At 40.6% G+C, this 144,179-nt stretch overlaps 2 protein-coding genes, 1 long non-coding RNA gene and 1 pseudogene across 4 annotated transcripts in view; 1 reads left to right on the top strand and 3 right to left on the bottom strand.

The window, feature by feature from the left end:
* Fermt1 (FERM domain containing kindlin 1) overlaps nucleotides 1-42,395 on the bottom strand; it is a 42,598-nt gene extending 203 nt beyond the window's left edge. The window contains exons 1-15 of one of the 2 annotated variants that reach the window (XM_070006774.1): nucleotides 41,973-42,395; nucleotides 39,018-39,225; nucleotides 34,057-34,290; nucleotides 27,672-27,818; nucleotides 25,369-25,582; nucleotides 23,274-23,376; nucleotides 20,843-20,950; nucleotides 19,995-20,126; nucleotides 17,010-17,059; nucleotides 12,324-12,448; nucleotides 10,835-10,941; nucleotides 8,899-9,120; nucleotides 7,954-8,078; nucleotides 3,156-3,297; nucleotides 1-1,237 (exon numbers count right to left, since the gene is read on the bottom strand). The exon at nucleotides 1-1,237 is cut by the window's left edge and continues 203 nt beyond it. In XM_070006774.1, coding sequence (XP_069862875.1) covers nucleotides 1,064-1,237; nucleotides 3,156-3,297; nucleotides 7,954-8,078; nucleotides 8,899-9,120; nucleotides 10,835-10,941; nucleotides 12,324-12,448; nucleotides 17,010-17,059; nucleotides 19,995-20,126; nucleotides 20,843-20,950; nucleotides 23,274-23,376; nucleotides 25,369-25,582; nucleotides 27,672-27,818; nucleotides 34,057-34,290; nucleotides 39,018-39,168 — 2,034 coding nt within the window. In that variant the 5' untranslated portion in view covers nucleotides 39,169-39,225; nucleotides 41,973-42,395 and the 3' untranslated portion in view covers nucleotides 1-1,063. Of the gene's footprint in view, nucleotides 1,238-3,155; nucleotides 3,298-7,953; nucleotides 8,079-8,898; nucleotides 9,121-10,834; nucleotides 10,942-12,323; nucleotides 12,449-17,009; nucleotides 17,060-19,994; nucleotides 20,127-20,842; nucleotides 20,951-23,273; nucleotides 23,377-25,368; nucleotides 25,583-27,671; nucleotides 27,819-34,056; nucleotides 34,291-39,017; nucleotides 39,226-39,650; nucleotides 39,983-41,972 lie in introns of those variants that run through there. The other variant, XM_070006773.1, reaches the window with a different exon arrangement.
* Nucleotides 28,059-28,805, bottom strand: LOC138816736 (large ribosomal subunit protein eL42-like). The gene has a single exon (XM_070006775.1). The coding sequence runs from the start codon at nucleotides 28,771-28,773 to the stop codon at nucleotides 28,474-28,476; it is 300 nt and encodes a 99-aa protein (XP_069862876.1). The 5' UTR covers nucleotides 28,774-28,805; the 3' UTR covers nucleotides 28,059-28,473.
* A 9,161-nt stretch (nucleotides 42,396-51,556) lies between the features above and the next one.
* Nucleotides 51,557-52,724, bottom strand: LOC138817119 (histone deacetylase complex subunit SAP18 pseudogene; annotated as a pseudogene).
* Nucleotides 52,725-57,756: 5,032 nt separating this feature from the next.
* On the top strand, nucleotides 57,757-97,378 carry LOC138817270 (uncharacterized). Its single transcript, XR_011368794.1, has 3 exons — nucleotides 57,757-57,824; nucleotides 58,712-58,764; nucleotides 97,076-97,378. It is a non-coding gene; the product is annotated as an uncharacterized lncRNA (long non-coding RNA).
* The last annotated feature ends 46,801 nt before the right edge of the window (nucleotides 97,379-144,179 follow it).

Below are 144,179 nucleotides of genomic sequence, written 5' to 3'. Positions count from 1 at the left end.
TTCTTCCTAGCCAGTGGGGTGAAGTCCTGCCTGGAATCCTTGCTGCTGGGATTTGTTTTATGTGTGAACAAAGAACTGGGTCTGTCTTCCGGAGCCCCAAGTCCAGAGCACAAACCATAGAGATGTGGACCTGGGCTGACAAAGTGATCTCCCTGTGTCCCTGAGTGACCCATGTCTTCAAGAAGAAGCCAGATGTGGTGGTGCACACCTATGCATACAATTCTAGCATTCAGAAGGCTGTGGTAGGAGGATCATGAGTTTCAGGCCAGCCTAGGCTACATAGTGAAACTCTGTTGGCCCCTTTCCACCAGAAAGGACGTTAATGTATATAAAGGGTCCCTCGAAATGGGGATTTTGGTGGCAGCAGTAACATGAGAGAGCCAATGATTAGCCCCAATGGATCAAGAGTCACCTTGACAGTTGTCTCTGTAGACAGACAGCACTGATGATTACTGTTTTGGCTCCTGGGACCAGTTAACCCTATATTTTTCCTTACATCTCCTTGACCTCCAGGGGGAAAGTGTGTGTATGTGTGTGTGTGTGTGTGTGTGTGTGTGTGTGTGTGTGTCTGTGTCTGTGTGTCTCTGTGTGTGTATGTGTGTGTGTGTGCTCCCTCTGCCATTTTGACAAGATGAGAGCTAAGATCAGATTCATTGAGGAAAGACCCATTTCTCTTTATACCCAAGTTTTGCTGTGTGTGGTTTTTTTACCCTTCTGTCTTTGTTCCTGACTTACAAAGAGGCCAAAACCCACACGGTTAACTTCTAGGCAACGTTTAGCAGGTGCTGTAAGTCACCAAGATATAGCTATGTGCTGGGCCACAGAGCAATCTTGGTATCATCTTCTCCTTCGATAGAAAAGGCCACAAAGACCCCTGACACTTCAGGTAGCACAAGGAAAAGTAAGGCCAGGGCTGGGCCAGCAGTGTGCCCAAGTGAGGTGAGGATCCTGGTATCCATGGGTGAATATATTCTATGAGTCTGGAATCTACCCACTGGGGAAGCCATGGTGCCCAGGGAGAACTCTCCATGTCCAGTAGGCCAAGCAGGCAGCCAGCTTCCACTCAGTCCTGGCCACCTGTCAATTTATGAAAGAGGTCCTCATCAAGTGTTTCATTCTGGTCCTTGGAACGGGTAGACAAGAAAATGTAGCCACCGATGTACTCGTGCACAATCTTGCAATCTGCACTCAGGCAGGTGAAGGCGATGGAGACATTTTGATCAAACTCGATGGCTACCTGGAAGAGGAAGGCATGGATAGGCTTAAACTCTGACAAGGAAGGATGAGAAAGAAGCCGTTTTGCTGGAGATGGCTCTGGAGAGCTGAGACTGCAGAGGTGGCCAACAGGTGCCCCCCTCTCCCCCCCTCCTTCAATCTGACACTTTGGGAAAACATGACTTCTTTGCGCCCTCTTGTGGTGCACATTTTATGCACACCTGACAAAATACTGTCTCCCAACACATATCCAATCCATCAATCTGTTCCATCTACAAATTTAGATATAGAAATTTCCTAAGCCCTCCTGTGGTGAGGAACAGAATGTTTGAAAAATAGAGAATTATAAATCTGTCTGAATGTTCCAATAGCCATTGACTCTCCTTTCCCAGGGGAAAGTCATAAACTCTAAGCACCTGAAGACTTAAGAGATTCAGCTGGCTCTTATTCTTGTGCAATGCTCACTGGAACCATCTGTGGATGGTTAAGACTGATGCCTGATTCCTGCTCCTAGATTTAATTGGTCTTGGGTGTGGACTGGACTGTAGTATGTTAAAGTTTCCTAAAAGGGTTTTTTTTTTGTTTTGTTTTGGTTCTGGGGTTTGAACCCAGGTCCTTGTGCTTGCTCTGAAGGTGCCCTATCACTTGAGCCATATTCCTTTTTTGAATATGGTCTTGCTTCTTCTTAGGCTGGCCAGGACCATGATCATCCTATTTATGCCTCCTGTGCTTCTGGGGTGGCAGGTACATGACACAACATCCAGCTTTTGTTGGTTGAAATGGAGTCTTAGGAACATTTTGAGTTCTTAGGAACCCAAGCTGGCCTTAGACTTCAATCCTGATCTCAGCATCCAAAGTAGTGAGGATTAAAGGTATGGTCCACCATGCCTGGCTTGCCAGAAGATCTTAAAATGCTTTAAGATGCTAGAGCAACTGCCTTGGATATCATGTGACCTCTGACTTTCCTTCCGCACATGTGTTCATAGATGGTGGTTAATGCTACTAAGAGGAATCCAGGGTTCTAAAACAAAGTGGGGGGTGGTGGTCTCTTTTTATTCCTCTATATTATAGGTTTGTACTGGAAAAATGAGAATGGCAAAGGAACAAAGGATTCCAAATTAGCAACATCAGGTTGTTCGGCATTAGCAGTCCCTTGCTAGGATGTAGTTTTCATCCAGAATCTTCTACCATGTAGGCTAAACCTTTTTTTTTTTTTTTTTTTTAAAAAAAACATTCCTGGGGTTTTTTTCTTTGCCATTCCTCAGGGCCTGGATGCAATAAGGCTAGTGCTCTACCACTCGAGCCACAGAGTTACTTCTGGCTTTTTCTGAGTAGTTTTATTAGAGCTAAGGGTCTTGCGACTTTTCCTGCCAGGGCAGGCTTCGAACCGTGATTCTTGTATCTCAGCCTCTTGAGTAGCAAGGATTACAGGTATGAGCTAAGCCTTTCCCAGTTACTCTGTGCATCCACTTGCTCCTTCAGGCAGGTAGCTGAGACTTTGGGGCTACAACCAGTTAGATCTCTCTCTCTCTCTCTCTCTCTGTCTCTGTCTCTGTCTCTGTCTCTGTCTCTCTCTCTTTCAGATGAGGCCTTGTTTGGATTTATTTTGCATAGTAGTTCTAGTGAGTGTGCTTTCTGCTAAGTAATGATCAGCCTGAATCTCATATACTCCTCTGAAAACTAAACGGCTCAGCAATTTTAGCCTAGCTGTATGGCAAGTCTTCACAGAAACTCAGCCAACTTGTGATGTTAATTCAAGACCATCTGGCCTATACTTGCTAGGAAACTGCCCGAATTGCATATGACTGGTTTAAGTAGACAATTACTTACATGCCTGTGGTTTCTTAATTCTAAATTTCAAAAATCAGAATAATCTGAAATTCTAAGGCAACACACTTTTGTATGCGTTCAGCCCAGACTACCAGAAACTTCTATTTTACCTGTCGGATTTCCCAGTTTACGTTCCATTGTTTCATATTGGTGAATCTCCATGTTGTAATTGGAATCCCAGTGATGGCATCAATTCGAATCAACCGATTGTATGAAATCCCCAGAATGTCATCTTTCTTGCTTCCTCTAAATCTGAAGAGAAAAAATATAACACTAATTAGGAGAAACAATTGTAATTCACAGGCAATTTTTTTTAACATATTTGTGCTGGTAGCTTTATCTGGTTTTTTTTTTTTTTTTGTTGTTGTTGTTGTTTTTGGGTCCGGTCATGGGGCCTGAACTCTGGGCCTGGGTGCTGTCCCTCAGTTCCTCAGCTCAAGGCTAGCGCTCTACCACTTGAGCCACAGCGCCACTTCTGGCTTTTTTCTTTTTGCTTATGTGGTGCTGAGGAATCGAACCCAGGGCCTCATGCATGCAAGGCAAGCACTCTACCACTGAGTCACCTTCCCAGCCCCACAGGCAATTTCTTAAAGAATGGATAAGAACATTTCTAAAATATCTTGGAAGGAGAATAAGGGATTAGCCTTCAAAAGGATGGTATTTTTACTATAAAAACAGAATATAAACAATAGAGGAAGCTGGGCACTGATGCTCACACCTATAATCCTAGCTGAGATCTGAGGATTGTGGGTTGACACCAGCCAGGGAAAGAAAGTCTGTGAAACTCTTTTCTCCAATTAACTAGTAAAAAAGCTGGAAGTAGAGCTGTGGCTCAAGTGGTAGTGTCAGCCTTGAGTAAAAAAGCTCAGGGACAGCTCCCAGGCCCTTAGTCTAAGCCCCAAGATCTCCAGACTAACACAAATAGACACATAGATAGAAACATACACAAAGAACAGAGAGAATTAGGCTATCTTGAAGACATTATTATTATTATTTTACTGGTGGTCCTGGGGTTTAAACTCAGATGAGCTCTTGCTCAGCTTTCTTGCTCATGGATGGTACTCTAACACTTGAGCCACATCTCCAGTCCTGCTTTTTGTTGGAAATGGAGTTGGGGACCCAGGGAGACTAGGTAGGATCACACTGGACCTGACTCAGGTAGTGTCAGTGGGATGATGTTGCGCATGCTCTGATAGCAGAGCCTGTAGGATTTGCCAGGAGACAGGATATCAGTACAGAGAAACAGCTGAGTGAAGAATGATTCCGGGGACTTTGGCCTAACATCTAGGAGAGAAGTTACCTTTAGTGAGATGTAGAATAATTCAAGGAGACAGGACAGATTTAAGGGGGAAAGATCAGGGTTTCTGGACATGATGAGATGAGATACCATTCATTAGCTAGACAAGGGAAATTGGATGTAAGACTATTCAGTACAAGAGAGAGCTCTGTGTTCAAGACAAAACACTTCACAGCCATCAGCATTTAATAGAGAGAAGCTGAATAAAATGGCTGAGTCCTATAAAGGTGAGTGTAGATAGAGTGTTTTAAGACCCGAGGTCTGTGCATTGCAGTCTTCTCTGAGAAGATGAGAAAGAACCAGCAAGGAATGTCAGAGAAATGGCCAGGGAGGGAGTAAGAGAGTCAGCTGTGTTAGGAACAAGTGGGTCAGGAGGCTTTGCTTAAGTCAGGTGCCACAAGGACTGAGAGCTGATGGATTTGCCTATGTGAAGGTCATGGATGACCAATGCTGACCTTGATGAGACAAATTAGGGCCAGTGAAGTAGGAGGAGATCTGTCTGGGTGAGCAGGAAAAATAAGAGAAAGGAATAGGAGATGGTGGATGGGTACAATATGCTTAATAGGTTCTGCTGTAAAGTGTTCAGAAATGGGGGACAGCAACTCAAGGGGCATGGAAAGACAGGGTGTGATATGAATGTGGGTGTTGCAGAAGAGAAGAATGTAATTTCTAGTTGAAGATTACCTTCTATCTTTTGTCTCTTTCATATCAGTTCCCCTACCCCCAGTACTGTGGCCTGAACTCATGGCCTTGTGTTCTCGCTTAGGCTTTTTGTCCAAGGCTGGCATTCGACTTCCTAAGTCACAGCTCCACTTCCAGCTTTTTGCTGGTTATTTGGAGATAAGATATTTAATTCTGTTTGCCAGACTGGCTTCAAACTTTGATCCTCAGATCTCAGCCTCCAGAGTAGCTAAGATTATAGGCATGAGCCATTGGCCCAGTTCCTGTAACTTAATGTTTTTTTTTTTAAATTGTTATTATAAAGGTGAAGTACAGAAAAGTTAAAGGTACATAAGTCAGGTAAAGGGTACCTAAGTTTCTTTTTGGACAATGTTGCCCCCTTCCCTTGTACTCCCCCAGTTTTTCCCTCCCATCCCACCTACAAGTTGTATAGTTCATTTTCAATGTCTAGTAAGTACCACTGTTGGATTTGTTTACCCTTTGTTCCTCCATTTCCGGTTACTTTTGAAAGATTACTTGTTGGGAATCATTCTCATACCTCTTACAATGCATTGTGTTACCTTCATGCTTAACATTGCAGTTAAGTTAACCTACTTCTTGCCCAGCCTGCTCCTCTCCAGCATATACAAACCCTGTGGGATGTCTCTTTCCTCCAGGGAGTTGTGAAGCAGAGATTCAGGTTTCTTGGAGTGAGCAGAACCTTACACATGGAGTCTATTCCAGACCTGGCTTCTGATCTTAGCAAAGGAAGATTTTTACCGGATCTGTTGCTGTTATTTCAGTCTCACCTCCATAAACACGTGTTGGAGATGGAATTACAGGAGATAGGAGGTAAAGGGACAAACAGTCTACAAAGAGGAAGTAATTGTCCTTGGACTTTTGCAGGGCCAACCTACATGGCATGGTTTATCAGGAATGTGAATTGCCATGGATTCACTAGATTTTCTCCACAGAAGAGGTTCAGAATGCCCACTGAGCATGTGCAGGAGCTAAGGATCTATAAGGTCAGAGAAATGCCCAGGGACACAGGTAAGACTGAAGGCTAGGCTGGGTGTTCAAGTTTTTCCCACTATACAGGTCTTACTTCAGAGTTCCTAGTAAGGGTGTACATATGTGTGTGTCCAACACAAGTTTATTCTTCCTCATGTGGGGTGTGTGTGTGTGTGCTCCTGTTTTGCATTCTAGGCAGGCAGTGTACTTCCTGAACTATATCCTTAGTCCTTTTTTTGTGCTAGGGGTTAGTTACATAGTTTAGGGTGACCTTGAATTCATGATCCTCTTGCCTCTGTTTTTTGAATACTGGGATTTCAGATGTGTACCAACATGCTTGGCTTCTCCAATTCCTTCGCTAGGATGGATAAAGCAGAATGAGCTGCTTATTTGGGACAAACAGTGGGAACAGATATTGTATGACATGCTTCAGTGTACAGAAAAGTCTGAATAAATCCCATGCTAGTTGAGGTAGGAGACAACGGGTTTGGGTGAAGAGCCAAGAAAACAATGAAAAATGTATTTTTGTACAAGCCAATACTTTAAAGTACAAACCACTCTTCTAATTTCCAAGAGTAAAATGAGAAAGTGACAGAGTATCTGCTGTGCTACAGAATTAAACATAAATTTTGCTTCAGTGTCAGTCTTCCTTACTGAGTAAAGAAAAGAAATATAATTTGATGTTTTTGTTTTGTCGGTTGTGGGCCTGAACTCTGAGCCTGGGCACTGTCCCTCAGCTCTTCAGCTCAAAGTTAGCCCTCTACCACTTGAGCCACAGCGTCACTTCTGGCTTTTTCTGCTTATGTGATGCTGAAGAATCGAACCCAGGGCCTCATGCATGCAAGGCAAGCACTCTACCACTGAGCCACCTTCCCAGCCCCAGAAATGTAATTTGATTGATTGCTTGACTGATGTTTGTCAGTCATGGAGCTTGACCTCGGGGTCTGGGCACTGGTCCTGAGCTTTTTCACTCAAGGCTAGCAGTCCTACCACTTTGAGCCACAGTGCTACTTCTAGTTTTCTGGTGGTTAATTGGAGATAAGAGTCTCATGGAAGTACCTGCCCAGGCTGGCTTTGAACTATGATACTCAGATCTCAGCCTCCTGAGTAGCTTGGATTACAAGTGTGAGCCAACAGTGCCTGGCTTGTAATTAAATTTAAAAGGATGTGTATGGTCAATATTTTGGAAATCAATCATGTCACATGCTAGGCTGAGCTATCAGATTACCAACAAGGACACTGGGTTAAATCACAAGGCGTTCCCCTGACTAGCAAGTGACCTTGACAGGTCATTGAAACTCTTTTTTTCTGTCTCAGTATTCTCATCCGTAAAATACAGGAATGTAATAGAGGGCCCCCTACAGAGCTTTAAGAGCTGGAATTCTTCAAAGGCCAAGGGGAATGAATGAATAGGTGACTACCCAAAAAGTCTAGGGGAACATTAAGATGTGGGATTTGTCTGAGCCTCTGTCTGGAAACCTAAATGTTTTATAAAGCCGCATACAGGCAGGGAGGGGAAACCTGTCAGGAAGAATGTCACAGATTGCATAAAACCAGCAGCTGGCATTTTGCCCCTGGTTTTGTAAAGGTAGTTTCGCTAAAGGAAGAAAATCTGCTTTTAAGACATATTTTCTTTCCCATGATTAGCTGAATCCAGGGAGTGTTAGTACTTTAGTTAGAAGGTATGGAAAACTTTCTTTTCTCTTAGCCACAGTCCAAAGTGTTTGAACTACTTTGTGAAAGGACAAAATTCTAAAATACGAAGAGGTTGACATTTTAGGCTAAGAACAAACTAGGCTTTAAGAAAGTCGCCTAAAATTGTCATCTGGGCACTTGGAGGGCTAATGCAGGAAAATCACAGGCCAGCCTGACTACATAGTGACATTCTGTCCCAAATACCCCTACCTCCCTCCTCAAAGGAAAATGAACCCTGTAATCACCTGACGAGGTAATAGGTGAGGCCAAATTCCGGAAGCGATTGCCATGCCTGGATGAACCGCAGCTTTGCTTCAACCAGGGACATCTGGGCCACATTCTGATGAGCTTCCAGGATCCGGGTGGCCAGCTAAGCACAAACAGACTCTCCTCAGTGGTTTTTAATCATCACATTAACCACAGCCCCAAACAAGAACACGCAATAAAAGCTCCATGTCCATTTCCAGGCAGATAATTCACTCTCATTCGTTCTTCCATTCTTTTTCTACACTATGATTCGAGAGGAGGTACAAGTCAGTTAACACATTCATTTCTATGGTTCATAAAAATGGGGAGTTAAGCTGGGTGCCGGTGGTGGTGGTTTATGCTCATAATCCTAGCTACTTAGGAGGCTGAGATCTGAGGATTGTTGTTTGAAGCCAGCCCAGGCAGAACAGTCCCTGTGAGAGTCTTATCTCCAATAAACCATGCAAAAACTGGAAGTGGAGCTATGGCTCAAAGTGGTTGAGCACTAACCTTGAGCAAAAGAGCTCAGGGACAGGGCCAAGGCCCTGAGTTCAAGCCCCATAAAAACCAAGTGAAAAAGGGGGAATTTTGGGTTCCTCTTTTTGGGTTATGTGGAGTGTTCATGAGGGTAATCCTACCTTACTTACAAAGCTCATGTGTGCAGCTTTTATGGAGGCCTATGTTAATGTTTAACTTACAGAAACAAAATAATTTTATTCTTAATTAAAGTCAATCCGGGACTACCATCATGTTCAGACAGCTGCTGAGTCACCTCTCACCAAATGAACAGTAACTTACTAAAAGCATCTCATACCTAGAACATAGTTAAGTTTCCCTAACAAACCAATTTTTAAGATTAGGGTCTTAAGTAGCTGGAATTCCTCCTTGTATTTCTGAACACAGGTCATCTAGGCAAATAAATGGCCAGGCAGGATTAGCAGTACCTGTTTAGACTTGTGTTTTTTGGCACACCGAGGAGACACAAAACACTCCGGGTTCATGTCCATGTTTTCAAGACTGGAAGCCATGTGAACAGAGGAGTTGCGGTTTTTCATCCTCAGAAAGGAAAGGATGTTGAGGACCTCAGGCTGGTAGGAGCTGTCTGCCATGGTTTTGCCCTTTGATGCCAAAATGCAGGCAGCCATCCAGCGGGCATATTGATTCTCCTGCAACAAATGGCAGAGGGCACAGGAACAAGGTCAAGTGCAAAGCCAACTTTCTGTAATTCTAGAGCAGGGCTTGGGTTCTATGACACAACTCCAGGCATCTATAGCTTTTGAGTGTTGTATTGCGTTTCTAGATGCTCAAGGGCTGAGAATAGCAATGGCAGCGTTGACCTATTTTGTTCAGAAAACTTTGCATTTGAAAACAACCCAAGGATTTTAGGTACCAGTGGTTCATGTCTGCAATCCTAGCTACTCAGGAGGCTGAGATCTGAGAACTGTAGTTCAAAGCCAGCCTAGGCAGTAAAGTCTGTGAGACTCTTATCTCTAATTCACTGCAAAAAGATGAAGTAGAGGTACAGCTCAAGTGGTAGAACACCAGCCTTGAGTGGAAAAGCTCAGGGAGGCCCTGAGTTCAAGCCCTTGTATCAGAACAAGAACAACAAAAAGAACCAAGAAACAAGAACTATCAAACACAGACAGGTAAAACCCAAAATTACCAGACAACTTCCTAAATACGCATTTGCATTTCATCTCATCTCTGATCTCTTTGGCAAAAGAAAATAGTGAAAATCATTAGTCAATTTCCTACATTATCTATTTCCTAATCTTAAGGTAGCCGTCCGGGATGTAACAGGATCTGACGCCGTGAGTGACGGTCTTTACTGTTGTACAATGTTTGTGCTTTTTAATTTTTATTTTTATTTGTCTGAGACCCAGACTTGAACTTGATATCTGCTGCTTTTGATCACTGCCTACAGCTCTACCAACCAAGCCAGGTCTCCAACCCCTTTGTGCTCACTTTTGACCTCAAGGAGTAAACAGTCCCAGCAGCTGCAGGATGCAGTGAATACAGACATTGCTCACATCCCAGCAGGGATGGTACGCTGTATTTCTGGTCTCAATTGCTAGCCTCCTGATACTCATACCTTTTCCCATGGAACCCTATAGTCTAACTCCCAGCCTTTCACCTGTTTTCATGAATGGGGCCAATGGCATGTGTGTGCAACTGATGGCAGGCCACATTTGGCAGCAAATGGGTTGTAAGTTGCCCTCTTGCATATCTATCATCACCATGACAAGAGCTCCCGCCTCCCTCCCAGATAACCTGGGGTCCAGAATCAATAAAATCAGCGCAAACTAGACCTGTGGCTTAAAGCAGATTTGACCAGCTAATACCAGCTTGAAAGGACAGATCCCTTGCCCAACTGTAGATCTTTCAGTAACAAGTGTTGATTACTAAATGCCATTGTAATTTTGTCATACTGGGATACTTGTTACAAAGCAGGAGCTGGCTGGCACAATACTGCTCTATTTTGAGAAAGTAGCTCACAGAGATAGTTTGGTCTCTCCTTTACCAGGGATTGAGGTATGAGTTCTTAATTTTAGGAAGTCCAAAAGCATGTCTATACAACCACTCGATTTCTCACTCAATCTATTACCCAATAAATTGCCTAAGATATATAACATTTCATCATATAATAGTTTTTGTGTGACTGTAGACTAATAATAAATGTCTGAAGCACGTTTAAGGTAGGCTAAGCTAGAATGTTCATAGATTAGGGGGAGTAAATGCATTTTGATGTCATGGGACTTTCAAGGTTTATTGGGCTCTAACACCATTGTAAGTAGAGGAACATCTGTATGGTTTGCTTTTTGGATTAACAAATGTGAAGTGAATTGTGAGTCTTTTTTTTTAAATCATCATTTTACTTACATGTTCACATCTCAAATATACTTCATTCATGCCATCAGCCACAGGGATTAGTAACTTGATTCCAAATTTTCTCCCAGCTACATTCACATCGGGCACAACTTCACAGCCTGAGGACACAAGTCAGTACAAACTCGAGTTCTGAGAAGACTATGATAAATAACAGGCATGAATCTAAAAAGACTTTGAATATTAACCCTTCAGACTTACTTCTCTCTCCTGAAAAATGGCAGAACACGTGATAGCATCAGTTAAAGGAAATAAAATAAGGCAGGAACAATTAACGTGGATAAAGAAAAATGACTTTCATCCAAGTACTAACCAGGCCCAATCCTGCTTAGGTTCTAAAATCAGATAAGATTGGGTACATTTAGGGTTGGTCTGGCTGTAGCCTAAAACATTTTTTTCCCTTAGCCGGGTGCTGGTGGCTCACGCCTGTAATCCTAGCTACTCAGGAGGCTGAGATCTGGGGATCACAGTTCAAAGCTAGCCTGGGTAAGAAAGTCCATGAGACTCTTATCTTCAATAAACCACCAGAAAACTGGAAGTAGCGCTGTGGCTCAAGTGGTAGAGCCTTGAGCTGAAGAGCTGAGGGACAGTGCCCAGGCCCAGAGTTCAGGCCCCATGACCAAAAAAAAAAAAAAAAAAAAAAAAAAAAAAAATCCCTTATGATTTCTTTAGATTAAAAAAAAAATCAACTGAATTCATTTTTCAAGCTGTTAGAACCTGGAGGTTCAAACAAACCCTGATTGTCATGACAGAAAATGAGTACACTGATTGCTTAAATATTTCAAATATGGTTATAGTCCCTTCCAGAGATAAGAATAGATACTCATGTGACACTGAATTAATGTCGCTATTCTTGGATTTATTTAATCAATTAATTAAGCAATATAGGGCTCTGTGCATGCTCAGTACACATTCTGTTGCTGAATCCATTTACCAGCCCAGACATAACTGAATTCAGAAAGCTCCTCAGGACTTGCAATGTCTCATGAACTACATTTAACATACACCAATCACGACAGCTTCATAGACTGGACACACTGGAAAAGAAAGGTCAGCAAAGCCAAGTGCCAGTGGCTAAGCCTGTAATCCTAGCTACTCAGGCGGCTGAGAACTGGGGATGGAGACAGAAATAAGAGACTCATCTCCAATTAACCAGCAAAAAGCTAGAAGGAAGGCATAGCTTGAGTGGTAGAGCACAAGGTCCCAAGTTCAAGCCCCAGTATTGGAACTTGTGTGTGTGCATGTGTGTGTGTGTACATGCGTGTGCACATACAAAAGCCCACTGATGCAGCATTGCACAGATAACCACGTTTAGTAGACCACATCTAAGGTTCTCACTGAAGGAGGATAAAGGAGCTGCCATCCGAGAAGCAGTGATGTACAGAGACTCCTCTGGAAGTAAATATCACTTCGTTTTTTAAAGGAATCTTGCTTCAGTCTGCTTGCCAACTCAAAGCCACAGTGAGATACAGAATGCTCTTACCTCTAAGGTTTAGTTTTTCTACTGGTTCTCCATGTTCAAGTTCCTTATTTTTAAAGTATGCTATAGATGTGTCTTTAAAGACAAACCAGTATTGCTTGAAAGCTTTTAATATTAGCTTCTTGGGCCTGCAAATTAAAGTACAATAAGCATTAAGGTACTAAATCCCACCACCCAGAACTGCAGACACATTATAAAATTTGACATTAAGGTGCTATACAGGTCTTGTGGATAATGTCCATTATTTTTTTTAAAAAAACAGAACACTTTTTGATCTCCCTCCCTCCCTCCTTCCTCCCTTCTTCCCTTTGTCTCTCTCTCTCTCTCTCTCTCTCTCTCTCTCTCTCTCTCTCTCTCTCTCTTCCTCTTCCCCCTTTCATTTTTGGCAGTACTGGGATTTGAACTCAAATCAAAACTGGGTCTTGTTTTGGCTAGGCATTTGCTGTTGTGTAGATCAAATCCACTGAGCTGGATTCTCAGACTGATAATCCATTCCTAAGAGAGAAATAGGGGTACTGCTATGGGATACAAAAATTCATGCCTGGGCCCAGGAGTTAGAGCTCTAATCCACACTCTAGCCCTGCCCCTGCCTTACCCTGGACTTGTGGGCAAAAGAATCCACCTTCCTGGGCCGTGGGTACCACCTTTATGTGATGAGGAAGGTCGCAGTCTGAAATGCGCACACCTTTCATGGAGATGCAGTAAAGTCACCTGTGCGAGGGGCCTCCTATCATGTCTGACCCGACCCAAATGCTCAGTATGTTATGCTGTGCCTGGCAGACCCACAGGACCTGGCACCATGGGGCGTCTCAGCATGTGTTCTTTTTCTTTTCTTTTTTTTTGGGGGGGGTTTCCTCCTTTCCATGTTTTTTTTTTTTAATTGTGAAAATACCGTACAGAGGGGTTACAATTACATGGGCAAGGTAATGAGTACATTTCTTATCAAGCATTGTTGCCTCCTCCTTTGTTTCCACTTTCTATCCCTTCCCATCTCCCCCATGCCCCATGTCCCTGCCAAAGTTGTAAAGTTCGTTTTTTGACATCACGACTTGTACATCTCATTGTTGCAATGGATCCATCTGTATCCCTATGTAAACGATTTGTTTTTTCCCTTCCCCTCCACAAAGTATACCAACATCAAATACAGTGAAAACAGGGGTTATACAGTGGGGGAGGGACATACAAAGCAACAAAGAAATCATCTTATAAATATGTTGGAAACAATTGCAAGAAAGAAAAAACATTTGAATACTTATCTTGGGGTTCATTTTGCCTAACATCAACTTATCTGACATTTCTGCTTGTCTCAGACATATACTACTTATTGCAAATAAGGGAAACCATGTTTCTTTGGGCCTGGCTTACTTCACTTAATATAATTTTTTCCAAGTCTTTCCATTTCCTAACAACTCGGGCAATGCCATTCTTTCTGATGGAGGCATAGAATTCCATTGTGTATATATACCACATTTTCTTGATCCATTCATCTACTGAGGGGCATCTGGGTTGGTTCCATATCTTAGCTATGGTAAATAATTAGCATATTTTCTGGATCTGAAGATAGCTGTTGCCTCTGACAGCACAGGCTCCACATTAAATGATGTAAAAACCAGTGAAAAGTGAGCAGTCTTTTCTACATAATTGTGTCTTAATCATTAAGAGAAGCCACCAGAAAATTCCCAGCAGACCATCTCTATAGCTCATCTCTATCAACTCTACTGCTATTAAAAGATATACATATATATATATGCATATCTATATAATTTTTTGGAGAAGATAGATATCCACCAGTGGTCTCTGTTGTAGTCTGTGATTGACAGGGCTGATGCTCTCCAAAATATGAAATGTGAGTGAGAGCTGGGGAGGGAAGAAGCTACAGATAGGCAGAGAAAAGAAAAATCATGAATTGTGGCTGGGAGCTGGTGTTCATGCCTATAATCCTAGCTACTCAGGAGGATGAGATCTGAGGATCATGGTTCGAAGCCAGGCTAGGCAGAAAAATTCCTGTGAGACTCTTATCTCTATCAAACTACTCAAAAAAGCTGGAAGTGGAACTGGAGCTGTGGCTCAGAGTTCAAGCCCCACCACCAGAACAACAACAAAAAATAGCTGGAAGTGGTGAAGTGGCTCAAGTGGTTGAGTGTTAGCCTTGACCACAAAGAGGTTCAAGGGACAGTGCCTAGGCCCTGAGTTCAAGCCCAGGATGGCGCACACACACACGTACATACACACGTACACACACACACACACACACACGTACACACACACACACACACACACACACACACACACACACACACACACACACCACACCACACCACACCACACCACACACCACACCACAAAACATGAATTGTGTACGATTTCATGGAACAAAATCTAACCTAACTCTGGGGCTAGATTACGGTGTCTCATACCAGGGCAGGCTTTTGCATTCAATAGGACAGACAGCTAGCACCAGTGGCTGTTTCCTGTAATCTCAGCTACTTAGGATGCAGAGACCTAGAGGATTGCACTTCAAAGCCAGACCAGGCAGAAAAGTCCATGAGACTTTATCTCCCATTAGCCAGTAAAAAAGCAGGTCTGGAGGCATGCTTCATATAGAAGAGCACCAGCCAGGGGCTGGGAAGGTGGCTCAGTGGTAGAGCGCTTGCCTTGCATGCCTGAGGCCCTGGGTTCAATTCCTCAGCACCACATAAGCAAAAAGAAAAAAGCCGGAAGTGGCGCTGTGGCTCAAGTGGTAGAGTGCTAGCCTTGAGCTAAAGAGCTGAGGGACAGCGCCCAGGCCCAGAGTTCAGGCCCCACGACTGGACCCCAAAAAAAAAAAAAAAAAAGAAGAGCACCATCCATGAGCAAGAAAGCCAACCAAGAGAGCAAGGCCCTGAGTTCAAGCCCCAGTTTGGGGAGAAAAAAGTATACAGAAGAAGAATGCAAGCTTGGTGTTACCACGCTTCTGTAGAACATCAGTACTAGTCTTTCCTTAGCTAAAAATATATTGTTGTCATCATAAAGAGAAGGGAGAAGGCCATCATATTAAAACAAACATGTGCATAGCTTCGCCCTCAAAACTCCAATACAGGGCTGGGAAAGTGGCTCAGTGGTAGAGCTCTTGCCTTGCATGCTTGAGGCCCTGGGTTCGATTCCTCAGCACCACATAAGCAAAAAGAAAAAAGCCAGAAGTGGTGCTGTGGCTCAAGTGGTAGAGCGCTAGCCTTGAGCTGAAGAGCTGAGGGACAGCGCCCAGGCCCAGAGTTCAGGCCCACGATTGGACCCCCCCCCCAAAAAAAACAAAACAAAAAGAAACAACCTCCAATGCATTATAGGAGAATATTACACTAAATTATAAAGTAAATTTGAAGAACATTGGATGGAGTTCATGTTCCCAAGAATCAGAAAGCTTCTGTACTAAAATAGTATCTATCATGTTCAGAATTGTAATTAATATAATTCTTTGGAAAATGTCTGAAATCTTGAAACTATAATCAAAAGATATAGATAACAAGGTCTTGGTTTAGTCCTGGGTATATAAATCTTTCTCTCTAACATCAGGAATGAAATTCTCCTATAAGATGTCTTTAAGAGTATCCCCAAATCTCAGATTCCTTCTGTGTCCTTCCTGGCTGGAAGCCTGTCTTCCAGACTATTTCCAATTCATCCATAAAGCAAATAATTATTATTAACCAATAATGACTGGTCTATTCTGAGCTCCAGAGGTTGGGCAGGTGGCTTGGGGGAAGTAAAGATGTTGTCTGGCTGGGAAATGATTTACTGAACAACCAGACTGTCTTCTATCCTTACGGATCTCACAATTTAAAGAGAGAAGCACACAAAATAAGTAGAATTCAATGGAACATGGCAACGCCTGTAAGAAGGGAGTTCTCTGAAGGGGCAGTATTTTAGCTGAGAATGCAGGATGAGTTATGAATTTCTTGGAAGAACAAGAAATAGTCATTTCAGAAGTGGTGATTGCCCCTGCTGAGTACAGGGTGTGTCAGAGCTGGGCACCTTATTCAGAGGAGTTAAACATTTCTTAAAGACCTTCCTGGGGCTGCGCCCTGTACAGTCATGGAGATGGGGGGGCGGAGTTTGTGCAGCTGCAGTATTTCCATGAGAAGAGTACAAGAGCAACAGGAAAAGCAAAAAAGATAGGGTATAGGGTTAACGTGGGTCTTTGAATGCCTTGCTGAAGAGCTGGACTTTATTTTCTAGAAGGAGAGTTCAGAGTCTCTGGCACTCATCAGAACAGAAAGGGAATTTGTTAAGAGATGGCTGAGACCCAGACATTCAAAGCCAGCAGGTACGTGTTAGGACCTGGACACCAAGCTGGCTCCCCATGGCAGTAACAATTGGCCTAGACCAGGAATTCTCAAATTCTCACACTTGAAATGGACACACTGTGTGTGTGTGTGTTACTAAGGCTTGAACTCAGGGTCTGGGTGTTAACCCTTAGCTTTTTTTCACTCAAGGCTGGCACTTGTGCCAGGTCATCCAGCGTGTGTGTGTGTGTGTGTGTGTGTGTGTGTGTGTGTGTGTGTGTGTGTGTGTTGAAGCTAGGATTCACATTGCCTGTCTTATGCTGAAGCCCATGGTGTTTCCATTGAACTATGAACTTGCCTAATGAATATGCAATCATAGCCAATACTGGTCTCTTCCTCTGAGGAACTACTTTTCTCCTTCAAGATTACTTACCTAAATAATTTCAGATTATCTGCAAGTTTAGGGATATCAGTAATGTCCTCCTAAGGAAAAAAATAGCATTTAGTAAGCAGAAATTTCATAGACAGGACTTATATATTATGCTGGTACCACCCAATAGGGTAGCCACTTACTGGATGTAGTTTTGCAATTGTTTTTTTTCTTTTTTGGGGGTTGGTGGTGGTGGTCATGGTGGTGGTGAGCAGTTTGAACTTGGGGCCTGGACACTGTTCCTTAGCTTTTTCAGTCAAAGCTAGTGTTCTACCATTCAACCCACAGTTCCATTTCCATCTTTTTGGTGGTTAATTGGAGATAGAAGTCTTAGGGAGTTTCCTACCTGGGCTGGCTTTGAACTGTGACCCTTAGATCTCATACTCTTGAGTAGGTAGCATTACAGGTATAAGTCCCCACCTCCCAGATTAGTTTTGCAATTGTAGTAAATTCAAATGAAATAAAATGAGAATATTAGTTCCTTAGTCATAGTGGTCTCATTTCTACTAGTTCCTTTTGTGGGAGGAGAGGGCTGGGATGGAATGGGGAACACAGGAGTTCTTGGGTATAAAGTTCTGTTTCTTAATTTTGGAATGTAACTTAGGTGATAATTTAATACTGATTAGTATATTTACCTGTTTTTCATTTTTCTGTATGTCATACAGGCACATGCCTATAATCCTAGCTACTGGGGAGGGTAAGGTTTGAGGATCAGGGTTCAAAGACAGTGAGTCCATGAGACTCTTGTGTCCAACTAATCACATAACAAGCCAGAAGTGGAGCTGTGGCAAGTGGTACAGCATTGGCTTTGAACAAAAGAAGCTCAGAGGCAGTGCCCAGGCTCTGAGTTAAAGCCCCAGAATGAACACCAAAGAAAAGAACAAAAACAAAAACCAAAAACCCCACCAACATCCTCTGTTCCTACCATTCAAGCAGAAAGTCTGAATTTAAAATGATGACTTTCATGCACAAACAGAATTCTTCTTTAAGAAAAATGTAACCAGCCATATCTAGGTCACTGATTAAACCCTACAGGAGCTTGCCTGTTCAAAGTTCATTTGGGGAAAGGAGAATGGGCTGGTGCTTGTGTTCAAACTGAGAAGTCTATTGTTTAGTGGCACATTAAAAAGTATTGAAGGAAGAAGGCAGGACTTCCCATGTATAATAGGAAGGATCCAATTCTTGTTCTATTTACTTAATGGTCAGAGTAGCTGCAATTTCCTGGGGTCCATGTCTCTGACAACTGAGATAGAGCACTGTGTGCTGTGTCTCCATAGGCTCTTGGCATTTAGCTTGAATCAAATATTTGTTCTTATATGAAACTAATTTCCTATTTTAAGGCATTTAATGAAAAGAGAACCTACAGTGAACACAGAAGAATGTAGTGACTTGTTTTTATCTGTCAGCACTGTTCGGATCCGGTTACAATGGGCCCACCTTAAATGTGACTAGACGAATAATTATGCCTACCATGGATGAAGCATCAGAGTGTCACTCAATGAATGAATCAAACAGGAGGGGAATTCCAATTTCTCATGCTGCTGTACAGCCATATTTTATGGATAAGGAGCAAAGGGTGATGAGTTTTTTTTTTTTTTTTGTGGCATTTGGGCTAGAACCTAGGATCTTGTACATGTTAAGCAAGTACTCTACCACTTGAGTCACCACATTGCCCCCTACTGCCCCCCCCAAGTTTTCTATTAAATTTTTTTAAAATTTTGATATTGGTGGGCTGGTCCTCAAACTTTCCATCCACCTGCTGCTTCCTCCTGAGTAGCACACATTACTACACTTGGCTTGATGAACCAGTTATTTTTCTTTATCTTCTACTGGAAGGTTTTTGTTTATCTATTTCCTGAAGTCAGAAAGGTTCAGGAATGCTGAACCACAAGACCCTAGAAAAAGGTCCCCACTTCCATAACTTTGCCCAGTGGAAATCTATGACCAGGTAAATAGATTTTCTTTGTTCTTACAGCAGCCCCATGCCATAGACAAGAGAGTTCTTTCTAGATGTAAGGAATCAGTTCCAATTTCTATGCTAGTGAAGTGGAGATCATAGCAGTCTTTCTCATAGTACCATTCCAACTTGTCCCCAGGAAGAAATAAAATACAAAAAGTATTGTTAGGGTTAGGGCTAGGACTCAAGAGGGAGAGAGCTATTCTAGCAAGTGTGAGGCCCTGAGTTCAAATATCAATACTGCCCCAAAGAGACAAACAAGCAAGCAAACCTCCTCAAAGTACTGTTATTAGTTGTGATGAAAATATCCTATGGTCCCTTGCTGAGATAATCTGAGAAAAAATTAGTTCTTGCTAAGTTTAAGCTTGTCACTTGAAGATCATGTTTTCTCTTTTCCAAATCAGATGAAATAGCCCCTTCCCTCCTAATTTCTTTCTTTCTCTCTCTCTCCCCCTCTCTCTTTCTTTCTCTCATTCCTTCTTTCCCTCTTTCTCTTTCTTCTTTCTCTCCCTCCCTCCCTCCCTCTCTCCCTCCCTCCCTTCCTTCCTCTCTTCCCTTCCTTCCTTCCTTCCCTTCCTTCCTTCCTTCCTTCCTTCCTTCCTTCCTTCCTTCCTTCCTTCCTTCCTTCCTTCCTTCCTTCCTTCCTTTCTTTCTTTCTTTCTTTCTTTCTTTCTTTCTTTCTTTCTCTTCTCTCTTTCTCTCTTTCTCCCTGACTAGTCCTGGGGTTTGAACTTAAGACCTGGGTGCTGTCCCTGAGCCTCTATGTGTTCAAGGCTAGCGCTCTACCACTTGAGTCACTGTACCACATCTGGCTTTTTTGGAGTAGTTTATTGGAGCTAAGAATCTTACAGACTTTCCTGCCTGGGCTGGCTTTGAATCACAATCCTCAGATCTCAGCCTCCTGAGTAGCTAGGATAGGCGTGAGCCACTGGTGCCTGGCTTATAGCCTCTTTTTTCTAATTTTACAAAGCTCATCTATGTTTGTCCATCAGAACAAAGCCACCATTCTGAGTGAACAGGAGAGTTCATACCAAAGTGGTGTCTGCTTTTCCACCTTCAAGAGTCACTTCCAAATTAGACAGTGCTGCTTCGACTTCATCGACCTCAGACTCGTGTGCACAATCCTGGATGTCAGCAGACAAGGACAGCTTGCTGATATGGTACTACAATTAGAGATGTTTAAGAAACGTTATCACAACAAATAGGTCCATAAGCCATTTGCTTTTCTTTGGAGAGAGTTCTCCTGGCATCCCCAACATCTCCTGAAAAGCGGACCCTTGCCTGTGGCAGGTCAATGACATTTCCACCTGACTACTTGGCCCACAAAGTCTTTACTTAGTCATGTTCATACTTGGTTTGTCCTCATCACTGGGCACTGTTGGCTCAAGCTTGAAATCCTAGCTACTCTGGAGGCTGGGATCTGAGAATTGTGGTTCAAAGTTAGCCTAGAAAAGTCTGACATTCTTATCTCCAATTAACCACCGAAAACAGTGGAGGTGGAATCATAGCTCAAGTGGTACAGTGCTAGTTTTGAGCTAAAAAGCTCAGGGATAGCACATAGTCCATGAGAATGCAAGCCTCAGAGCACACACACACACACACACACACGCACACACGCACACACACACACACACGCACGCACATGCACACACGCACGCACACACACGCACGCACACACGCACGCACACGCACGCACACGCACACACACACACACACAGACTTGCACAACAGATACCTTACCTAGGATTTGCACCTGTGCAGATTAGTATTTTCAATTTAAATGTATTCTCTTTGAGTTCATTAATTTCAGCAAAGATGCAAACAGCATAAAGAATACAAAACTTTCATCAGCACTTGGTTTGTCATAGAGTCCCCATACCTGTAGCGCCGCAAAGATCATCATTTCTTCCTCCGTGCAGTCAATTTCTTCCAGGAGAACTGCCCACCTGGCCTGTTCATAGAGCTGGTTTATACGGACAGCATCGTACTAGAGAAAGAGACAGTGTTGAATATGAGTGTATGCATATGTGTGTGTGTATGTGTGTGTGTGCATGTATGTGGTGGGTACATTTATAGCACAAAGACTCTAGAACTCTCCAGGCCATTTTCTTTTTTTGGGGGGGGTCTGGTTGTGGGCCCTGAACTCTGGGCCTGGGCGCTGTCCCTCAGCTCTTTAGCTCAAGGCTAGCGCTCTACCACTTGAGCCACAGTGCCACTTCCGGCTTTTTTCTTTTTGTTAATGTGGTGCTGAGGAATCGAACCCAGGGCCTCATGCATTCACGGCAAGCACTCTACCACTGAGCCACCTTCCCAGCCCCAGGCCATTTTCTATGAATCAGGTGCACTATATTTTCATTTAGAAAACTGGGTGGACATTTTATCTTTCCATTGCCACAGTGTCCCACTGCATTCAGTATTTTCTGGAGCTTCTTCAAAGGGGCAAGTTGACCCTTCTCAGTGTTGTCAATGCTGTGGGGTAAGAAAGACATGTGCAGAAATGAGTGGGTGGAATTCAGGGGGTGGGAATCGTGACTCTTAAAAAAGTCTTCAGATTTTAAAAATTTTTTGTTTTTGACTTTGCTGGTGCAAAGTCAACACCTTTGGCTGGCTCGGCTTTTTCCAAAATGAAACAAGAACAAACATCAGAACAGGTATAGCATCACTATTCCTGGTGGCCCCAAACTGTTAACAATCCAATGTCCCTCACTGAGCTGGCAGATGAATAATGAAATGTGGCCCTGCTATACAACGGGGTGCTACTTGACAAGAAGAGGGAGGACACCGCTGATACAGACAAGTACGCAGAGCCTCAGATGCATGCCTGATGAAGAATCCAGACACAGAGGATGACAGCCTGTATGGATCATCTGCAGGAAATTTCTAGACAAGGCAAACTTTGAGACAGAAGGCAGATGGCTGGGCCTGGGTAAGCACACTGGTTGGGTGACTGGCCAAAAATATGTTTGAAGGATCTATTTTGGAAATCTTGTTGTTCTAGTGTATAAACATGTATTAAATGACACTTTTTATACTTACAGTAGTATATAAATTATAGGTCAATCAGACTGGACAGCTAAAAACACCTCATGCATGATGTTCATGAAACTATCTTCTTGAGTCTTTGAGACACATAGAGAGAGAAAAAGGAAGAAGAATGAGAAGGAGAAGGAGGGGGATGGAGAGGGAGGGAGGAAAGGAAACAGGAGGAAGAGAGGAGAGGAAGAGAGAGGAGGAAAGAGGAGAGGGAGAGAAAGAGGTAAGAAGAGAGGGAGGGAAAAGCGTTCATATAGATGGATTGTTTTTAATAATAATGTAGTATGGACATGACATAATATAGTTAACCAGGTCTCTTCTGATAGACATTAAGCAGTTTCCCATCTTTTCCTGCAACAAATAATGTAACAATAACTTTCCTTGTATACATATATACTTTTATGGTGCTGAGGACCAAACTCAGGGCTTTGTACTTGCTAGGCAAGTGTTCTTCCACTGTTCTGAATCCCAACTCCTGGAAACATAGTTCTGATAGATATTGCTATGTTGCCTTTCATAGAGGACACTGTAATGTGCATTGACTTAGAATCAAAGTATGAGAACAGCCACCAAATCTTACTTGATTCCATTCTTTAAGGAACACATATTATCCTACCCACTTTGAAAAAGGCTTTTGTTACTAAACTTCAGTGTAACTGTTTCATTCTGCGCTCTTATGTTTTCAGTATGTTAATTTTGAAAACATTAGTGTCTTACAGTTTGAGTCCCAGTACCTGGTTTAATTCTTGGTTTATCAGTCATTATTATAATTAATATAATAATATATACTATTATAATATAATCATATAATACTAATTACAATCAAGTAAGAAATACTGCTGTGGACAAGAAAAGAATCTGGACTAAAGGTTGGCAAGGCAAGATTCACGGACAAGTGGCCTGCAGTAAATGGAGAAGATCAACACACACAGTCAGCACAGGGACAATGCAATGAGGTTGTTCTGCAGTTGTTCAGAGGACCCTTCACTCTGTTTACAACAGGACACATGCCAGGACATGTGTCTGGATGAGCACAAAGACCCAGAGAGATTCCTGATAACTCAGGGACAGCTTAGCTTGGGTGCTTGGAAGAGAAAGGTAGAAGCTCAGAGGCCAATGCACATGGATTAGTCTAATGGGTACAGACCAAAAGATCACTCAAGTTATCATTAATTTTGATAAGCAAATGACTCAGTTTTACATACAGCTCGCGGCATCCACCTTAAGAAAGAGATAAGAGGGGAAATAAAGCAAAACCAGAAGAAAAAGTTTCTTACTTTAGGATTCAAGTCGAAGAAAGTGTAGTATTTAAATCGTAGCAGCAGTCGCTCATCTTCCTGGATGCCTTGTTCCATAAGGGAGCGTGAGGAATCCAGCCAACTAGAGAATGACACAGTGGGGTTTCAAAGCCGGGCAAGCAGTTTTTTTTTTTTTGTTGTTGTTGGTTGGTTGGTTGTGGGGCTTGAACTCTAGGCCTGGGCTGGACGCTATCCCTGAGCTCTTCAGCTCAAGGCAAGCACTCTACCACTTGAGCCACAGTGCCAATTCCTGTTTTCTGGTGGTTAATTAGAGATAAGAGTCTCATGGGCTTTCCTGCCTGAACTGGCTTTGAACTGTGATCCTCAGATCTCAGCCTCCTGAATAGCTAGGATTACAAGCATAAGCCACCGGTGCCTGGCTCATCAGTTCTTATACAAGCCCATTATGTTATGTTATAGATTGCATTATATATGTCTATATGTATCCATGTATCCATCCATCCATCCATCCATCCATCCATCCATCCATCCATCCATCCATCCATCTCTATCTGTTTATCTATCCAGCCATCCTCGATCAAAGGCAGAGTAAATGATATCAAAACTAGTAAGCAGGGCTGGGAAGGTGGCTCAGTGGTAGAGCACTTGCCTTGCATGCCCGAGGCCCTGGGTTCGATTCCTCAGCACCACATAAGCAAAAAGAAAAAAGCCAGAAGTGGCACTGTGGCTCAAGTGGTAGAGTGCTAGCCTTGAGCTGAAAAGCTAAGGGACAGCACTCAGACCCAGAGTTCAGGCCCCATGACCGGACCCAACAACAACAACAACAACAACAACAACAACAAAAAACTAGTAAGCACACAATGATATCTTACATTTTCATCTTGTTTGGTAGTTTTTAAGGTGAAATAGAAGAGGGTATAGAATACGTAGAATATATAATTATATCAGGTTAAGATAAAATAGAATAATAATAAATAGAACGTTCTCAGGTCAGGGATACAGATCAGGGGAGAATGCTCACTTCATACATTCAAGGCTGTGAGTTTGATAATAAGCAAATGAAATCATACATTAAATGGTCATTAGACAACAAGAATATTATGTATTCTTCTTGACACATTAAAATAATCCACCGAAGGACAGAAGGAACCATAGAATGTTATTATTATGTCAAGTATTTTTTTTTGCCTCATTATATAGTTTAGAATGTCTTCAAACTTGAAAGCCTCCTGTTTTGGTCTTCCATGTGCTGGGTTTACAGGTGTGTGCCACAACATCTGGTGTGAGTTCCAAATTTAAGTTTAAATAGTCCCATGTGGCTAGTGGATCTTATACTGAATGCTATAATTTTAGAATTCAGGTAATGGTGAAGGGTAGAAACTAAAAGCCAATAACAAAATGATAAAGAGATGGCTGTGGCATAATACCACAGGACAAAAAGTGGCTTGAAGCTCTGTGTTGGTGGCTCACGCCTGTAATCCTAGCTACTCAGGACACTGAGATCTAAGGACCATGGTTCAAAGCCAGACTGGGCAGGAAAGTCCATGAGACTTTTATGTTCAAATAACGAGCAACAAGTTGGAAGCAGAGGTATGGTTCAGGTGTTAGAGTGCTAACCTTGAGTGAAAAAGCTAAGAGACAGCACCTTGAGTTCAAGCCCCAGTACTTAAAAAGTACTATGTAGAGTAACTATATGAGTCAGGATGATGAGAAGTTAGTTACACAAAGGTAGAGGTCTTGTCTGTGTCTGCAGCTCCCAGTATTGGCGCGCGCATGCGCGCACACACACACACACACACACACACACACACACACACACACACACACACACACACACACACACACACACACACACACACACACACACACACACACACACACACACACACACACACACACACACACACACACACACACACACACACACACACACACACAGCTCCATTCAGGTTCTTTTGGGGAACAAGAATGACCAAGATATAGCATACATCCTGGCTATAAGTCAGCTCTGGTTTTTGCTAACTAAGTCTCCAGGCCTATTAACTTAAAAGAGTCCCCATCTCCATGGCAACTCTCTATGTCAGACAGAAGCAAAATGGAGTCCCATCCTTACCCTGCATTCAGCTTGGCTTTATCGATCAGAGTCCGGGGCTGGTACCTGTCAGCCAGTGCTTCCGGTGACTGAGGAGGCTGGCTGAAGGCCAGGATGTTGCAGTTTTGCTCTGTCAAGGGGCTATCACTGAACCATGTCATGGTGGATGACGCCGGTGTCCCATTGATGGGGTCATAGGTGGGAGTCATGGTCTTACTGTATAAGCCAGGACTTACTGCAAGTAAAGGAACACTCAGATTCGTAGTTATATACTATACATATTAATTAATATTCAGTGTATGGATATGTTAACTAATTTTAGTGCTGGTACTAGGGCTTGAACTAGGGCTTTGTGCTCTTCCTTGGCTTTTTCACTCAAGGCGGACACTCTACCACTTGAGCCATCCTGCCATTTGCATAGAGTAGGACTCTTTATGGGAGGGGGAGTCCATTCCTTGCACCAAAATGAATTTTGACTTTAAAAGTACTATGTAGACTAACCATAGGTGTCAGGCTGATGAGAAGTTAGTTCTACACAGGTAGGATCTTGTCTGTGTCTGCAGCTCTTAGAAGTGCAAAGATCTAGAAGCTTCTAAATCTCAATGCAGATAGACACTGAAGACCATTTCCCTCCTAGCCACGTCAAGTTCTCTGACTTCAGCAGAAGGCTGGACAGCACGGGGGACCTGGCACAAAGCAGCTGTACAAGGCTGCAGGCAGCTCCTTAAGCAAACAGCAGCACCTGCCAATGTTAAGACTTCAGCAGCTAGATTATCTGTCTCTCGTTTGTTTAAAGTACAAAGACCTCTTTTATTCTTCACATTGGAATATACTGTGCAAGAAGAAAGCCACCAGTGTTGCAAGCAAGCTAGAACCTTAATTATTTTGATATAAAAAAGAAAGGGATATGTCTCTCCAGAATTTTTTAGCTGACCCCCTCTTAAAGGCCCAATGAAAAATTGAATTCAGGAAAGAGTCACATCAAGACAGAATTACAGCTGGTAGCTAGTACCTTATGCCTATAATCTTTGCTACTCAGGAGGCTGATATCTGAGGATCGCTATTTGAAGCCAAGCCTGGGCAGGAAAGTCTGTGAGACTCTTACCTCCAATAAAAGTCCAAAAAGCCAGAAGTGGAGCTTTGCTGCTTAAGTGGTAGAGTGCTGGACTTGGGGAAAAAAAGCTCAGGGGGTTGGGGGATTTAGTTCAGTGGAAGAGCACTTGACAAGTGCAAGGCCTTAAGATTGGTCCTCAGCTCTGGAAAAAAAAAAGCTCAGGACCCTGAGTTAAAGCCTTCGGATCAGGAAAAAAAAAAAAAAAAAAAAAAGAATCACAAAGAGAGAAAGGGAGAAGCAAGTATGTTTGAAAGATCCAACTCATCTATTTTCTAAATACCACTGTTTTATCCCCAATTCATGGCCAATTTTGCTAAAATTTTGCATTCAGCAGCAACATAAGATATGCAATTAAAATCATGAGTTGTGGAGCCTATCTGTTGAATATAAGTCTTAAGTAAACTTTTGAGATTTGTAAACCGAACTGGATATTTCTTGCTCAACTCACTAGTCTTAAAAAAAGTGTGTGTGTGTGTGTGTGTGTGTGTGTGTGTGTGTGTGTGTGTGAGAGAGAGAGAGAGAGAGAGAGAGAGAGAGAGAGAGAGAGAGAGAGAGAGAGAGAGAGAGAAAAAGAAAAAGAAAGAGGGAGAGAGGAAGGGAGAGGGAGGGAGGGAGGGAGGGAGAGAGAGAGAGAAATTACCTCAAAGCTTAGGTGCTGAGCTTTTGCTCAAGGCTGGAGCTCTATCACTTGAGCCAGAACTCCACTTCTGGCTTTTTGATGATTATTTGGATAAAAGTTATCACATACTTTCCTGCCTGGGCTGGCTTTGAACTGTGATTCTCAGATCTCACCTCCTAAATAGCTAGGTATGAGCCACCAGTTCTGCAATCTTCCTTCCTTCCTTCCTTCCTTCCTTCCTTCCTTCCTTCCTTCCTTCCTTCCTTCCTTCCTTCCTTCTTTCCCTTCCTCCCTCCCTCCCTCCTTCCTTCCTTCCTTTCTTCTTTTGTCAGTTGTGGGGCTAGAACTCAGGACCTGAGCGCTGTCCCTGAGCTTCTTTGCGGTCAAAGCTAGGACATAAGAGTAGCACAGGGACTTTCCTGCCTGGGCTAGCTTCAAACCATGATCCTCACATCTCAGCCTCCTGAGTAGCTAGGATTACAGGTGTGAGCCACTGATGCCCAGCATTTTGTTATTCTTTTGATGGCCAGAGAGGGTGTAATTTTCCTGCTTGAGTTTTAAGCTACATTCAGAAATCAAAACAACTATTACCTGGTGAACCAGAACTTGTTGAAGAACTCTCCAAGTTTAGAACATCTTCAATAACAGGTTCCTTGTTATTTTTGTCTTTTTTCTTTTTCTTCTTAAAATAGTCCCCAGAAGGCTTTAACAAGGAGAGTTCCTCTGATCGTCTAATATCTAAAAACAAACAAACAAAAATAACAAAAACTAAAGAGAGAAGAAAAATAAAAAGGAGAAGAAAATTCCACAAGATGTTATTTCCCTAGATTAAGTAGATGAATCCATAGAAAAGAAGAAAAAAGAAAATTCCTTCTGAGGCCCAGAGTCCTTTTCCTGAGACATGTTGTCTCAAGAAGTTCCTGAAAGGTAAATGGAAGAAACAATTTGCATCCTGTTTTGAAGAAATAAGGAGAGCAGAGATCCCTGTGGAGGGTGGGGCACACAGGGGATGGAGACATAGGTCAAAGTTCAAGGTCAAAGGCTTGCCAGGGAAGGGATAGTATAAATAATGCTTCTTCATGTACTTGCTCCCACCTAAACCACTTAGCATTTTGTCGTTCTAGCATCATCTGTTTAACACCAATTTTTTCTTTCCTTTCCTTCTCTCTCCTTTCCCTCTTTTCTTTCTCCCTCTCTTGCTACTTAAAAAAACAAAAACAAAAACAAAAACAGCAACAAAAAAACCCCACTAGGCTCACTTCCAAACCCCAAACTTCCATCTAGCCAACCACAAAAGACTGTCTGTTTTGCTTTGTGGATCATAGGTCTTTCAATTCTTTTTTTTTTGAATTTGACCTCACAATTTTATTGTCTTCATAACAAAAGTTGGAGCTTAAAACTGGATCACTTGCCCTTTTCTCTTTTTATCTCCACCCAATTCAAAATGTTTGCATCTCTTAATAGCTAGCATTCTCTTAGATCTACAGTTGGGCTCAACAAATTCAAGTCTCAGCACAATCTTCTTTGTAGTCTTAGCTTTTTTCCGGAAAATTGGCTTAGTCTGACCGCCATAGCCACTCTGCTTCCTGTCATAACGATGCTTTCCCTGGGCATACAGAGAATCCTTGCCTTTGTGAGGTTGGTGCTTGCCACACTTCTTACAAGTACGGCGGGTTTTAGGAACGTTAACCATGATGGCAGGAAGCCTGGTCCTTCAATTCTTTACCTTCCATATCCCTAAGCAATTTTTGTTGTTGCCAATACTGGGATTTTAACTCAGGGTCTTGGCACTGTCCCTAATTTTCTCCACTCAAGGCTAGCTAGTGCTCTACCACTTAAGTCACATTTCCACATTCCAGCGTGTGTGTGTGTGTGTGTGTGTGTGTGTGATTTTTCTGCCAGGCTAGCTAGTGCTCTACCACTTAAGTCATATTTCCACATTCCAGCGTGTGTGTGTGTGTGTGTGTGTGTGTGTGTGTGTGTGTGTGTGTGTGTGTGTGTGTGTGTGTGATTTTTCTGCCAGGGCTGGCTTCAAACTTTGACTTTCAGATCTCAGCCTCCTGACTAGCAAAGATTATAAACATGAGACCCTAGCATCTGGTCCAACAGCTTTTTTACTCTTAGGCCAGACATCTTCATGGCCTAGCTCTCCCTTCTGCACAGACTTATGGCATTGAGGGCCTCCACTATTCATTTCTCTGCCCTTAGAGCGTGCTCTGACTGCCAGCCACTGCCTGAGCTGCTCCCTGGTCAGGGAATTTGGAGGAGCATAAGATCCTCCTCTGTGGATGTAAACACCTTTGTCCAGTAAGATGGGAACCCCAGATGCTGCAGATTCTCCAGTGTGACTTGGCTGGTGAGACTATGCTGTTCCTGATCTCACTTTTCCACCCCTCTTCCTGGCATCAGTCTCCCAAAGAAACCATTTGTACCTGACTCCCTATCTCAGGGCCTGCTTCTGGAGAAACCAAACTATGTTAATCTTCTCTTTAGGCAATGTATGAGTTTCTGATCAGGTCTGCTGATAGCTATTAACAGTACTGAGGGATTCTGATCCCAGGTAAAAGCCAAGGAATGTGGCTGTTTTGTAACTCCTGGGCAGCTTTCCTAGAAGTCCACATACTGACTTCACTCATCCAATCAGGTCACACACTGCTAAGGGCAGAGACAGACTAGCAATGCAGTTTGCCTTTCCCTTTAATCAGCACAGATGTCTGATTGTTAGGTCATAAAACAAATCATTCCAAGGTTGTTGAGGACTAAAGTAATTCCAGTGTAAAAATTAAACATAAAGTTAGGTGTGGTGGAAAAATAAGTAAAATTAAAAAATTCACAAGCAGGGTGCCAGTGGCTCATGCCTGTAATCCTAGCTATTCAGGAGGCTGAGATTTGAGGATTGCAGTTCAAAGCCAGCCTGGGCAGGAAAGTCCATGAGTCTCTTATCTCCAACTAACCACCAGAAAACCGGAAGTGGCGCTGTGGCTCACGTGGTAGAGCTCTAGCCTTGAGCTGAAGAGTGCAGGGTCAGCTCCCAGGCTCAGAGTTCAACCCCACGACTAACCAAAAAAAAAAAAGGCGTGGTGCTCATATCTGTAATCCTAGCTCTCTGGGAGGCTGAGAGGAGGAGGGTCATAGTTTGAAGACAGCCTGGGGAAAAAGTCTGCAAGACTCTCATATCAACTAATAAAAGAAACAAAAACCTAAAAACTGGGCATGGTGGACCCACAGTGCCTATCATCCATGCTTTGTGCAAAAAGAGGGATGGAACAAGTTTACACTCCCACCAACAATGCAGTAGGGTTCCCTTCTGGCCATATCCCCTCCAGCATCTGTTGTTATTAGAGTTCTTGATTATAGCCATTCTAACTGGAGTGAGGTGGTATCTCAATGTTGTTTTGATTTGCATTTCTTTTATGGCTAGGGAGGTTGAGCATTTCTTCATGTATCTATTGACCATTCTTCTTTCCTCTTCAGAGAAGTTTCTCTGTAAGTCTTTAGCCCACTCATTTATTGGGCAGTTGTTTCTTTGAGGATTTGTTGTTGGGGGATTTAATTTTTTGAGTCCCAGGTATATTTTAGTATTGAGACCGTTGTCTGTTGTGTGGTTAGTGAAGATCTTCTCCCAATCCGTGGGCTTTCTATTGATCTTGCTAGCTCTGTCTTTTGCTATGCAGAAGCTCTGCAACTTCATGCAATCCGATTTGTCCAACCTTTCTTTGATTTGTTGTGTTTCTGGGTCTCTATTAAGAAAATTTCGGCCTGTGCCAAGGAGGCGTAGGGTTTCTCCTATTCCATCCTGTAATGTTTTCAAAGTGTCTGCTTTGACTCCGAGGTCTTTAGACTAAATGAACCTCAAGATAAGGACACAAATGTTTTTTTTTCTTTCTTGCTATTGTTTCTAACATATTTATAAGGTGATTTTTTTTTTTTTGTTGTTGCTTTGTATGTCCCTCTCCCACGGTATAACCTCTGTTTTCATTGTATTTGATGTTGGTATAATTTGGGGAGGGGAAGGGAAAAAACAAATTGTTTAAACAGGGATACAGGTGGATCCATTGCGACAATGAGATATACAAGATGCTATGTCGAAATAACGAATTTTACAACTTTGGTGGTGGGGATGGGGGAGGGTGTAGTTGTGGAGATGGGAAGGCAGGGATGGTAGGGGAAAAACAAAGGAGGAGGCAACAAAGCTTGAAAAGAAATGTACTCATTACCTTGCTCATGTAATTGTAACCTCTCTGTACAGTATTTTCACAATAAAAAACTTATTTAAAAAAAAAGAAAAAAAAAGAGGGATGGAAGTCTAGGTTGGCCTGAGTAAAAGTGAGATTCCCCCGCCAAAAACAAACAAACAAACCCAACAACATAGCAAAAAGGACTGGAGGTATGGCTTAAGTGATAGAGTGCCTGCCCAGCAAGTGCAAAGCCCTGAGTTCAAGAATTAAATATAAAATAACAAAACAAGAAGAAAAGAACCCTTGTTATCTCCTGTGGCCCACGATCTGTGCTTGGGAAATTTGTTTTCCCAGGGAAATTCTATTCTGATAAATTTGATTTGGCTTTAGCTTCAATCGCTCCGATATAAAATCCATGAAGAGAAATATCAAGGAGTGGCTGAGCATCATGGTTCACACCTGCAATCTCAGCACTTGGAAGATGGAGGCAGGAGAATTTTGAGTCTAAGGCCAGGTTTGACTACATATAGTGAGTATACCAGCTGTCTGGACTACATAACAAGATCTTGTAACAGACAAGCAGGTAGGCAGGTAGGCAGGCAGACAGACAGATGGACCGAAAGATAGACAGACGGACAGATAGAAATGCTAACAGGAGCCCTTAAAACAACTGTAAGTACCTAAACGGGCAAAGAGCCCTGTGTCTACTGCTGTTCATGTAGTTCTGGTCTACTGTGGATGTGGAACAATTCATTGAATTGCTTGCTTTGTTTCCAAAGCTTCATTAGAATGCCACTGAAAGCAGGTGTCTTTGTGCTTGTCATTGGCCTGCTGTGCATTGGGACACAATTACAACCATGATGTTTGCAGTGGGAGGCTTCATCCATTGGTTCACTCAATAGTTTTTGGGCAGCAGGTGTGAAACCACACATTGTGTCAAAAGTCAGGATTCAGGATGTCAGGAAATGGGTTCTGCTTCTTTTCTATTTCCTGTTCTCAATTCTGGTCGTTCTTTTCACCTTTTCTCTATCTCTTCCCTTCAACATTCTATCTTCTTCTTCTCCTTTGTTTTGGGGGGGGAAGTGGGGGGGTCGGTCATGAACTCTGGGCCTGGGCTCTGTCCCTGAGCCTTTCAGCTCAAGGCTCTACTGCTTGAGCCACGGTGCCAGTTCCTGTTTTCTGGTGGTTTATTGGAGATAAGAGTCTCATGTACTTCCCTGTTTGGGCTGGCTTCAAACCACAATCCTCAGATCTCAGCCTCCTGAGTAGCTAGGACTATAGGTGTGAGCCAGCGGTGCCTGGCTTTTTTTTTTTTTTTTTTTTTTTTTTTTGTGGCACTAGAGTTTGAACACAGGGCCTGGTGCTTGTCAGTCAGGTGCTCTACCTCTTGAACAATGCTCCAGCCCTTTTAGCTGTAGGTTTTTTTTTTTTTTTTTGCATAAGATCTCATTCTTAGGCTTCAGCGTGTTGGATTGCAAGCCTATTTGCACTTCTTGCATAGGTGGACAGGTATGTACCACCACACACAGCGTTAGATTGGTTTAGGTGGTTTTGTAAACTTTTGGTAGGTCTGGCTGCAAACAGTGAATCTACAGGTCTGAAACATGGTGCTCAGCTCTATGCTATATTCCTTTCTTATGCACATTTATCAGTTACTTTAGCTGTGCCTGCTAGCGTGGGAGCTCCACAAAGGCAGGGGCTTCAATGTTTACCGCTAAGCCTCTCCACCATTCCCCACACTGCCTGCCACATACGAGGTGCTCAGTAAATACTTATTGAGTGAGAGAATGAAAGGTTATGAAGAGGTTATGCAGTGATAATGTCCTGAAATGTTGACTTTGGCCTTTGGTACCGGAGAAGATACATATACAGGTCTAAAAATGTTTAAAATCAGATCATGGTCTTGGCACAAGATCTTCTCCTTTTATGATGTCTCACAAACAAATGTGTTGTCTTAATGACTGCTGACTGCCATCTTATGGGATACCAACCCATAAAGAATTAGGCTTCCAGTCTCAATTAAATGCACCAGGGACTCGAGGAAACAGAATTATTTACTAGAATTGGGTGGGAACGAGATAATTAAGATGTGGAAACACGGCCATCTCCAAGACAGTAGAGACTCACCAGTCCTTTGGTGATGGAGTTAAAAACCTCCACCTTTCCTTAAATAAGAATGATAAGAATATATATGAAGAAATGAATTGAGGGAAAAGTACCAATTTTATTTTATTTTTTTTTTAGTCCAGTCATGGGGCCTGAACTCTAGGCCTGGGCGCTATCCCTCAGCTCTTCAGCTCAAGGCTAGCTTTCTACCACTTGAGCCACAGGGCCACTTCTGGCTTTTTTCTTTTTGCTTATATGGTGCTGAGGAATTGAACCCAGGTCCTCATGCATGCAAGGCAAGCACTTTACCACTGAGCCACTTTCCCAGCCCAAGTACCAATTTTAATGGCTGTACTTGCAAATGTCTTTTGAAATAGTCTTCAGCTTGTTAGGAATGAATCTGTCCTGTGCCATTAAGGTTTTATTTGTGCCAGTACTGGGGCTGGGGCTTGAACTCCTGGTCTCACAATCTCCCTTGGCTTTTTTTTTTTTTTTTTTTTCGTTGCTCAAGGCTGGCTCTACCACCTGAGCCACACCTCAGCTTTCAGCCAATCAAGATTCATGTGGTTTTGTTCCACTTCACTGGGCTTGGATGTTGTGCCTCCTATTGAAGCAGGCAAAAAGTACAGGTCACTGTCCTGTCTTCCATTGGGGACAGACTCAGGGGCTCTGGAGCCCTCCGGGGTACTCACTCAGGGCTTTACAGATGTCACCCACAGCCTTGAACACCACGGCAGAGAAGCTGACGCGCAGCCTCACGGTCTTTCCGTTGGGCAGGCGGAGGCGTAGCATCTTATGCTGAGGGGTGAAGAGAAGCTTGGCGTCTGCCTGCACGCCACACTTGTCCAGAGTCCAGTGGGTTTTCAGGAGCCAGCAGTTCTTCTGTTCCCACCAGAGAGCAAAGTCTGACCAGTCTTGGGCTATGTCTGGAAAAAAATGGAAAGCCCACATGTCAGACAGAGAGCTGTGCATGGAGGGTCTAGGCAGCTCAGAGTCTGTGTTCTGGCATATAAAACCTGAACTGAACACAGGTCTTCAGCTACCATCTTCCTGCAGAGGTCAAGGCTCAACTGTCCGCGGCTTCTCTCCAGTGTCTCCAAGACAAAGTGGGAGAAATCAAAGTGTGAACCTTATATTGTTTAATGAAGCAGTGTGGCAGGAGCCTTACATAACTTTGTGTGTGTGCGTGTTTGTGTGTGTGTATGTGTGTTGGTACTAGGGCTTGAACTCAGGCCTGGGCATTATTCCTTAGCTTTTCCACTGAAAGCTTGCATTCTATCACTTGAGCCACATCTCTACTCTAAGCTTTTTGTGGTTTATTGGAGATAGGAGCCCCACAGACTTTTCTGCCCAGGCTAGCTTCAAATCACTGACTTCAGATCTCAGCCTTTTGAGTAGGTAGGATTATAGGTGTGATCCTTTGGCACCTGGCTAGAACATAACTGTTGTTCTAAAAATTTCTGTGCCACTGATTTGTTAGGAAATGGAAAGACTTGGAAAAAATTACAGTAAGGGAAGTAAGCAAGCCAGGCCCAAAGAAGCATAGGTCCCACGGTTTCCCTTATTTGCAATAACTAGTATATGTCTGAGACAAGCGGAAACAGTCAGATAAATTGATGTTAGGCAAAATTAACCCCAAGATAAGGACTCAAATGGTTTTTCTTTCTTGCAATTGTTTCTAAGATATTTATAAGATGATTTCTTTGTTGCTTTGCATGTCCCCTCCCCCATGGTATAACCCCTGTTTTCACTGTATTTGATATTGATGTAATTTGTGGAGGGGAAGGGAAAAAACAAATTGTTTAAATAGGGAGACAGGTGGACCCATTGCAACAATGAGATGGATAAGACGTTATATCAAAAAACAAACTTTACAACTTTGGTGGGGTGGTGGGGGAGATGGGAGGGCAGGGATGATAGAGGAAAAACAAAGGAAGAGGCAACAATGCTTGATAAGAAATGTACTCATTACCTTGCTCATGTAATTGTAACCCCTCTGTACGGTATTTTCACCAAAAAAAAAGTTATTAATTAAAAACATCCCTGACTTCAGTGGTTGTGCTGTGACGATGTTGAGAATGTCCTTGTTCTTAGGATGTATTGGCACTGTGATGGCTTTGACTAAAACTTCATTGGGTAATCCTAGCTACTTGGAAGGGTGAGATCTGAGGATCATGGTTCAATTATCTCCTATTAACTACCAAAAAAATCTAGAAAAGGAGCTGTGATTCATGTGGTAAAGCACTAACCTTGAAGGGAAAAATACCAGACAGATCCTAAGCCTTGAGTTCAATTTAAAAATAATGATTGGAGAAGAAGGCAAAAGATTGTCAAAACCAAGAATAAAATATGTCCTAAGAGCTTGGACATTACCATCTAGGATGCTTAACCAAGAATGCCTCTTTTAGATGACTTTTTCTTGTGATTTTTATTTGTAGGCAAAAAGTATTGACTTAGAGAATAAAAACCTAAGTCAAAGGTCCAAAAGAAGAAAAAGCCTACCTTGTGCATGCCTATAAAGCAGGAGTCAGTTGAGGGGATTGAAGAGAGCATAAAGAAGAACTCAGTGCCCGCAGAGTTTGGGATGTCAGACCAGGAGAGCAAAGAAACAGCCCAGAAACCATTGTTACTCTGTGGCCTCATTTCTGTATGTGCAGAATCAAGCGTCGATTCACTAAATCTTAGGATTTTTTTTTGGGGGGGGGTCCAGTCATGGGGCCTGAACTCTGGGCCTGGGCGCTGTCCCTCAGCTCTTCAGCTCAAGGCTAGCACTCTACCACCTGAGCCACAGCGCCACTTCCGGCTTTTTTCTTTTTGCTTATGTAGTGCTGAGGAATTGAACCCAGGGCCTCATGCATGCAAGGCAAGTGCTCTATCACTGAGCCACCTTCCCAACCCCTAAATCTTAGGATTTTGTCATGACTAGGAAACTAAGTTATATCCTTACTCAAACTTCTCCATCTCACCTGTCTGATTTCCCAACTTCTTAACTTAGCTCGTGTCTTTTGTGCTTTTGGAAATCATATTAATTTTCCTTAAAGCTTTATTTCTCTAAAACAAATACTCTTAGAGTGTTAAAGGAGATCTGGTGAAGCATTTAGCTTTGTTGAATCCATCTCCTTTCTCTTATAGAAATGTATCCTGACACTGTTGAATGGCAAGAAGCATCAGTGTTCACACAGAAATTCTGTAAGACTGACATTTCACTTTTCTGTGATGCTGAATTCTAGTGATATCTCAGTGGAAGCATGCCTATGGCCTTAGAAGCCAGGAGAGTGGTCACCCTTAGTAACAACAGTAACAAAAATACCCAGCAGAAATGTCCACAGAAAGACAATAATTGTGTATGCTCACATCTATGGGATCTGAAGATGGAGATGACTCAGAATTCTACCAATGGATATATTACATCAGAGTCATGCAAAAAAATATATATATTATACAGCTATAAGATGAAATGATTCCCAACGATGTACAAGAATCTGGGTAAGGGGCTGGGAAGGTGGCTCAGTGATAGAGCGCTTGCCTTGCATGCATGAGGCCCTGGGTTCGATTCCTCAGCACCACATAAGCAAAAAAAAAAAAAAAAGAATCTGGGTAAATATCTCATATATCATGTTGAGTGAAAGAAAGCAGATGTGTAAGAGTGTATCCTGTACAATTCCATTTGCAAGAAGTCCAGAACCAAGCCACTGGTGTTGGAGGGCAGGAGAGTGTTCACCCTTGGGCTCACCGTGACTGGGTGGGGCTTGGGAAGGGGAACAATTTTTTGATCTTCGTGATGATTACATGACCCACAACTCATTGAACCCGACCCTTGAGATCAGTACACTTTTCTGTATGCAAATCACACTGCAGAAAGACTTGTAAAACAGATTTTTATCTCTGTAAAAATGCAAAGCCATATCCCAGGTCTTAAATAAAAGTTAAAAGAAATACAGAGAAAACAATGCACCCTTAAATGTGAAGTCCATCATGGTGACTTCTGACTGTGAAGAGTATGACCTGCAGACTTCTCTTTGCTTAGAAAAGGGCAGTAGCGCAGGATCATATGATAACTGTCTTCTCAGGAACATTTCTATGTTATAAAATGTATTAGCAGAGCTGGGCAGCACCAGTGGCTCACACCTGTAACCCTAGCTACTCAGGAGGCTGAGATCTGAGGATGGTGGTTTGTAGCCAGCTGGGGGAAGGAAAGCCTGTGAGACTCTTATCTCTAATCTCTTATCTCTTATCTTAATCCTGGGGTAAACTGGAAGTGGCTCAGTGACTAAGTGGTAGAGCCCTAGCCTCCAGCAAAAAGGGTGCTCAGGGACAGCCAGAGTTTGAGCCCCAAGACTGGAAAACAAATAAATAAATAAAGCATTAGCCGGGAGAGAGTGAGGGGAGGAGTGACTTTGTCCAAAAAGCAATGTACTCTTTACCTGACTTATATAACTGTAACCCTTCAGTATATCACCTTTACAATAACTATAAAAATTAAAAATTAAAAAAGGCATCAACTAAAATGCATTAGCAGAAGATTACTAGCACTGAACAACCAAGCGTTAACAGTAGTCACCCTGTTTGGCTAGACTAATAAAATGGACTAATGAAATCCACAACTGAAATGTTTGCCAGACAATTGTTAGCCCAGTGCCAGTGGCTCACCCCTGTAGCTACTCAGGAGACTGAGGTCTGAGGATCTTTCCCAGACAGGAAAGGCCACGAAACCCTTATCTCCAATAAACCACCAGGAAACTGGAAGTGGCGCTGTGGCTCAAGTGGTAGAGCGCCAGCCTTGAGCTGAAGAGCTGAGGGACAGCGCCCAGGCCCAGAGTTCAAGCCCCATGACTGACCCCCCCCCCCCAAAAAAAAAAGAGACAATTGTTACATATTCTACTATTTGTCAGAGCTGAAAATAAATTGTGGCAGCATGACCATAGTAGTCTAATTCCTCATCACCTGAAATCATGTGGCATGTTATTGGTGGACTGGGTCATGTGGAAATACAGCTTCATATGTACATACATACTTGGGAGATTTAGTATGCCACCAAAGACTCCACATTGCTTTTCTTTTTCTTTTTTGAGACAAGATGCAGCCCAGCCCAGGCTGGCTTTGAACTCAGATTCTCCTGCCTCGGTCTCTGCAGTCCTGTGATCATTGATATGTATACCACCATGCCTTGTTCAAGAATCATGTTTTGACAAACGCTGTTCGGTGTAGTTTCAAGCTCTTAGCTGGGTGATGGTCCTATAATCCCAGCTATTCAGGAAGCTGAGATCTAAGGATTGTGTTTCAAAGCTAACTGTGGCAGAAAAGCCTTTGAGATTCTTATCTCCAAGTAACCAGCAAAATGCCAGAAATGGTAGTGTGGCTCAAGAGGCAGAGCAACCAGTCTTGAGCAGAAAGCTCAAGGAATGGCACCCAAGCTTTGAGTTCAAGCCCTAGTACAGAAACAGACATGCGTATGTGGGCATGTACACACAGACACAAAAGGCTCTTGGCCCTTCCATTCTCCTTTCTCTTTCTGAGAAGACCTGGGGGGTGGGGTGTAGGGGAAGGACAAGCTCACATCTCTGGGTGGCCAGAAACATGTGAATGCTCAGGCAGCCTTGGCTAGCCAGGTAGCAGTGATATACCAGAGGGCTACTCAGAAGCAGTAACTCACTGATCTGGTCCACCAACTTGAGCATCACTCCCCCAATGTGCAGGTCTCCGGACACTCTCAGTGTGACGTCAGTCTGTTCCTCTTCATTTGGGTGGTCCACTCGGACCACGAGCTCCCAGGAAGCAGAGGCAAAGTCACCGGATGCTAGCATTATAGCGAAGGAAGGCCTCTTTTGGGGTTGGGACGCAACCGACTGGGCCAGTAGATCCTGAGGGACAAACATACTTTTGTTTTTATTTTTCATTTTAAGTTTCTTCTTCCAACAAACTCTTGCCAGATTCCTGGTGCCCAGGTATCAAATTCAGGAAGCTTAATGATAAAGACAAAAAGCCTTGTAAAACTCATCTCAAACCATGTAAATGTGTGTATTTTATCTTTCCATTCAGTGCCACCCATCCAAGACCACTTGACTGTAAATGTCCTTTATCTTTCAGGCACACCCACATTCACTTTCCCTTTCTACTGGCCTTTTCTGGTCTTCTTTGAATTATTTGAACCAGAGGCAGTAAATCCTGGCAGTGTTCCATGATACATTAAACTGATCAACTTTATGGAGATATGTCTTGTGTATAATAAAACGCACAGATTTTAAATGTACATAGTTCAGTGAATTTTGTTATATGTAAATCATACCTCAACAAAGTTGATTTTATCCAGGAGATGGTGGCTCATGCCTATAATCTTCACTACTCAGGAGGCTGAGATCAAAGGATTGAGGTTTAGAACCAACTTGGGCAGACAAAGCCGAAAGACTCTTATCTCCAATTAACCAGCAAAAATTCTGGAAGTGGAAATGTGGCTCAAGGGGCAGAGTTCCTGCCTAGGAAGTTCGAGGCTCTGGGCTCAAACTCAAGCACAACCAAGTTAAAGAAACACATAACAAAAAACAAGCCAGGGTAAGACAGACCTAGAAAGCTTAAGTCTTCAAAGTACAGATGGGGGTGGGAACTTCAAACCTCTATTTGTCTACTTACTGGAGGGGCCAAAAAGAAAAATGGCTGTAGCCAAACTGACATGCTTCTTTTTGGAGGGCAGAGGGGGAAGTGGTTATAGGAACACTAGAAGCCAAAACTTACCAAACTTAAAAAGAACTTGAGATGTATTTTCTTTGAAACAGAAAACAATATTACTGATCTAGGCTGTTTGAAAGATTTAAAATAAAAACCATTCAGATGACCACGCAGATCTTTCCCTTATACTCAGGTGGCTTATGAGGAGCCTATGTTTTTCACAAAGGCCTGCACCAAGGAAGGCAGTGTGTTCTGCCCTAACTGTGGGTATCTTGAAGATTCTCTTCAAGAGGGCTGTTCGCTGTACTCAGTGACTCTGTTTCGAGCTAGCACCTGGAGGTGCTAGGCGCTATGGTGACTCACACTGAATCACAATGAAAAAAATAAGTTCCAGAGTTCAGGTGCCTTCAACCCAGTAAATCATGACCAAAGTGGTATTATGATAACCCCTGAGGGACATTGTTTTTTGGTGTTATTGGGTGGGGGGGAGGGGTGAACTCAGACTTTCATGAGCTCCACCACTTGAGCCATGCACCCCAGACATTTTGCTTTTAATTAAAACTTTTTTCTCCCCTCCCTCCCTCCCTCCTTCCCCCCGTCCCTAAATAGATAAACTGATCAATGAGAATCTATAAGTTGATGGCTGTGAACCCTTTGGGATAGATTTAATGTGACTGAACCAAATTCAAGTGTTCAGAAGTAACTCCTTCTGCTTTTTTTTTTTTTTTTAAATAATTGGACAGACCCTGCAGGGTGGCCACTTGCACAGCTTCCTAACAGATTGCCATTGGTGATTTCTAGGTGCTGTTCTCTGCATTTCCTGTCCTGTTAGCTGCTTTACCGGCTCCTTCCTCTCCACTTACAAATGAGGAAACTGAGGCTCTGGAAGGTCAGGTTACTTGCCACACAGTTTGATGGTGGAGCTGAGACATTAATCTATGTCCTTCTTACTCCAAATGTATCCAGCACTTTGGGAAATCGCTTGGATAATTTTGCAAGACCAATATAAAAGCACTGTTCAAAAACCACACCAGTGAAACTCTCTGTAGCTTCTATCCACGCAAATCATTTCTAACTAACACAGCGCTTTTTAAAAATTATTATATATAACATAATATATTACAATATATTACTATATTCCCTTCATAGTTACATCTCTGAGCTTGTTTTTGAAGAACTTTAAGATCTCTAAGATCATCAGAGATGTCATTTTTCCCCCCAGAATATTTTGTACATAAATAAAGGCCTAAGTAACCTTTCTTTTAAGATGACTCCTTTGTTGATTGTATCATGGGTTACAAGACACGAGGTCCTCTCCGTTCCTAATCCCAGAGATCAAAACACTTCTGTAGGAAACTGACAATGATTCTCTTACAATAAAATTCCACCCCAAACCAGACTATCACATTCTTTCCTATCATTCTGTGCCCGCGCTGGGGCGAACTTTTCCTCCCCAGCAAGCTGTTACTTGTTGAAGAGAAACAACAAACTTCAGCTGGGGGGAAAACACACTTAGGGAGACCAAAACAAGAAGAGTTGAGCCTAATAAGCAGCCAGCTTCCTTCCCCCGAAGTTCCAGAAAGAGAGGAGGGAGGGGGAAGGTGGGAGAAATACCCCCCACGGATTCCCCCCTGGAAGGTGGCAGGGTGCTTGGGATCCGAGATCGCAGCTCCCTTTGGTTTTAGCCAGAGTCGTCAGGGCGTTGGGGCGGTTGTTAGGTGGACAGAAAAGGTACTGGCCGGCTGGAAGGGAAACCCAACTTACTTATTTTTTTAAATTTTTGGCCGGGTGAGAGAAGGTAGACAACACCGGAGAGATTATTTCCCATATCAACTGCGATTGCATTGCAAAAGGCTGCAGAAAGTGTGGGGACGTGGTATGCGGTCCCCCTCTCCCGGCTGGCCGAACCCCCCTCTCCATCCCCATCCCTAGTCCAAGTACCCACCTCCTTTCCCTCACCGGGCAGGTGGAGTCCTTTTCTTTGCAGAGGGGCACGTGGACACTTGGAAGCTCCAGGCTGTGGACACCCGGGGCCGATCCAATCCAGGTGTGTGTGTGTTGTGTGTGTGTTGTGTGTGTGTGTTGTGTGTGTGTGTTGTGTGTTGTGTGTGTGTTGTGTGTGTGCTGGGTGTGTGTGCTGGGTGTGTGTGTTGTGTTGTGTGCTGTGTGTGTGTGTGTTGTGTTGTGTGGTGTGTGTGTTGGGTGTTGTGTGTGTGTTGTGTGTGTGTGTATGGGCGCACAGATCTCCCACCGACAGTGGGGTGGGGGAGTTGGGTCGGCCTGCGACCGTTTTCGGTCTGGATAACCTCGAATACCGTTTCTGGTATCACCGTGAGCGATGACGAAGCTCAGCCGGGGTGCACGGTCCCCGCCCCTGGCAGCCAGGCCCGGGGAGGCGAGCGCGCCCCGCCGGGGCAGGCGAGGGCACGCCCAGCCCCGGGCCTGCTTGGTCTTGCTGCAAGGGAAGGGAGGCGCGGCGCAGGCTGCAGGCCGGGGCGGGGAGGGGGGGGGGAGGAAGAAAAAAAAGTAGCCTTTGGGCTGGAGGAGGTGGAGGGTGGAGGAGGGACACATCGCCCACAGCCCCAGCGCGCCCCGAGGCGCCCCAAGAGAGACTCCACTTCCTGGCTGGAATCCCTGTCTGCTTTTCTCCATGCCACCCGGCAACCTGTGATCTCAGCCAGGTGGGAGAGACCGAAGCGATTCATCTGTGAGTAAGCGCCATGTAAAGCCCCTGGAAGGGAGGAGGGAGACATCCAACGTGGGGGACCCCTCCCCCCACCGTGCCACCCCCAGTGCTGCGCTCCGCCAAGAGTCTGGGCCGCGCCCCTGAGCTTGGTTCACCTCGCGTTCACCAGCCTGTCTGGCGGGTCACTCCCCCAGTTCAATGGAGTTCCGGAGTACTGGGCTCTTCAGCAAGGGCGGTGTCCTTGGAGATTTACACAACCTGTCCCAGCCTCTCTTCCCTTCTCCCCTACCAGGCTGTTGTGCTAAATGGTTGCCTGGTTGGGGCTGGGCTCTTAAGGTACTTGGGAAGGGAAGGGAAACAGGAATCTCACTTCTTCATCTGGAAAATGGGTCGGTAGGATGGAGTATCCACCGTTCCTGGAATTTTATGTAGTGTAATGCAGACTTCAGTGCAGTGAGTTATTATTTATTATTACTATCATCATTATCATCATCATCATTTCTTTCGGTGCCAGTACTGAACTAAGGGCCTGGGCACTGTCCCTGAGATTTTTATTTTTTTATCTTTTATTTCAAAGCTGGCACTCTACCACTTGAGCCACTTCTAGCTTTTTGGTGGTTAGTTGGAGATTAGAGTCTCATGGACTCCCTGCTTTGAGTTGGCTGTGAACTGTGATCCTCAGAGCTCAGCCTCCTCCAGCTAGGATTACAGGTAGGAGTCATTGGTGCCCAGCAAGTGAGTTAAATTTTAATGCAAAGGTAACATTTGGAAGTCGAATATCTATTTGCTTGGACATTACCATGTCCATGTCTATTTGCTGGGACATTATCATGTTCAGAAAGTGTTTAGATTTGAATGTGTTGTAAATTTAAAGGGCTAGGGAGTGGCTCACCTATCACCAGCACTGTAAAAACATATTAAAAAATTAATTTGCTGGGTGCCGGTGCCACTCAGGAGTCCTAGATCTGAGGGTCACAGTTCAAAGTCAGCCTGGGCAGGAAAGTCTATGAGACTTTTATTACCAATTAACCACCAGAAAACTGGAAGTGACACTGTGGCAAGTGGTATAGTGCTAGGTGCTAGCCTTGAGCACAGAAGCTCAGGGACAGTGCCCAGGCCCTGAGTTCAAGCCCTACAACTAATAACAACAACAACAAAAACTGTTTAAAAAGTTTAGTTGAATATTACCATTAAGTTAGGGACCTTTACGGACTAAAGTGGGAGATGGTTTAGGTGGTTGAGAGCTGTGTCACTAAGTGAAATAATGTTTCATACACAGCTGCGTGTCATGGCTCATGCCTGTAATCTTAGCTACTCATGAGGCTCATGGTTTGAAGCCAGAAAGAGCAGAAATGTCAGAGACTCTTTTTTTTTTTTTGGTTGGTTGTGGGGCTTGAACTCTGGGCTTGGGCACTGTCCCTGTGCTCTTCAGCTCAAGGCGAGCACTCTACTGCTTGAGCCACAGTGCCACTTCCGGTTTTCTAGTGGTTTTATTGGAGATAAGAGTTTCACGGCCTTTGCTGCCCGGGCTGGCTTTAAACCGCGATCCTCAGATCTCAGCCTCCTGAGTAGCTAGGATTACAGGAGTGAACCACCAGTGCCCGGCTGTGTCAGAGACTCTTATCTCCAACTAAACACCCAAAAGCTGGCAGTGGAGGTATGGCTCAAGTGATAGAGTGCCAACTTTGAGTGAAAAAGCTTGGGGACAGTGACCAGTAGAGGCACAAATAAAAATATTTATGCCGGGCACCGATGGCTCACACCTGTAATTCTAGCTACTCAGGAGGCTGAGATCTGAGGATTTCAGTTCAAAGCCAGCCCGGGCAGGAAAGTCCCTGAAACTCTTTATCCCCAATAAATCACTAGAAAACCGAAGTGGTGCTGTGGCTCAAGTGGTAGAGTGCTAGCCTTGAGCTGAAGAGCTGAGGGACAGCGCTCAAGCCCAGAGTTCAAGCCCCACGACTGACAAAAAAAAAAAGAGTGTGTGTGTATATATATATATATATATATATATATATATATATATATATATTTCATTTCATATACACATGCATGCATGTAAGCACACACACATACACACACACCTTCACTTTTTTCTCTCTTGTACACATACACCCTCACTTTTTTCTCTCTTGTAAATAAGCAGAGCCCCAAATGTGGAGGTGTACACTGATCATTCCAGAATTCTGGAGGCAGAGGTAGGAAGACTACCACAAGTTTGAGGCCAGCCTGATTACACAGCCAAGATCCTTCACACACCAAACCAAAAACTCACCAAAACAACATAAACAAAATCCCCCAAACTAAAAACCAAGCAGGGCCATCATTCTGGATATGTTATTTAATTAGTGCAAAAACTCTCTCTTCTTTTTTTTTTTTTTTTTTTTTTTTGCCAGTCTTGGGGCTTGAACTCAGGGTCTGGGCGCTGTCCCTGAGCTTCTTTTGCTCAAGGCTAGCACTCTACCACTTGAGCCACAGCACCGCTTCTGGCTTTTTTTCTGTGTATGTGATACTGAGGAGCTGAACCCAGGGCTTCATGCATGCAAGGCAAGCCCTCTACCACTCAGCCATATTCCTAGCCCTAATGCAGACATATTAATAAGCAATAGATTTAACTACCCAGCCACTCTATCTACTAGATACTGAATAGTTATGGAAACACTTGGATGAAGCAGGCCCAGCCTTCATCTTCACGCTGAAGTATGCAAGGAAGGAACCCAGGAGCCCGGTGTCTGCTTCGGGCATCTGTGCAGACTGCTCAGGGCAGGGCACTAGGCTTCAGGAAAGAAGTTGAATTTGAGAGAGTATGAAATTTTGAATAAGATTTTGGTGGATACCCATGGACGCTGTAGTTTCTCAGAAACTGCTTTAAATTTTAGTTTGTTTGCTTTTGGTGTTGGTAATTCAACCTAGGCAAGTGCTCTACCACTGAGCTACATTCCCAGTCAAGGTCTCTCTCTCTCTCTCTCTCTCTCTCTCTCTCTCTCTCTCTCGTTCTCACTCTGTGTGTGTGTGAGTGTGTGTGTGCACGTGTGTGTGCCAGTCCTGAACTCAGGGCTTCATGCTTTCCCTTAACATTTTAAATGCCGGTCTGGGAGCTTGAACTCAGGGCCTGGGCAATGTCCCTTTTTTGCTCAAGGCTAGTACTCTACCACTTGAGCCGCATCTCTACTACTGGCTTTTGAGTGGTTTACAGGTGATGAGAATCTCTTTTCTGCCCGAGCTGGCTTTGAACCACAATCCTCAGTTCTCAGCCTTTAGAGTAGCTAGGATTACAGGTGTGAGCCACCAATGTCCAGGTCTCCTTTAGCTTTTTCACTCAAGGCTGGAGTTCTACCACTTGAGCCACAGCTTTATTTCCAGCTTTTTGGTGGTTAATTATAGGTAAGAGTCTCATGGACTTTTTTTTGTCCTGGTTGGCTTTGAACCTCAATCCTCAGATCTTAGCCTCCCGAGTAGCTAGAATTACAGATGTGAGCTACCTGGCTTCAAGTTTTTTTAAATTAGTACCTAGTTATTATATTTCAGGTTAGCCAAAGGTGTGTGTGTGTGTGTATATATATAGAGAGACATTGTTAGTCTTGACATCAAAATTTTTCATGTTCCTGAAACAAATATTGCAATCCTATCTATTACCCGTCATCTAGATGCTGAGGAACTGGCAGGTGTGTTGTTAGTACCTTCATTAGGGAAAGCTGTGACTACATTGCCATGTGGAATATCAGTGGGCTGGACTGGATGAGAAGTGTGACCATACCCTCTATTCAGCAAACACAACTGAGAACCAAACAAGCAAAGGGCCTTCGAGAACCATCCCAGCTACTTTTATTTGCCAATCACACATAACTTGCTTCCTCTAGCGCCTCCCCTTCCATTAGCTGAGCCATTGAAGTTAAAAAATAATTCTATATATGCTATAATTTAGATAGAACAAGAAAGCTGCTTGAAAGAATAAAGAGGTAGTTTAACTTTTTGATGAATGGTTTTATTTGACAAAACGAATGCAACATACATTTCTCCATTAATCTTGAGCTCATACATATGCTAAAAGTCTCCCAATTGAGTACGAAATGGAATAAGACACATACAATGTAATTTGCACGAAACCACAGCTGTGTGCATGTTGGCAGAGAATGTAATTTTTACTTCATTAGATATTTATTCAATGACAGTTTCTCCGGTTTCTGTAACACTTCACGTGGTAAGCAGAGACATGTTAAATAATCTGGGTTATTGATAGCTCTCTCCTCTCTTGTGGTACTCCTCATTGGTAAAGCCTCGTCTTTGAAGGCACAGGAACCTCTAGTTTCTTGGGAAAGAACGTGTTTTGTTCCTCGAGAAGAAATAGAATGTGATTATTATAGCTACTTTATGCTTCCCAGCTGGGTGGATAACCAGCACTTTCTATGCCTAGGCAAGTTCTAAAATGTTCTCCTAGTGGACAGGGTGTGTCTTGGATGTTTCTACAGGCTTTGGGCAAAGATGATCGAGGAGCAGCAGAGAAGAGTAAAAAGGCTTTCCTAGAAGCCACGCTGGAGCCACCAATGGAATGAGAAGAGCGGAAAACAAGCTGTGCCTCTCTCCCTTCTCCCCTCCCTCCCTCCTCATGACATTTCGCCCATCTCCATCAAAAGATACCTAAGTTAGGGGCTGGGAAGGTGGCTCAGTGGTAGAACGCTTGCCTCGCATGCATTAGGCCCTGGGTCCGATTCCCCAGCACCACATAAACAGAAAAAGCTGGAAGTGGCGCTGTGGCTCAAGTGGTAGAGCAGTAGCCTTGAGCTGAAGAGCTAAGGGACAGTGCCCAGGCCTAGAGTTAAAGCCCCACAACAACAACAACAACAACAAAAAAGATATCCATATGTATACAGTTATAATTCACTCTACCTGTCACGCCTGACTATAAAGTTCCTTTTCCTGGGAATAGCTGTTATCAGATTCTCTGGAACTTTCTAGAGACAATCTCCGAGTGTAGACTATTTTTGCTTCTTAAGCAAGTGATAGTATTCTGAACACATGGTTCTGCACTTTGCTCATCTCACTTTGATATCCAGGGCTGGGAAGGTGGCTCAGTGGTAGAGCACTTGCCTTGTATGCATGAGGCCCTGGGTTCAATTCCTCAGCACCACATAAACAGAAAAAGCTGGAAGTGGCACTGTGGCTCAAGTGGTAGAGCAGTAGCCTTGAGCTGAAATGCTGAGGGACTGTGCCCAGGCCCAGAGTTCAGGCCATTAAAAAAAAAAAAAGATATCCACCATGAATGTCCTCTTTAATATATGTGGAAATCTTTATGCTTTTATCCCAGTCTAGAGGCCAGAACTTAAATTACTCAAATTGCCCAGAAGGCCTGTTACCCAGGATTCATTCAGATACGTGTAGGCACAACACAGCCCTTCCCTCCCTCCCTCCCTCCCTCCCTCCCTCCCTTCCTTCCTTCCTTCCTTCCTTCCTTCCTTCCTTCCTTCCTTCCTTCCTTCCTTCCTTCCTTCCTTCCTTCCCTCCGTCCCTTCCTTCCTCCTTTTCTTCCCTTTTTTGCTTTTTTCTTTCTTTCCTCTGGCAGTACTGGTTGGATTCAGGCAGGTGCTCTACTGCTGAACCATGCCTCCAGCCTTTTATAGGCTCTTTCTATACCCCAGACACAGTGCATAGTCCTTTGCATGCATTATCTCATAGAATCCTTCTTTAGATTGTTCCTTCCATCTGGACTCCTCTCTCTCCATTCTTCAGGGTTGGTTAATTCCTACCTTTCCTTTAAGAGCTAGCCCTGCAGGCTGTGGTAACAACAAGTGAAGGAGGAGCAGAAAGCTGAACTTTGAATGAAGATTGGCATGTTAATTAATATATAGAGCTGGACTATTTAGCACTAAGTTCAGATTTTCTTTTCAATGACCAGGAGCATCTGTAGTACTTTTCATATAGAAGAGGACTCCGATGCCCCATGAACTTGCTCTGATTTTCATTCAGGCAAAGAAAATAGTCATACCTTCTCCACTCTCATAAGAAACAAATAGAGTTTTTTTTTTTCATGTTTGTTTTGTTTTTTAATTGTAGTGTAATGCATGAATCTTGCTTGATCAACCTACTGGCTGGTGATAAGTATTGTTTTTTAAAATCAATACCTGATTTTCTTGCTAAGTTTTGTATTGTTTGAATATATGTAATTTATTTTACTCCACTGAATCTTTAATCCATGGAAAAGTTAATTCCTTTTTCTTGTCTGTGCTAAGTCTTTGTTTATGCGCTTAATCACTTCCTTAAGATAAATTCTTACAGGTAATTGGACTTGATCAAAGATCGTGTTTTGATATGATTACCAATTTTCTTGTCAGAGATTGTGCTCATTAATATTCTTTCCACAATATGCCAGAGCTCTTTAAGATTCCCATTGATTGTTATCAAGCATTGTCTTGTACTAAATATTTGGACTGTGTCAAGTGGTCTGCCAGGCTGTTGCTTTGGGCATATAAGTGAAATTAGGATGGATGTATGGCAAGCAACTGAAAATGTAACAATGGTAATGTGAATGTTTATCTTTTTTAGTTTATAAAATTGTGTGATTATTTGATGTTATTGTAAATAATTATATGTTACAAATAATTATATGGTACAAATAATTGTAGGCTATAAAGAATTGCACATTACAAATACATAATTATGTTAATTATATATTTACATTTATATTATATTTATAGTACATTATATCCACATACCTTAGTGTAAGGCTATTTGAACTGTGATGTGTCTGAAGTGTCTGAGGATCTTGTGAAAATATACATTTTGCTGCAGTAGGTCTGGGTTGCCACCTGAGAATCTGTATTCTAGCAAGCTCCTGGATAGCACCAATTATGGGGGCCTGGAGATGACATTTCCAATACCTAGACTTAGTTTGTCTTAATTCCATAGTGATCTAACCAAATGATTTTTTTCCCTAGATTGAACCCAGGACCTTGTCCATGTTAAACAAGAACTCTACCACTGTGCTACAACCCCCTAACCCTCAATCTTATAAATCATCCACCTACACATATATCAACCTTATTATCCATTCACTCCTGTTCACTATTCATTTACACACTCATGGATGGGCACCACTATGCCCATCCATGCACCCACCTGTCTACCTAACCATTTACCTACCCACCCACCCACCACGAGCCCATCTCCACCATTACGCATCAGCTATACCACCTATTCTAAACACCACATGAGAGTACTTGCCACCTGTCAAGCGATATTCCTAGGGTTGAACAATCAATCACCATTTATTGAGTGTTTTCTAATCACTCGATACTGTTCTAGATGCAGCAGATAAAGCTGTAAATAAGCTATGGTCCCTGACCTCATGGGCTTTGTCATGTGTTCTCAAGAACAATTGTCAGGAGGGGCTCATTTGAGATCTCTTCCAAAAAAGAGGCAGAAGAATTCAGGTGGTTCCTAGAGAGGAACCAAGTGTGTGTGGGGCTCTCCAGTTAAACAATCTATGGTTTCTACCATCAGCATGTCCATTGTAATGCAAATATTGTTCAACAAAACACTAAAACTTGGTGCAAACACACTAAAAGGAGTTTGTTGGTTGTCTCAGTCCTGCAAGCTTGGTGGTATGGACCATATTCTTTCTTTACTATTTCTTTCCTAGATCCTAGCATTTTATGTATTTTGTCTTAGAGCAAAGCAGCCAGAATCATTTTCTTTACCTACTTTGTATGTGGGGCTTGGCTGAGGGGCATGTGATGAAGATCTCTGACCTGACTTGGTATTGGTCAACAGTAAATGTTTAATAAATAATGAATATGGCCTTCTTCCTCTGCAGTTTTCTTGGTAATATTGGGAAGGTGCTTTATCAAAGGTTGCCACTAGATGTCACTATTGTCACATTTGTTAATCCTATTACCCAGACTTCAGGCTCAACACTCCTCCACAAAGGTTCTTTAAATTGAACACACAAATATGCTCACTTTATAATGAGTTATAATGAGTGGGACTTGAATTCAGGGTCTCATGCTTGCTAGGCAGCAAGGCATCACTTGATGCAAGACCTAAAAGATATATATATATATATATATATATATATATATATATAAACACACCTGGGACCGTATACACATGCATACATACATATGTATACATGAAACATATTTGTAATCATGAGGCTGTTAGAGGGAATCCAAAGCGGGGGCGGTGGAAAAAAGAGAGTGCTGGAGTTGAACGCTACTAAATTGCATCTGTGAATGAAGATAGTAAATTAAACTCATTGAAAGCTGTTGAATGTGGGAGGGAAAGTAAGAGTAAGTAGTCAATGGTATTGAAGTATTGTGTATGCATGTATGAAATACCATGGTGAAACTCCTTTGAACCATTACCTTACGCTTGAAAAATAAATGACAGGAAGTGTAAAGCAGGTCCTGTTTGGGATGTAGGTACTAGTGGTCAGGGAGGGTGAAGGGAGGGTACATATGATCAAAATACTTTATAAGTGTGAAAATGGAACTTGGTTCCTCGAGATTGGTTTGGAGGGGGCTTGGGGGGGTAGTGATGGAAGAGTTGTATCTGATCAAGGTACATTGTGTATAAATATGGACGTGTCAAAACAAACCCTTTTATTTTTGATTGCACACATATATTTCACAATACAGTTTCACACGGAATGCTAAGAGTACTTTTCTTCATATTTTACAGAAGGGCTTGAAACGTGGACTTTCTAATAATATTCATACTATAGTACATCCAAATCTAACTCCTAAATAGTTGTGTTAAAAATTTTCAGAATTTAAAGGCTTCATGGCAAAAATCAGGGGAGGAAGAAGTATCTAAGTATCTTATTTTACATAAGTGGCTGAAAAATAAATTGGAGAAAGTAAATAGGATTTAGTAAGGTCTCATCCGGCCTGAAGGAGGCGGTGCTCGGTTGGGAGGGGTAATGGCTATGTCTAAATAATCGCCTATCTGGAACTTCTGCGACTGAAGTGTCAAGGAGTCGTCTGTCCCCTTTCTGCCAGACATGGTGCTCTTTTAAGATCCATAAAAACAATTGCAAAATTGAAGTGTGTACCCTTCTTTCTAGCTTCTGGGTAGACTTCTTTTACTAAACTAGTCAGTTCTTTCAAGGTTGCATCCACCCAGGTGTAGATCTGCAGCTCGCTGGACGGCACGTTTCCGTGGGAGAACTCGTCCATGCGGTGGTGGCGGCCGTGGTTGGTGGTGAACACCCGCAGCAGCAGCGGGCAAGTCTTCTCACGATCGATTGGCTTCTCAGGCTCCTTCTTGATCTCCTCCTGGGTAACGCCATCTTCCTTCTTCGGCCTGGGAGCTGATCGCCGTGACCTCCGACCCCAGCAGGCTTGAGCCTCCAAACCCTTTTTTTTTTTTGTACAACTAATTAGAGAAGGAGGCAAGAGAACTGGAAGCATTGTCAGAGATGGTGATGATGATGATGTGGCCATAGAAGCAGAGGCTGGAGTGACCTGGCTTTGAAGATGGGAGGGGCCACACTCAAAGGAATGTAGGCGTCCTCTAGAAGCTTGAAAAGTCAAGAAAACATGATTTCTGGGGCCTCCAGATAGAAATAGCCTTGCCAGCACCTTCAGTTTAGCCCCAAGGATACCATTTTGGATGTCGGACCTCCAGAACTGTAAGGTGATAACCTTGTGTGCGAAGTCACTGAGTTTGTGATAATTTGTGACAGCAGCAACCGGAAATGGAACACACTGACCAAAACCTAGAGGAAGGGAAGAGTTGCCATATTGAGATCAAGGGTTAGAGAAAGACAGTTCTACTTGTGGAAGAAGTAGGGTGCTGGCCGATGGAAGAGTTGCCCATAAAGACAAATTACTCACACAGCAGCTTACACACATTTGGTTTATGTAGCTTCTGTGGGTCAAGACTTTGGAAATGGCTTTTCTGGATGCTTGTTAGCTCTCAGTCTCTCAAGAGGTCAAAATGTCGGGTGGGACTGCACTCATCTGACCGCTCACCTGGGACCAGAAGCTCACTTAAATGATGTTGTACGCACATGGCTGTAGGTAGAAGGCCTCAGTCCTTACCCTCTGGCATGCTTCGCAGGAGGCTCAAGTGTCCTTACAACATGGCAGCCAACTCCTTTGAGAGTGGACGATCCAAGACGGAGGTCATAGTCAAGGAGAGGGAAATTAGTGTGCACCTCTTATAGGAAAGTGTCAAAAAATTTGTGTGGATGCATTTAATTATTTCTATTTTGTGGGGCTGGGGTTTGAACCCAGGACCTCACACACAATCAGCAAGTGATCATTCACTGAGCCACATCCCTAGCCCCACATATTTTAAAACGATCATACATTATGTCTCTCTCCTTTTGCTTCTCCTTAAAATTTTTTTCCATGAAAAAAATTTCCATGAAGAAATGTACATCCAGAGCTGAAACCCAACAAATATGAATAAAAAAGCTTAAATATTCAACTAGACCATATATAGAAAAATTCAGCCTAATTTAGTTTATTGAATACATTGAAGCCTTGATTCAATCAACTTAGGAGTTATAATCTTAAGCCAAAGGAATGAAGCTCTTAATGGAAATTCTGTCATTACCAGCTTGGCATAGAATAGTGTTTTTTTTTTTTTTTTAAATAAACTTGCAATTTTTAGAATAGTTTTAGAATCACAGAAAAGTTTCTAAGTTTCTAAGAGTTAGTGTAATGTACACCATACCCATTTTTCCTTACTGTTAACATCTTACCTTATACTTATCACAACTAATGAACCAATATGGAACACTTATTAATTAAAGTCTGTCATTTATTTGGATTTCCTTAGTGGTATGCATGTGTGTGTGTGTGGGTGTGTGTGCGCGTGTGCGCTGCTGTTCTTGCGGCTTGAACACAGATCTGGGCACTGTCCCTGAGCTATTGTGCTCAAAGCTAGTGCTCTACCACTTGAGCCACAGCTCTACTCCTGGCTTTTTTTGGGTGGTTAGTTGGAGATGAGAGTTTTACGGACTTTTGTGATTCTCAGATCTCAGCTTCTTTGAGAAGCTACCATTACAGGCTGGGGTCACCCATGCTCAGCTGGATTTCCTTAGGTTTGAGCTATTGTTCTTTTTCTTTTTTTTCTGGAACAATACATCTTTTTCAGAATACTATACAATTTTGGCATCTTACCAGTATCAAGGCTTTTTTTTTTTTTTTTGAAAACAACTAGATGTGGAGGAGAGAGCAAACAACTCTGGATGGATTTAGATTAGAACCTTGCCTCCGTCACAGATAGCTGAGGGTTCTTGCTCCTGTTACTCCTTCTTTACCTTAGTTTTATCATCCATAAAGTGGGCACAGTTTCACATCATAGAATTGCTGGGAAGATTAAACAAATTCATGTATGTGAAGTACCTTACATGGACCAGCCAGCCAGGGGATAGTTAGCTATTGTGGTGCCAATCTCAGAGCTTTGTGAAGTCCGTGGACCCAGAACAAGTCACCTGTTGCACAGTATATTAACTGCAGGTTCTCTATCTGGGACTAAGGGATAGGACATACCCTGAGTCTTGAAGGGTAGAGGACAGTGTGATGAAAGAAGGGCCCAGGCAATGGGAAGAACCTGTCATGGGAAGAGGAGGTAGTGTCCTGGCACTGTTGGCACTGGCAGGCTGTCTGGCGGTTTTGGCGTGTGGCTGGCAGCTGGTTGGGGTGCAGTGGGAAGCTCCTCCTTTTCTCTCAGGGCAATGGGGAGACATTGGAATTCTATCCCCAAGGGAAGGGAAACTCCCCTGGACAGATCAGTGGCTGGAGAAAAGGATTGGATGGAGAAGCCCTTGAACAGAGGCCATGGGGGCTGGAGGCTTTTCCATTGCTCAGCTTTGCAGGTGATCCATGGTGTGAAACTGAGCATTGGAGGTGAGAGGGACACAGATAGACTCATAGAGTGGCTAACAGTAGTGGAGCCTGGCAGAAGGCAGGCAATCACGGAGAGGAAGGCTGTATCGGCTTCTTGAGGCGGCCCTCAGACATCAGCACACCTCAATCCCACAATGCTAGTTGGACAGCTTTGCCTGCTGCATTGTAAAGATCAATAGAGTGAGCTGCCTAGATTACAGAAATCACAGTGAAGCAGCAATTCTTGCACAGAAGTAGAGGGAAATTGAAATAAGGATACTGGCTGGCTCTAACTGCCACCATCTTGGCCACGTGATGGATGATGGGGAATTGGGTTTAACCAGCACCGTCTTGTCTTCATGGTAGAGGCAGGGCAGTTACAATCCCAGGTGATCAGCATGCCTGAATTCCTAGAGGCAGGGGCAGGGACTTGGGTGATAGGTTACTGGTCCTGTCTGTCCTGTGCCTTGAACTCATGAGACTCTTGAGTTTCCTGTGACCCTGTCCCCTGATCCTGACCCTAACCCTATTTAGGCCTAGACCAGCTCAGGTGCCATTATGCCATGCCTCCTGTCTTGTGTCTCCTGGCTCTCCTTCGGTCATCAAGGCATGCCACTTCGGCTCTCTGTTGGAGTTGATCTGGTTTGTTGGTCTTGTTTCTATGCTTTTTCTTTCCTCTCCTGCTTTCATGGCTCAGTGTTCTAACACTGAGTGTATTCATAGGGCTGCAGGGCTTTGTGACAAGAATCCACCCTTAGACTCTGGCTCTCCCATAAAGACTCCCAATTCGACTTCTCAGAATATGGCTTCTCTGTTTCTTGTGACTGAGTTCCTGTACAACAAAATGAAACTCACAGGGCTTCTGTGCAAAATCATGAGTGCTGAAATTTTAAGACTGCTAACCTTACTTGGAATAAACTTATAGAAAGTCTCTGCTTTTTCACAATAGCACAATGAATGCGTTAATCCTCATGTGATTTACTGAATCTATGAATAAGCCCAGTTTAGAGATGAGGAAATGAAAACAAATTGATGTCAGGAACACATAGCGGAGTACTGTGATTGCCAGAGGATCCAGAGGTGGCTGGGCTCAGGCTTAGGAGACCGTGGTGGCTTCCATTGAAGCTTCTGTAGCTGGCTCTGCGGTAGAGGTCAGGGGCTGTGATTGCGAAGGGTGGCAAAGGTAGCAAGGAGGGGAATAGAGAGGGTGGATAATGGGTAACAAGAAAACACAGGTTAGTGGAGTTCTGGTGGCTCACGCCTGTAATCCTAGCTACTCAGGAGGCTGAGATCTGAGGATCGGGGTTCAAAGCCAGCCTGGGCAGGAAAGTCTGTGAGACTCTTATCTCCAATAAACCACCAGAAAACCAGAAGTGGTGCTGTGGCTCAAGTGATAGAGTGCTCGCTTTGAGCTGAAGAGCTGAGGGACAACGCTAAGGCCCAGAGTTCAAGTCCCATGACCAAAAAAAAAAAAAAAAAAAAAAGATTAAAAAAAGGTAAGAAGAATAACTTCAAACAACATATTTAGGTGATTATAATTCACAATCTGTTATATATTTTATATACCACTAGAAAAGAGGAATTAGGTTCCTACATGAATATGTGGTAAATTATTAACATGTATATTATGCTAATTAGCCTGATTTAATAATTATACATTGTGCACTTGTGTAATGATTAAGTCAGAGTAATTAACCTAATTACCGTGTGCTGTAATTATGTATAATTGTACTCCATGAAGCTGTGTAATTTTACTCATCAATTGAAAATTTAAGCTGGATGAAATGGCTCATGCTTGTTATTCTAGTTACTCAGGAGGCTGAGATCTGAGGATCACAATTTGAGGCCAGCCCATGATAAGATTCCATGTCAATCAATAAAAAGTTGATCCTGAAAGTACATACAGATCATTATCTCAGCCAAGAAACATAATTAGAAAAATCATGGTTCAAGCCATCCCAAGGAAAAGGTAAGACCTTATCTCAAAAATAATGAAACCAGGGCTGGGAAGGTGGCTCAGTGGTAGAGTGCTTTCCTTACATGTATGAGGCCCTGGGTTTGATACCTCAGCACCACATAAGCAGAAAAAGCCGGAAGTGGCGCTGTGGTTCAAATGGTAGAGTGCTAGCCTTGAGCTGAAGAGCTCAGGGACAGCGCCCAGCCCAGAACTCAGGCCCCACGACTGACCAAAAAAATAATGAAACCAAAAAGGGCTGGAGGCATGTTCACACGGTATAGTACCTGCTTATCAAGAGTAAAGCCTTGAATTCAAACCCCAGTTAATCTTTCTGCTAAGGTAGTAAGAAAGAAAATATCCACACCATAAAGTCTATGAAACATCTGCTCCAAAAGATCCATAAAAAGAAGGTTTAATTTTTTTCCCCCTCCAAGAAAACTCTCTGTAAAGTCATTTAAATGGCAAGCACCAGCTCTGGAATGTTCTTCTTGGTCAGACGGGTCACGTTAATATTTGTTTTGGCGAATCAGATCTAAAACCTTTCTCTTTCAACAGCCATTGGAATTTTGAAGAAAAAGTTCTATAAATGTATCTAAAGACTCAAGAGCTTAATTTGGATTGATAGAGTCAAGAGCTTAATAAAATAGCATTTTTTCTGTGAGTCAACAATAGCTTTGAGTTTTTTTAAGTATATATTTTTTATTGAAATATACTGTACAGAGGGGTTACTGTTACATGAGTAAGGTAATGAGTACATTTTCTATTGAGCATTGTTACCTCCTCCTTTGTTTTTCCCCTACCATCCCTTCCTACCCCACCTCCCCAACTCCTCCCCACCCCACCACCCCGAAGATTGTAAAGTTCTTTTTCAACATAGTGTCCTGTACATCTCATTGTTACAATGGGTCAAACTGTATCCTTATTTCAGCCTTTTGTTATTTCCCTTCCCCTCCCCAGATTGGAAAACTGTATAAACAAAATGCAGGACACCAGAATCAAATACAGTGAAAACAGAGGTTATACCACGGGGGAAGAACATACAAAAGAAACAAAAAAATCACATAGTACATTATAAATACATTAAAAACAACAGCAAGAAAGATAAAACCTCTTGTGTTCCTATCTTGGGGTTCATTTCACTTAGCATCATCTTATATGGTCATATGTACCTTAGCGGTGAGATTTGGCATTGTAATTGTTCAAATGATAACTTACCAGATAGAATTTATTTATTTCTTTTCTGTTTTTGAGGCAGGACCTCATTATGAACCCAGGCTAGCATGAAACTCTCCACCAGAATTTCATCTTTATCAGTTTGTGAGTATGCATTACATCCTAGATCCTTCCCATTGAACCACGTGAGAGCATCTTTGAAAATAGACGCTATTTCCTCCTCTTCCTTCCCCCCTTTCTCTCCCCATTTCTTCTTCCTTCCTTCTCCCCAGCCTGTACTTGCTCAACTTACTTGCTAGGCTGGCACTCTACCACCTGAACCACATTTCTGACCCATTTTTTGCTAGTTATTTTGGAGATGGAGTCTTTTGGGCTTTGCTACCCTAGCTAGCTATGAACTACAGTCCTCTGGATTCAGCCTACTGAGTAGCGAGAGTTGTAGGCACAAGCCACCCTGCGAAGGCAGGTTCTATTCTCTCTTCTCAGTAGATGGTGCTTAATAGATGGCTGGGATCAAGGGGATCCTGGGTCTGTTCTGGATTCTGCCTTTGTCAATCCCAGTGAAGTTCTGTGATCTTCCCAATGCATTATTTTCTTGTAAGTTAAGTGAAAAGGGATAATGGAGGATCTCTCTCTCTCTTTCTCTCTCTCTCTCTCTCTAGATTCTTCTGGGTTAAAAGTTTACCAGGTCTATCATTCCGGATGGCTGTTCTGTTCCTTCTTCTGCAGCTCCTTCTCTTTGGGAAGGGTGTGCTGGCCAAGAGCGGAGGCTGCAGCCCGCACTGGCCTCACTGGCTCCCGTCAGCCCTCTGGCCTGCATGGTCAGTCTTCAGTTTCTCTCAGGCTACAGCTGCTGCTCAATCATCTGCTGGTTTTTTCTACTCCTAAGAGACAGAGAAAGGCACTGGGGCTTTGTGAAGTCCGTCATGAGTTACGAACGCCTTGTGACCCCTAGTAGATTTATTTGACCAGATGATTATTATTCTTACTACTATTATCATTAACTGGCTTGTTTGCAATTACTTTCGTAGGACATGTGTGTAATTTCAACTTGAGAGACCGACCCTCTGAGAGCCATGACTAAGTGAGTTGCATGCATTCAAAGGTCACTTGTAGTTGCTTAATGTCTTGTCATATGTCATCTTCGGATCTTTTTGTTTTTATCGTTTTGATCGATAATAATTTATTAATTTTAAAATGTGAGAGACGGAAATTGAGAAATGGCAAAACTATTTATGGTCCCTGTAAGCAGCTGGCTCATGTTAGCAACCAACATTCTAAACATATTGTGTTAAAATCCCAATCCTTTGCTCTGGGTTTTAATGACTTGGAATTCATTGAACCGGAGGCACCCTGGATTTTGTTTCCTGCTGAGATTCGGTCATGGTGACATTCTGACTTGGCAGTGTGAGCGTCGCTCTGCTGAGTCATGTTTCTCTTAACTCCGTCCAGGTCTCCACAAACCTAACAACTAGAATTTGGTCACTTTGCAGGTGTCTGGAAATGTTCCAGGACCTATTGCTAAGGAAAGAGACCAACTATAAACTTTCTGCTTTAAAGAGATGCAAAGAGACTCCCCCCCCCCCACGAGGGGCCCTTATTTCTGGTGATGTGGGTATTTAATGTGCAGTCTCAATAAAGATCAGTTCTGAGGCGAGAGTTGATAGCTTAAGTTCTAAGCACTTAATGTGAATTTTTCTCAGTTAACTCTCAAGGTACCCTTTAGAGGTAATTGCTAGCCCCGGTCCTATTTTCTGGTGAGAGTTGGTTAGGGAACTTGGCTGAAGGCATTTGTTAGTAAGTGGTGAGCCAAGGTGTGAACTCTGGGCAGGGGAGAGGCTCTGATGTCAGGACCTGTGTTATTATTAGCTATGAATCATTTTAAGTGAAAATGAGTCTAGTCCTTGGCCACCCACGTCAGGAAGCCACCTGGGAGTTAGGTAAAGCAGATTATGGCAGGAAAGAGGGAAAAGTATGTCAGGGACCAGTCAGATGGAAGAAGGGAGTCTCCTAAAGAAATTCACTCACAAATAAACTTAGGAAACTGGCACAATGAACTTACCCCTACTTTGTACCATACTCGGTGGAGCAAAATCCCTAAATAAAATGATTATTTTGTTCTGTAGACAAAGGGGCAAAGTAAAATGATTATTTTGTTCTGTAGACAAAGGGGCAAAGTAAAATGATTATTTTGTTCTGTAGACAAAGGGGCAAAGTAAAATGATTATTTTGTTCTGTAGACAAAGGGGCAAAATAATAATTTTATTTAGGGATTTTGAACAAAGCAAGAAGGGTTTCCTTGACATTTTTCAGAAATATAAAAACTTTTTTTGAGATATATCCTCGAAACCCTAGGTCAAAAAGTGGCAGGGAAAGGAGTAATGGGAATGTAACACTAGATTGTAATTTCCTGTGTGTATATACTTGCTTAAAATATCTACAGATACAACTAAAGAGAACAGAAATGATGATAGAAAGTTGGATCAGATAGAATTCTTTTATGTCATCCTAAGGAATAATGCTTTTCATAATTAAACAAGGATTGTTTTGGTCACAGAGGAAAGAGGTCATGACATCTATTACGTTGGTACATGTAGAATGATGTGGTTCCTGGTGTGTGTGTGTGTGTGTGTGTGTGTGTGTGTGTATGTGTGTGTGTGTGTGTGTGTATGTGTGTGTGTGTGTGTGACAGCTGAATCATACTCCCAGCCCTTTTTGGCACTAGTATTTTCAGATAGGTTTTCAATTTTTGTCTTGGACCTGTCCCAGGACTTTTATCCTACTATTTTATGCTTTCTACCATGGCTAAATGATAGGTATAGGCTATCACACCATTTTCATTTTTTCCCATTGATTTATGGTTTTTCAGTTTTAGGTCTTACCTGTTTTCTGCTGTGGAATAACAAAATTTAATACTGTTTCCCCTTTGCACACGCCCTTTTATGTATATGCACTGTTCACACACATATTTTCCTCCCATAAACTCATAAAATACATATAACGAGTTTTTCCTACATCCTTTGTATTTATGATACTGATTGCCAGCTGGTAAGGATTGAATAGTGTCTCATTCATATAGTGAAGTTCTAATCCACCATGCAAAGAATGCTATGAAATTGGGTGTACTGAAGGTTGGTGTATATGTTTATGATTGCTATATCCTTATGATAGATTTGTCAATATTACAGTGACCTTTTCTTGTCCCTTCTGATTTAGTTTGAAATCTTCTTTGTCAGATATGAGCACAGCCAGTCTTGCTTGCTTCAGGGTGCATTTGCGTGGTAAATATTTTTTTTTGTGTGTTGTTGTTCTGTTAATCTAAATCCATATTTATTTCTTGTCAGCAAGGTGTATTAATTGCAGGCAACAAATAGGTCTTGCTTTTTTGGTTCAATCTTCCCTCATGTATTTTGATTGGAGATTGGAGACCATTTATACTCGAGTTATTACTGAAAAGTAGGAGGGAATTCCCACCATTTTCTTGGGTTGTGAATATTTAATTCTTCATTATTCCTTATTTGCATATCTACTTATCTAATGAGATTTATTCTTTCTACTATTTTACTGGTTGCATTTATCTTCCTCTTCTCCATTTGTAGAATCCCCTTAAGTATCTTCTGCAGTGCTGGTTTAGTGGTAATGAGTTACTCCAGTTTTTGTTTGTCATGGAAGGTTTTTCTTCAGGATAGCTTTGTTGGGAACAATAATCTGGGCTGTTATTGTTACTTACTTTTTTTTTTTCAGGGATTGAATTGCATCATTTCATGTGCTACTTGCCTTTTAGTTTCTATTTAGAAATCTGCTACTATTTTGTTGGGTTTGTATTTATATGTCACCTGGTACTTCTTTCCAGTAGCTTTCAATATTCTTTTCTTGTACAAGTTGTTATGTTGAAAACGAACTTTACAACTTTCATGCGTGGGGATGGGGCAGGGAGGATTGGGTGGGGGGGCGGGGGAAGAATGGGAAGGGATGGGAAGGGGAAACAAAGGAGGAGGCTACAATGCTTGATAAGAAATGTACTCATTATCTTGCCCATGTAATTGTAACTCCTCTGTACAGTATTTTCACAATAAAAATATTATAAAAATATTCTTTTCTTGTTTTGCATGCCTAATATTTTAACCATAATATGGAGTGAGGAAATTTAATGCTGGCCTTTCCTGCATTTAGTACTAAAAGACTCATGTGCATGGATGATGATCTGTTTCTCAAGACTTGGGAAAACATTCTATTTTCTTTTAAGCAAATACATTTTCTCCTTGTTTTAGCTTGCACCTCTTTTCCTTTTCCTACTCTCTGATTCATAAGTTTGGTCTTTCAATGGCTTCCCAGAGATTTTGCATGTTCTCTTTGTACTTGTTTTTTTCTTTATTGTCACTTGCATGTTCTAATACATATACCTTGTATTCAAGCCTTGATATTTTTTGCCTTCAATTTGATCCAATCTACTGGAAAGACTTCTAAGTGAATTCTTTTCAAATCTTTATATCTTCTTTGAGTTTCTGCATGACTTTTCCCATTTCATTCAACTCTTTATTAGAAATATCTTGGAGTTAACTCAGATGTTTTTCATATCTCCTTTTTTTTCTTGATTGAATTTTTCTTCATTTTGGGGTGTGTGTAGTAGAATCTGGACCTTGTACTTATTAGGCAGGAACTCTACCACTTAGCCACACCGCCAGACTTTTTGTTTTGCTATTGCTTTCTGAGCAGGGTCTTGCTTTTGCTTGGATAGGTCTACGTCCTGATCCTCATACTTGCACTTCCCACATAGCTGGATTAACAGGCATGCATACTATATCTAGTTTTTAATTTATTGAGATAGGTTCTTCTGAGCTTTTTGCTCAGGCTGGCCTTGAACTATGATCCTCACAATTTCAGCTCCCAAGTAGCTAGGATTATAGGAGTAAACTTTGATGCTTAGCTTCCTTATAACCATTTGTTGAATTCCTTGTCTGAGATTCCATCCACTTTATTGTCATGACTGCCTGTTATTGTGGAGATATTGAGTTTTAGAGGAGTCATGTTGCCTTGTTTTTTAATATTCCTTATTTTTCTGCATTGGCTGGAAATTTTCTCTCTCTCTCTCTCTTTCTTTCTTTCTGTCCTTTCTTTCTTTCTTTCTTTTTCTTTCCTTCTTTCCTTCGTGCTGCTATAGAGGTTTGAACTCATGTTCCCGTTTGTTTTTTTCACTTATAACTGGTGCTTTACCACTTGAACCATAATTTCCAGTCTGGATTTTTGCTGATTAATTGGATGTAGAGTTTCATGTACTTTTCTGCATGGGCTGGATTTGAATTATGATCCTTAGATCTCAGTCTTTGGAGTAACCAGAATTACAGGCATGAGCCACCACCACCTGGATAGTTGAAATATTTTTCTTCTTTTTTGCCAGTCCTGGAGCTTGAACTCAGGGAGCTTTTGCTTGGGGCTGGCATTCTACCACTTGAGCCATAGCACCACTTCTGTTTTTTTCTCTTTATGTGGTACCGAGGAATTGAACCCAGGGTTTCATGTATGTTAGGTAAGCACTCTGCTACTAAGCCACATTCTCAACCTATGGTTGAAAATTTTAATCACCTGCTTTTTAGTTGTGTTCTCAGTGTTCAGGCAAAGCAATGTAGGGGCAGAGTTAAGGTACCATTTTTCACCATTGTTTTGGGGTTATTATTCATTTTTTCCAGCAGCATTTATTTATTTATTTATTTTTAATTTTTTTTTAATTTTTTAAAATTTTTTTTTAAATTTAAACTTTTATTTTATTTTATTTGAGAACATACTGCACAGAGGGGTTACAATTACATGGGCAGGATAATGCATACATTTCTTACCAAGCATTGCAGCCTCCTCCTTTGTTTACCCTTCACCTCCCTTCCCAGCCTCCCCCCTCCCCCCCACCCAATCATACCCCCCTCCCCCCCCACACCGACATTGTAAAGCTGGTTTTGACATGACATTTGGTACTTCTCATTGTTGCAACAGGTCCACCTGAATCCTTAAATGACTTGTTTGTCCCCATCTCCTCCACATGTTATACTGACATCAAATATAGTGAAAAAGGGGGTTACACTGTGGGGGAGGGACATACAAAGCAACAAAGAAATAATCTTATAAATGCATTAGAAACACATGCATGAAAGAAATGAAAACATTAAAATACATATTTAAGGGTTCATTTTCCTAACATCACATTATCTGACCTTTTCCGCTTGACTCATACCTATACTAGATATTGCAAATAAGGGAAAACATGGGACCTATGTTTCTTTGGGCCTGGCTTACTTCACTTAATATAATTTTTTCCAAACCTTTCCATTTCCTAACAAATGGGGAAATGTCATTCTTTCTGATGGAGGCATAGAATTCCATTGTGTATATATACCACATTTTCTTGATCCATTCATCTACTGAGGGGCATCTGGGTTGGTTCCATGTCTTAGCTATGGTAAATAATGCTGCAGTAAACATAGTTGTGCTGGTAGCTTTAGTGTGGTCTTGTTTGTAAACATTTGGGTAAATGCCCAAAAGTGGGATTGCTGGATCATAGGGGAGATCTATGTGAAGTCTTTTGAGGAACCTCCATACTGCTTTCCAAAGTGGTTGAACAAGTTTACATTCCCACCAACAATGAAGTAAGGTTCCTTTCTGACCACATCCCCTCCAGCATCTGTTGTTGTTAGAGTTCTTGATTTTTGCTGTTCTAACTGGAGTGAGGTGATATCTCAATGTTGTTTTGATTTGCATTTCTTTTATGGCTAGGGATGTTGAACATTTCTTCATGTGTCTATTGGCCATCCTTCTTTCTTCTTCAGAGAAGCTTCTCTTTAAGTCTTTCGCCCACTTATTTATTGGGCAGTTGTTTCTTTGAGGATTTGTTGTTGGGTGGTTTAATTTTTTGAGTTCCAAGTATATTTTAGATATGAGACCCTTGTTGGTTGTATGGCTAGTAAAGATCTTCTCCCAATCCGTGGGCTTTCTATTGATCTTGCTAGCTATGTCATTTGCCCTGCAGAAGCTCTGCAACCTTATGCAATCCCATTTGTCCAACCTTTCTTTGATTTGTTGTGTTTCCGGGTCTCTATTCAGAAAATTTCGGCCTGAGCCAAGGAGACCTAGGGTTTCTCCTATTCCATCCTGTAATGTTTTCAGAGTGTCTGCTTTGAGTTCAAGGTCTTTGATCCATTTGGAGTTGATTCTGGTGCAGGGTGATATATAAGGATCTAGCTTTAGTTTTCTACATGTAGTTAACCAATTTTGCCAGCACCATTTACTGAAGAGGCTGTCTTTCTTCCATTCTATTGTTTTAGCTTCCTTATCGAAGATTAGATGGCTATAGGTCTGTAGGTTCATTTCTGGGTTTTCAATTCTATTCCATTGGTCCTGAGGTCTGTTCTTATGCCAATACCAAGCTGTTTTGATTACTATGGCTTTATAGTAGAGTTTGAAATTTGGTATTGATATTCTGCCAGCAGTGTTCTTTCCGTTGAGGAGCATTTTTGCTATTCGGGGTCTTTTATTGTTCCATATGAATTTTTGGATTGCCTCTTCTATTTCCTTGAAGAATGAGGGTGGAATTTTGATAGGTATTGCGTTGAATTTGTAGATAGCCTTGGGAAGTATTGCCATTTTCACGATGTTAATCTTGCCAATCCAGGAGCATGGGAGGTTTTGCCATTTTTTAAGTTCTGTGTTGATTTCCTTTTTCAAGATTTTAAAGTTTTCATCATAGAGGTCCTTCACTTCTTTAGTTAAGTTAATTCCTAGGTATTTTATTTTTTGTGGGGCTATTACAAATGGAGTTGCTTTCCTAATTTCAGCCACACTTTTCTCATTCCAGCAGCATTTATATATTTAGGACACTGAGTCGGATCCTCAGAATTTCTTGGACTGAGGAAAATTGGCCGGAGTCTCCTATAGAATCTATAGAAATTCCACTTTAAAAGTTTCCCTTCTTTATGTACTGGGAACCATTTCTGGCTTCTGGGTACTTGTTGAGCTGGGCAAGTTCCCACTTGCTTCACATGTACCTGAGTTTACAACTCCCCAAACAGCACTCAGCCAAAGCTTAGGGTGACCTGAATACTTCAGAGAGGCTGGAGAATACATGCCACTGAGTTCTGCACTGGCTGGGGCAGAACTAAGGATTATCAGCATTCTGCCTGCTGATCTCAATGCTTTGAGACTCATGCAGTAGTGTACTTCCCTGTAGGGAGGAGGAGTCGCAAGGTTCAGAAGGTCTAGGTCTCAGTCCCACCTGGCTGCAAACACATGCTTTGATGTAGTTCCTGAAAGCAGGTCTCAGTGCTTTCTGACCATGTCCAGCAGTTTACCTCCCTTTGTATGAATGGAAGAGGCTATAAAAATCATGCTATTTCAGATGGGTTAGATGCTTTAGGAACTACCTGGCAATTAAAGGTAGGAAGTAGGATCTGGGAACTGAGTATTATGCTAGCCCTGGGCTCAGAGTTCTGTTTATACAGTGGTTTTCAGGCAATAGGACTTGTTCCATGCCAGGGAAAGTGTGGCCTCCAATCACTGTTCCCTTCCTGATGTTTCAACTTCTCTGAGAGCCCACACTGGATCTTTTCTTTCTCCATGACCATTTCTTTTTCTTTTTCTTTTTTGTTGGTTGTGGGGCTTGAACTCTGGGCCTGGGCGCTGTCCCTCAGCTCTTCAGCTCAAGGCTAGTATTCCATTAGTTGAGCTACAGTGCCACTTCTGGTTTTCTGGTGGTTAATTGGAGGTAAGAGTCTCACGGACTTTCCTAGCCTGGGTTGGCTTTGAACCGTGATGATCAGATCTCAGCCTCCTGAGTAGCTAGGATTACAGGCATGAGCCATCAGTGCCTGGCTTCACGACCACTTCTTATGGATGTTTCCCATCTAGACTGTGGTAGTATGTCAAAGATTCTTTGTGCTGTGATGGCTTCTTATTTTCCAGCCTCCAAGGTAGCTCAGTCTCTCAAGATGGTGTCTCTGTGTAGCCCTTTGGTATAAGGAAGCTACAGAATGTTTTATCTTCATCAAGTCTTGACTTTCGTATCAGTATTGTCATTCTCATTAAATCCCTGCAGGTGTAGAATTATGCTGCTTCTAGAATTGCCCATCTCTCACCTGTGCTGTCTTGTTTTCCTTGTGGTTGCTTTGCATCTTTCCTCCCCTAAGGGAACTGTGGATATAACTTATGGCTGTTTTCTATTTTTTGTTTTTACTTTTTTGTTTCTTTTGACCTTTTTGACCTTTCTGCCCTTACCACCTCTTTTGTGATTTTCTCTTTTCTGTATATAGTCTCTTCTTCATTGTTTGAATTTTCTTACTCATAGAGTAAAAATTTAGTTTTATTTTTGGTTCAGGTACTGGGGCTTAGACTCAGGGCCACAGAGCTCTCACTTGGCTTTTTCTTTTAAAGCTGGTGCTCTATCTCTTGACCCACACCTCCATTTCCAGATTTATGCATACTAATTGAAGCTAAGAGTCTCATGGACTTTTGTGTTCAGGTTGAGTCTCACATCTCAGCCCCCTGATTACTTCTAATCCTTATAAGCATTAATCTTATCAATTTATGGCATCATCAGTTGATGGCAAGGCTTATGTTGACAAACTTCCTGTCTATGTCCAAGGATGGGGGAAGATTATATATGGCCAAGAATATTGGAGGCAAAGATTGTCAACAGCCATTTTAGAAAGTAGCTACAATACTTATGTATAAAATTATACATAGAAAAACACAATTTTTAAAAATGTTTCATCACTACTATTGATAATCTGATATTATTCAGGCTCTAATTTTTCTTTTATAACTTTTTCTCCCATCTCTGGAAATTTCTCTATGCCCTCAATGTTCAGATAGTGAAGTTTCTTGAATTTTATCTATTTTCTTGTAGTGGATGATTAGACATTTTTTCCCCCTACAAGAAAATTACACTCAGTTCTGATAATAATTTTCTTTCTTTCCATCAAAGGTATACATGGATTTTATGGTCTGTTCCCTCGTTTTTCTGTTTTTGCTTTGTTTTCTCGGTATTTTTATTTTCCAAATATTTTGTTGAATTTAAAATTTTCTGCTTAGATTTAATTTCTCAGGTATCTTTTTTTGAGAGGGAGAGAGAGGAGTGAGGGAGGAGAGCGAGAGGGAAAGAAAGACTCACAAGACCCAGGCTAGCCTCAAAACCCCCAAAACTCATGATCTTCTTGTCTCAGCCTGTGAATGCTGGGACTACAATTGTGCACTACTACACCTAGTTGTCAAGTTGTCTTTTATTTTGTTCTCAAGTGTTTCTCTCTCTCTCTCTCCCTCTCTCTCTTGTGGATGTTACAGTATTGCCTTATTTTTCTGATGATTTTTTTTCCAGTCCTGGGGCTTGAACTCAGGGCCTGAGCACTGTTCTTGAGCTTCTTTTGCTTAAGGCTAGCATGCTACTATCCACAGAGCTACTTCTGGTCTTTTCTGTTTATGTGGTACTGAGGAACTGAACCCAGGGCTTCATGCATGCTAGGCAAATACTCTACCACCAAGTCACATTCCCAGCTGCTCTGATGATTTTTAAATGTACTTTATGTAAGTCCAAATTTCTCTGGTCCCTAGCCTCCTCTTTTGTCTTAAGTTTTCTTCCAAATCCTGGTGATTCTCGATTGTATTAGGAGTGAAGTTGGGCATTGTAGGGACAGGAAATTTGTCTCGACTATTTCATGAATTTTTTTTTATTTTAATTTTTTGTGAACATACTGTACAGAGGAGTTACAATTACATGGGCAAGATAATGCATACATTTCTTATCAAGCATTGCAGCCTCCTCCTTTGTTAACCCTTCACATCCCTTGCCAGCCTCCCCCTCCCACACCCACATCCAATCCTCCTCCCCTCCTTTTTCCCCCCTCCCCCCCCACCAACGTTGTAAAGTTCATTTTTGACATGACAACTTGTACTTCTCATTGTTGTAACAGGTCCACCTTATCCTTAAATGACTTGTTTTTCCCCATCTCCTCCACAAATTATACTGACATCAAATATAGTGAAAGCAGGGGTTATACTGTGGGGGAGGGACATACAAAGCAACAATGAAATAATCTTATAAATGCGTTAGAAACAAATGCATGAAAGAAAATCAGTATCTTTGGCTTTGTTTTCCTCCTTTTTCTGGTTTATTTTCCAAATATTGTATTGATTTTTGTTCTGGCAAAGAGATCTTAATTCTCTTGTCCAAGATGGCATAATTGATGCCATCTGTACCCATGTTGCTAAGAAAGGATGGCAGTCAGGATTCTTATTCTTTTCTATGTTGACTTTTATACAACAGCCCTGATTTCCAATAGGCACTTCATCTTTAGCTGTGTTTAGGTCTTTCAGGTATATATCTATATATCTATATATCTATATATATATCTATATATCTATATCTATATATCTATATATCTATATATCTATATATATATTTTTTTTGTTGGTCGTGGGGCTTGAACTCTGGGCCTGGGCGCAGTTTTATATTCTTTAAGAAATTAAACTGCAAATTATCTGTTGTACTCTCTTTTTATATTCTTCATGGTGGGGATAAGTCTTAAAATCTTGTTATTATTGCTTTAGTGAGGTTCTAGACAGAAGTACCTTGATCTCATGCAGTCATCTTTTCTGGGGGTGCACCTTGGTTTTCCAGAATTCTGGAGGTTAGATTTGACCATTTCCATATTCTTTAGAGAAACCCTTGATAGTGATGTCTAGCCAATTTGTATCTCAGTCTCTCTGCCTCTTATTAGATCAATGCCAAGACAAGGACAAAGGTTATTTGGGTACCTCTGGCTGAATACAGTTAATCCTTGGGCCAAGGGAAACTGACTACAACCAACTTTCACTTTTAAACAGATGAGAGAAGTTCTTAGGCAGTGTGACATTAAATCATAAATCATCCAGAAACAACTAGGAATCTCAGGACACAGAATTAGTGTTTTTCCAAACTATCATCTATCTTAAGGTTTATTTCTCACAAGAAGTTGGAACTCACTTGGTGAGTAGCCTTGTCTGTTGTGAGCATGGAGCCAGTTAGCTCTCTACAACACTAAGGGCCCCTTTCAGTATCTAAATACGTAAGAGTCTACAGGGCCCAGCCTTGAGACGGTGATACTTCTCTTCGGGGTTTTGCTCTGGAACAAGATGAGATAAAAAAAAAACACCCACATTGCCTTTTTTCTGTAAACATATGTCAAATATTTGGCAGAACATTGTGGTGGCAAATCAGATACCACCTTTCTTGTCATTTAAAGATTTCCTGTGTATATGTTGTAGCTTTCTACACTGAAAATTGCTTCATCTGGGTAGATTTTTATAGGCATCCTTCTTGGAAACACTAAAACAATGTATAAACTGAAGTTTCCTGAGGTTACACCCATTTCTCTAGAGATCATCATTATTCATCTTTTAGTGTTGGCCTCACTTTGTAACTTGGGTGTGTATTATTTACTGTGAATAAATTTAAGTTCCTTGAGAGGGGAGGATCCCAGGCGCAAGGAAAAGGCTGATTTATGGGATCTGAATGTGATTGATTTTGAATTAAAAGTTTATAGGAAAGGGTTAAATACATCCACTAATATAAACTAGAGAGAAAAGACAACTCCCACTCTTTGAAGGCAAAATAAAAATAAGCAGATGTATGCAATACCTGAGAAAATCAATAATAGGTGCCAGAAAACAAAAGGAGGGACTTGAGCCAGGTACTGGCGGCTCATGCCTGTAGTTAGCTACTTGGAAGGGAGATATCTGGGGGATCACAGTTCAAGGCCAGCTAGGGAAAGGTGTTTGTGAGACCCCCATCTCAACTCATAGCAAGGTATGGTGGTATGTACCTGTCATCCTATCATACAATAAATGGAAGATAGTGTTTCAATCTGGCTCCGGTAAAAAAAAAGAGACCCTATCTTAGAAATAACCAGGGCTAAAAGGACTGGAAGCATGGCTCAAGCGGTGGAGCACCTGTCTAGCAAGCATGCAGCCCTGAGTTCAAACCCTAATACTGTACCACCAATAGAAGAGGGGATTTGGGAACATTAGGAATATCAGCAGAGCCCCTAAGCCTATGTATGTTACCCCTCCCCCTGCTCCTGTTCATGCTTCATCATCTAATATAATTAGCAATAACTTTTAAAATGTGCATGTTGGCTATTTCTGCAACTACAAAGGGATTTCCCCATTGTTCCCAGATCGTATTACTGTAATCACTTCAGTGGTACATTTAAGAATATGGAGTTTAATGAGGAATGACTCATATCTATGAAATATTCAGTGTGTGTTGCTCATAAGCACTTAAAACATTTTATACTGTGTTTATTCACTTAAATAACTAAACCCAGTAACTACTACATGCAACAGCAGACATCCTCTCTGCTCTTATGGAGCTTCAAGTCTTAATGGGAAGCAAACACTAAATATAATCACACAAATAAAAATACCTTCACAAGGATGAAGGCAATATGCGGGGTGCATTGAGAAAGTTGAGTTATGTGCTAATTGAATCAGAGGCTCAAGGAATGTTTCTTTGAAGACTCAACCTTTGATCTAATCCTAGAAGATTTAGTAGTTATTACTTTGGAGGTACATAAATTTAAGGGCACTCTGGGCTGCACAAAAGAGAAGTACAAAAAAGAGCAGTACAAAAGTCATAGGAAGGAGAGATTGGTGATGGTTAAGGTTGTGAAGGAAAGCCTGTGAGGCTGGTATACTGAGGGTAAGGAAGCTAGAACAATTGATTGGGATGGACCAGACAAGGAACAGAACAAGTAGCCTGGCTCCCAGGTCTATGGCATTACAGACCTATCACTTACAGACATGGCATCTTGGTTGGGAATAAGTCTGTAATTTAGTTTGATGTCATAAGTTGAGATGTTAAGTGGGTGTGAGGAGTCCACAGAGAGTTTGGCAGTGCTGTGTGTGAGTTCTCAATGCATAGGTATCTAAGGTCTTGGGGAAAGGACAGACCTACATAAAAAAGGGAGTGTAGCAAGAGAATAAGCTCTGAAAAGCACTTAGGATTCATTAGGGGGAAAGATCGAGCAGAAGAGATGAAGAAGCATTAGGTAGAGAAGGAGGAGATAGAGCAAGTGTCCCAGAGCTGGCTGAATGCTTGTAGAAGTTTAGGGGTCAACTGAGTCAAATGGTGCCAAGGGTCAAGTAAGATGAGAGCTAAGAATTGGTCGCCAGGCAGGGCAACTTCCTGCACTGTGTCAGAAGAGAGTAAGAGAAAGGGAGAACTGGGTGATGGAAAGACCACAAAATCTCCACCTGGTTTCTATTTTCCTTGTGAAGTTTGACATCAAGCATCTTTTCTTAGGGGAGGCCAAGAAGTGAGGAAATGTTAAGAATGCAGTAACTTGGCAAGGCGTGATAAAATTACTCAGCTTTTCGTTTCTTTAAAGCATTTCAAATTTTCCTAGGAAGTGAGAACCTCCCTTCTCTGAGTCTAGCTGGTTCCATTATTAGTGCTTTAAATCCAGTCAACCATACATATGGATGGATTCTCAGGGGACGAATAGGGTTAACAGATCTTTTAGGTAAACCTAAACCCCTGGCCTGAATGTTGACCTCTTCTGACCCCAATTCTCTTCTACAAATCTACCTTGCATTCCTTCTACCTTTGCTCTCCCATTGACTCCAGCTGGGCAAAAGGAGTAATTTCGTTGGAAACACTTAGTTGGCATTCCTTTAGGAACCTGGAGGTATGGATATTCAGGTTGCCCTGAGTGTTACAGAGTCAGATGTCATAAATTTTAAAGTCACAAGTGATTCTCAGATGGATCCATTTCTTTAGTACTGATGAAACTTTTAATGGCCTGAAACAGCCCAAAGACCAGGCTCTGACCACTATGATATATTCTCAAGGCAATGAATGATAATCTGAGGACTCTAGGGGAAACAGCCAGCTGGTCTTTTCTGGAAATGAGCAAACCATTTCCCAGATAACCCTAACTCACCAGTCTCCAGCAAATCTGTGTTCAATTTTAGACAGCACTAACCTATAGCTTCTTAGCTGTATTACATATCAGAACACCTCCTCTGAGATTTGCAGCAACTAGAGGCTTCTTTTTTTCTAAGGATTTTCAGGGAAGGCAAGTTGGCTGTGGTGTGAGCCATAGCAGAATGGGATCCTGTGGGAGGGGTAGTGTGAGGAAGACCTGCTCCTGGGGCCTTGAGCAGAAACTCTCTCTGTTCCTAGAAGGACGTCTGAAGGTGCTCTTCCCATCCCCAAGACAGCATGATCATTCTCCATGTATTTGTTCAAACCCAAGTTGAAAATATAGACAGCAGGCTTTTGCTAAGCCCCAGGACCTGCTTCTAAATCATCTTAGCCATCTCTGTTTTGTCCATGCTCAGCAGGTCCCACCCCAGAACTTGCTGTGCACCTCCCTTCTGCTGGTTAAAGCAACAGGTATGAAAATGATGGTTTTTAACTCTTCTTATGCCAAAGGTCTCAAGGTTTAATAGGAGGAGTTTCTGAGAAGTGTTGGGAAATGGGAACAGCTTCCCACAAAGGAGGCCTCCTACAAACACTCATTTATGACACAATAAAACACTCAACCAAGACAAGGACATAGAGAATAGGGCAGAGAGGGAGAAACAATAAGGGCCATGTAGATTAAAAAACCCAGCATTACTAGGATCAGATTGGGTCAGGAAGTGAGCAATTTTCTCTCTCTCTCTCTCTCTCTCTCTCTCTCTCTCTCTCTCTCTCTCTCACACACACACACACACACACACACACACACACACACACACACACACAGTTGAAACCCAAAGGAAAAACCAGAATATGATTTACTAGAATATAATTTCTATAGATGAAAGTCAACCAGATTTAGTATCAGACGTAATGCTTCTTATCCTAAATGCATCTGTCCAAGTCAGGCAGTCTCTGAAGACAGCACTGTTGGATAAAACTGGATGTGGACAAAGAGTATTTGCTGAATGCTGGAACCTGAACATCATTCTCTTGTTTCTCTGTTAAGGTTCCCTCCCTCCTCCCCCCACTTCTGCCCCCATGTTTTGGTTTGAAAGGATTCTACCTATAGAGAATAATGACATTCTAAGACCGTACCACAGTGTTCATATACCTTGTAACACATTAGGATTTCAGGCTCTGGCTATGGTTATTTTTGGTGAGTGATATGAAATGACAGATGGTTCCCTAGAGTTTGTCTTTCAAGCTTAGTGGAAAGGGCTGTTTCCCAGCAGAGGGCATCCTTATGTAACAAATTTCTCTTTGCTTTCAGAATTATTTGCAGCTATCAGAGTGCCTTAGGGGACAGCTTCTGCTTCTAAAGGCTTTGCAGTTTGGCTTGTTTTTTTGGCAAGTCATTTATACCTAAAGGTGTTAAAGTGTTAAGAAGACTTGTTCCAATATTTCTCTTAGTTGGGTAAGTGATAAACTGTACTATTAATGAGGGTGGTAGCAGATCATAAAATGGTTTAAATAAATTTCTGCTGATTTTATGTAGTCATAAGTTCCCATAAATATTGGTAACCTTCTGCTGTAAGACATGGGGTATGGGTTGGGAGACATGTCGAAAAACGCACTTTACAACTTTGACACGGGGGGCGGGGGGAGGAGGAGGAGAGGGATTGGGAAGGGATAGGAAGGGGAAACAAAGAAGCAGGCGACAATGCTTGATAAGAAATGTACTCAGTACCTTGCTCATGTAATTGTAACCCCTCTGTACGGTATTTTCACAATAAAATGAAGAGTCAAACCTTTCTGAAAGAAAGCTTATAACATGTAGAGAGGACAAGATACAGCTGCAGGAAGTAAATACATGGAATGTATACCTATTCTCTATGTGGACTATACATCTATCCTTGAATATATACCTATATACATGTGTTCTTGTTCCCAGAGCTTGCTTATTATAAACTTACAGAATTCTCTAATATTCATTGTTGTCAGATTTTGGCTTTCTTTCCATTTCTTGTTGTAGATGGGCAGAATAATGAAGTTGTTTTCAAATGTTTTAGCTTCTGTCAAAGTTAATTTGCTTGGTCCTTTTTTTCTTCCTTTCAAACTCCAGTTCTATTTTAAAAGGAAATCAATCTGTACATTGTAATTTCACCAGACTTAAAAAAAAAGCCCACAACAACTAGGGTCGTTGGAAAGACTTGTTCATTGTCTCAGCATCCTCTGAAATCTTCTGTTTCTTAGTGAAAAAGGAATGGAGGTAGCTTGGCTTTCTTGCTCCTGGAGGAACTCTAGATTGGCATTTGGAAGTGGCAGAGTTGCTGCGTGTTTTCCTGTCTGGGTGTTGGCAATGGGTGGTTGGTTGAAAGTGAGTGGGTTGGATTATATGCTGTAGACCAGAGACTGGACCACAGGCTCAGTCCTATGTCACTAGATGAAGGCAAAGGACTTTCTATATGCAGTTGCTTTTTTCTCTTCCAGGATGAGAGCATGCAGTCTCATCAGGAGAACCAGACCAGCCATCTCTGAAGTTTGATAGTCTACGGGGAGGGGGGGGAGAGGGGGAGGGGGGGAGGGGGGAGGGGGGATGGGATGTCTTCCAGCATCTTCCAGCAGGTGAGCAGAGGCTTCTGTAGGAAGGTATGAATATAAGTACTTTTCTTCTTTTAAAAACATTACTTTTTTGTTCTGGTACTGGGGCTTGAACTCAGAGCCTGAAAAGTGTTTTTAAGCTTTTTATTTTTATTTTTTGCTCTACCATTTGAGCCATACCTCCACTTCTGGACTTTTGTTGCTGAATTGAAGGTAAGAGTCTCATGCATTTTTCTACATAGGCTGGCTTCAAACCATGGTCTTTAGATCTCAGCCTTCTGAGTAGCTAGGATTGCAGGCATGAGCCACCAATGCCTGGTTAAAAAAATTCAATTTTTTTATTGCAGTGCTGGGGACTGAACCTAAAACTTCACCATACTAGGCTAGTACTCTATGACTGAATTATATCCCTTGCCCTAGATATTTTCCATCTGGGGTTCCATGTCCTATAAGAGCTCCAGAAACTACCACTAGGAGGTCAGAACTAGACCTGGGAACTGACAAGTAGGTTTGAGCTTCTCCAGTGGTGAGCAGATGTTTATTCAGTGGTGCAGGGTCAACATACTATTCATAATTGTCATGCTATGGGAGAGACCAGAATGGCCCAGCTTGCTAAGCATCCTGAGTTTGAGAGTCATCCTGGAGGCCCAGTGCATTTCTTGTCCTCAGGTCTATTTTCAGTGTCAGCATCATCGATGGGAAGATCCCTTTCCTGGGTGGTGCACTCATAACCAGATGGTGTGAGTGTTGGCCGAAGAAGACTCCTGATCTCCCTATGGAGTGAGGCTGAAGGTAACACTTGTCTCTACTTCTACTCCTGTAGAAAAATCATGTCTCAGATGCTGCTTTTAGAGACCCTACATGACTGAGGCCCTGTAGTCCTCTTTACTATATATAATGTGTTAGTTGCATGTCAGGAGCCACCAGGTCTTCTCCCTCTTCAGAACACATGCTTTATTCCTTCCTATAGTAGGTGGGGATGGCTTCCATCTATTCTGACTTCCAGTGGTAAATCTTGCAAGCCAACCAGGGTCGTTTCATTCTCCTCTCCAGCAAGTGGTTTAAGAATGGCATGTGAACCAAGTTTCTATCAACAGCACCTAAAGGAAATTGGCTGATTATGTTTCTATTTGATCTCAAAAGGAGAGGAAGGAAAACAGTATGCTTGAATTCCTATCTCTGGGTGTTACCAAGTGAGATTGTGTTAGTAGAGCTTTGAGAGCCATTTTGTGACTGGAAGGGAAAGCCAAGGTAATCTTGAATTCTGAAGTTTGTGATGTCATTGAGCTATTGCCTTACTGAAGCTACTTCAGTTGTAGTTATGAGAAATATTGAAAATTTATATTTGCTTGAACATTCTTACTTGATTCTGCTGTTACCTATAAATAGGAGCACATTAGATATCTACAGAGTTAGTTTCAAGAATATCTGTCTCTTTTTTTTCTCTTGTGTTGGTACTAGAGCTTGAACTCAGGGCTTGGGTGCTCTCTCTTAGTTCTTTTGCTCAAATGCTGGTGCTCTAACCCTTGAGCCACAGCTCCACTTTGGCTCTATGGTTGTTTTTGGAGATAAGAGTTCATGGACCTTCTTGTGTAAGCAGGTTTGTATCAGTCCTCAGATCGTAGCCTCTCAAGTAGTTAGGATTACAGATGTGAGCCACCAATGCCCATCAAAATCTGTCTTCTAGTAATCAATTGATACTGAGGACACAGACTAGGAAAAAGTGATTGGTAGTTTCCGTTTTATTTTCTACATCGTATAAAGAAGGGCCTGGTTAGAATTTATACAGTAGTTTATTTTGGCTTGTATAGCTGATTTATGGAATGGAACTAATGTGATAGAAATGAAAACAGGAAATGGTTTTATTTTTCTTCCATCCTGGACTTGAAACATTCTCTGTTGGCTTGCCCTTGTTCCTGTCCTCCTGATGACAGCTTTGCTCACTTACAGCTGTAAGAAAAGTCTCATTTTTGTGTTATGAAATATTGTCCAAGCTACGTCAGTACTTTCAGTGTTACATTCTTACAGACTTATGGCTCAAGGTCTAGAAGAGGGGATGAGTTGTAATTTACTCTTTCTCATCCATTCCTGCATCTCATCCTTTTCCAGGTTTGCTATTTCTTGGTTAGTGTTCAATACAGTTCTCTTGGTTGATTTCCAGGAGTGACAGGCTAGTCTCTCTGTGTTGGGAGTCTGACATCCTCTAAACAGAGTTCTCTTGGAAATCTCTTTCCCCTTGATCTGAGACAAGATGTAGGAAGTGAAGCTAAATAAGACTCTATTCCAATAAATCTTTGCAAGGCTGACTTTTCATATTTTTTTCTCTGATTGAAGTTGGAGTTGGGTGATGGTTATCTGTAGTTAGAGCAGCAGCTTGGGCACTACTTAGAAGGTCTTGAAAGATGGCTTCCTAATAGATTTTAGTGCAATAGTCCATTTGGGCTGATGTAAGGCAAATCCTCCCATCTGAAAGTTCTTAATTTGGTCACACCTCCAATGTCACTCTGCCATACAAGGCAATATATCCATAGATTCTAGGGCTTCCCTTGTTCAGCCCACTTCAATTATATTAATATAGCAAATGTTCTCCAATATGTGATTCACCTAAACTTCTATGCACATGGATGATTGAAATTCCCTGTTGCTTTGAAGCTCCGTGACAACACTGTCCAGTGAAAGGTAGATAGTAAGCACGTGTTTTCACTTCAGGGTAGAAACACTGAATTTCCAATGCTGATCTTTCCAGCCTTTCTTTTGCCGTTATGAAAAAAAGTGTGAAGATTTGCTTTTGGGACATTACAGTAGGACAAATGTACCACTCTCAGCTTGGATCTCTAGTGATAATGTGAAGCAAAATTATACCTGATATAAGTATGTAGTAGAAATAAAATGTATTGACATTTGAGTTCAGGCCTTAAGTTTGTTAGGCAGGTGCTCTATTGAGCCATATTCCAGTCCTTTTTAGCTTTAGTTATTTTTTTGGATGTGGTCTTGCTAACTTTTTGTCTGGCCTCAAACTATGATCCTCCTAGTTTCCTAAGTAGCTGAGATTACAAGAGTATGCCATCATGTCTGGCTTAGGACAATAAGACCTTTCTTTTTTTTTTTTTTTACTGCATTCTTTGTTTTATTTTTTTTAATTGTATTTTATTTTATTTGAGAACATACTGTACAGAGGGGCTACAATTACATGGGCAGGATAATGCATACATTTCTTACCAAGCATTGCAGCCTCCTCCTTTGTTTACCCTTCACTTCCCTTCCCCGCCTCCCCCCTCCCCCCACCCAATTTTACCCCCCTCCCAAGACCTTTCATTTTTGAAATTTTTTAAAAATTGTTGTTACAAAAGTGATGTACAAAGAGGTTACAGTTACACAAAGAGGGAACTAGTATGTTTCTTTTTGGACAATGCTACCCTCATTCTCTCCCAGTTTTCCCCTCTCATCCCCACCCACAAATTGAATAGTGTATTTTCAACATAGTGTATAGTGAGTACCACTGCTGCATTTGTTCACCCTTTGTACCTCCATTTCTGTGCCCCCTTACCCTCCCAAAGACAGATAAGTGAACAAATGACAAAAAGAGAAGAAAAAATACTTTCTTTATGTAACTGTACATTGCCCACCTTGTCTCAAAAGTTCTCAGATTTTGAGTTTTCATAAACTGAGCAAAAGGAAAATTCAACACAATATTACTCCTAAGATTGAGGGATCTCTGGTATATTCCTGTATATTTTCTGGCATATTTCAATACATGTTAGTTAAGTGTTAGTTCTATAATTTCAAGACAACTTTAATATATGAATTTCTTTGTAGCTAGTATATAAAAGTATAATATTTCTACAAAGAAAACTTCATGAGGGATTTCTGAAGACTTCACGGGGGAAAGCTCATTGTTATAATAATCTTTTTCATCCAACCTACTCCTCTTGTTAGTTTGTTTTTGATTTCTGAAGGGATGGTTTTATTTTGTGTCTTCAACATGGATGATGTTAGACGATTCCATGCTGTCCATATGTTATATTTAACCATGTCTGTGCATACATCTTAAAGATAGAACTGCTGTTAAGTTCTTCATTCTGTGGCCTGTAGCTTCTGAGTTAGGAAGAACCCTGGATTTCTTTTTGCTTCGGAAAAATTCACCCTAACATTTAGTCACCTCAGCTGGAGTAATCTCTTTCTTATCTTGCCTGTATGTGAATTGATCTAACTTACTATTGATATTGGTTGAGCATCTTTTTAGCCTATTTTCATCCAGGTAGACTTCAGAAAGACCAAGATTCCAGGGAAAGTATTTATTTGCTAGATGATTCCAATAATCATTAACAGGAAGAGTGAGACAGGAAAAGTATGAGATGAGTACACTAAAGAACAAGTTATTGCTCAAGATAAGTGGGGCTCAAACTTAATGGAAACCACTCCATCACTTTATGTCTAGAGTTGTTCTTCTGTCCCTGTACAAAGTATAAAGGAGTTAGGAATATTATTCCAGCATTCTATAGCCATCATTAGTTGAGATCTGTTCAATGAGGCATTTATTCCACAGTGGTGTTTTTTTTTTAACCCTTTGAAAGGGCTAACACAATCCAGCCACCAGAGAAAGCTCCCAGGGACTATCTCTTAGTGCTTATAGCTAGACATCTTGATCTGAAGGAGAATGGTGGGTGTTGAGAACCCTGTAGTCATCCCATATACAGAAAGGTGATTGGGTGCCTTAAGTCAATGTAGGATCAACCAATCAGGCTGGTAGCCATGCACCTTACCACAAGGCAGGATATTGTATGCTAAAGGAATGGCTAGAAAGAAGCTAAATAAGCATATAAGGAAGAGAAATTAAATTTTGTCTTGAGAAAGCAGAGAAGATGGGCTTTTGATTTGGTTTTGCAAAGTGGAAAGGATTCAGCAAGAAGAGGAGTTGTTTTGATTGGATCCACTAGTGTTAACACAGGCTTAGGCTACTGCACACTAGACTATGTTCTGAGGGAAACTTGTGAGCACTGGGTTTGACTTGGACAGAGGATTTGAGATAAACTAGGATCCAGTTAGAAGAGCATGGGGTGAGATGATGGAAAGCCAAGAGTCTAATTTGTGGTATTCTCAGAGGAAGAAAATACTACATTAAAAAAAAAACCTTGCAGATAAATCTAAACTCTTGCTTCTGCATCTTTAGGCAAGGCAAGGCAAGGCCTGCTCCCTTGACTTGCCTGCTTCCTCCTCCTCTTCCTCCTCCTCTTTTCACCTCGTGGTTTGCCATTTTTAAGCATTTATTTCTAAATATTTGTAGCTGCTTCTAGGTATAGTGTCCCAGACATTGGCTTTTGTTGGCTTGGACACCCAGCTCTAGAGGCAGTGATGCTCATCTTGTGTCTTCATTGCCTTATTTTGGTTTCCTCTATGTGTTCTCTCTACTTCCTGCTTCAGTATTCATCACTCCCTCCTTCCTTGTCCTTCCCTTTTCCTTCCTTTTTTAACCTCCTTTTCTTCTTCTTTCCTTTCTCCCTTCCTTCTTTCCTGTTTTTGTCAGTACCAGGATTTGAACTCAGAGCCTTATGCTTTCTAGGCAGGTACTTCTCCCCTTTGAGACCGCAAATAGATTATTAATCTCTGATTAATAATTGCAAGGTATAAAGGTGTCTTTAAAGAGCTAATGTCCTTTGAGTCTGTTGTAACAACAAAATATTGTTATAAAATACTACGTATTCCTTCAGTGATATGTGACAAGTCATAGAAATACTTTTTTATGTTTTGATGGATTATTGCTTCATATGTAGTATTTGAGATTAATAATTGTATTTACAATAAAACAACTGAATAAAGATTATGTTTAGCCCCTTCCTCCTTCCCTCCCTCCATTCTCTCTCTTTTCCTGCCTCCCTTCTTTTCTTCTGGTCTGTTCAGGAAGCATGTTTTATGCAAAGTAAAGCTTGCATAGTATTACCAACATAATTTTTGTCTTCAACATTCACTGATATTAATATTTGACACTGAGATGACTGTTTGCTGAGCACTGGTAGGTGCCATTTGTATGAATTATTTGTAATCTTTGTAACAACTCTAACAAATAGGCCTATTGTCTGCTTTTTACAAATAAAGAAATGGAGACAAAGAAAGGTTAATTAACTTGCCTAGGGCAAGTTTGATATATTTTGAAAGAAGCAGATTTGGGATTTATATGATACTCAGTGAGAGTTCCAATTTCTTTACTCTAGGCTATGGCTGTTCCTTACATTCTGTTATGAAGTGGTTTACAACATATACTTCTGGGACCAAAAGCATCAGGATACACTGGCATGTTAGAAAAGCAAAATATCAGGCCCTGGTCCAATTTGCTCAATTAGAAAATCTGTGGTGGCTGGGAATGTGGCTTAGTGGTAGAGTGCTTGCGTAGCATGCATGAAGCCCTGTGTTTGATTCCTCAGTACAACATAAACAGAAAAAGTCAGAAGTAGCACTGTGGCTCAAATGGTAGAGTGCTAGCCTTGAGCAAAAGAAGCTTAGGGACAGTGCCTAGGCCCTGAGTTCAAGCCCCAGGACTGGCAAAAAAACTCCTCAAAAAACAAAACAAAACAACAACAACAACGAACAAACATAAAAATCCAAAAAGGAAAATCTGTGGAATGTTGCTAAATAGTATACCTTGAAACAGGCTCTACAGGGGACCAGAGACACGTTGGCTGCTGAACTATATTGTCATCTATGTTGCAAGTGGCATTGGATTTACTCTCCTTTTATCCTATTCTATGTGCTAGCAGACACTTTTTAGAAGTTGGAAGGTGGTTGTTGTACTGTTTGCAGCAGAAGGATGGTACCAATAATTTTTCGTCTGTGGATGGACATGACTTTCTCTTCCCACAATTCCCTGGAAGCTTTGAGGAGGGGGAAGGAAATGTTGTATGCATGCAATTGGCTTTTGTTTTATTTTATTTTTGTTGGTTGTGGGGCTTGAACTCTGGGGTTGGGCACCATTCCTGCGCTCTTCAGCTCAAGGCAAGTGCTCTACTGCTTGAGCCACAGTGCCACTTCCGGTTTTCTAGTGCTTTATTGGAGATAAGAGTCTCATGGACTTTCCTGCCGGGGCTGGCTTTGAACCGTGATCCTTAGATGTCAGTCTCCTGAGTAGCTAGGATTACAGATGTGAGCTACCAGCACCTGGTGCAATTGGCTTTTAAAATTCAAAAAGATTTCTTTGACTTACGATTGCATTGATAAATCCATTGGTAAGTTATAGAATTGACTATACGCAGCTGCATATTAGCTTTAATTATACTACTGAACAGGAAAAGAGGAAGATGTTTCATTGGCTTTTAAGTTATCACTTTTAGTGGCATGTTATTTACAGTAGATGGTTACAGCTAGGATAAATCCTTTCCACATTCCTTTTACAAAACCTCCAAAGCCATACAGTGCGTATAGTGTTACCCCTGGCCCCAAACCGATGAGAGGCAATTTTGCTGTCTTGTTTGATTTTTGTCTTTTAAGGCAGGTCTTCTCTGACACTCTAATTTTTACTGATTACCCCCTGGAGTTCTTTATTTCTCCTTGACACACAGAGAAGTTATTTGTTCTCTCCTGCTTTCCCCACCTGCCTCTTCAAGTTTTCTTTTCTCCCATCTTTTTTTTTTTTTTTTTGGTATTTTGAAAAATCTCTTTTATATCACGAAGTTTAGGTGTTTGCTCTTTGCATCCAATTTCAGTTCCTGCAGCAAATACCATATGTGCCGACATGTTTGATGTTCAGCTGTGGTCCATACCAGGTGTAGCCTGGGGTAGGGATTAGAACAGTGCTTCTCAAACTTTCATGTTGTACAAGGCACCTGGCTAAGCTTGCTGAAATATGAATTCTGTGCCTAACAAGTTCCTGAGCCCACACTTGGAGTGATAAAAACAAAACAAAACAAAACAAAAAACGCTGTCTTTTGTTCTTGACCTTAGCTCAACTGACCTTGGAATCACATGGAGATGGGGAACAGGCATTTAAAGACACAGTGCTCACAGATGGTGTCTCACTTGATTTTGGGTGGAGCAGAAACAGTGTAAATTTTCTAAGTGACTATCATAAACGGCAAGAATAAGAGGCAGTCATCTGGCAGTAGTAGCTCAAGCCTGTCATCCTAACAACCTGGGAGGTAGAGATCCAGTGATTGTGGTTTGTGGCCAGCTTGAGCAGAAAAGTTTCCAAATCTCTCTCTCAGCCAGTGGTTAGGTATAGTGGCACATGACTGTTATCCCAGATACAGGAGAAATACACCCCCTGAACTCAGAGGCATGCAACTGTTGTCCCCAGTGACACGGGGAAGCATAAGGAAGAGGATTACAGCCCAAGCTGGCCCAGGTATAAAGCAAGACCCTACCTGCAAAGCAATTGACACATCGTAGACTCTAGAGAAAAATGAAAATAGTGTAATTCCTTAGAAAGGCAAAGTCAATGCTCAACACAATAAACACTAAGAAGTGAGTATTTGAAAGGGTGGGGTCAAGGGGAATGGAGTAGAAGAGGAGAAGAGCAAGGGAATGCAGTCAAGAATTCAGTGTATATCTTAGAAAATTAAGAAGAGTGTGGGGAGGGGTGGGTGAGAATGTTGAAAGGGGTAACATCGATCAAGATGCACTGTATTCACAAACTGCTTTGTTAAACTGTAACTCTTTGTCCAACTACTTAAAGAGAATTAAAAAATTAAAAATATATATGTAAAGAAAAGACTGGAGGTGTGGAGAGCATCTGCATAGCAAGCATGAAGTCCTGAATTCCAGTACGGCCAAACAAACAAACAAACAAAAAAGGATATGTGTACTGTTGTAACAACAAATGGAGACTATTACAATTTCCAGCTCAGCCAAGTGCAGTTTTTCCCACCAAATCCATTATGATGAAAAAAGGACCTCAAGCCTGAAGTTGATTGACACTTGGAGAAGAATTTAAATCAAATTAGATACTAAGAGCAATTCAGCAGGCTGGGAAGGAACTCTGGTTTAAGCAGATCAGTTATGCTGTTCCTGGAATGAATGTGAACCCTCAAAGGAAAGAAATCTTGTGGGTGCCTGGGGCAGTCCTTGAAACAGTTCTACAGCAGTGCTCTTAAACTTTCTTGCATATTCAAATTGCCTGGAGAGCTTTTATGAAATCCCCAATACCCAGGCCACAACCTATGATAATTATAATACAACCATATATGAGGTGGGACTCAGGAATTAGTGTTTTTAAATCTCTGCAGGTGACTCTAAGGTATAATCAAGGTTGAGAACTTAAGAACTGTTAAGATTTGTCCTTAGAGAAGACTGTTAATTTACTCATCTAAGAGTTATGCTATAGAAAAGTAAAGATTTACTAAAGAGGCAGTGTCAAAAGTAGGTAAAGTTCATGTATAGGTTGCCCTTAGCAACCTATATGCATTATCCTTTGCTCCAGACCCGGAATAACCAAGGAAATATGCTGACTGCCAGTCCTAGAATCTTGTCTACAGGAAATGCAAAAATATATTTACAGTTGGCAAATCTCCTTCTTATTGGCAAATTTTCTAGTGTGTTCTTAGGGCTACATTAAGGCACCATCCAAGTGTGACTTTTTTTTTTAATGCTTCAACTATTTTGGAGAAATTGACAAAGTGACCAGTCAACATCATTGATTCATTCCTTTAGGCATCTAGAAGAGCTGAATATGCTCAGAAGGTTCCTGTCTACCATCTTTCCTTTTGAACACGTGACCTAAGACCCTGTGCTGAGTATGCCCAGAAATCTACCAGCCATTTTCTCCCTTTGAACATGGAGATTAAACTGAGCATGCTCAGTAGTGTGACCATGCACACATATGCTTGCCTATTAGGATATGTATAGAATCTCTGCTTAAAGGATCCATGCTTCCTTTCCTCAGGGAGACTATTGCTTTGCAAGAAACTCCACTGTTCTTTCTTCTGTAGGTGATAAACGATTCCCTGCTCCTTTGTCTTCTGGTCATGCTCAGTGTCTTCCCACTCAACAAGAGAATTCATGTGTCTGGTTACAACAATGCAATAAGAGAGCAGCAGTTCAGTTTGTCCTCACATGAGGCTGCTTGATGTCATTCCAAAAGTGATTGGTCTGCTTTTTTCCTGGCTTGCTGACAACTGGACTCCACCAACCCAGTTCTATTGGCTGTTCACACTTGCTGGTGGCTAGGAGCATTTTTAAGTATTAACCCTCAATTGTTTAGAGACTATACATCTGGGTTATTCTAGAAACAAATTGGGGTTTCCAAGTTCAGAGACAAAGCTGCATTTCATCTCTTACCAGATGAATGACATTTTGATGTCTATTTACAGGAAACCTACATTACAGAAGCTATCCTGCCAAGGAACTAAGGCCTTACACAAGGCTGACATTATTCCAGTTGAGTTAATTTAGGATTACTGTACCAAGTATGATGAAAATTTATAGGCTGATTTAGGTGCAACTGATTTTTTTTTTAAAGTTGAGTCTTCCCAGAAAGGGCAACAATAAACTATTAATCCTAAAGAAAAAAAGTTGAGTCTTCCTATCAATTATCATATATTTAAAATATATTCTCTAACTATTACTCTGGCATAAAATTGCACTTGGTTTTTGTATATTGCCTTTGGTAACCTTGCTAAAGTTTCTCAGTAATTATATACATATTTTCTTTGGATTTTATGTCTTAATAGTTGTATTTATTTTAAAAAATGCCCCCAATTCTTTGATATTTCTCTCTTCAAGAAGTAGAAGCTAATCTCCTTTACTGAAGTGGGCAAGATTTAGTGTTTTGATTTTAACAGATTAAAAAATTTGCAAGTAATGGTATCATGATTGATGCTGATTATAAAGGACATTCCAGCTTTTATTTTGTCTTTTCTGTTTGTGCTTCTATTTTTGATAACTTGCTCTGGGAGAAGCCAGTTGTTATGTCAGGAGGACACTCAAACAATCTCAAGGAAAGACCCCAAGATGGAGAACTGAGGTCTCCAACCAGCGTTCAGGGGAGGAAGTCATGTAGGAGTTGGATACTCTGGTTCTAGTTAAACTGTTGGGAGTTCTGCAGCTTCATCTGGCTTTGACTATAGCTTCCTGAGAGGCCTGGCACCTTCATGCAGCTTCTAGAATATTGATCCTCAGAAGCTATTTGAAGTCACAAGAATATTTTTTAAAAAAGAAAAATTTAGCATTTATTTTGACTAAATGTCATTCACAGTCAAGTCACATAGTGTACTAAGTAGAAATAGACTTTGTTATGTAAACTTCTGCTTTTCCTAGACTTAACAATTATTTCTCCTCATTTCTTTTTTCTTTGCTTGTTTTATTTGAACCTCAGTGATTCTTTCATCTTTAATGTCCCAATTACTCTCTATCCTCAGGCCAAGATTCAGACTTGTAAAAGCAGTAATAACTCTCAACTTTCTTTCAACTTAGGAATCTCATTGTGTACACAATGAGATACAATGCTTGACAAAAAAGGTTTGTCTAAACAAAGAAATCTTTCCCCCTCATTCTTAAGTTTGTGTTTATTTTTTCTCCTTAATAACTTTATTAATATTTTGACACAAAAAGTTGCATATATTTAAGGCAGACAACTTGATGTTCAGATATACATTTACACTGTGAGATGTTTACCATCTTCTAAGTAATTATGTATCTATTACCTGTGTATAGTTGGATTTTGGTGTGTGTGTGTGTGTGTGTGTGTGTGTGTGTGTGTGTGTGTGTGTGTGTGTGTGTGTGTGTGTGTGTGTGTGTGTAATGAGAGCTATACAGAATTTTATCTGCTTTAAAACATCTATCTGAGGCTGTGCTGCAATCCTGTAATCTTAGCTACCCAGGAGGCTGAGATCTGAGGATCGCAGTTCAAAGTCGGCCCAGTCAGGAAAGTCCATTAGACTCTTATTTCCAATAAACCACCAGAAAACTGAAGGTGGCATTGTGGGTAGAGTGCTTGCCTTAGCTGAAGAACACAGGGACAGTACCCAGGCTCAGAGTTCAAGCCCATGCCTGACAATCTATCTGCTCCCCCCAATCTATCTGCTTAGCAATATTCAAGTATATAATATAAAATTGTTAATTATTGTCACCATGCTGGACACTGGACCTTTAGAACCTGCTTATTTTGCATAACTAAACATTAATTCCCTTTTATGAATATTACCCTATTCTGTTCCTCCCCCAGGATCCTGGTACCCACTATTCTTCCTATTCTGAGCTTCTATGAGTCCAGTTATTTGAAATTATGCATATAAATAAGTATTTCTCTTTCTGTAATTAGCTTACTTAGCTTAGCACAGTTGTACAGCTCCATCTGTGTTACAGAAAATGGAATGCTTTTCTTCTTTTAAAATGGAATAACATTCTAGTGTGTGAGTATATGTGTATACCACATTTTCTTTATTTAAACATTGAACAACATTTAGGTTGTTTCCATATTTTGGCTATTATGAATAATAACTGCACTCCCACATTCTTACTTTTGATTCTTTATTGTCCTCATAACATAGGGGTGTTTGCCATTTCCCAAGTGAAAATGAAGGGAGAAAACTTAGCAGTTTGAAGAGGAGAAATACAGAAATAGTCATCTGCAAGAGTGAGAGCATAAATGAGTTGGAGAATCATTGTATGATCTCTATCATGTTGGAGTACCATTGATATTAGAATGATGCCAGGTAGCATGACTATATGTCTTCTGTTCCCCATTTGAGCAAGCAAAAGTCACTTGCAGTATTTTCACAAGAAGTAAAAAGTTTTCAAGCCCCATGACTGACAAAAAAAAAAAAAAAAGAAGTAAAAAGTTAGCTGTAACATGGAATGGAATTGCATTAAATGAATTTATTAAAAGAAAAGAAGGGGAGTGGAAGGAACAAGGGACCTGAAACTGGTACAAAAGGAGTGACACACAAGAAATATGGCAAAAATAGCCACAGGACTCTTCCAAAGTCAATAATTCCACAATGACAGACTCTAATGATAGTGAAGTGGATGAAATCTCAAAGAATTCAAAAGAATGATTTTAAGGATGATCAATGAAAGTAAAAAAGATGCAAATGACACTTGGATAAATTCTAAGAAGATACCAACAGCTGAATGAAATACTGGAGTTTAGGATATTAAAGAACTCAATAAAGAAATCTGGGTAAAAAATAAAAAAAATAAAAAAATAAAAAAAAATAAAAAAAATAAAAAAAAACAAAGGAGGAGGCTGCAATGCTTGGTAAGAAATGTATGCATTATCCTGCCCATGTAATTGTAGCCCCTCTGTACAGTATGTTCTCAAATAAAATAAAATTAAATTAAAAAAAAAGTTTTAGAAATTGAAAGCTCTGTAAAATAAAGAACTAAGTTGTAAGCCTTACCAATAGACTGGACTGAGTAGAAGACAGGATATCAGGGTTTGAAGACAAGCTAGATGAATTAGAACATTCAGACAAATACAAAAAAAAATTAGGAAATACAAAAGGAAAAAAAAACCTATGACCTCTAGGATACTATTAAAGACAAAACTTAGAAAACATTGGCATAGAAAAGGGAAATCAGGTGCAAACTAAAGGCACTGAAAATATATTCAATAAAATAACAGTGAAAAGTTCTTAAACCTTAGAAAATAAGTGGTCCTCCAAGTACAGGAGGCATTTAGAACACCAGAAAAGAAAATCTCTAATAATATTACAGTTAAAATACTACAGTTAAATAATATTAAAATAATTAAAATTATAGTTAAATTATACATGGTAAGAAAAAAGTATTGAAAGCTTCAACAAAGAAGGATCAAGTCACATATAAAGAAAAAAAATCAGAATAATAGATTTTTCAATAGAAACTCTAAAAATCAGAAAGGCACCAAATGATGTATTTCAAGCTCTAAAAGAAAATAATTTCCAGTATAAATTTCTGTCCAGCAAAACTAACATTCATAATTGAAGGGGAAATTAAAACCAAACCAAATTCAAGAAATTCATGCCCACTAACCCACCGTTGTAGGATTCAGGCATAGGAAATGACTTTCTGAATAAGACTTCAAAAGCTGAGGAAATAAAAGGAAGAATTGGCAAATGATATTGTATCAAATTAAAAGCTTTGACCTGTCAAAGGAAACAAACATTGGGTTGAAGACACAGCCTACAGATTTGAGCAAATCTCTACCAGCTATTCATCAGATGTGATCAATAATACCAAAATAATGAATAATCCAATTAATAAATAACAAATGATCCAATTAATAATAGGCAAATAAACATACAGTTTTCAAAAGAAGCAATACAAAAAGCCAATAAATACATGAGAAATACTCAACATTCTTAATCACAGAGGAAATGGAAATCAAAACACTGAGATTTTATCTCACCTCAGTCAGAATGGCCTTCATTAAGAAATTTATGTCTAAAATGAACTTTACAACTTTGGTGGGGCGGGGAGGAGGATTGGGTGGGGGTGGGGGCGGAGGGAGGATGGGAAGGGATGGGAAGGGGAAACAAAGGAGGAGGCTACAATGCTTGATAAGAAATGTACTCATTATCTTGCCCATGTAATTGTAACCCGTCTGTATAGTATTTTCACAATTAAAAAAAAAACCTAAAAAAAAAAAAAGAAACAAATGCTTGTCAGGATGCAGGGAAAAGGAACCCTTTACACTGTTGGTAGGAGTGTTAATTAGTATAGCCATTATGGAAATTACTATGGAGGTTCCTTAAAAATGTCAAAAATAGTTTGTGACTTTAAGTATCACTACTCCATAATACTGTGAAATACATGAAATTTATGTAATCACCTAATCTCAATTTTTAAAAAAAGTGAGAGAAGGGATGGATTAGGAGCAATGGGTGACAATGTTGTCAGACACCTTGTATTCATATACTGTTTTGTACAATGGGAAATTCTTTGTACAACTACTTAAAGATAATAATAATAAAAATGTTAAAAAAGTAAAAAATAAGACTATCATATATTACTGCTGTACTACTCATTGACATATATCTGAAGGAATGTAAATAAGCATACAATAAAGTTACCTGAACATCCATGTTTATTGCAGCAGTATTTACAAGCATGAATTGGTATATGTGTCTATCAACAGATGAGATAAATAAAATGTAATATGTATACAATGGAGTATTATTCAACTGTAAGGAATAAAAATATCTCATTCTCCAGAAAATGAATAGATTTGGAGCCAGACTTGGAAAGACAAATACCATATCATATAAAGAATCTAAATGTAAGAATCTAAACCTAAATACCTAAAATATGGCATATATGTAAAAAGCAGACTTTTTTTTGAGGGATTACCAGTGGAATGGGGAAGGGAAAAACGAGAGAATGAGCTGGGAACAGTGGCTCCCATCTGTAATCTTGGCTACTTGAGGGCTGGATACTTCTCAGGGAGATTGGGAGAATTGCTAGTTGAGGTCAGAATGGTCAAAAAGTAAATTCAATAAATTTAGTATGGTGATGCATGTCTGTGGGTAGAGCTATGGAGGAGACCATAGTTGGTTGGATCAAGGTCCAATCTGGTAATAGACAAAAATGTGATACTCTATTTAAAAAGTTACCTAAAAGACTAAAAGGCTGGAAGCATGGCTCAAGTATTTGCTAGGAAAGCCAAAAAACAAAACTAACAAAGAACTCGAAACCAAAAAAGAGGGTGATATAGGATGAGTATGATTAAAATACTTAATATGACTTTAAACTGTTAAAAAAGTGGTAGAATAAAATTGCTTAATAGAGGGAATGAATTTGATCACAGGACATTACAAGCAGTTAGGAAATATCACAATGTATAATTCGTGTATGTTAAGAAAAGTAATTTAAATTTTGTTAGAGAATTTGATTAGAATTGTGGATTGATTTGGAGATGAAGTGATTTTTTGATTCTTTTGATATTATGTTACATTCAGTTAGGCCACCAGTCTTTGATTACATTTATAAATTTCCCCAGCAAGAATTTTCGTATTTCTGTTCTCCCCATTTGTTCTATGTAAAACTTTCTCTTTGTTTTTTTTTTTTTTGTTCTTTAGAGTTGTTAATACACATGTAGGTATGGGTTTATTTATGCACTTATAAATTTAAAAATGTGTGTAGGAATGAATCACAAATTTTGTGCTCACAAATTTTGTGCTTCTTTAAAGACTTTTGTCAATTCTGGGAAAATTTCAGCAATCATCTTTTTTTTTTTTTTTTGCCAGTCCTGAGCCTGAACTCAGGGCCTGGGCACTGTCCTTGAGCTTTTTTTTGCTCAAGGCTAGCACTCTACCACTTGAGCCACAGCATCACTTCTGGCTTTTTCTGTTTATGTGAAACTGAGGAATCAAACCCAGGGCTTCATGCATGCTAGTCAAGCATTCTACCATTAAGCCTCATTCCTAGCCCCCTCAATCACCTTTTCAAACATCACTTTTATTCTTTGTTTCTGGATCTCCAGTTTTACAAAAAGCCAGATCCTTCATCCTGGTATGTTTTCCCACACACTTTATCTTTTCTTATTTGTCTCCGAGTAATTAACTCTTCTTTAGTTTCTAAGTAGTATTTTCTTTTTTCAATTTAACGAATCTGTGTTTTAACCCATCCACTGAAATTTAGTTTCATGGTCATTTGTCTTTCTCTACAACTTCAGTGATGTTTTTCCCAGGGTTTTCTGTTCTTTCATTATGGTTTCCAGTTTTCCTTAGCTCTTTTTAAAAACATATCATTTTCCTAATCTTTCTCAGATTATCATATTATCTCAAATTCTTGGTATGATACATACTCCAGTTTGTTGTATCTGCTAAGTTTCTTTGATATTATATGGTTTCCTTGTTGAATCTAGACTTTTTGAATGTAGGTTTATCTTCACCAAGGTTTAATTAAAAAAAGTGTGTGTGTGTGTGTGTGTGTGTGTGTGTGTGTGTGTGTGTATGTATGTGCACGTGTGTGAGCTCCTGTTGTATGTAGCCTACACAGGAGATTTTCTTTGCCTCTACCTAATATTCTGGGCAAACTTTTTCAATCAGCATAGAATTCTGGCATGCCTTGAGTATATTAGAATAGAATTGCTCAGACATTTCTTACAGGAAAGTTTTCTTTAAGAGTATCCAACATTTTTGAAAAACGTAGGCTTCTTTGGTACATCCCCGAGCCAAGATGTTTTGTTTTTCTGGCCCTTTTTCATAAAAGGGAGAAATTTGCCAACCATTCTCTTTATGCAGGCCTATTTGAGGTTACTTTATCTCCTCATTGCCTAACATCACTACTTTGTCTTTTCCTTGATGGTGGATGCCACTTTCCAGCTGTGAATTCTTATGGGAGATTTGGTTGTATGCCTTATACCCACACAAGCATCAATTTCTCTTCACCCTATATTATCCTTTATCTCTTTCTTTTTTTTAACCCACATACTTTTGTATCTGTAGTCTATTTAACTGGAATTTGCCTAAGTCATTAGAACTCAGAATAATAAATCAAGATAGAACACTGTAAATGAAAATATCTCATCTTCCTGTTTTAAAAAATTTGATTTCAATTCTACAAAATGTCAAAGATGATGGATCTGATGGATTAATGGTATCTGGGTAAATAATGAAATGGAATTCGATAATTATTATATTAATTTATAAAATTCATTTTTCTTGACTTTATCTCAGCAAAATCACCAATTATTTTTGTCAAAACTTTTACAAAAATTAAAAAAAACTTTTACAAAATTGAGTTTGATTGGGTTTGAAGAGACGGGTGAGAATGCTGATTCAAAGGTGACATTAATCAAGAGGCATTCTCATACTGCTTTATTGAATGGCAACTCCTTTGTACAACCACTTAAAGATAATAAAATTAACAAAAAAGAAAAAAATTGAGTTTGAATGAGTGGTATTTGTATTGAATGGACTGCAAAGATTAGCAAATTAAATGCAATTGTAATCAGTATATAAAGTCTCAAATCATCACCAAAATATAAATGAAAGTAAATGGAAAAATTTACAGATGAAATATTTATTCATTTTCAAGTTATTTTTATCTAAAAGCATAAATATTAATAACCAAGATATAAAGTGCAGCAAATGGATATTCTTGTTATTTAATTTGTGAAAATGTGATTAAAAGTGAATTTTATTAAAGGCTTTTATAAAAACAAATTTATTTTCAACTCTATTGCTCAATGACTCACCCATTGACAGTGTAAAGTACCTGTATCACACTTCATGTATTTTACCTCTGCCTGTATGTATATAAGTTCAAGAACAATATACAATAATATCACAAGATATCTCTCATTGCCTATGTAACTGTTGAAAATACCAAGCTTAACTAATGAATACCAGTAGATTTAAGAACTGGCCCTGGAGAAGTGAAAGAAAACACCAAATACGTGGGTATTAAAGAAAATGATTCTTCATTATGTAAACATCTGTTGAATGCATTTTTCCCAGAGGAAATATTTGAAAAAGTGACTTTATTTTATTGCTTACCCGATTATTTTGATCTTAGATCCTCAAAATTAACTATAACTCTGACAAAGCTGCCTGGCATTTGTACAAATATGCCTTTTGTTCTGAGGACACAGGGAAAAGCTGTAGAAGACGTTTCTCTTGAAGCCTGGACAATATCAATCATGAGAATGGATGTGTGGGGTTCTGTATGATCCCTGTCATCCTTGTGCATCAGATCTGAGTTATGGAGGTGCCCATGTATTCATTTGTAAATTCATTGGTTTCTGTGATTGGAGATGTTTTTCCTGTCAGAGCAGTGATTTGAGGGAAGTACTGTTGTTTGTTTGTTTGTTCTGGTCCTGGGGCTTGAACTTAGGGCCTGGGTGCTATATCCCTGATCTTTCTTTTTTCTTTTTTTCCTCAAGCATAGGGTTTTACCACTTGAGCCAATCTCCTGCTTTTTGGTGGATAATTTGAGATAAGAGTTTCAAGGACTTCCTTGCCCAGTTGACTTTGAACCATGATCCTCACATCTCAGACTTCTGAGTAGCTAAGATTACAGGCACCTGGCTATTTATTTAGTTTTACTTGATAGATAATTGTGCATATCTATTTGGTACCATGTGTTATTTCAACATGTGTATTACATTAGGATACTTGATATGTGTAGCAACCCAAATATTTATCCTTTCTTTTTTTTTTGTCAGGAATATTAAAAATATTCTCCAGTCACTATTTTGATACACAAGTCAATTATTGTTGATTTGTTTTAATATTCTATTTTCAGAGAGAAAACATTGCGTATCACTCAGTGTTTCTTTTGCTAGGGCAAATATTGTAGTCTACTTGCATTTAATTCTTTATTGTGGCCAAGTTGTGTGATTTTTTTGTACTCAGTGCTTATGGTTTTACCTGGTTACCCTTTAGTTCCCTTTCTTGGATAGAGCACTTCTCTTTGCTTAATGTCTCTGGATTCAGAGTCATCTCATTCATCAAGTAGGGTTCTTTACATAATCAGTTCCATAAATCCCTGGTCAAAGTGGCTTTCAAGAATTTTTGGCAAGGGGGTACTCTTTCCTTTTATGACTACAAGTGCTAAGACCATTGTGAGTGAGTCAATTGTAATTGGTGGCCAACATGAGCATGCTTTGAAAGAAATTAGAGCCCCTCCTCCCTTCACATCCACATCTGCAAAGACATAGGCTGTGTACTGATGGTGGCTTTTGATTCTTCCATGCCAACAACTGTACCCTTATATTTTTGTACATTTTTATTGTAACAACGTTATATTTTTCAGTTAACTAAGCTGCTATGTTTTCTTTTGCTCGATAGTTTTAATTTTTACCACTTGCTATAAAATGGACCTCTTGTAGATATTTGACTAGTGCATTTTTTTTGTTAAACAGAAGACTAAGATTAATCCATGCTTGAAACAATGAGAGAAATCTTTCATTGATCTAGAGTATCTCTCTTTTACCCTACCTCCCAACAATAACAGTACTGTTTTCTTGACTCATTTTTCATAATCATAGCTTCCATCTTGCTTTCTGGAGTACTTATATAAATCAGATCGTTCTGTTCCTTAAATAGATGTAATTTATTGTGAACATGATTATTGAGAATAAAGACTAATTAGAAGAATTACTTGGAATTAAAGTCTCACTTAGCTCGTATAACATAGGATGATCATGCATAAAACAGATTATATCACTTGGCACGCAGAGAAGTAGGCTGACAGAGTACAGCGGCTCTCAAATTTTACTGTGCATAAGAATTTTCAGATGAGCTTGTTAAGTTCATAGATTCCTAAACTTTGCACATAAAGGCTCTCTTTCAGTGGATTGGCACAGAGCCCAGAACTATGTATTAAAGAACACACTTCAAGGCCAGGCAAAATAATCTATGGTAGAAAAAAAATAGGAACAATCATTGGTTGTAGGATGGGGTGGAGATGGAGAAGGAGATGGAAGTCTTAGGGGAGGGTAACATGCTATAGTTTGATAAAGGCTGCACAAATCTAGGAGGCATTTTTCCTAAACTAATTGACTGGTCCACAAAAAATTTGTACATGAGATTGCAAGTTTGTCAGTAAAGGAAATAAATAAATTCCAATTAATGATATGCATCCTAAATTGTTTATGAGTAATATATACGGAGGCCTGCAGATTATTTTGACATGCATCAAAATGAGAGAGAGTTCTATGGATGTACAAGTGGATGAATAGACAAATGTATGAGGAAGGATATATAGTTAAGTATTAATCCTAGAATGTAGGTGGTTTGTCATATGCTTTTAACTTTCCTGAGATCAAGTCTTTCCAGGTAATTTCTAAGACATAGATTCCATGGGCCTTGGTGGCTGGGCAGACATATTTCAGCCACAGCTCATCTGTTATTAAGTTTATGACCTTAGGAAAGTTATATCCCATTCCTGTCCTCACTTTCTCATTTTAAAAAGAAGAATATTTATAAAATGGGAGAGGATGATAATCTATGATGACCTACTCACAGAGACTACATATATGTATATATACATATATAGTTTATTAGCAGCTATTTATTATTATGAGTTTAAAAATGTATTAGGGTGTCTACTCCACACTGAATGCAATGCTAGAGTCTTCTGGATTAGCCTTGTTGACCACTGAGTTGTGAGAAGTTATATGATGGGCCTAGAGAAGCGAGAGAAGCAAAGCGAGTGTATCCTTATCGTCTTTTAGGGATCCTCACTCCTTCAACATGTTCTTTGGCTGCTTGAAGACTAAATTGTCTTTAAAAATGTCATTCCATTGCTGGACATTAATATAATTCCCTTAAGTTTTCTAATTTGTATCCCCTTTCTCTGAGACAGTTCTTTCTCCAGAAGATGCCATATTTAATACTGTACATGACCAAGTCGATTGTTAGTGTCAATTAATTTTGTTATTATTTATTATTTTGGTATCCATTCGTGTATCACCACAAAATCACCAGTTCCCATGTGTGCTACATTTTATATAATCTACATTTGCCTAAATGCTCTTTTTAGCAAAGGCCTTCCTGAGTTACAATGATACTTTTGTTTTACCCATTCATAGAGTTGGTAGCACCCCAGTTAGCTCCATTATTTCCTGGCATTGCTCAAGTTAGGTAGTAAGCAACTCAAAAATTGGAGTGATGTCTTGGAGAAGCTTTGGAGTTCATATTACTCATTAATATCTATTGTCAAAATACAGTCCCTAAAATTAGGACTAGAAACAGAATTTGTTGAGGCTCCTTTCTTTCTTGTTCTTTGCTTTGTGAAATACGGTTTTGGTATATATAAATGCAAATGAAGAAACTGATGCACGTTATGAACTACATTTGTCTTTAATCTAGAAGAAGAGGAGTAATTTGCCTACATTAATAGAAAACGATCACTGGTTCTTAATTTTAAAGTTTCTGCTTAACATTTAATGAAGTGATTTCAGGTAGTATTGAACTTGATGTTTCCAATGATGAGTTTTTTTCCTTTTTTTCCCTAGGCCTTTCCTGGTAAACTTATCAGAAGACTGATACATTTTGACTGCTTTTCACTAATGAAGGACAATGGATTTATTTAAGTAGTATATGAATATCTGTCTAGTTTGCTTTATTTCTTTTTATTAAACACAGTAGGGATTTGAAGAGAAACAATACTCAGACTTTATAGTCCAACAGTTAGTATGAGGGCAGAATATTTCAGTTTTTCTTTAAAAAGAAAATTTAGAATTTCTTCCATCTTCCCCAAGTGTGTTGTTAATTCTCTTGGCATGTTACACAGCAAAATAAAACTATTTATGAATGTGGCTACTTCTTTTAACAAGTTCCAATAACTGCTTCCTAAACCTTGTGTTTTTATATCAATTACATACAGTAAGCATTGAAATCAACCAAAAAGAACTACAGAGGCCAACTTGAGATATTCGTGTTCAATGAGAACGGCTGCTTGCCAAAAGTAAAATGTGGATATAATTTTATAACACCATTTTATAATTAAAGTCATAAGTGAGGTTTCCTGCTATTGTTTAAAAATGTGTCATGATAAATTTAAATCAAAGATATGGGCAAAGAAAGGTCTGCAAAGGAACAGATGAAGGCAACTAAGATGGCACAGGAACACAGCCCCGTGCAGGAAAGAAACACATGCAAACAATTTTAGTGCAATAATTACATTTATTGTAGATGGAGCTCTGTTTTAGAAACTATAACCACTTAAAAATGGTTTTCATTCATGTCAGATTGAGGTTAACTTGTTGGTACTGTTTGTCTATAAAAAGATTTTTTTAAACTAGCAAGGAAATTTAATACAGTGATTTAGTGATAAGATCATATCTTCTAATCAAAGACCCAGCAAACAAAGCCCTCTAAAACTAAAGAATGTGACCCAACACAGGGAAATCCACGGTAGTTATCGTTGTCAGATTTAGCAACTAAAAACACAGAACACCCAGTTAAATTTGAATTTCAGTTTTATTCTTTAGCATAAGAATAGCCTGTGCAATATTTAGGATATACTTATACTAAACATTATTTGTTATCTGTTATTATCTGAAATTCAAATTTAACAAGGTCTTCTTTGTTTTATCTGGCAACTTTAACACAAGTACAGCTATTAACATCTGTCATAGAGTTTGTATTTTTAAATAAAATACTTGAAGAATAGAACATTTCAGTGACCAGAGCCATGGATAAGGTACGATTATTCTGAGTGGATGTTATCAGATCACTCAACTTCTGATGGTCACAGATACTCAAGGAATGAGGATTTCTTTCTAGTGATGAGAAAGATTTTTGCTTTGCTATTGGACTTGCTTTGTGAGTGAACACGCTCATTTAAAAGACTTCTCTCCAACAGAGATATGTTGATTCATGTACAAGGATAGATTTAATCATTTGTACATTCCTGGCTTTAGTAAGTCATGTTCATCTAATGCAAAAGCTGTTCCCCATGTATCAATTCATTCATCTTGTCTCTAATACAAGCCATGTGTTTCATATGGGAGTTGAAAGGACATTAATCAGAATCTCTCCCTTTAACCAGTCCAAGGGGATGCAAAGTCTGTGGTTACATCTCAAATGTCAAGATATGGGGAAATGGATAATAACAGTTAAAGCGTATCACATGTAATTCATACAGCTGCTACAATTGCTGTGAAATATGTTGAGGGTGGGGAGGCCAACATACCATAAAGCAGTGTCTGTTTTATGGACACTAGCTAGGGCTTCAGCTAGGGCTGAAGGAGTATATCTACTGTTTCTCAGTGGACATTGCTCCCACCAAATTCATTGAAGAAAGAGGAATGTTATCCAAGCTTGTGTCTGGTTTAGGTGTCCTTTAAAAGTGGGGAAATGTGTAGCCCTTTATGGCTCAATTTTCTTGTTATAGATAGTGGTTCTATCTATAGTGGTTGTACCTGGGAAACCCAGGTGTGGGTAAAATGTATAAACCCAGCCAACATTCTACTAGAATGGTATTCAAAACCCATACAACATTCTACATGTTTTATAAGATCAGGAAAAAGAAATAGTTATGAGACTATAGGGTTATAGTAGGAATTATGCAATCCTTCTAGCCAGGGACCATAGCCATGATGACGATTATGAGCTGATAAGATCATGATGAATTAGAAAATTTCTGTAAATAGTGTATTACTAACTGCAACATGATAAACATATAAGAAACAAATACCATTACAGTAAGTCAATAGGCATACTCATGTCTATAACAAACATTTCTTTTGATGACCCATCTAGTGGTCTTCAAACTTGATTTACACTGACATCATCCAGGGAGTCTTGGTAACAACAGATGCTGGGTTCCAAACCCAGAGAATTAATTATAATTCAATCAGTGTGATGTGTGGGCTAAGACGAAGTTTTATAAGTTCCTACTCCATTAAGATGTTGATGGTGTTTACACACTAGGTTAATGAGATGTTTGGAGACTGTGTACATTCTACTACTCTAATTATTTTTCCTTATGCAATGACTATGTTTGGAGTCTATACTTTATAGTAATATGTTGTAACTTTGTGACCCATTTGTACAACAAGCAGGCTAAGATATCCAAAGTGGAGGTGGCTTTCCTCTAGGCACAAGGTTCTATTTTCAGTTTCTCTATGCTGCTGCCTTTTGTTTGAGTGTTCATGGGGTTACTTTTTTCCTTTTGTTAAAACTGTCCTCTATTAAGCCCTAAATTCCTGCACTGAAGTGTCCCTTGTTGCTGTTTAAAATATTTCATTGTAATTATCTTGAGTAGCTCTGTATAGAGGACACAAGATGTTTTAATGTGAACTATCCAGAGAAAGAATAAGAGGGGAGAAAAGGAAGGGGAAGGGAAGAGGAAAGGAAAGGAGAGGAGACAAGAAGAGAGAATGGAAGGAAAGAGAAAAGAGGAGAAAGGAATTCAGGAGAGGCGAGAAGACAGAAAAAGAGAGGAGAGAAGAAAGGAGAGGAGAGAAGAAAAGAGAGACAAGAAGTGAGGAAAGTACCACACTATAAGGTGTATAGCGACGAATCCTGCAGTCTGGTCATTAATGATGATCAAGAGCAGCTATACACTATAAATCTGCAGTTCCTTTTATGTGCTTTAGTTCCCACATGCCACTCTGAATTGAGCATCTCAGCGGCCTGTGAGTTTAATATTTTAAAAATATGTATTGTTTTCCGTACAATGTGCAATGTTGATGCGAGTAAAGAAAGCTAACTGTGCTCAACTGAAAATGTATGTGTCTGCCCAGCTAGAGAAAAACTTTCAAGATGGAGTCCATCTGTAGACTCTATAGGATAGGAGGCATTTTCAAGACCTTGAACTGATTGTCCAATCTGTAGTAGATTCCAATCCCTTTTGTTCCAATCATTTTATTAAATTTAAAGGTATTTTTCAGAACCTGGTATTTCCTGCCAATATGTGCACATATACATAAATCTTTTCTTAGTGTGTTTCATCTATCTGTGGTCTGGCTGCTCCATTTGAAAATAATTTCAAATTCAGTGGCTTAAAATAACATTCATTTTCTTATATCTGCTGATTCCATGTGTTGGCTTGGATTTAGTCGGTCAGTTAGTCTATTGACTTTCCTTGGACTCTGGACAAAAATGTCCACTGTAATCTTCATTTTATATACTCCTCCAGATTCTTACCACACCCAGATCAAACAGTGGCATGTATGTCTCCTCCTGTTAAGCTGGGTATTGTGAATGGTTCTTTTAATAGAAGATGGCAGAAGAGATACTTGTGACTCTGGTTCAAAAATGTGGCTCTTTCAGGTTCACTTATACTTGGAAACCAGTCAGTAACCTTGCCCCAAGGATGTCCAGGTCATCTGAAACTTCAGTTTTGGTTAAGATCCCAGCACAGAACCAGCCTTAACCTAGCCAGCTATATATATATATATATACATATATATATATATATAATTGAGTTAGTCTGGTTGTAAATCTCTGGCCTGCTGTTAAGTTTACTTCAGCAAAAAATATGTAGAACATCATGCAGAGATACCAGCGTCTGTCCAAATGGAAGGTGCACAGGCCAAAAAATACCCCCTCCTTGTTATTGTTTTGAGTCACAGGTTTTAGGGAAGTTTATTAGATAGCAGTAGGGTAGTTGGAATAGGCACTCTTATGCCAGTGTGTAGTCGAATAGTAAGTGCAAGGTTGGATATGCAGGCCATGTAGCCTCCTTTTCTAGATTAGAGGTTGGAGCTGAGGGCTCCAGAAGAGAGGAAGTAGGAATGTCTAGGCCTGTGTAATGCTCAATCTTGGACATCACCGAATGCTGGTTTATGTACATTCTGTTGTTCAAAGGAGTTATAGGCCCTGTCTAAATTCCAGGCTAGAGGCTTGTTTACTGATGGGAGGATTGAATGATGACATGTGCATTCATGAAGGGATGGAATTGTTATCAGCTGTCCTTGGAAATCAGCTACTACTCACTGTCCCTCACTAAAATATTTGGTCCACAAAACTCTCGGCCTGTGTCTCCTAGTCACCACTGAATCCCCAGTATCATTTGACACGTGCTAAGTTATTTGTGAAAAGGAATGAATGTGTGGTAAAGAGTGAAAGTGAACAACTATTGTATGGGATTATCCCCTTTGACCTTCTCCTCTTCTCTTCCAGGCTAGCTCCCACTTTTCCTCAAAACTCATTTAAATACCATTTCCCTATGACCTCAGGCAGAGTTAGTTAATCTCTCTTCTTGGCTGCCTCAGTATTTTGCCCATGTCTCATCATTGTCTTGGACATTGATTGGTTTCCTTTTGAGGAAAGTTATGTTTCATTTTATTGTGGAACCTCCAGACTGCTTTCCAGAGTGGTTGTAACTAGTTTGCATTCCCACGAGTAGGGTTCCTTTTTTTTACCCACATCCCCGCCAACATTTGTTGTTGCTCTGATTCACAATGTTGGCCAATCTAACTGGAATGAGATGGAATCTCAGAGTTGTTTTGATTTGCATTTCCTTTATGGCCAGGGATGGTGAGCATTTCCTCACGTGTTTCTTTGCCATTTTTGACCTCTTCTGAGAAGTCTCTCCATAGCTTCCTTGCCCATTTCATGATTGGTTGGTTTCCTTTTGGAAGGATCTCAAAGAACAAAAATCATCTTAGTCATAAGTTTGAACCATTTCCAGAGTCTGGCAGGTAGTGTGCTCAGAAATACAGCCATTACTTGGAATAGAAAAATCACTCAAAATGGATCCAATTACTTTTAATTCTGTGCTCCACAACTCAGTAGGTAAATAAAAAGTTTGAAGGACATATTAAGAAGAAGAGTTTTTTTTTTAATTTAATTTAATTTTATTTTAGAACATACTATACAGAGGGGTTACAATTACATGGGCAGGATAATGCATACATTTCTTACCAAGCATTGCAGCCTCCTCCTTTGTTTACCCTTCACCTCCCTTCCCAGCCTCCCCCCTCCCTCCCACCCAATCATACCCCCCTCCCCCCCAACACCGACATTGTAAAGCTGGTTTTGACATGACATTTTGTACTTCTCATTGTTGCAACAGGTCCACCTGAATCCTTAAACGACTTGTTTGTCCCCATCTCCTCCACATGTTATACTGACATCAAATATAGTGAAAGCGGGGGTTACACTGTGGGGGAGGGACATACAAAGCAACAAAGAAATAATCTTATAAATGCGTTAGAAACACATGCATGAAAGAAATGAAAACATTAAAATACATATTTAAGGGTTCGTTTTCCTAACATCACATTATCTGACCTTTTCCGCTTGACTCATACCTATACTAGATATTGCAAATAAGGGAAACCATGGGACCTATGTTTAAGAAGAGTTTTTGACTAGAGAGATCCATTAATCCTGAGAAGGAAATTTATTCCCACCACTTTGAAAAATAAAGTGATACTGAAATGTTAAAGAAAATCATAAATCTGAAGCAAAAGGGATGCCTAAACTTCTAAACTTCATTTCCAGAGTGGGGGGGGGTAATACTCATCTCCTTACAATAATTTAAGTTTGTTGTAAGGAATGCATATATTTACAGTGATATGTCTTGAGCATAGCAAGTGTTTAATAAATGCTAAATAATTACTTACTTTATTATAGAAGTTTGTTACACCTCCTGAAACCTTGATTTTCCTTTACTGCCATTTTGAGACAGATATTGTATTTAGGGATACTACAGGATTTCAAATAATATTTTAAAAATTGAAATAATGTAGCATGAAGCAAGAAGAAAGTCTTTCCTGAACTGTCAACAAGACGATGATTTGATATTACTGAATTTCAAAGGAAATAGTCTCATATGAGAGCTGTTCACATTCACTTTCTATCACAAAATATCATTGTGTTCCTTCCCAGTACTCTCTTCCACTGATTTGCTTTTCAATGGTGCTTTTCAGCGGCTAGAATCTTCTCCAGTGCAGGGTGTAGGAGCAGGTGAGCCCAAGATTTGCAGATGTTACATTTTGGTGAGCAGGTGGAATAGCCTGGTACACACTCAGCTGTCACATAGAAGAACAGAGAAATTCACATCTGAAAAGAAATCTCCAGGCCTTGGATTGCTCAGTGTTGTGAATCTGAAGCTTGTTTTAGATGGCAGTTTCTTTCCACCCATTCATCAAGCTAAAAAGAAGACTGCTGTATCAGAATCAGCTTTTCTTTGAGTGTATTTCTGAATAGAGAAAGGATACAGCTTTGGCCTAAGGCTGTGGAGATACTAATGACGAACCAGGCAGTGGGTCAGGCTGAGGCCTCCTCTCATGTGCGCTCCACAGTTCAACCCTCTGGGTTTCATAGAGAATCCATCAACAGCTGAAATAGTTTGCTTTGATACCTAGGATGGCTAGTTCAAGGGCAGGCTGCCCAGACAGAGCAGCTGCCAGCTGATTACATCCAAAATGCAAAATAAGAGTCACAGTTCTTTCTTCTCTCACTATTGGGGGAGTTCTTTTATTTTGATGAATTAATTTTAAAAAGTCAGTTCTATTTTTACCTTGGGCCATTGATAACAGTCTGATAGCTGTCTCCTCTATATGCAAGTGAATTATGTGATATGCAGTTAATTAGTTACATGCTCTGAGTCATTCTTTGACACATGACATCATGGAGATTTACTGTTACTTTCTGTGCAGTCTCTTACAAGAGGAATGAATGTTCTATTTTGCCTCTCTCCCCCAATATAAGTGCTATATTTGAAGCTGAGGTTTGTAATACAAAAATGAAGTAAAATACTTTATTGAAATAGGATGCATCGTTATTCCAGTAGCCCTGAGTAATTATTGATCTGCATACTATAGGTGACAAGAAATACCTAGAGGTGTATTGGCAAAAGATATAATTGAACATTGTAACCATTATTGCTCAATGAATGTGACTAGATAAATGAAAGAGAGCCAGTGAGTTTTTGAGATGGCGAAGGCATCCGAGATCATTGATTCTCAACTGACAGGTAATTTTTGTCCATTCAGGGCCATGTCTGGAGGGCCTTTTGGTTGTCCTGACTGGAGCTGGGAGCAGTGGAGAGCTGTCCTCAGTGAATGGCTTAAAGCTAAGGGTCCCCCTAAACACTCCACAATGCAAAGCTCCTCAGAATAATTACCAACTGCAGCTAGGTGTTGATGGTTCATGCCTTGTACTTAGTGATTCAGGAGGCTGAGACCTAGAGCATTGCTGTTCAGTGCCATCCTGGGAGAAAACTGGGAGGCTCCATTGCCAAGTAATCAGAAAAATGTTAGACTGGAGTCATGGTTCAAGTGGTACACCATCAGCCTGAGCAAGGAAACCAAGCAAGGGCTCAACATGTTAATAGTACCAAGGTCAAGAAGCCATACTCTAAAGCTACAAGTCCTGTTTGTAGTTGCCCCAAATGGCTTGGTGCTCTTGGGTTTAGAAAAGGGCTATGTTCCAATGAGCCCATCACTTGAAGGAAATATATACCTAACATGCAACATCACAGCTTCGCTCAGCCCATCTTAAATGTGTTCACAACATGAATATTAACCTACAGTTGTGAAAAATCATACAACCCAAAGCCCGTTTTATCTCAAAGTGTTAAATATATCAGTATGCACAGAAGTGAAAACAGAATGCTCAAGTGGGCACAATTTTGCCACCTCATAAAGGTAAAGACTCATTCATTGAGTCACCAGGAATGCTGGTGCACATAAGTAGGAACATGGTGGCAGGCCTGGGAAAAGTTGGCACAAGACTTGCCTAAAAATCAAATTAAAGCAAAAAAGTCTGGGAGCATGGCTCAAGGGGTAGAGCACTTGTCTTCTAGCAAGTGTGAGACCCTAAGTTCAAATCCCAGTAATACCAAAATATGTTAAATCAAACAATCCGAAGTGGGAGATTGTAATTGGTTTGGATGTACCTTTTATCCTTGACGCTTGCCTTTGATGTATCATATTCTTCTTCACTTCTCTAAGTTAATGTCAAACAGAAGGCCTGACATAGACTATCACTCAAATCTTTACTTTTTGAATAAATACATGACTCTCCATGAACATCTGTTGAATGAATGGAGGGGCTCAACTTACCCATTAATTATACTGTTTATTCTACTTAATCATAGGGGGCTTTCTAGGTTTTCTTGCCTTATTCTGACAGTGTTGCTCTTTCTTTACTGGGACTTAAACTTTTAGTCACCAAGGTGATAAATTCTACAGAGATGTAGAAAATGTATTGAAGCTACAGGCAGAAGGGAAGTAACTTCTTTGCTTGGATACTGAGCTTACTAGGTCTGCCAGCTAACATGAATTCATAAGGAATATGTGTTTAGTGGTATCATTTATGCACAAAAATATAAGAGATTGTGTGTGAGAGTGAAAGAGAGACAGAGGGGAAGGGAGGGGTGAGGAAGAGTAGATTTTGGCAAGGTATGATATACCATGTAAGGAAATGTCACACAATGAAGCATGTTAATCCACACAAGAAATATGTTAATAATTGTAATAAAAAAGAACATAGAAAAAACCCTTGCATGAATGAACTAATCTCTGCTTTCTTCCTGTTGGTGAAATTTTATCAATCTTTATGTCTGAAAACATTTATTGAATGCCTTTTGTGTACCAAGTACCAATCATTTCCTCAAACAGTGGATGAGGCTGAGATTCTTTCTATTCTTTGTATTATCGGCAAGTGAGTAAAAGCAGTGTTTCCTTATTCATAACTGGAGTTCCATCTCTTCTGTGGTCTTGGCTGGGTTTTATGCAGTGTAGCTTCTTGTTTATTTGTAGTGGACTTTGACTGTTCCTTGGATGACGCATATCACCTATGTGTGAAGGATTAGAGTGCCTGTTTTAAATAGCAACAGGAATAATACTTCTTTGTATTCCTAAACTGTGGATCGTTTCTTCTAAAGATTTAAAGCCCATTATAGACATGGTTTGATTGTTGCTCTATTGCAACAGTATTTTTCCTTCTCTCCCCAGCCAAGCAGAGTTTTTTTTTTTTTTTTATTAAAAATGGCATGAATACTTGCTCATGTTATGACCTCTTTGATAAACAGCTCAGGATGTTATAAAAGCAAAGCAGGAGATGTCTCGAATAATTAGCGACAGAAGGCTTATTGAATGCTTGGGTGTTAATGTTGCCAGAAAGCTCGGATATTTGTGGGCTGCTCAGTACATTTTTGTGCTGATGTCTGTGAGGCTGAAGTTTCAGCCATATGCCTGTAACAGCATCAGGAAACATTTTGTCATGCTACTTCCTTGGGTGATCTTTGATGACCAGGAGGGAAAAAAAAGTCATATTTCTGTCTTGTGAAATTGAGCTCCGATTCTGGGTAGTTTAGTGGTAATCAGTATCTGCATGAGTCACAGCTGCACAGCATTGGTTTGTATTACAAACCAATGACAACTCCTGCTCTAAATATGGAAATCAAATACTTTTAGGTTCAGGCTGATTCAAATTTGTGGCTAGGACATGTCTGATCTTTCCCAAGATAAGTTTAAAAGCGTGTGGAGGTTTCTCTGGGGCTACAAATCCTGTTCCCGTTCAGATGATTGCTTTTGTGATGGTCCTTGAGGTCTCTTGGCAGCCACCTTTTTTAATATGGGAAGAGATTGGAATCTATAGGAATGCAGAAAAAAAAAAGAGAAAAAATTCTCAGAAGATTATCAGAGTGTGGTTGATCTGGAGACCCAATCTGACAGTTCCAAGCCTCAAATGATGACTATCAAACAGTCCTTGGCTTCCTTCCCTCTGGGCATAAGGCGTCCACATTCACTCAGAATCAAAGTTCATAATTTGGAAACTTCTTGGATTACTGACATCCTCAGATCCTGCACCAAATTTTTTCACCACTTTACTAATCACAAGTAGTGTGTGTGTGTGTGTGTGTGTGTGTGTGTGTGTGTGTGTGTGTGTGTGTGTGTGAAGTATTATGGCTATGGTCTCCAACCTTCTATTATCAGCTGAGAACTCTGGCTCTATTTATTGATGTTTCTATGGCCATGGAACAACACTTTAATATGTACAGGATGCTTCAAAGAACTCATCTAGAAAGGCCCAGGGTTTCCTTAATGGAGGCTAATCAATACATACAACAGATTATTCTCTCTCTCTTTTTTTTTTTTTTTTTTTTTTGGCCAGTCCTGGGTCTTGAATTCAGGGCCTGGACACTTTACCTGAGCTTCTTGTTCAAGGCTACCACTCTACCACTTGAGCCATAGTGCCACTTCCAGCTTTGTCTGTTGATGTGGTACTGAGGAATTGAACCACTAAGCCATATAGCCCAACAGCTTACTTATTAAGGAGTGAAATAGATAAGGGTAGCCTGTAAGTTATTGATTATCTTACTATGTCAAGTTTGCGACCTTTTATATACCGCGGCTGTGCCCTGCTCTTGCCCTCTCTCCATCTATCTTGGAGGTCGCCTGCTACTTCAATGCAGAGATTCAGTCCTACTCATGACTTCCCATATCAGACACTGTGTACCTCAGCCTGAGGGTGTTCCACAAGTGCTGGGGAGTCAGGACTCTGATTGTGGGTCCCCTAGTATGAAGATCTGAATGTCAGTGGCTACGAATCAGGCTTCCTCACACCCCAACCCAGATCAGTTCGGAGCTGTCTTTTACTTCGTATCAGAGAGGGTTCCAGCAAGATTGAGCCCTAATGTCCACAGCAGTGTGCTGTTTTGTTTTTTTTTTTTTTTTTTAAACACACCCTTTTGTTCCCTTACCCATCTTCTCATCCATCTCACTTTCTTCAGTAAATGTCCCAAACATTGTCTCAGCATCTGTGCTTGGGGCACTAAGACAGGAGCCCATGGGGGGCCCTCTACTCTCTTACATTCAGAACATTGCCAAGATCTGTGTGTTTACTTCCTGTGACTTTGAATTGTCTGCTCAACTTCTCCAGCAGGGTGTAAATCACCAGTTGATAATGGCTTTCTAGTGGCTATCTCTACGAAAGAACTCCTCAAAGGCAGGCCTGATCCTGTTCCAGCCCAGCTTCAGATTGTTCATGGCTCAGGGCTTTCATCGAGTGACCCTTGCTTATCTCTCTCTGGCCCTTCTGGAGTACCACACTGGTCCACGTTTTTCTATGGCCGTTTTCATACACCTGTAAACTTCAGTGCAATTTTGTTTTGTCTAAGTATGCAATATGCTGTTAAGTAAAATCACCACATGTACAATGGATCTGTTGAATTTACTCCTACTGTATAGCTGAAATTTTGTGTTCATTTACCTAAATTCACCCAATTCCTCTGACTTCCTAGTCCCTGGTAGTAACCATTCATAGAAGTTCTGCTTCTATAAGTTTAACTTTTTTTTTTTTTTTTTTGGTTGTGGGGCTTAAACTCTGGGCCTGGGTGCTGTCCCTGAGCTCTTCAGCTCAAGCAAGTGCTCTACCACTTGAGCCCCAGTGCCACTTCTGGTATTCTGATGATTTATTGGAGACAAAAGTCTCATGGACTTTCCTGCCTAGGATGGCTTTGAACCTCAATCCTCAGATCTCAGATTCCTGAGTAGCTAGGGTTACAGGTGTGAGCCACCAGTGCCTGGCTAAGTTTGACTTTTTTTAAGATTTCATCTTATTTATTTATTTATTTATTTTCTCAGAACCCTTCTGTGGCTTTCTTGTTTCATCACAAATGAAAAAGGTGTTTTTTGTTTTTTTTTAAATCCACTGGTTTTTTTTTTTTTTGAGATGATAGGTTACTATGCAGTTGTAAGATCTTGTATATATTTTGCCCATCTCCTCTGGTGATACCACGTTGTAAAACTATAGTACAAGATCACAGCTGGGCACGAGTGCAAGCCACCACGACCACCTTCACCCCGCCCATCCTAATTGTTTCATGTTTCAATACTTCATTTCATATTTATTTATTTTTCTTTTTTCATATATGTATAGTATGTGTGTGAAAATACCATACAGAGGGGTTACAATTACATGGGCAAGGTAATGAGCATGTTTCTTATCAAGCATTGTTGCCTCCTCCCTTGTTTCCCCTTCCCATCCCTTCCCATCTACCCCCCTCCCCTCTTTCCCTCTCCTCCTACAAAGTTGTAAAGTTCGTTTTTTGACATAATGACTTGTATGTCTCATTGTTGCAATGGGTCCTCCTGTATCCCTGTTTTAATAATTTGTTTTTTCCCTTTCCCTCCACATATACCAACATCATATATAGTGAAAGCAGGGGTTATACCATGGGGGAGGGACATACAAGGCAACAAAGACATAATCTTATAAATATGTTAGAAACAATCGCATGAAAGATCTCTCTCTCTCTCTCTCTTTTTTTTTTTGTCAGTCGTGGGGCTTGAGCTCTAGGCCTGGGAGCTGTCCCTGAACAATTCAGCTCAAGGCTCATGCTCTACCACTTGAGCCATCGCACCTATGTGGAGTCTTTTGAGGAGCCTCCATACTGTTTTCCAAAGTGGTTGAACAAGTTTACACTCCCACCTTCATTTCATAATATAGATGTACTATAACAACAAAAAGATACCTGAATTACCAGATTTTAGATGTCATAATTAAAGCTGTTAGGAACATAAGTGTACAGCTTTTTGTGTGTATCCATTTTTGTTTCTCTAGGATAAGTGCTCAAGAGTCCGGTTGCTAAGTCATATGGTAAGAGCATGTTTAATTTTGTAAAAAGTCATCTGTTTTCCAAATAAGTGTACCATTTTATAGTGAGATGAATTATTTATCTTTCTGTGTTTGCCATATATATCTTTTAATATAATATCCTTCAAGTCCACTCATTTTGTTGAAAATGTTGTTCCCTCTCTTCCTCCTTCTTCCTCCTCTTTCATCGTTGTCCTCTTCCTCCTTTTCCTTCTCTTCCCCTCTTCTCTTTTCTCCTCTTTTCCTCCTCCTCCCCCTTCTCCTTTTCTTTCCTCTCTTCCTCCCCTTTCTCCTCCATCCCTTTCTCCCCCCTTCTTCTCTTTCTCTCTCCTCCCCCTCCCTCCTTTTCCTCTTCCTCCTCTCCCTTCTCCTCCTCCTCCTCCTCCTCCTCCTCCTCCTCCTGCTCCTCCTCCTCCTCCTCCTCCTCCTCCTCCTCCTCCTCCTCCTCCTCCTCCTCCTCCTCCTCCTCCTCCTCCTTTTCCTCTCACTCCTCCTCTTCCTCCTCCTTTGCTGGTTAAACACACCATTGTACATAAGTACCACATTTTCTTTATCAATCATATATTGATGGATACATAGGCTAATTCTATATCTTGATTCATGTGAATAGTACTGCACTGAACATGGAAGTGTAGGTGTCTTTTCAATATGCTGATTTCATTTCCTTGAGGTATATACTCGGTAGTGGGTTTGCTGGATCATAAAGCATTTTGTTTTCATTTTTGGAGAAACTTCCCTACAGTTTTCTATAATGGCTGTACTAATTCATGTGCCTTCCCACAGTATATAAGCATTCCCTTTCCTCCATCCTTGCTAACATTAAGTTTTTGTCTTTTTAGTAACAGCCAGTCTTACAGGAGTGAGGTGATATCTCCTTTTTAGTAACAGCCAGCCTTAACAAGAGTTAGGTTTTCACATCCATTTCCTTGATAGTTAGTGACAGTGAACAATTTTTATAGATTTTTTGGCCTTCTCACCCGGGGACTTTTTGTCCATTGTTCCACTGAATTGTCTTCTTGTTCTTGAGTTGGGTTTACAGCCCAATTGAAAACGAAATATAAACTTCACTTTTTCTCTGGCCTTCCCTTGCCAGTGGCTTCACCAGTTCGATTTCAGGTCCATGTCCACATGAAGGGTTTATCCTGCTTACTGAAATGTGAACCCATTGTTCTTTACTATGCATTGGGAAGTTTCTAGAGAACAGTAACCAGAGATGCTTCTCAGCCTCTGGGTCAACATCACACATGAAATCAATATGTGACCCATTAAGGACAGTTGTCCATTTAATTTCAGCTTTGGGAGTTTTCTGTAGAAAATATCATGTTGCTAACATGTAAAAATTGCTCAATGAAGAGTGACAAATTATTGACAATAGTTGCATGACCCAGAGGTGTGACAGGAGAATGTGATTAAAATAATCCCCAAATGTTTTATATCCAAAGACTTACGTCAGTGGCTCCTTGTTAGGCCTACTTATTCTGCCATGTTTAATTTCTTTTGAATGGATACCTTCTAAGCCCTTGCTGAAAAGGTAGGAGGGAGTAGAGGCGAATTTGCAGGAAATTTTAGTTCTCTGGGGGTACAATTTTCCCCTGTCCTCACATTTGTTTTGTTAGGAATCCAGAGCTATTGAAGTCAAGTGACAGCAAAATTGTAAAAGTGTCCATCCAATCTTAGCATTGAGGATTTGTGGATTTCTGTTGGCGTCTCCAGTGGGAACATTGTATGAACCAGCTAAAAGGCCCATTTCGTTACTTACAAGGGAGGATTGTGGGGAGGACTCTGTTTTCCAGGTGCTATGACTTGGATTTGGATTTTGACTTCCTTCTCGTGTGGAAACTTCCATTTTTGAATTCAGATTCCTGTCAGCTCTACCTGGGAATAGGTGGGGGCAGGACCGAGCAGAGTTTATAGGAGAGAGCTGATTGCATGGAGAATTGATTGCAGGTCTTGATGCTGTGTCATCCCCTCGGACTCTCTAGTGTTAGGTTGAGCCATCCTTTCCCATCAGATTGATTGCCATGGGAAGATATGAGAATTAAAGAAGGGACAAAGTCACCAAATGAGGAAGCTACCTGTGGTCATCCAGGTGCCTCCTAGTTAGGGTGAAATACACAGTCACACTCATGGCAGTGGCTGAGATACATCTTCAGATGGAAAGCTAGGTGTTCCCAGTTTAGCAAGGGGCTGGGAACTTCTTTTTAATTGGGATGAGCCCTGAGGCCTATGGAATAGGATATAGGCGTACCCTGCAACACAAATAAAACCACAGGTGTGGGTCTACCCTGAGGAATGGAGAGAAGAGGCACTGGCCAAGATCAGGCAGAGAGGAAGCTGGGAAGCCATTGCTTGTCAGCAGGGCCAGGGGTCCAGTTCCCACGCACAGTGAGTGGCCTTGTCTTCCCAGCTAGATTCCCAGAAGGGACGCACTCTCTGGGTTGGGCTGGGGTTTCGTTTGCTGGTACTGGTTTCTTCACTCTTTCCATGGGAATCCCAGTGTGCAGTGTCCTCCCATGTGTTTTCTCACCCAGCCCAGGCTCATTTGCACCAGGAACTATGAGTCTTCAGTTCCAGGCTGAGGCCTTGGGCTCAGCTTCTGCCTCATATACTCTGCTTTCATCCACAAATAACCAACCAAACAAAAAATAAAAATAAGAGCCCGAAACAAAAACACAGAAATTCCATCAATGAAATCAACACTCATTATTATTATTATTATTGTTGTTCTGTTCTGAGAAGTGTTGAAGAATCAGGTACTTCTAGTGTAATACAAGTAAAAATTGCAATAGCTTACCTTTAAAACATTTTTCTGTGTGGCTTTGGTCCTGGGCGTAGCTCTTTTGGATTCTGTATTGCTATTTCATCTTCAGGACATGTCTCTAAGAAAGGCTAGCAACCCTATTTATACACAGGGAGGCAGAGACTTTAAGTTACTTGTCCAGGGCTGCAGAGTAGGTAGCCTCATGGAAGTATTATTTTTCCCATCAGCCACTTCTTGTTTGCATAAACATGAAGAATGTTGACTCTTTGAAGAAACAGTTTAGCAAAATGCATGCCAGGAGGCTGGAATATGATTTTTTGGGAGAAGGATAAAGTGTGGGAGTCAGGTAACTTGAGGGGATGGGCAAGGTTGGGATAGATGATTGCGATGTGTGTGTGTGTGTGTGAGAGAGAGAGACATTGATCAAGATGCATTGTACTCCTCCTTTGTTTCCCCTAAGAAATGTACTCATTACCTTGCTTATGTAATTGTAACCCCTCTGTACAGTATTTTCACAATAAAAAAATTTAAAAAAGAAAAAAAAGATGCACTGTACTCAGAAACTCACATGTCAAATCAAAAGCCCTTTATACAACTACTTACAGATACTAAAAAAAGTAGGATATCTCACTAATAATTTGGTAAATATTAACAATTTAACAATTGATTAAGTAAAACCCCCAATAACTTGTTTCATTTATGAAATGAAATGATGGCTTAGAAGATGTTCTTGGAGAAATGAATTTTGCTTGTTTCTTAGTATTTTTTCTAATGTGTTACTAGAAAATTTAAATTGTGTAGGTTGCTCTCATTGGCTAGCATTGCTCTAAACCTTGTGCACAATACTTGGGTTAAGCAAGAGAGATATGCATATCTGCTGTCTTGAGGAAATTCCACATTTGTGTGGTCATGGCCTCTTTAGACTGTGATACTCAAAAAAGATGCTCTGTGCAACCTTTCTCCCTTTCTCTAAGTTTCTATGGCTATTTTAAAAACTATTTTATTTTTATCTTATTTTATTTTTTATCATCGTTAAGTAGTTGTACAAAGGGGTTTCAATTAGTGAGTACAATGCCTCTTGATTAATGTCTCCCCCATCTCTCCCAACCACACCTATCCCCTCAAGTTCTCTGGTTACATTTTCTCATATGTACATTGAATATTATGACTGTATTCACCCACTTTTGGGCTCTCCATTTGTCTGTCCCTTCTCTCCTTGAATCTTCCCCACTGACAACACATGTTTCAGCTTCTGGTACTCATTTTGTTAAACTTTGAATCAGTTGCTTGAAAGAGTTACCCTGGGACCTATGTTTCTTTGAGTCTGGCTTATTTCACTTAATATAATTTTTTCCAAGTCTTGCCATTTCCTAACAAATGGGGCGGTGTCATTCTTTCTGATGGAGGCATAGAATTCCATTGTATATATGTACCACATTTCCTTGATCCATTCATCTACTGAGGGGCATTGGGGTTGGTTCCATATCTTAGCTATGGTGCATAAAGCTGTGATAAATATAGTTGTACTGGTAGCCTTAGGAGAGCTTTTTTTTGTGATCGTTTGGGAAAATGCCAAAAAGTGGGATTACTGGGTCATAGGGGAGCTCTATGTGTACTCTTTTGAGGAACCTCCATACTGCTTTCCAAAGTGGTTGAACAAGTTTACATTCCCACCAACAATGCAATAGGGTTCCCTTTTGGCCACATCCCCTCTAGCATCTAGGACAAGCAGAAGAGGTCAAAAGCTATATACAGATGACCATATAACCTGATGCTAAGCTAAATGAACCCCAAGATAGGGACACAGGAGATTTTATCTTTGTTGCTGTTCTTGTATTGTATTTGTATGTACTATGTGATGTTTTTTTGGTTTGTTTCTTTGTATGTTCTTCCCCAATGGTACAACCCCTGTTGTCACTGTATTTGCTTCCGGTGTTCTGCATCTTGTATATACATTTTTCTAATTTGGGGAGGAGAAGGGAAATAACAAAATGCGGAAATAAGGATACAGGATGACCCATTGTAACAATAAGATGTACAAGACAGTATGTTGAAAAAGAACTTTACAACTTTATGGGGGAGGAGGGAGGAATTGGGGAGGTGGGGAGGGAAGGGATGGTAAGGAAAAAACAAAGGAAAGGGTAACAATGCTCAATAGGAAATGTACTCATTGCCTTACTCATTACCTTGCTCATGCAACTGTAACCCTTCTGTACAGTATCTTTACAATAAAAAATATATATTAAGGAAAAAAAAGAAAGAGTTACCCTGGCACTAAGTTTTGCTGCTCATGGTTTCTGATCTGCTAAGTTGTGAATCTCTATATTTGCTTTACAGTATTTCCAGTTTGGGGGTAGAATGTTGTCCTGTGATATTCCTTATGATCTAAGAAAAGTTGTTGATTTATCAATTTGTTCAGATTTCTACTTCCGATTAGAATTGATACTAGAGTTCAGGGCAAAAGTTCTGACTCTTTGACTCCTAAAGTTACAGTACCCTAGTCTCAGTCACCCAACCCAATATGACAATACACACAAGTAGTGACAAAAGACATAAAAAGACTTATTCAGTGTGGCTGTGTTGGAAAGAATGGATAAAAGACTTTGTGTCTGGTGCCCAGATTTGAGGTGATTAGCACAGGGGAATAGTGACTCCAGCGAGAATCTGTAGGAGTCTGATAAAGGAGACAGTTGGGATTTGGGCTCTAGATGACATTGTTTTCCATGCATATGAAAGTTATGCTCCCAGTAAAAGTGTTTGTTATCTCTAGAAATTGGCTAGTCATGGGTCAGCATGGCCTCATTTTCTCCAATCACCTGATACACAGAAATAAAAAGTCATGTTATGGAGTCTTCATTTAGATAGGTGCCATGATTTGGATATGGCTTGTCCCCCGAGGTTCTTTTATTGGGACCTTGGTCTTCAATATGGTGAAGTAGGAGGTGGTAGGACCTTTTAGAGGTAGAGATTTGTGGGAGGTCCTTAGATGATTGAGGGTATACTCTGAGAAAGGCATTGAGGGGCTCTAGCGTCTTTGATTTCCTGTCTAATGATGTGGACTTTCACTGCCATGGTGATACCATCTATCCTGAGGTCTTCATCAGACCAAGATGATACTGAACTTTGCCCTTTTGTAGGGTCCTAGAACCCAGGTTCTGTCACTGGAAGTCAGAGCAGAAGCCACTTCTGTTCTTTGTATGCAGAAAGATGTGAAACACAGTGAAGGTGATAAGTGATTTTTATTAGAAAACAGATATCACAGGGAAAGGAGATTATTATGGGACACTTTGGTTTATTTTATGCTTAGGGTACATGCCAGGGCTTTAGTGTTACTAGCTTAGAAGGCCAGGGAGACCAATGCCATCTATCATTCCTGTATGTACTTTTACTATTGACATCATATATATTCTGTACCCATGAACCTCCAGAATGGAGTTAAATAACCTCTTTTCTTTTTAACAGTAGTCTGCTTCAAGTATTTTATAACAGCATTGGAAAAGACTAATGGAGTTGATAAAAATTTGTTTCTTAGCTGGGTGCCAGTGATTCACACCTATAATTCTAGCTACTCAGGAGGCTGAGATCTGAGGATCACAGGTTCAAAGCCAGCCGAGGCAGGAAAGTCTGTGAGACTCTTATCTCCAATTAACCACCAGAAAACTGGAAGTGGCACTATGGCTCAAGTGGTAGAGTGCTCACCTTGAGCTGAAGAGCTGAGGGACAGCACTCAGGCCCAGAGTTCAAGCCCCAAGACCAACTAAAAAAATTGTTAATTTAATATAAATTTCTGTTATCTTTGCCTTGTTACTCTCCTTTACAATCTCAGGGGTCTGTTCATCTGCTGTGTTTGGTCTTGACTCAAGCTCAGTGTTCTGTACTTGAAGGAGAGGCACAGGAAGACGAGAGATGTGACTGACATATTGGAGAATTGCTTCATGTGGACTGATTGGGATCAAAACAGGCTCATCAAGGGATGGAGTTTGGATGGTCCATGATTTTTCTTTTCTCACATCCAGCTGCAGTGATAAATGCCACCGTTGGGTGATGGAACCCCTTCTTCCTGTGACATCACCAGTCCCACATTATGGGGAAATGTTTTCCAGAACCTGAATCACTCAAATCTGTGGGCAGCGTGGCCTTGCCCACATTACTGGTACTGGCCTAGAAGTTGATGATCCTTTGTCAGTTTCAAAACAATGATTTAGAGTGCCGGTAATTCATATTAAATGGCACCCATTTCTTCTATAATCTGAGAGCACTTTCCTCATCACTCTTTAATCAAAACAGATCTTTTTTTTGGTACAGGATATGGATAATTTGACCAATGATCAAACATGAATTCAAATGGAGTCCCTGCTGGCACCCGTTGAGCTGTGGGTGCTGTATAAGAAGAGTGTATTGATACAGTACTTTTGAAATGCAACTAACTGCTAGAGATTTCTTCTGAATTCTAGAAACAGTTGTTGGATTCCACAAAAATGCTGCACATAGGAAGAACAAGGGGGAATGCAGGGTGGGCATTTTTCCTTTGGAAGCCTGCAGTGCCAACCCTGAATTCTGCAAGATGGTAAATTAATTCTTACAATCTTCTCAGAAGTTAGAAAGTAGTCACTTTGTTTGGTGGATAGTTCTAAAATAGAGAGCAGATGCCTTACCTTAAATCTGGCTGGTGTTGTGGGAAACTAATTCAGTGCCACAAATGCTAGTAACTGTGCTAGTTATTAGTCTTAAGATAATACAAATAAAATACACAAAATAAGTGAAGTGGCAAAGCAAAGAATTTATTAGTAGAATTACAGAATTAGAAGGGATTTCAGAGATTAAGCTATTATAAAACTCTCATTATGCTGATGAAGTGGTAAGAATTCTGAGAGGGAAAAGAAAATGAACACTTATGACATGATGGTTATATGTTGAACATGCTTGCAGAGTTATTTATTTTCCTCTGAAACTCTATTTAGAAAAAAAATGGGAAGGAATCTGTCCATCTATCCATCCATCCATCCATCCATCCATGAAGACATTATCCTGCATTCTCAGAATACCCCTTGTGAGATGAATGACAAGCTTTTCATTTCAGAGAAGAGGAAACTGAACATCAGAGTATTAACTACCATTGCTGGCAAGTGGTTGAACTGGGATGTGAATGTAGCTGTCCATACAGAAAGCTTTTGCTCTTTCTTATCCCCATATCTTAGATAAGGTCACAAAAACTACAGGGGGAATGATATGTTTCAGTCTAGCCTTATGAGCCTTTGTTCAGTTGTTACTGAGTCCATTTCACATGGAACATGTCTGAAACTAGAGCCAAGCAGGCAGGAGGCATCCTGTGAACAAGAGTACTAGCCCTTGTGAAATTCTTCTCTCCAGACTACCTGCCCTCAATTAGCACCTTTAATCCCAAATCCTCTGTGGGAAGGAATTCCATCGACTAGAAAATACGCTTTGCAGAGGATTTCCAAAGTTACTGATGAGGCTACTTTATTATACCTCGGTTTGCTTAACCCTTTGTTGATTGATCTATGAGCTTTTAAGCATTCTTTTCTAAAGAGTTGACTTGATCAGAAATGTTTCCTGATTCTTGATCTGTATCGTACCCAACTTCTTTTACCTTGGCTCCCCCTGACCCTGGCTGGAGGGGGAGTTTATTCTCTAAATAATGTCCAAAGCATACATAGAGGCAATTGTGGAATTCATTATCAACATTTTTTTTGGTGCCAGCCCTGGGGTTTGAACTCAGAACCTGGGAGCTTTCCTTGATCTTTTGTGCTCAAGGCTAGTGTTCTACCATTTGAGCCACAGCTCCACTTCCAGTTATTTTGGTAGTTAATTGGAGATGAGAGTCTCATAGATGCTCCTGCCTGGGCTGGCTTTGAACAGTGATCCTCAGATCGACCTCAGCCTCCTGAATAGTGAGCCACTGGCACTTGGCTTGAGCTGTTTTTTGTTTTTTTTTTTTTCCTTTTAGAATAAAGAAATCATGAACCACAAGTTTCAGGCACAGGTGTGAAGAGGCTGTGAGAGGCAGGGAAGAGATATGGAAGTGGAGCCCATATGCCTTTAGATGAAGCTTATACTTTGGTGGTTAAAGCTGATAGACTGCATGGTACAATGTGCATTTCAGGTATGTTTTCATTGGACTTAAGGAAATCAGGCCAGTGAAAGATGTGCAGGGACCAATACAATTTACTGCAGTGGTCAAGTATGTCAATCTGGATTCTCACCTCTAATTACCAACAGTTTAGTCAATGGGATTAGTACAAACCTAGAACTGGGCACATTTGATAACTAATTGTACAACTGGGGTGAGCCTACCTGTTCACCTTCCTGGGGTCTTCCTTCTTCCAGGTGAAATGAAGGGTTTCAATACACGATCTATAAGAGCTTACTCAGATCTGATATTATGTGTTTTAGAAGAGTTATTGGAGGGACAAAGCAGGGATGCTTTCTCCCCAAATATTTAACAAGCATCAAAAGGTTGAGTTTTGAAAGACACTGAAAAATCCACCTAGAGAAGGCAAGATGGTGTATTGAAATGAGAAATTGAGATTGAATCTGGGTTCTGCAGTAACAGACTAGGTGACTTTACATGAAGAATTAAATGTTTATCTCTAAGTTTTCTTATTCCCAAAGGGACAATTCAAATGCAATACTCTTCTACATGACTACTTTTGATATTTTCTTTGTGCTAGTCACTGATAGAAAGTACAGGGTATGATTCCTGACTCATTTGAACCTCTGAGGCTATGTTAAGTGCCATGATAGAAGTAATGCTGGGTGCCGGTGGCTCACACTGTCATCCTAGCTACTCAGGAGTCTGAGATCTGAGGATCGAGGTTTGAAGCCAGCCCAAGCAGGAAAGTCTGTGAGACTCTTGTGTACAATTAACCACCAGAAAACCAGAAGTAGTGCTGTGGCTCAAAGTGGTAGAGCCCTAGCCTTGCACACAAAAGCTCAGAGACAGTGCCTAGGCCCTGAGTTCCAGCTCCAGGACCAACAAAAAATAAAATAATAAAATAAAATCTGAATGTGGATTGTGAATTTCACAATAGAATTAGACCATTGCTAAATCTCTTATAGTCCACTGATTTTTTTCTGTGGTTCTTAGAAGAGAACATCTTTTAAGACTTTTTCTAGGAATATTTTTAGGAATATTGTGTGTGCAACTCATTCTCAAATAAGTTGGAAAAAATTGTATTTTTGGAGTGAGTGATAAAACAAAGGGAACAAAATATTTAGAGTTTACATCCATTTGGATTTAAGTAAAAGCCATATGGGAAGTGTTGATATTATCCTGGGAATTCTCTGAATGGTAAACATTAAAGCAAATTGAAAAATTATGACAGAAACTTATGACATAAAAAGGTACCAAAGGAGGTGGAGTTCCGGGAAGATGGCGGAGGAGAAGCTGGAATCTGAACAAGCTCTCGCATAGAAAGCAGTTTTAGAATTCCAGTGAACAGTCCTAAGCCAGAGAATCACACCAAGTGTGCCATCACAGGACAGAGAGTTAGACAAGAGAGGGGAAGCCAAGGAAACGCATCAGCTGCCGCTCCGGCGGCGGGGTCGCGGCAGCGACCACCGCCGCGGAGTCATACCTGAGACACAGAGAGTCGGGGACGAAGGAGCCAGACGCAGCAGACGAGCGGATTCTACTCAACACCAACAAGAACCGACAAGGAGCGAACATCTTCATCCTGCTGTTTGCAGACCAGAGACGACCCAGGATCCAAGACACGGCGTGAATACAAGCACGACATCCTCACTCCTCAGGGAGCAGAGGAGGGAAGGCCACCCCTCCCCCCCCCAGCACCGGTGATCTCCATCTTGGATACCGACAAAGCTCGGAGGAGCTGCTAGCTCCAGCTCAGGCCTTGGAATAAAATGAGTCATTTAGCAGGTCACAAGAACTTAACGGCGAAGTGACCTGCCAGACTCAGCTCCATCCAGGGAAAAGTCACCCAGCTCAGGCGCCAGCCATTGGAGTGCCTTGCCTCACTGGGTAACCAGAGCCAGAGGCTGCCCCTCCCTCTAGCAGCCACCACAATCAATTGAAAAACAGAAACCCTGAGAATGGCTCCAGGCTGGGCACTGTGAGCTTTATCACAAAATAGCCCCAGGGAAAAGCTACTGTTTGTTGAAAGGCCTCAACTCTACCCAGAACCTAGCCTCATCACCACATCCCCCTCTTTTGTGACTCTCAAAGCAGACCACCCTCCCAGAAAACTAACCTGGGAGGGGGATCTCAAAATCTTGGGTAAAGCAGAGCATTTTTCTGCCTCTTCCAACCAACCGACTTAAGAAACCAATCAAGCCACAGGACCTCAAGCTGACCAGAGACTCCAACAAGAGACTGGTTGCAGACAAAAGGGAGATACAGGATTCTTCCCACTCCTCCCCCCCCCAAAAAAAATCAAAAGACTTTTTTTCTTTTTTTTTTTCTTCTTCTTCTTCTTTTCTTTTTTTTGCTTGTTTTTTGTTTTTTGTTACCATATATATATACATATATATATATATATATATATATAAATTTTTTTCCCTTCTAAAACTTTTATTAATCTTTAATTTTTGCCTCTTCTGAAAAAATAATTGTTTTCCAGTAACTTTTTTTTTTTCTCATCTTATAATTTTTATTTTAGGAATACGTGAATGAGAGTTTTCCTTTCTTTTCTTGTCTTCTTTCTCTTTTTCTTTCTTTCTTAATTATCTTTTTGTTTTTTATCTAGCTCTACTGAACTTCTGATCTTTTCTTCTCCCTTTCCCATCCTTAAAGATTTTCACATCTCCTCTATGTCCCTCCCCTTCTCTGAACATATTCACATTCCTCTCTAAATAGACGGTCTTTTAACCTCTATAATAACATTAATTTTTACGTTTCTATTCTTTTTCTGGTCTCTCTTTATTCCCCTTTCCATCTCTTCTTTTTCTCTCTCTCTCTACTTGCATCCTACCCAACCCATTTCCTGCACTGTGATTAGGACATAGTTAACTCTCCCTGTGCCTCCCCACACCAATCTATTCCCATTTTTTACCCACATCTCTCCCTAATCCTAATAATTTCTGGTTTTCCAAATTCTTTTCTGCGGTTCGAAGTCCTTTAACATATAGTCGTTTGATGTTGAATAGATGTATCTGTTGAACTAGATTGTATCTGTAGACTATTGACGGTACAAATGCAAACTTTGGTTGATGGTTGCCTTAAGATAGTGTTCTAGCACAAAACTGGTGCAATCTTTATCTCAAATGGGCCGAGTAAGCCGGAAGAACACAAGAAAAATGGCAAATTCGGGTATCTCAATTCCCAACCTTGATAATCAGGGATTAGAACAGATAAAGAATAATCCAGAGGAGAGTTCCCAAATAGCTCTACAAACACTAATAGCAAACATGATAAATGAGAAGTTTGACAATGTACAAAGGACTCTGTATGAGCGTGATAGGGAGAGAGAGGAGGCATCCCAGAAGTTTATACAGGAATATCATAAGCGTGAGGAAGCTTCTCAAGAACTGATACAGGATTTGCGTGAACAACTTGAGAATACTCAAAGAGAAAGGGAGGAATGGCGTGAGCAGGCTGAGAACACTCAAAGAGAACTGCAGGAATCCCACAGAAGGGAGGAAACTAATCAAAGAGTAATTCACGAATTAAGAGACCAGGTAGAGAATACACAAAGATCACTAAAGGCATTCATGGAATCCATTAACAAAGAGCTGAAGGAAGTCAGGGAGACCACAAAGGGAATGCTGAATGGAACCCAACAGAAGGAATAGGAGTCCAAAGAAACCATAACCAATCAACTAAGTGATTTGAGAACAAACACTGAACACCAAATTAAGGAAGTAAAGAAATTCATACAAGACCTAAAACAGAGCTTCAACAAAAAACTTGAAGCCATCAAAGCTGACCAATTAGAAGGAAAAGAGATAAAAAAACAAAGTAGAGAGTCTTGACAGCAGGTTAGACCATGCAGAAGATCGAATCTCAGGGATTGAAGACAGCCTAGATATTATAGAGAAAGAACATACAACCATCCAAGACAAGTCCAAGAAATATGATAGGTCTATCCAACACCTGGAAGACACCATCAGAAGGCCCAATCTAAGGATAATGGATGTAGAGGAGCACCTAGAAACAGAAGTTAATGGTCTAGGAAATTTGTTTAACAGGATCCTAGCAGAGAACTTCCCAAACATACAAAAAAATAGGCCTATTCAGATACAAGAAGCTTTTAGAACCCCAAATAGACCAGACCAGAATAGGACATCCCACCGTCACATTATAATCCACACAGGATCAACCCAGACCAAGGAAAAGATCCTTAAAGCTGTCAAGGAGAAAAGGTTAATCACCTATAAAGGGAAACCAATTAGAATCACCTCAGATTTCTCAGCAGAGACAATCAAAGCAAGAAGAGCCTGGAATGACGTATGCCATGCCCTAAAAACAAACAACTATCAACCAAGAATACTGTACCCAGCTAAACTCTCCTTCATAACTGAAGGCCAAATAAAAACCTTCCATAGCAAAGAAAAATTGAAACAATACATCTCCACCAAACCAGCCCTACAAAAGATTCTTAAAGATGTCCTACACATAGAAAACCAACAAGAACGCAACAAAGGCCAAGAAACTGCACCCAAACTGAGAATCCAAGAACCTTAGGAAGAACCCAGCTTTCACAGCCCCCAAGAAGGTGGATAACATGGCAGGAACTCCCAAATACCTCTCAGTCCTATCTCTTAACGTTAATGGACTGAACTCTCCAATTAAGCAACATAGACTGTCTAATTGGATTAAAAAACAAGACCCTTCTATCTGCTGCCTGCAGGAGTCACATCTTGCCCGTAAAAACAAACATATTTTCAAGGTTAAAGGCTGGAACAAAATCTACCAAGCAAACGGCCCTCATAAACAGGCGGGAGTTGCAATCCTAATATCAGATAAAATAGACTTCAAATTAAAATTCGTGAGAAGAGATAAAGAAGGTCGCTACATACTAATTAAAGGATCTCTCCTTCAGGAGGATATTACAATTCTAAATATCTATTCGCCAAACAATGGAGCACCCAAATTTATCAAAGAAACACTACTTTCCCTCAAATCCCATATAGATCCAAAGACATTAATTGTTGGGGATTTTAACACACCACTCTCCCCACTAGATAGATCAACTCGGCAAAAACTCAACAGAGAAACCGCAGATCTAAACAACTGCATCGATCAACTAGACTTAACAGACATTTACCGAACATTTCACCCAGCAGCATCAGAATACACGTTCTTCTCAGCAGCACATGGAACGTTTTCTAAAATAGATCACATTTTAGGCCACAAAGCAAACTTGTCTAAATTCAGAAACATTGAAGTTATACCTTGCATTCTCTCTGACCACAAGGGAATAAAATTAGAACTCAACACCAAAAGCCACCAAAGAAAGTCCGGTATCACATGGAGGCTGAACAACACACTGTTGAATCATGAGTGGGTCATGGAAGAGATTAGAAAGGAAATTCAAATGTTCATGCTATTCAACAAAAATGAACACACAAATTACCAGCTCCTCTGGGACACAGCAAAGGCAGTACTCAGAGGCAAGTTTATAGCTCTGAGCTCCTACATCAACAAATTGGAGAGATCGGAAACTAGCAATTTAATGACACATCTAAACCTCCTTGAAAAAGAGTAGCAAGATAAACCCCAATCCAGTAGACGGAAAGAATAATCAAAATTAAATCAGAATTAAATGAATTAGAATCCAAAAAAACTATAGAAAGAATCAACAAAACAAAGAGTTGGTTCTTCGAAAAACTTAACAAAATTGACAGACCCTTAGCAAACCTTATCAGAAAAAGGAGAGAACACACCAAAATTAATAAACTCAGAGATGAGAATGGAAACATCACCACGGAAACAACCAAGATTCAGAACATTATAAGGGAATACTTCTCAAAACTTTATGCTAATAAGTTTGAGAACTTGACAGAAATGGACCTTTTCCTAGCAAATATTGACATGCCAAAACTAAACCAAGATGAGTTAAACCAGCTTAACAGGCCCATATCAAGCATTGAAATAGAAACAGCAATAAGAGACCTCCCAGCTAAGAAAAGTCCAGGACCAGATGGTTTTACAGCGGAATTTTACAAGACCTTCAAAGCAGAGCTCACACCAATACTCCTCCAACTCTTCAATGAAATTGAAAGAGAAAGCTCACTACCGAACACATTCTATGAAGCCATCATAACCCTCATCCCAAAACCAGGCAGGGACTCATCAAAGAAAGAGAACTATAGACCCATTTCTTTGATGAACATTGATGCAAAACTTCTCAACAAAATTTTGGCCAATCGACTTCAACAATTCATCCAAAAAATCATACACCATGATCAAACAGGATTCATTTCAGGGATGCAAAGCTGGTTCAATATACACAAATCAATTAATATTATTCATCACATCAACAGGAGCAAGAATAAGAACCACATGGTTATCTCAATAGATGCAGAAAAAGCATTTGACAAGATCCAACACCCCTTTATGATGAAGGTTCTGGAAAAATTAGGAATCCATGGAACATTCCTCAATACAATAAAGGCTGTATATGACAAACCTACAGCCAGCATTATACTCAATGGTGAAAAACTAAAGCCATTTCCTCTTAACTCAGGAACAAGACAAGGATGCCCACTCTCTCCACTGCTCTTCAATCTAGTATTAGAATGCCTAGCTACAGCAATAAGACAAGATGCAGACATAAAGGGGATCCAAATAGGGAAAGAAGAAATAAAACTCTCCCTCTTTGCAGATGACATGATCTTGTATTTAAAGAATCCCATAGACTCCACTCCCAAATTACTCAAGCTGATTCAAAGCTTTGGCAAAGTAGCAGGTTATAAAATTAACCCCCAAAAATCAATGGCTTTTCTATATGCCAACAATGAGAAAAGTGTGGCTGAAATTAGGAAAGCAACTCCATTTGTAATAGCCCCACAAAAAATAAAATACCTAGGAATTAACTTAACCAAAGAAGTGAAGGACCTCTATGATGAAAACTTTAAAATCTTGAAAAAGGAAATCAGCACAGAACTTAAAAAATGGCAAAACCTCCCATGCTCCTGGATTGGCAAGATTAACATCGTGAAAATGGCAATACTTCCCAAGGCTATCTACAAATTCAATGCAATACCTATCAAAATTCCACCCTCATTCTTCAAGGAAATAGAAGAGGCAATCCAAAAATTCATATGGAACAATAAAAGACCCCGAATAGCAAAAACGCTCCTCAATGGAAAGAACACTGCTGGAGGAATATCAATACCAAATTTCAGACTCTACTATAAAGCCATAGTAATCAAAACAGCTTGGTATTGGCATAAGAACAGACCTCAGGACCAATGGAATAGAATTGAAAACCCAGAAATGAACCTACAGACCTATAGCCATCTAATCTTCGATAAGGAAGCTAAAACAATAGAATGGAAGAAAGACAGCCTCTTCAGTAAATGGTGCTGGCAAAATTGGTTAACTACATGTAGAAAACTAAAGCTAGATCCTTATATATCACCCTGCACCAGAATCAACTCCAAATGGATCAAAGACCTTGAACTCAAAGCAGACACTCTGAAAACATTACAGGATGGAATAGGAGAAACCTTAGGTCTACTTGGCTCAGGTTGAAATTTTCTGAATAGAGACCCGGAAGCACAACAAATCAAAGAAAGGTTGGACAAATGGGATTGCATAAGATTGCAGAGCTTCTGCAGGGCAAATGACATAGCTGGCAAGATCAATAGAAAGCCCACCAATTGGGAGAAGATCTTTACTAGCCATACAACGGACAAGGGTCTCATATCTAAAATATACTTGGAACTCAAAAAATTAAACCACCCAACAACAAATCCTCAAAGAAACAACTGCCCAATAAATAAGTGGGCGAAAGACTTAAAGAGAAGCTTCTCTGAAGAAGAAAGAAGGATGGCCAATAGACACATGAAGAAATGTTCAACATCCCTAGCCATAAAAGAAATGCAAATCAAAACAACATTGAGATATCACCTCACTCCAGTTAGAACAGCAAAATTCAAGAACTCTAACAACAACAGATGCTGGAGGGGATGTGGTCAGAAAGGAACCTTACTTCATTGTTGGTGGGAATGTAAACTTGTTCAACCACTTTGGAAAGCAGTATGGAGGTTCCTCAAAAGACTTCACATAGATCTCCCCTATGATCCAGCAATCCCACTTTTGGGCATTTACCCAAATGTTTACAAACAAGACCACACTAAAGCTACCAGCACAACTATGTTTACTACAGCATTATTTACCATAGCTAAGACATGGAACCAACCCAGATGCCCCTCAGTAGATGAATGGATCAAGAAAATGTGGTATATATACACAATGGAATTCTATGCCTCCATCAGAAAGAATGACATTTCCCCATTTGTTAGGAAATGGAAAGGTTTTGAAAAAATTATATTAAGTGAAGTAAGCCAGGCCCAAAGAAACATAGGTCCCATGGTTTCCCTTATTTGCAATATCTAGTATAGGTATGAGTCAAGCGGAAAAGGTCAGATAATGTGATGTTAGGAAAATGAACCCTTAAATATGTATTTTAATGTTTTCGTTTCTTTCATGCATGTGTTTCTAACGCATTTATAAGATTATTTCTTTGTTGCTTTGTATGTCCCTCCCCCACAGTGTAACCCCCGCTTTCACTATATCTGATGTCAGTATAACATGTGGAGGAGATGGGGACAAACAAGTCGTTTAAGGATTCAGGTGGACCTGTTGCAACAATGAGAAGTACAAAATGTCATGTCAAAACCAGCTTTACAATGTCGGTGTGGGGGGGGGAGGGGGGTATATTTGGGTGGGGGGAGGGGGGTAAAATTGGGTGGGGGGAAGGGGGAGGCGGGGAAGGGAAGTGAAGGGTAAACAAAGGAGGAGGCTGCAATGCTTGGTAAGAAATGTATGCATTATCCTGCCCATGTAATTGTAGCCCCTCTGTACAGTATGTTCTCAAATAAAATAAAATACAATTAAAAAAAAAAAAACAATAAAGAATTGAACTTTTACAAAAAAAAAAAAAAAAAGGTACCAAAGGTGCAATATGGAAGGATGCAAAGTACACATGTTTTCGACATGGTATAGTTACAATTGTAGTGACTGCATTGCTGTAAAACCAAAGTTGTAGGTAGTTTAAAGAGATTTAATCTGATTAATGAAAACTAAAATGATACCCTTTGTAGTTGGCAAGAAAGAGGCTGAAGACCTGTCTAACAATGACATGGCAGCTCTGACTGATCTTTCCAGACATATATCCTTCTACCTTGCTTTTAAAATGGTGACTGCAAGGCTGGAGTGTAGCTTAAGTTGTAGAGAATTTATCTAGAATGTGCAAGGCCCTGCGTTTTCAATCCCTACAACCTTCAAGGGGGGTGGGGGAAAGGAAATGGGAAAAAGAAATAAAATTCATTGCTCTTTCATATTAGCTAGGCAGAAGGCTAGATTTTATCTGAGAAGCACTGGAAACTCACAGGAAGAATAAGAGTAGAGAAGGAAAAGAAGTTTCTGCGTTGGCATTCCTTACTTCTATATTGAGAGAAGAATAATAGCAGGATCTATTGTGGTCAAGCCTCTAGAAACTAGACAGGAAAGTTTGCTGTAATGGAGGGGCATTGACTTGGAAGTTTGGTAGCAGTGGAAATAGTCAAAACAAAAGAACTAATTCCATCGGAAATTGTTTCTTGGACTAGCTCCTGTGTGAGGGAGCCATGGGAAGAGGCAGGAAAGTTGAGAATTGGACCATGTTAAAAGGAACATTTAAAGTCTTGGATTCTCTCACTCTCCTCTTGCCTACAGATTCCATTTCATCATTTTCTTCTAATCATGCAAAACAAGACACACCGATACTATTAGGCTTTCAGTTATTTGCCCATGTTTTAAGGTCAGTTCTTACCCAAAGTTATATTATTATCCAAGGACTTCTCACTGTTCAGCGGATGTGGGCAAAGATGTTGATAGATGCTTCCAAACCTTTCTCACCTACTTTTATTTTCTGTGTGTCTGATGCTTGTACTGGGGGTTGAAATCAGGGCCTGGGCACTGTTCCTTAGCTTTTGCTCAAGGCTGGTACTCTACCACTTGAACCACAATTCCACTTCTAGCTTTTTGCTGGGTTAATTGGAAGTAAGAATCTCACAGATTTTCCTGCCTGGGGTTGGCTTCGAGATATGATTGTTGGATCGTAACCTCCTGAGTAGCTAGGCTTACAGGTATGAGCCATGGATACCTGACTTATTCCCTTTCTTATGCTTGTCATGCTAATGGATGGAGGATAGCCATTAGTTTTGCGAGTGGTAAAAACACATGATCATTTACAAAAAGCAACTAAGTATATGAGCTGATTTTTGAGTGAAGGAGTTTCACTGAACTTTTTTCTTCTTCTTTAGAATGGAAACCCTGTAAGAAAGCAGTAGGTGGAGCTACAGGCTTTTTATCAAGAAAGAACTTTTTCAGTAGCTACCCATAGCCAGAATAACCTGAACAAGCACACATTTCCAAAAATAACAGAGGCTTTTCCAAGTATTCCAGAAATATATGCAAGACTGTTTAGTCATTCATAATCACCACTTTGCAAGTACTAGATTCTGCAGAGAATATTTCAGAAGCAGAAAAAGAGATTCATAGAATTCCCTGTATTTTTAGAAGAGAGAGGAAAAAAAAAAGAAAAAGGAAAAGGAACTGAAGAGGGAGGGAGGCACTTACTCTGCTCCACAGTGGACTGTGCTCTCTCTCTCTCTCTCTTTTTTTTTCCAGGTGGGAGAAGGGCTCAGAGGAGCAGTGGAGGGTGGAAAACACTTTCCATTTGCGTCAGAGCTCTGAGGAGCCCTTCACACCCCACTCCACGGACCTTTCCAAAGCTCTAAACTGTGGTTTTGATTTTTCTCCGAATCACAGAGAGGTGGCCTAGGTGAAGTGATTCTGAGGGGGCCAGAGACACTTACACAGATGTCTAGGGGCCCTTCCATGGGCTCGGCACCCTGATGTTCCTGACCACTTTCCTAAGAGAGAATAAAACAGCAGCTCTTCAGCAGGAGGTTCTTTATGTTCAAAACAAAACAAAACAACAAACATAAACTGTAAGAAATGCTAGATTAGATTAGATGTTGCTAGATTAGTGAGTGTCTTCCAGAGAAACTGAACAAATAAGATCTGTTTACCTAGAGCTATAATTAGCATGTGTGTGTGTGTGTGTGTGTGTGTGTGTGTGTGTGTGAGAGAGAGAGAGAGAGAGAGAGAGAGAGAGAGAGAGAGAGAGACAGAGAGACAGAGAGACAGAGAGACAGAGAGACAGAGAGACAGAGAGACAGAGACAGAGAGATGGAGAAAGGGAGAAAGGGAGAAAGGGAGAGAGACAGAGACAGAGTCACATACAGAGAGATAATAGTTTAAGAAATGGCTGGAGTAGGTTAGTTTGATCTGAAGGGGAGGTGGCTGGCTAGCAACTCTAGAAGGATTTCTAGTCTTGGGTAAGTCCTCTTTGAGAAAACTTCATGTTTGCTTTTAAGATCTGCAGCTCATTAGATGAAAAAAATCACCAGTATTATGGAGGAACATCTACTTAAGGCAAATGTTAATCAATCTCTAAAATACTTTCATAGCAGGATACAGACCAGTGTGTGAACAAGCAATTGGGCACCATAGCCTAGCCTAGGCTGACATATAGAATCAATGACCACAGGTCTAATTGCAGTGATGTGGTCTCAGAGAAGTCCCCATAAGGAAATGATGAAGAATAACTTCCAGCACAGTAAATACTAAACCCAGGGCTACTTTAGCATTCAGGGGAAGGCCACAGGAGATTCCACTAGAAGTGCTCAGCTACCCAATCCTATTTTGGAGCCTTTTCATCCCAAGCTGTTACTCCATCCTTTCCTTGGGACAGTATATTATAATGTGAAAGCAGCAAAGAGACACAAAGGGAGACTAGAATGTGATAGATGGAAGAAAAGGTTGCCAGCCTCAGAGTTCTTGATTTTTCAGCTCTGCTGGATGCTGCTTTTGATGATGATTTGCAGCTGAAAGAATATTCTACCAGGTCTCATGATGGCAAAACAGTTTGGGACAGACTTCGCTACAGTTTGGGATAGACTTGTCTACCACAGATACCTTTTTACTTATATTACCTTCTTCAGTCTGTGCAGCAAACCTTGGATTTACAGATGAAGAGGGCTCAGAAAGTTTCATAGCTCCTCAAACACCGAGTTGTTGGACATATGTTGGAGAGTGTGCTGAGAATGGGAAATACATAGATGGACAATTGAAACACATTTATTTCTCCTTATATTGAGAGGGACAGAACAAAACACAAGTGAACAGTTAAGTGAAAAAGAAGTGTTATGTGGTAGGAAGTGATGGGAAGGAAAGCAGAAGGTGGGCTGAGGTAAGTGTCCTGGGAGGATGGTGGGAACCTTTAGGATGTTGTAAAGAAGCCTTCTGAAGGGTGATAACCTTTATTTTGAGATTTCAGTGATCCTAATTGACTGGACTAAAACCCACTGAGGTTGAGCTGGGATACATGTACCAGATTTGTTTGGTGTGGGACCTGGGATTTGAATTTATGGGCTTGTGATTGCTAAGCATGTACTCTACCACTTGCGATATGCCCTTAGTCCCCAAGTTTTAAAAAATTTAAATCTATTAATCTTTTTTTTTCTGCCTGAGGACCTTGCACTTGTTTTGCTTGCTTGATCATCTGGTACTCTAACACTTGAGCCATGCATGATTCATGCTTCGTACCTTGCACTTTCTTTCTTTCTTTCCTTTCTTTCTTTTCTTTCTTTCTTTCTTTCTTTCTTTCTTTCTTTCTTTCTTTCTTTCTTTCTTTCTTTCTTTCTTTCTTTCTTTCTTTCTTTCTTTCTTTCTTTCTTTCTTTCTTTCTTTCTTTCTTTCTTTCTTTCTTTGTGTGTGTGTGAGTTCTGGGGCCTGGGCACTGCCCCTGAGCTTTCTTGCTCATGGCTAGTACTCTACCACTTGAGCTACAGTTCCACGTCCGGCTTTTTGGTATTTAATTGAAGATAAGAGTCCCATGGACTTTGCTGTCTGAACTGATGTCAAACTGCAATCCTCAGATCTCAGCCTCCCCAAGAGCTAGGATTATAGGTATGAGCCACCGATGCTCAGCTCAAATCTTACTATTTTGCTGGTTTTTTTTGGAACTGGAATCCCATGGACTTTAATTTACTTTTTATTTTATTTTATTTTTTGTTGGTTGTGGGGCCTGAACTCTGGGCCTGGGTGCCGTCCCTCAGCTCTTCAGCTCAAGGATAGCGCTCTACCACTTGAGCTACAGTTCCACTTCTAGCTTTTTCTGCTGAGGAATCGAACCCAGGGCCTCATACATGTGAGGCAAGCACTCTATCACTAAGCCACCTTCCCAGCCCCACCATAGACTTTTATTTTCTTTAACCTAGGTTGGCTTTGAACCATTATCCTCTAGATCCTGGTCTCTTATGTTGCTAGGACTATTGGCATGAGACACTGGCGACCAGGAAATCTATTATTGTTTATGTACCATAAAAGTCTACTAGCGTAAGAGTTATGTGAAGCAAAAATGGATGTGATGTTCCCTCTCAAATTCAAAAGAAAGTTGTGAGTTCATAAGCCAGGGAAAGTTTGCATAGGAAAATGAATGCATGAGTTTCAATCCTGAGCAATGAAATGCTGGATCATCCTGTGCAACCACAGGTAATGTGCAGCACGCAAGATCTTTCCTCTGTGTAGTTTACATTTTCATGCTGTACCTGCAACTTTTTTTTTCTCTTGTTCTTGTTCTTGCTTGATGTGGAGAACCACAGTGGGCTGTTCTTTGTGTAGGAGATGCTTAGCATGCTTTCCCTTGAGTGAATAGAGAGTTTCTTTAGTTAGTGTGTTCTGCTGGATCTTATTTCCTGCCTATTTGATGGTCTCCCAAGCTCCACACAGTTGTGTAGGTTGTTCTTGACACAACTGCAGACGGCACCCCTCACGTTATAGATGTCATAGACAGGCAGTTTATCAGCAGGTGGTAGCATTATGCAGTGGAAGAAGCTGTTTATTGTCTGTGCCAAGCAGCCTGACCAGCTAGCTGCCAACTGAAGTGAGCAGCATAAAACCCATCATCTTGGTAAGACAGGCAGATGGCTGCCCACCTGTCTGTCTTGCCAGCCTTCTTTCTTCCCAATCTACAGGCGCTTAGGATATTGAGAAGTGAATTTCTAAAGCTTTTTTTCTCCCCTAGGCATCACAAGGGCACAAGAAAAAATTTTCCTTCATGGCTGACAACTCTGGCTTTTTATTTGGTATCCAGTAACCACTTGGAATCGCTTGTAAAGTATTGCTTATGTATTTTTTTCCGGGGGTAGAGCTTATTTATGATTTGTTTCAGAGATTCTCAAGAGTGATCTTCCCTATATGATGATTTTCTTCCTTTTGGATAATTTCTTCTTTGAGGGAGAGTCTCAAGTAAAAGGAGATAGTAAAGACAGTGTTCTCATCTTCCAGCCCTATTAGAAAAATCTAGAAGGTTCATCAAGACAATGGCAGGTGTAATCAGTGAGCTAGCCCCTACTAGATTTCTTTCCCTCACTTCCTTTTCCTCTGCCACACTGGGGAGGGGAGTCTGTCTCAGGGGTTCGTAGCAAAAGCCCTTTTTGTGAAGCCTTCTGAGGAGGCGGTAGACTCAATTTTCCTCTTTTTCTTAGCTAAATATTCAGCTGGTGGGTCTGATCCATCATGGTGGTCTAGGCCATGTGTGTTAGCCATGACAGGCCACAAGATTACTCTTAATTATAATACTACTACAAACAAAGAATATTTAAAAAGTACTCACCTGGGAGAAAAATTGGGACTGTGAACTCAGAGAGGGATGTTGGGTGGAAGAGTCAGCTGAGGAAGGGACAAGCAATGCATGCTGGTTTCTCTACCTTTGTGGGGAATTCAGTGGATCAGGGACTTTCTAGTCCTTTCTTTTGATGGCTTGTTGGCCTGTTGGGAGAAGTTCACTATATTTTATTGAATATTTTTTATATTTTTAAAGCTCGAGTTGAAACTTCCAAGTGAGAGTAGCTTTTTATTTATTTTTTTTTAAAGCAGGATTACGAAGGATTTCTGATTCATGTGCTGGTAATTTAGCCGAATTGTAGCTTTACCACTTAATTCAATTTCTTTTTTTTAATGTTTATTTTTGTTGATTGTGGGGCTTGAATTCAGGGCCTGAGCACTTCTGCTCAAGGCTAGAGGTCTACCACTTAGAGCCACAGCTCCACTTCTGGTTTTTCAGTGGTTAATTGGAGATTGAGTCTCATGGATACTTTTCTGCCTGGACTGGCTTCAAACTGCGATCCTCAGATTTCAGCCTCCTGAGTAGCTAGGATTATAGATATAAGCCTGTAGCACCAGCCTAATTCAATTTTTGATTTTGGCCAAATGATTTGATTTTCTAAGCCCCAGTGTCCTCATTTATAAAAGGCAAGTAATAATAGTTTTTACCTCACTCGATCTCTCTCTTTCACTTTTTCTTTTTGCAGGTACATGTGATAGATATTTCTAGGGCCTGCTAATATCTGTCTCTTTTATTCTCCCTGACAATATGGGGAACTGTCTTCCCAGGTTTATAACAACTAGGATCATATGACTTGTTTGCCCAAGGAAATAGGAACATAAAAGAAATGCCTTCCTTTCAGCAGCTCCACATCTCTTTTCCCTTTGTCTTTCTGAACTTGGACACACCTTTATATTCTGATGGATTTGCCTCATAAGTCAAAAAGCATGGATTGCTAAGGTACCACGTGGAAGATGTTTGGTCTGAAGAGGTCTTTAGACATTGCGGTGTTTTGGATGGGTAGAAAATAACCATTTAATTGTATGAAACTGTAGAGATTTTTATTTTCTGTTTCATTATTGAGTCATGACCTTTCTTGCTTTGACTGTTAGTAGGAAATGAATAAAGATGTGCATTATGATAGCCTTCCAGGCAAGGGAAGTTACCCAGGGATCAAGATAGTGTTAATTGGCAAGTAATCTCCAATACCAAGTTTTAACATAAACTAAATACAAATATGGAGGAATGAAAATAAATTGCACCCAACCAACCCTGCCAATCTAGGGATATCTATATTGCAAATGCTGGTCTAATAGAGAATGGAGATATTAAGGAAGTTGAAAGGAAGGGAAAGAGATGGAAGTTGAAGAGAATAATTTTGCTTGATAGCCTTGACAGAAGATAAAAATTTAGGAACTGTCTTTTTATTTGTAGAGAAAAATGTTAAATATCATGCAATCAGAAAACAAAATGATCTAGTATATGTCTGAGTCAAGCAGGAAAGGTCAGATAAATTGATGATAGGGGAATGAACCCCAGGATAAGTATTCAAATGTTTTTCTTTTTCCTTTCCTATGTTGCTTTGTATGTCCCTCCCCACGGTATAACCCCTGCTTTCACTGTATTTGATGTTGTTATAATTTGTGGAGGGGAAGTGCAAAAACAAATCATTTAACTAGAGATACAGGTGGACCCATTGCAACAATGAGATGTACAAGTTGTTATGTCGAAAAACAAACTTTACAACTTTGGTGGTTGGGAGAGGATTGAGTGAGGGGAGGTCGGGGTGGGGGGGAGTACGGGAAGGGATGGGAAGGGGAAACAAAGAGGAGGCAACAATGCTTGATAAGAAATGTACTCGTTATCTTGCCCATGTAATTGTAACTCCTCTGTATGGTATTCTCACAATAAAATTAAAAACAAAAGCAAAAACAAAATGATTGACAAGTAATGAACTCATTGCTTTACTCATGTAACTGAAACCTCTCTGTATAGCATCTTAACAATAAAATAAAATAAAAAATAAAACAAAATGAGTGATTAAGGATAATTGGAGTAAGGGACAGGGGGATAAAGGAGTTAAAAATCAGCTAAGAGGGTAAAAGAGGCTAACAGGTGGCCTGGGAGCCAAGGCAAGGCAAATACCATCAGTCATTACGAATTACAGTGTCCATAATATAAGAAACAAACCAGTTGTTAAGAAAAACAGAACCATTCCTGTCCAGGAGGTCTGATGGAAATCTTGCACACGGGCCTGCAAAATTAGAGGACTATGATTGAGGACTGTAATGAGGTAGGAAAAAAAAAATCTTAGTAGTATAAGCCATTCAGGAGGAAGTGTGGACTATTTCTCCTAATAAAAACCCAACAAAAAATCTGGGAAATCACGTGTATGCATTCTTCTTTTTTTTTTTTAATTTAATTTAATTTTATTTGTGAACATATTGTACAGAGGAGTTACAATTACATGGGCAGGATAATGCGTACATTTCTTACCAAGCATTGCAGCCTCCTCCTTTGTTTACCCTTCACATACGTGTATGCATTATTCTTGACTGGACAATTACCATGTGAGTGGAGGATCTGTGACTAACTATTTTTACTCTATCAAGAAAAATACAAGAAGATTGGGAGAAGTTAGTTGCATTGGCTATACGACGTTTTGTGGTGTTTTATTTGGGAAAGAGGTGAGGAGAATTTTAGTACTATTTCACTGTGGGTTTGTATGAATATAAGATTTTTTGGTAATGTCTAGAGAGTTCCGTTGCAATACTGGTAAGTGTGCCTTAGAAAATTCTCCTCTTTAACATTAACATGCCAGGAGTAATAAAAGTATTTATCGTCAAGGGCTAATAGATAGGGACAATAGATAGCTCTCAAAGGATTGGCAGTTTACTGAGATGGTGAGATAATTTTATAGTTGGACTAAATGACTAGAGAGCTCTTTTACAGCTACTTAAATAAGTTAATATTGATTTTATGATGCTTTTTCTATTATTTTATAAGGGAAAGCAGTGAGAATATGAGGTGTTGGAGTCTGTTGCCCACTTTTATGAACTGGTCTGCTTGCTTTATTTTCGTTAACTATTTCCTGCTTTTGAAAGCATTCGGGCAGACTGTTCACGGGCCAAACACTAGATCAAAACACAGGCTTTTCTTTCTTTTCCTTATCCTTTCTCCAAAGAGGGAAACATATACCCTATATAGGTTTAGTACCTTAGTATCTATTTCTCGCCATTTAAAAATTTTATTTTTGTCTATTCTGGAGAATACCTAGATGATTTTGTCTTGACATTGGTTACTTGTGTATTAACAGAGCAAGTCCTCTGGTTGCAATGTTAATTGGAGTCTCCCAAGCAAGCCCCAAACATTTTTATTATGCTGTTTTTTTCTTTCTCTCTACATTCTCAGTTCCTTTTCTGTGAATGTGTTTACAGATGTGACCTACAAAAACCAGGTTAGTGCTGCTATGTAATTCTCTGTGCATATCTTTGGGGGGGGGAGTCCCCTTTATGACTTGGTTTAGTCAGTGGCTTAAATGTCATCCTGACTTTCCTTTCTTAAAAAAATTGAAAAAATCCTTTAAAAGGAAGTAAAATGAACACAAAAACCTTTTGTGTTCATTTGTGCATCTCCTAAAATCAGGTTCATCTAACCCTATGACCCCGGAAATATGAATACTTCCTCCTCCCATTATGTGTGATCTGTCTCAGGTCTTCAGTTGTCTCTACACTTTAGGATCTTAGGCCCTAGTGTCTGTGTTACACATTTATACATTTCTGTGTCTTGTCTGGCCTGGTAGGTCCCTGAGTGACCTGAAAGCAGGTGTATGACACAGACAGGGTATGTATGTACTCATCATTTATTTCTGAGATCCACAGTGACTGAATGGCTTTGTGTCTAAAAGTAGGCCTTCCAAAACCTTTTTTTTTTCTTCAGAATTTTCAAGTTCTTAAAAATTAGTCAGTTTTGGTGAGAAATTTTGCCTAAATAATAATTTCACTAGTCAGGGTTTATCTTGCAGGCATGATGGTTGCATTTCTGAAGGTAAGGCACATGCTGGGTAAAGGCTTATTTCTGTTTGAATGCATGGACTGTGGCATCTTGGTATAAAACCAGCACGAAGGTCTATCTTGGCCTAACGTTTGGGATCCTTAGACCAAGGTAGTACAAAAGGATTGGCTGGGAATATTGGCTTAGTAGTAGAGTGCTTGCCTAGCATGCATGAAGCCCTGAGTTTGATTCTCTAGTACCACATAAACAGGAAAAGCCATAAGTAGAGCAGTGGCTCAATGGGTAAAGTGTTAGCCTTGAGCTAAAAAAAGCCCAGGGACAGTGCCCAGGCCCCAAGACTGGCAAAAAAGGAGGCTTGACTCCATGTCAAGCTATTTGAAACATAGAAATCAAGCTAACAAAGAAGAAACATAATTTAGCTACCTTAATACGGGTACTTCTATCTTCACCTGGAAGGCAAGGTTTAAAGTTAGATTTTTTTTTTGGCTTCACTCTCCAAGGGCAATGCTGGGCAAGCATTCTTTTATTATTATTATTATTATTTTAAAGATTATCTTAAAGTAGTTAAATTCTTTTCTTTTTTCCTTCTCATCTTAGGGCTTGAACTCAGGGCCTGAGTACCGTCCCTGAACATTTTTGCTTAAGGCTATTGCTCTACCACTTGAGCCATAGCTCCACTTCTGGCTTTTTAAATTTTTGGTAGTTTATTGGCGATAAGACACTCACAGACTTTCCTGCATCAGCTTGGTTTCAAAACCCAATACTCAGATCTCAGTCTTCCGAGTAGCTAGGATTCCAGGTGTGAGCCATTGGTGCCCAGCTAGCAATTATATTCTTTATTGCTACTATTACTGCAATCTTTGACATGAATTGACCCACAAGTCTAAAGAGCAATAGAAAAGGCATGGCATGTACTTTCACTTCCTTGGGATCCCTCCCAGGGGCTGAATTCAAAAGGCTTTTCCTACCTTTTTTTTTTTTTTTTTGGTTGGTCATGGGGCTTGAACTCTGGGCCTGGGTGGTGTCCCTGCACTCTTCAGCTCAAGACTAGCACTCTACCTCTTGAGCTACAGTGCCACTTCTGGTTTTCTAGTGTTTTTATTTCTTTATTTATTTATTGGAGATAAGAGTCTAATGGACTTTCCTTCTTGGGCTGGCTTTGAACCATGATTCTCACGTCTCAGCCTCCTGAGTAGCTAGGATTACAAGTGTGAGCCACTGGCACCCAGCTTTTCCTACCTTTTGAAGTATCCTTCCAGTCCAGTTCACCTTATCAGTTCATTCCTGCTTCTCCTCCAGTTCCCAGCACAACTGCTCACCCAGTTCAATTTATATGTCATGAGTCATTGCTTCTTATAATCTAAAGGGTTGATCTTTTGCAACATGTTGGTTTGTGGCAAATCTTCAAGGGAAATAGATCTGTTGGACTCTGACTTGGGTTGATTGCATTTTCCAGCATCAGATTTGATTCGGGATGGTGTATTTCTAGTTCTGAGAGCAGTCAGGCCTTCGATGTTCTTCTGTATGTGGGCTATTTCTGAGCCCACATTTTAAAAATAATCCATGGCGGGAAGGAGGGGTACTCAATTCTGTGACTAAAAACAATCTCTTGGGAGCCAAAGAGACACACAGATAATGTTTATTCTCCATGCTAAAAATAGGTGGGCTGGTAATTTTTAGTCATTCCCCAAAATAAGATGTCTGGACTCAAATTCAGTTGTGGGTGCCAGTCTTTATGGGATCAAATAAGACTGACTGTGTGGGGAGGAGCTGAGGTCAGCTGGTAGAAAAAGAAAAAAAAAAAAAAGATGTTTCCAGGAGAGAAGCTAGGCCTTGCCGCCAATTTAAGGTTTCTAGCTAATGAGGGTGTAGTTCAATTTCAAACATTTTTAGGGCTGAAAACAAAAACAAAAACAAAAACAAAAATGAAGTAACCTCAAGGAATTATGAAGAGTGCATAAAAACTAGTAGTTGTTACATACAGGGTGGTAAAAATGAGCTACTTCTTCTCAGATGAGGGAAAAACCTACTGGGAAATTATAGCAAAATTGATTTGTTCACTTGGGTATGAATTTAAGACAACTCACCTGAATTGGTGTTGGTTCTTCTTCCTCCTCCTCCTCCTCCTCCTCCTCCTCCTCCTCCGCCTCTTCCTCCTCTTCCCGCTCCTCTTCCTGCTCTTCTTACACTTCTTCTTCTTCCTCCTCCTCCTCTTCTTGCTCTTCCTCCTCTTCTTCTCTTTTTCATTTCCTCCTCTCCTCCTCCTCTCCTCGGTCTCCTCTTCCTCCTCCTTCTCCTCTTCCTCCTTCTTTTGTAATTTGCCAGTGCTTATTTAGTCCTGTAAATTTGTGTTTTACCACCTGGCTATAAAATTGGTTCAGCATTCTACAGTTTCTCTCATCCACTTACTAAATGTACACTAAATGTACACTTTTAAGAAAACGCCAGGGTTCCAGCTTGTGTTTTTGCCATTTCTCTCAGACAGATTTTTTTTCTGGGACTCTTGGTGTGGGAAAGAAAAGCTGGGTATTTAAATGGTTTAAGGAATCTTCCCAAATCAGTGTTGTGGATTTTTTTTTTGTCTGTTTCTTTTCTGAAAGTCAAGTTGAAAGAACCATTTCTTTACGAGATCTTGCTTCTGTTGAGTTACTGTTGGGCTTGAGAGATTTCAAAAGTATTGAGAAGTGACACATTTAGTGAAAAAGTGCTGAGACTTGTATGTGAAACTCCAAAATAAGAATAGAATTGGAGCTGGGCGTGGTGCCTCACGCCTGTAATCTTAGCTACTCAGGAGGCTGAGATCTGAGGAGCACGGTTCAAAGCTAGCCCTGGCAGGAAAGGCCATGAGACTCTTATTTCCAATAAGCCACTCAGAAAACTGGAAGTGGCGCTGTGGCTCATGTGGTAGAGCCCTAGCCTTGAGCTGAAGAGCTGAGGGACAGCGCCCAGGCCCAGAGTTCAAGCCCCATGACAGACAAAAAAAAAAAATGGAGTTGTTTCTGAGCCTTGCCCGCCTAAGACTAGGAATTAGAGGGGCAGACAACTGCTTTCAAATCATGAGGCTGTGTGTATAGTTCCAACCATCTCATCTCACAGCAGAATCATCTGGGAGATGCTTAATGTGAACAGTGGACCGGACAAGGTGAATTTCACTTGCTGTACCACCAGTGCATATGTCATCCAGTGTGTTAGAATGTAGACCAGGGCATACCGAGATGTTTTCATTGTGCATCAGACTTCCCTCTTCTCTTCACTTCTCTTTAATTCCCTTCACTTCTCTTTGCTTCTCTTCATTTCTCTCCCCTCTCCCCTCTCCTCTTCTTCTTTTCATTTGTGCCAGGACTGGGGAGTCAACTCAGAGCCTAGGCACTGCCCTTGAGCTTTTTTGATACTGCTTTACAACTTGAGCCATAGTTCTACTTCTGGCATTTTGGTAGTTAATTGAAGATAAGAATCTCATAGACTTTCTGTTCCCAGTTGGCTTTGAACTGGGATCCTCAGATCTCAGCCTCCTGACTAGCTAGGATAATAGGAATGAGCCACTGGCACCTGGCCACATCCTCTAAATAGCAATCAAGTCCTTGGTTGCTTAACCATTCTATTGCTCTACATGTTGTAATTCACTAACCAAGGAGAACACATGGGACCTTCTGTACCAACCAAATCTGATGTGAGAGAATGTTCCCTTATAAATGTATTTATTTGTGTAGCACATGGAATGATGGAATATATTATAAAATCCATCTATGATCAAAATGCATGCGACTGAAAAGAAGATACCCCAGACAGCAAAGAAAGAACAAAAATAATGTCATGTCATTCACATGAGGCCATAGGACAGTGGATGTAGTTTTTAAAGTTGTTGTCCTTTAACTCCCAACTTAATTCTCACCAGTGTACCTTTTAGATATCTTATGATGGGAATTGTGGGCATTTTGAAGGTGAACTGTACATTGTCTCAGAATCACCCATTGTATTATAAAGACGGGACTCTGAAGACAGATCACACAGAAATGAGAAGTGAGAACCCACATACCGTGTATGGCCATGTCTCAGACTATCTCATGGTTTTTCTATCACTTAATAATAATGGGAAGTATGGGCATTTCTTTTTTTCTGCTGGACATTCTGTATACAATGTGTTGGGAGGAACGTAAGGATTTTTCTGGACTCTTGATGCTTGTCTGGCTACCTCCTCTGAAAGACTTCCTAAAGGACACAACCCCATGTATTATACTCAGCAATGCAGCAAATGACAGGATCCCACTGTGAAGTTCCCCCTTTCTTCTTGGGCATCCAAGCTGGTGTGTGTGTGTGTGTGTGTGTGTGTGTGTGTGTGTATGTGTGTGTGTGATTATCACATCATTCATAACTCTTTGTCAGTAACCCAAAAATCACATCACCTTATCCCATATCCACATTTGCACAAATCATTTAAATCAATATTTCTGGGCAGCATTGGGAAAAGACTGTTGTTTGGGAAGCTGGATACATCCTCTGAGCTGGATGACAGTGGTTGGTTTTTTTTTCTGGCTCTTGGTGGGCTCAAGTGCTTGTCTAAATACAGCCCCTGAACACTGCCTGGCTGTCATGGCCCAGCAGGCAGTGACTTTGGCTCACTACATCACAGACTCTCACGTCAACAAAGTCTGGTTTTCATAGTTTTCTTGGTGTTAGCCCGAGGGATTGATGTCTTTGTCCATGAGTGTGTTTGCTAGGAAAGTTTTCTTCCCTATGCAGGAAAAGGAAAACAGAAGCAAGCCACAGAGTTCTCTAGAAATGTCCAGGATGGGTTCAAATTTCATTGTGAGGTTATATGCTCTTCTTCCTCTCTCTAGGTCTCTTACATTGGCACAGCCTAATAAATTTCAGTCCTCAGCGGTCTCTAACTTGGACAATGAATAGACGATAATCGAAATATAAATAGTCTTCTAGTCTCCTTGGTGCCTTTCAATAAGAAAAACAACAATACATGTACACAGAATGGATCACTCAATTCAGATATTATTTGGCCATGTGACTTACTTGCTTCAATGAAATATTAACTGATATGAAGAGGTGATTGACCTTCTTTTTACACTTCTGCCAAAGCCATGTGAAGAACATTCCTATTTGTCAGTAACCTGTGCCCCTCCCCCAACCCTGTAGCATGCTCATATGAGAAGGCTGAGACGCATGGAGGAGGTCTGAAATCAACTCCTGTCTAAAATCATCATAAATCATCCAAACCCAGCTAACCTGTGGATACATAAACTAGAAACTAGAAAGATGTACTTATTGTTGCCTGCCTCTGAGATTTTGTTACATAGCATAGCTGATTCCCCTTCCCTTCCCTTCCCCTCCCTCCCCTTCCCTTCCCTTCCTTTCTTCCCCTGCTCTCTCCTTTTCTTTTATAGAGTCTTGGTATTGTACTCCAGGTTAGCCTCAACCTCACAATCTTCTTACCTCAGCCCTCTAAGTTCTGGGTTTATAGGTGTTTACCACATCTCACTAGCTGACTTGATAGGGCACTACTATTGTTACTACTAACATTTATTTTCCAACAGTTCTATTCTGGGAAATAGCCAACACAAAAGTAAAGAAGATGTGATCCTGGATTCTTTTCTTCTTGTTCTGTTTCCATAACTGCCCACTAGTGGGTTCATCTTGTTCCATCTGTCTTCCTATTCATTATTCTCCCATTATTTTGAAGCAAACTCCAGACATTAAATCTTTTCTTATGTAGACATTTTGAAAAGAACCACAGTAACCTGGTGCCAGTGGCTCACTTCTATAATCTTAGATACTCAGGAGGCTGAGATCTCAGAATTAAGGTTGGAAGCCAGCCTGGGTTGAAAAGTCCAAAAGTATCTTATCTCCAACTCACAAGCAAAAAGCTGGAGGTAGTGCTGTGGCTCAAGTGGCAGAGTAACATTTGTGAGAGGAAAGGTTTGAGTGAGATTGAGAGGTCGAGTTCAAGCCCTAGTACCTTCATACACCGCCCCCCCCATACCCACACCAACATCACCATTATCATATCTAGATGTTGATAAGAATTTCTTAATATCATTACATATCCAATACACACTAGTCTTTGTGTAGTTTGCATATTTGAAATGAAATTCAAATAAAGGCCATTGTGATTTGTTCATATAACACAGATTCTTTTCACTCTACAAGTTCTTCTTTTATGTGGTACACTCTAGTTTCCTTTATACTGTATTTGTAAAAGAAGATGGATTGTCTTTCTGAATTTCCAGTTCTCTATATTTGTTGGCTGTATCTTCTGGTATGATTAACTTTCTACTACCTCTGTAGTTTTTTTTGGGGGGGGGGGTCCAGTCGTGGGGCCTGAACTCTGGCCCTGGGCGCTGTCCCTCAGCTCTTCAGCTCAAGGCTAGTGCTCTACCACTTGAGCCACAATGCCACTTC

The sequence above is a fragment of the Dipodomys merriami genome, unplaced genomic scaffold (assembly GCF_024711535.1).
Source record: "Dipodomys merriami isolate MVZ:Mamm:240054 unplaced genomic scaffold, mDipMer1.0.p SCAF_7, whole genome shotgun sequence".
Lineage (NCBI taxonomy): Eukaryota > Metazoa > Chordata > Mammalia > Rodentia > Heteromyidae > Dipodomys > Dipodomys merriami.
This window is presented reverse-complemented; position numbering and strand designations above follow the sequence as displayed.

Coding starts and splice junctions, on each gene's coding strand:
- LOC138816736 (XM_070006775.1), bottom strand. CDS start 28,773: ATGGTTAACGTTCCTAAAACCCGCCGTACTTGTAAGAAGTGTGGCAAG.